Source organism: Chrysemys picta, chromosome 1, assembly GCF_011386835.1.
Source record: "Chrysemys picta bellii isolate R12L10 chromosome 1, ASM1138683v2, whole genome shotgun sequence".
In the NCBI taxonomy this organism is placed as follows: Eukaryota; Metazoa; Chordata; order Testudines; family Emydidae; genus Chrysemys; species Chrysemys picta.
Window position 1 is genome coordinate 14,108,802 of NC_088791.1, and position 144,179 is coordinate 14,252,980.

Sequence of the window (144,179 nt, forward strand, 5' to 3'; positions counted from 1 at the left end):
CTCTATGAGTCACAATCTGGTCCCTGGTCTGCCTCTGGGGCAGTGCAGTTATTACACATTGCCCTTGCTTGGGGCTGTGGCAAAAGCCACAACTGAACTCTACATTAATGCTAAGAGCAATTAAAATTTATTTGGCTCTGTCAGTTTTAAATCTTGCATTTGTGATTTTGGAACTTGCTGTGAAAATGTGAAATGTGTAGGGTATCTGAATACTTGTCCTGGAAAGATAAACTCTCTTTTTCTCCTTTCTTACCACCCCCTCTTTTTAAAATTTTTTGCCTAAGAGGTGGTGTTTTGTGAATTGATTTTTCTACTGTTATGCAACACCTATTCCTAACCTCCCTAAATCTAAGGAAATAGTTGTGTATTCTCAAACTATTTACATCTCTGAACACATCATTTTTCTTATCAAGTTGTCTTTGCACAGACTGAGTTGCTTGACTGGCTATTGCAAATAGAGTAAAAATACTCAGCTGCCAGCTATGACGGGGGCGGGGGCGAGGGAATGAATGTACAAAACAACAATAGCAAGGTGTTCTAACATTCCACAACTCCCCCCCTCCACCCCCCATGATCAGTGTCAGAGCTGTTTTTGGAAGTGTGTTGTTTTTAATTGTATTTTCATTCCAGCAGCTATAGTATATTCCTTAAGAATATTTCTACCAAAAGCATATTTTTTATTATAAATATATGTAGCAATACGATCTAGTAGGGTGACTTATTCTTAATACGGGTACATCTATAAATTGCACTGATCAGTACAGATATTAACAACCTCTGTCACAGTACTAGCCTGTGGCTATTGAAAGGAGAAGAAGAAATCATTCCCTAATGCATTTGTAAGTACCAGCAGAGCTGTTCCATGGACATTCTTCACTGACAATCACTTTCATTAAGCTAATCATATTAGATAACACAATGAAAATCCACTTCGACAACCATATTCGCACTTGCTATCACCATATGTTAAGGAACTTGTGCAAATGCTACTCCTACGCGGAATAATTTGCCTAGCTAATTGCTGGATTTAACCCCTTGTTGTCTGAACGTGCTTTGTCATTGCATTAATTAACAGTACACAGTTTTAAATTTTGATAAACACATTCAGTGATATGGACTGACATAGGGGATCCCTGTTTTGATTATTCTATTGAAATGATCACTAAATCTCAGGTATATAAACAATAAATTTCTGAACTCAGATGAGCACAAAAACAAAGAGGTGCTCTCTTGCTCTTTCTTTCTCTTTCCACTAACCATTGTGTCTCAGTGTGGTCAAATTCTCTATCTTGCAAAGAGAAAACACAAGTTTTCTTAGGCATTTTAGGTCCAAGGCAAATTAGTCAAATTATAATTGTCAATTGTAAAATGTAGCATCTTTTACCTTCAGCTCAGTTACACCCTACAGGAGCCAGAAATTCTTTCCTTCTCTAAATTCAATGACAATTTAAAGAAATGGCTGCAGATCTGTTCCCACTGATCAGCACTGTTTCACCAGATTTGGCTAACTCCTGGTCCCATTAAAAGCAATGGGAGTTTTGCCCTGGCCATCACTGGGATCACCTATCCATTGCCTCTGTACTGTCAGATGTCACCTATCCCTCGCCTCTGTACTGTATTGCACTACTGGGACTACAAACCTTATTCACATAACTTAGGTCGACTTACCCCGGTAGTGAAGACAAGCCCCTAGTATGTGCTTTTCTAGTTTTGATTACTTTAATGGCCTTATCCAAAGCCTACTGGAAGTCAAACAGACTCTTTGATTTGACTACTGAGAGGTTTTGGTGAAAGGCCGAGAAGATCATTCATTCATTCTCCATGCCCCATGGGCTCTTGACCTCTGTCTGCTACTGTTTCCAACAAAGATCCCAGTTGATGTGATGGTTCTGTGATATGGACACTTTATCACAGGAGCTGGGGCCAGACTGACAAAGGTATTTAGGCACTTAAAGATACACATCAGTGCCTAGTGGGACTTATAAAAGTGCCAAAGAGAGTTAGGTGCCTAACTCACTTGACTTAAGCACTTCTGCAAGTCCTACTACACGCCAATCTGCATCTTCAGATGCCTAAATACCTTTGTAATTCTAGCCACTGGCCTATGATAACAAATTCATGTCAGGGGCCATTACATTACTCCCAGCTTGGTCCTATTTGAATCAGTAACTGTAAGAAATGAAAGGCTTTTAGATACCGTCATCGGACCCTGTACATAGCTATGACCATAGGTGCCGACTACGTGGGTGCTCCAGGGCTGGAGCACCCACGGGGAAAAATGGTGGGTGCTGAGCAGGCTCTGTGAAGGTACAGGATCCAGGGAGTTAAAACAAAGCATCAGGTAAGGTCCAGTTTTTGTCCCTTTTCTCCTTTTGATTAACTTTGATCCACAACAGGATCAAAGTAACAACAACCACTCTTTACAACCAGCAGAGGCCTTTCCAGCTTCCCCCAAGCAGAGTGGGAGAGGACACTTCCTTTAATTTCCCTTTTCCAGATACCACAGGAGCCAACTTTCAGCTTTCCTGGGGTTGCTTCACCCCAGCGCCGCCCCGAGGCCCTCGCACCTCACCCCCACTCCATCCCTTCCTCCAAGGCTCCACCCTTGCCCTGCCTCTTCCTGCTTCCGCTCCGCTCCCTCCCCAAGGCTCTGCCTCACCCCACCGTCACTCCGCCCCCTGCCCCAGCACCTACCACCAAACAACTGATCGGTGGCGGGCGGGAGGCGCTGAGGGGTAGAGGGCCCACCAAACAGCTGATCAGCAGGTGGCTGGTGGGTGCTGAGCACTATTTTTTTTCTGTGGATGCTCCAGCCCTGAAGCACCCATGGAGTCGGTGCCTATGCCAGATACTGCCCCTCTCCTGACAGAGCCCCATGGAAGGCCTTTCCTCAGGATTTTACCTCAACCTTCAGCTTCCTACAAGTGAGCCTGGAGCATTTGTCTATATAGTCTCCAGCAGGCAGTCACATGATGATTAGCGAGTTGACCCTTCTCCATCATGTACCCTGCCTGGACAAGACTACAACTCCCTGTAACCCCTGGTCTTAAAGGGGCTGTGTCCCTGTAATAGATGTGCTGGGCTGTGTGTACGCATGCGTCTGACGAAGTGGGTATTCACCCACAAAAGCTTATGCTCCAATACAGGTTAGTCTTAAACGTGCCACAGGACTCTCTGTTGCTTTTTACAGCTCCAGACTAACACGGCTACCTCTCTGATACATAAAAATTTAGGCTGACTTGGTTTAAAAATATTAGCATCCAATTGAGGTCTCAGTTTGTGAGGCTTACGCATCTTACACGTCTGGCAAAAGAGTTTTCAGTTCTGCAACATGTTTACAAATCCAAAAACAGTTTTATGAACTATGTCAATAAATCCTGAATAATCCTCCTCTCACCCGCCCTCACCCCCCAAAAAAAGTCTGACTTACAAACCCTGACTCTGCTCTTACGATACAGGGACAAGGGAGGATTTCTAAAGCCAGCCTTTGAAGCACGAGCAGTATGATTCTCAATCTGCCTTTAGCAATATCTTTATGTGTGAGCACGCGAGAAGTTAATATGAGATCAGAACAGAAATCTGGGAGGAACTTTGCCAGTATCTGTAGGAAGGGCTATCCGTTTGCCCATACTCTTTTATTTTAATATCAGATATGTCATGAAAACACACTTTACCAGTGTGAAAGGATTTGATCAAAAGACAGTTGAAGTCAATTGGAGTTTTTCCATTGACTTAAATCATCTATGGGTTAAGTTCTAAATGACTACACAAAGGGGCATAGTGTCCAAGCTGAGGATGAGCCCAAGGAATAAGGCTTGGGACTGTCGTTAAAATAGACCAATGAGCACCTTTGCCAGTGCTCACTGCCACCAGGAAGCCCAGGGGCCTGGCCAAGGTGCAAAAGCTTGCCAACGACACGTCTCTGGAGCTATGAAACTATACTATAAAGCATTAGTCAAGCTTCCATCAGGAACACCCAGAGAAGTACTGAATCAGAGTCCCAGGTCTGAACAGTGGTTTTCTAACCCTTTCTGTTTAGCCCATTGCGGGAAACCAGGTATATTTAGATTTTAAGTGCTTCAGAGTGGAGGCTATCTTTTTTCTGTGTGTTTGTCCAATGCCTAGAATAGTGGAACCCTGATTGGGGTCCCTAGCTGATATTATAATCCACTGGGGAGTATGTGTTACAGATCCCCATCTGTACCAATCCACAGAAGATAATTTACTGCTGGGAAAATATTGCACAAATATTTCTGTGAGTATATGTTCACATTTTCATACAATTTCACTTTGGTTTAGTTAATGTCCCTTTTGTTTTCATTCTTCATGTATTTTTTTTTTTTTATGAAGACACTTCAAGTTCATGGAAAGTGAATTTTAAACTGACACACTGGAATCTTTGTTGAAAGCAAATTTGAATTTCCCTTTCCAGGAGTATTTGTACAATAAACCTAGTTATAGGTTTTACCGTCAGCCCATGGAACAGAGAAATTACCCAATGAATTATCTTGATCACTTACAATTTAAGCAATGCAGCTTGAATTTTGGATTTCCTTATGCTAATGAGTAGATGAAATATATGAAAAATGTTGCAAATGATGAGTAAAAAAAGAAGATTGTGATATAGTAAAAAGAACGAGGAGTATTTGTGTCATCTTAGAGACTAACAAGTTTATTTGAACATAAGCTTTCGTAGGCTAAAACCCACTTCATCGGATGCATGCAGTGGAAAATACATACAAAATATAGTAGTACATACCAAACAGGGAGAGATGCAGCCTATTATTTGTTATGAAAGTTTTTCTCAAGTCTACATAATATGTTCCCTTGTACCAGGGCTTAGAAACCATCATTACACTCCTCTGTGCCTCTGTAACTTCAGGGAGGTGTCAGGACCTTGCTCTCCTGAATCTCAGCTTTCATGTAAGTCTCTAGCTGTTAGGATTGTAAAGGGAAAAAACCCTAAAAAATGTGAACCAAGTCTGCACAGAGCCTGGAACGATATAGCACTAGGTGGAGTGAACCTTTCATCTCAGTGATATGTATGCCCAGTGATGATCTAAATGTCAACACCATTAGCTATGTCAGTCCTCATGCAAGAAAGGGAGAATTTACTGATCTGCACAGTTTCCTGTGAATGGCTCTCATTTTGGTGATGGAAGTGGATGTAATTTGGGAGATACCATCATCAAGAGCTCATGGGTATATTCAACCACACTCAGGGTGAGCTGAAACTCAGCACCCCGTGGAGCTCAAAAAACACCCATCGTCATCCTTGGAACATAAGTATAGTCTACAGAGAACTGTGTGTCATTTTGGTGACCCCACACGCCCTTTTGTTTTCTTCCCAATCTGACCCTTGCCTTGCACTTCTTTGTTGTGAAGTTTTATCTGCCATCATGTAGCCTTTGGCAAACTAGTTCAGGTAGGCCCATCTGGAATTCCTCACAAGATGTCCTGTATTCACAAAAAGTTATTAGCAAATGTCACCATTATTCAGCCTCTTTCTCAGAAAACAGATAGAAATTGTCACTGATCACCATAAATCCTAGTAGTGATTCCCTAAACACCTCTTTTTTTTCTTAATCCTGCCTCAGAGGGGTGTCACTCTGCCCCAGTGGGTTACAGCTGAGGATACCAGATTCAGGACAAACTGCTGAGAAATAGGGTAGGCTCACCCCAAACTGGTGGTTATTCTATTATTAGATATACCAAGTGAGAAACAAAAGTAAACTTCTGTTGCACCACACTGGTTAACCAGAAATCCAGACTGCAGTCTCCTTAGGCATCCCAGCCCTTGTTTCACCACCCAGACACTAGACTTTATGATGAGTGGTTATTTAAAACCAGTTTCATCAAACAAAGGGGCCCTCTAATCCCAAGAGATCTGCCACATAGCCAGGTCAATATATCGCTCAGATGTTACCCACTAATCACGCTGTTGCCAGTCGTTTAGTAATGAATATATAAAGGTTTATTTATAAGAGAAAAGAAGGAGGAGAGAGTTACAAAGGTCAAAGAAAACATATACATATACATACAATCATTACAAAGTTCTTGGATCAGATTTGTGGCAGTGATGGAATAAACTGCTGGCTTGTAAAGTCTATAGTTACTTCTGGAAAACTACAGGGTCCTCAGTCCATCGGTTGGAATGTTCCTTTTAGTGTAAGACCATAGTCCAGAGATCAGAGCAGGAAAGAGGCAAAATGGAGATGCTTCCAGGGTCTTTTATATCTTCAGCCATGTGGAGGGGATGCTCTCAGTCTTAGGCCTGGTCTATACGTGAAAAACGTAGCTGAAGTCAACGTACTTAGATCTATTTACTGCGGTGTCTTCAGTGTGATAGGTCGACTGCTGACGCACCCCCGTTGACTCCGCCTATGCTTCTTGCTCCAGTGGAGTACTGGAGTCGACGGGAGAGCGTTCGGCGGTCGATTTATCACGTCTTAACTAGGCACGATACATTGACCCCTGCTGGATCGATCGCTCCGGAGGTAAGTGTAGACATGCCCATAGTTTGTGGAAAATTACAGGCAGAAGATGGAGTCCAGGGTCACATGAACTAACCACATGCCCTTGCATGATTTGATGACTCATAGGAGCAGCCCTTACCCATACTTTGGCTAAGGCATCCACAAGAAGGCTAACTGGGTGGGGACAAGCTTCTTCTAAGACCTATTGTGAGAGCTAAGTGTTCTTTGATGGGCCATTAACTTGAGTGGTCCAATCCCAATGTGCTGGCCAGACTGGATGTAAATGACCATGTGGGTGTTACCCAGGGGCAAACACATTTGAAATACAGGTATATAGTCAATATTCATAACTACAGATACAAAAATGATACTTGCATATAAATAGGATAATCATATTTGATCAATTGTAACTTTTCCATTGGTACCTTACATGACATACTTTGAACAAGATTTGTTGTAATTGTATAACAGTGGCCATATTAAAGATACAAATGGTCGTGTTTCAATCATACAGTGTCACAGGTGAGCAAGAGAGGGAAGGAGTAGAGTAGATGACATCTTGAGGTCCCTTTCACCCCTGCATTTCTATAATTCTTTCCACACTGAAAACTGGCAGCCTAGGGTGAAATCCTGCTCCCATTAAGGTCAATAGCATTTACCCCTGCTCTTTATTCCCTATCTTTTTACCCAGTCTTTAATCCATGATAGGGTTTGCGTCTCTTCTCCCACCCACTCATATATGCTCCAACCAATAGGACTATTCAAGGAGCGAGGTACTACTCAGCATGCTCAAGGGTATTAGAATACGACCCTCTGTGGCTACTCTTTTTTCTTATTGTGAAGGAATTTATCAAAATCCTTTTAAGGGTCTAAATAAATTATATTTCACAGTTCTGTTATTCACCATTTTATGAACTCTTAAATAATTCCTTCCGGGGAAAGAGGCATGATTTTACCCTTTCAAAAGGTTAGATTTTTTTTCCAATCGTCTTATACAGTAATTTTTGTAAGATTAAATAAATCATGTTTTTATTAATAAATGAATACATGGCAGCATGGCAAAACATCAGGGTAACTGATCTAATGTGCAACTGTATGGTCTCAATCTTTGCAAACTACTGGACCCTTTTCAGGAGTCTAATTTGCCTTGCATACCCTCAAGTTGTACACCTCACTTAAAAACTACTTGCTTACAATATCAGACATAAAATACAAAAGGGTCAGTGCACTATTACTGAAAAATTGCTGACTTTTTCATTTTTACCATATCATTATAATATAAATAAATTGAAATATAAATACTGTACTTACATTTCAGTGTATAGTGTACAGGGGTCGGCAACCTTTCAGAAGTGGTGTGCCGAGTCTTTATTTATTAACTCTAATTTAAGGTTTCGCGTGCCAGTCATACATTTTAATGATTTTAGAAGGTCTCTTTCTATAAGTTTATAATATATAACTAACCTATTGTATGTAACGTAAATAAGGTTTTTAAAATGTTTAAAAAGCTTCATTTAAAATTAAATTAAAATGCAGAGCCCCCCTGGACCTGTGGCCAAGACCTGGGCAGCGTGAGTGCCACTGAAAATCAGCTCGCGTGCCGCCTTCCGCACGTGTGCCATAGGTTGCCTACCCCTGGTATAGTATATAGAGCAGTATAAACAAATCATTGTCTGTATGACATTTTAATTTGTACTGACTTGGCTAGTGCTTTTTATGTAGCCATTGTAAGACTAGGCAAATATCTAGATGAATTGATGTACCCCTGGAAGAACTCCGTGTGCCCCCACGGGTACATGTACCCCAGGTTTAGAACCACTGAAGTCAATGAGAAGATTCCTATTGATGTAAATGGGCTTTGGGTTTGACATTGTCATGGCATGCACTGCCATCTGTATTGGTCGTCGTGTTTAGAAACTAGGTCAGATAAGAATTTGAAATTGGTATGAATGGTCAGTTATCTGATAAGTGTAAGCATACATTCGTAATACAAAAATACATGTTTAAAGGTTGATGTTTATCATATTATATAATGCAACTTTGCAGAATGCTTTGTTAAGAGACTTCTAGTCAGAGTTATCATTAAAAAAAACACTTTTGCTTACTTCCTAATACACAAACCAGCAGGGGATTAAACAGCACTAGCATAATGAAATTAAAGAGAATTCCTTTCAGGGCATTGTCTTAAAAACGAATTCTGCTTTTGTCTCATTGGCATTATACTCTAGCAAATCCAAGACCAATAGTTTTTCCAAACAGCATTAGATGGCACTCTTGTACGTGTTGTACAAGTCGCACGGAACGTATCAACATTTGGAAAACGGCATGTAGGAGTAAAAGCTGTTTCTGTGGCTGTTCTTGGCATCTTCATTTAAATAGGTTTAGATCCTATAAGTTCTGTCATCTGTCACAATAAGAAAGCTCCGATCTGCATAGCACAAAAGGAAATATTAGAAAAGAATAAGAAATGATCCACTGAAAAAAAATATAATTTAGAATAATAAGGGGACTGTATGGTGCGTTAATTCAACCAGGTGACAGCAGCTACCTCACACAACCTCGGCATAAAGTTTTCTTTGAGTTTGACAGTATCATTCCATGTAGTTGAGACCCGGTGGGCTGAATCCGGCCCTGCATTACACCTATGAAGCCCCCTGTTGACCTGGGTGGGATCACATGGGTGTGACAGAAATTGGCCTATGATCCTCGTGACATCACTCATTTCCTCACCAACGTTTTGTTCTGTCGAAATAGAAGACTGTGGCCCAGATACTGTTGCTGAGGAGCACTTGGCGTGCAAATGAAGAACCAGGATGCAAAGGTGATTTTTAGTCCCCTAATCCCCCAGCTGTCTCACCAATGGGCTGCTCTAACTTGTGCCAGCTGCTTTTGGTCCCCAAGTGGCGGTTCCAGTGTCTGGGCATCACATAAGGTTTTCCAGGCCACAGCCCCTTTCCCGTGACCACACCCTCTGCAATAGTGCTCATGAAAGGTGATGGATTGACAGCCCTGGATGCTGGAGTCCCATGTATCCATCCAATAAATACAGACCTGGAAGCGGCTGTGCTTCTCCACCCTGTTTCTTCATCAGTGTGCCTCAACCCTGAGGTGAAAGGCTGAGAAGATCATTCATTCATTCTCCATGCCCCATGGGCTCTTGACCTCTGTCTGCTACTGTTTCCAACAAAGATCCCAGTTGATGTGATGGTTCTGTGATATGGACACTTTATCACAGGAGCTGGGGCCAGACTGACAAAGGTATTTAGGCACTTAAAGATACACATCAGTGCCTAGTGGGACTTATAAAAGTGCCAAAGAGAGTTAGGTGCCTAACTCACTTGACTTAAGCACTTCTGCAAGTCCTACTACATGCCAATCTGCATTTTCAGATGCCTAAATACCTTTGTAATTCTAGCCCCTGGCCTAGGATAACAAATTCATGTCAGGGGCCATTACATTACTCCCAGCTTGGTCCTATTTGAATCAGTAACTGTCAGAAATGAAAGGCTTTTAGATACCGTCATCGGCCCCTGTACATAGCTATGACCATAGGTGCCGACTATGGTGCTATGAGGGCTGGAGCACCCATGGGGAAAAATGGTGCGTGCTGAGCACCCGCCGGCAGCCCCCCTGTCAGCTCCCCCCTGCCTGACCCCCAATGTTTGCCACCCACCGGCATGCCTCCATGATCAGCGCCTCCCCATCCCTCCCCGCATGTCTCGCCTGCCACAATCAGCTGTTTTGCGGTGTGCAGGAGGCTTTGGGACAGAGGGGGAGGAGCAAGGGGGCAGCGTGCTGGGGGGAGGGGCGAAACAGTGTGGGAAGAGGCGAGGTGGGGGTGGAGTAGGGGAAGGAAGAGGCGGACTGGGGCGGGGCCTTGGAGGAAGGGGTGGAGTGGGGGATGGGCCTGGGACAGAGCCAGGGATTGAGCACCCCCCAGCACAGTGGAATGTCAGTGCCTGTGGCTATGATTTCAGCGGTAGCATCTTAAAGGTAGACTGGAACTTTGTTTTACCTCCCAGTAGTTTTGCACTCTGCTTGCAGCAGAGTGTGCAGCACCTCTCTGAGCTTTGATGTTTCATCAGATTCCACTCGAGTGAAGAAAGCGACTAGCTTTCAGGGTAAAGTGCCAATAGATACTGCATTTAAAACATACTGGTCCAAATTCGTCCATGGTGTAACTCCATGCACCACACTGTCACTACTGTCACACTGTAGACAAAGGATCAAATTCAGGTTCGGTGTAAATGAATGGACCACTTCCACTTCAGAGAACCCCTCGTGGAGAAACAACTCTCATAAGGAAAATAAGCAGGATTTGATGCCAGGTCTGAATTATGCTACTATGGATCCAAGCTTCTGAGGCTTGTGATGCTTTCTTGGCAGAATGCAGAGTTCAGATTCTCACAAGACCTGATTTGATATAAGATTTCGATTGTTTCTTGGACTCAGTGGAGACAGAAATATTATATTGCCTTTATTACAGTAATTTAAGGTCTCTTAGCACTTAACTTGATCTCCAACTTTTACAGACTTCCCAAATAGTTTGGATTCAGGCTTGAACAGAGCTGAGCTGAGTTCTGCCGTTATTACACAAACAATTTGCCTAGCTGTAGAGAATCTGCAGTATGTTGCTGTATTAGGATTTGTTATTAATGGAGATTATTTTCCCCTAATGCACAGAGTATTCAAATTCTGTGGGACAAAACAGGCTTGTAGGTTCGGTCATGGAACCCTACTGACTTCAAAGGGTAACAGAAGTTGGCCCATATATCCACAAATGGTCATAGAACCTGATTCACCATTACCTAGAACCTTGCATAATACTCATGAGGCTGTTGGTGGCTGGGATCAAACCTGGAACTTCTGGAGCTTAATGCATGAACCTCATGAGCTAAAAGATGCATTTCCCTTACCCAAGACTGTAGCAAGATCATCAATCTCTTGCTGGCCTAGCTGCCAGTAGAGGGGGACAGAGTGCCACACCGAGCAGGCGTGAGTTACCCTTGTATAGTCAAAGTGTGTGTAAAATGATATCATTCCTCTTTGGTAGTGCTCCTGGCCCGCTTTACCATGGTGAAAATGATTCCATAAGGTGCAAAGCAATAGTGATTTGGGCTGAGAAAGGGAAAGATTGAAGAAGACATCTTTTCTCTATATACCTCAGTTTTCCCTGCTGTAAAATGGGGATAATTGTACTGATCTTTATAAACCACTGTAAGATCTATGGATGAAATGCACTATGTAAGAGTTTAGTATTAGTGGTTTTTATGTGAAAAAAGTTATTTCGGCCTAAATTTTCAAACCTCACTGTGATTTTGGATGCCGTAATATTTTGGGTCTCCAACTTCAGACACCATTACGGAGCTTGCTTTCAGACAGTGCTGAGCACCCGTCCTCTGAAAATCCATCTCCTCTAAGTGAGAGGTGCTGGAACTAGGAGTGCTGCCGCCCCCCCGGCTTGAAGCCGTTTCCATCATATACAGGGGGGTTACCGTTTCGTTCAATGGCTCTAAGCCCCACACTCCACTATACAAATTGTTCCAGCACCCCTGTCTAATGTGCCGTAGATTTAATATCCAAAATGGCTAGTCGCTTTTAAAAATGTAGACTCTCTTGTTCACAAGCACTTCTGTCATTTCCCCTCTAGAAATGTATAATATACTTTAAGATGGGCGAGGTAATATCTTTTATTGCACCAACGTCTGATGGTGAGAGAGACAAGCTTTTGAGCTTACACAGAGCGCTTCTCTCCCTCACAGAAGTTTGTCCAATAAAAGATATTACCTCACCCACCTTGTCTCTTCAATATCCTGGGACCGACAACCACGCTGGATATAATATATTTTAAGTCAGCTTGGCTCCAGAGCTGTCGTGTGCTCTGGGCTGTAGTACTGCAGATCTGAAAGCACTGAATCCATTTTCACTAAGCAGCCTTTTATTGGCAAGTTGCTATGACCTTTCCAAAACAAAAATCTTAACTTAATCCCTTCTCAGCAGTTAGAGGGGGAAACTAATGGTGTCCCAGAATCCCCAAGGCTCCCCATATCTAGTTATGGTAGGTATTTTTTCCCTTACTGGGCAATAACGTACATGTTTTTGCCAAGTTTCCGTGATCTGTGATGCTTGATTCAAATTGCAGCTTAGCAAATTTTTGTGACAGAATACAGCAACTTTCACATGATGCATTCATGTGCTACATACCCATAGTGAAAATATACATAAGCCTCTTTCAAGGAAAGTCAACTTTTAAAAGGACTGAACCGCCTGGCTTACACTAAAAATGGCATCTCATTTTAGCTGAGCAATTCCTACCGTGAAATTTAAAAAATGAGAGAAGCCAAGCAGGGAAAATCTTGGGCAGTGATACAGCAATTAGGTCAACATAAGCAGAGAGGCAGTAGAAAAGCTGATCCACAAATGCAAAAGCCTATGAAGGCCACAATGTACTTTGCAGTGATATTTGTGTTTTATCTGCTCATATGATATTTAACTCCAGAGAACGTTTCCTTCCTGTTGAAGAAATAATGAAGAGGAGCAAGTTAAAATAAATAAGGATATGTCTGATTCTCCCATCACTTACATGGTTTTTCAGTAGAGCAGTTCTAACGAACCCATGGAATTACCATAATACCATCTAGCTTTTCATGTATACATCTCAGCATGCTTTACTGAGGGAGGTCAGTAATCAGTATGCTCAGTTTACACACAGTATTCAGTGTGAAAGTGACACACAGGTGGGGGAAGGAATTTACCGAACAAATCACTGTCAGCCAGGAATTGAATCCCGGTTTCCTACATGCCAGTGCTATTCCTATGCACTAGCCCACACTTTTGATTTACACTGGTGTGAAAGAGAAGAATCAGGCCTGCTAAGCTATAAATCAGTTTCACACATACAGAATGGGAAGAGACTGTCTAGGAAGGAGTATGGCAGAAAGGGATCTAGGGGTTATAGTGGACCACAAGCTAAATATGAGTCAACAGTGTGATGCTGTTGCAAAAAAAGCAAACGTGATTCTGGGATGTATTAACAGGTGTGTTGTGAGCAAGACAGGAGAAGTCATTCTTCCGCTCTACTCTGCTCTGGTTAGGCCTCAGCTGGAGTATTGTGTCCAGTTCTGGGCACTGCATTTCAAGAAAGATGTGGAGAAATTGGAAAGGGTCCAGAGAAGAGCAACAAGAATGATTAAAGGTCTTGAGAACATGACTTATGAAGGAAGGCTGAAAGAACTGGGTTTGTTTAGTTTGAAAAAGAGAAGACTGAGAGGGGACATGATAGCAGTTTTCAGGTATCTAAAAGGGTGGCATAAGGAGGAGGGAGAAAATTTGTTCACCTTAGCCTCTAAGGATAGAACAAGAAGCAATGGGCTTACACTGCAGCAAGGGAGGTTTAGGTTGGACATTAGGAAAAAGTTCCTAACTGTCAGGGTAGTTAAACACTGGAATAAATTGCCTAGGGAGGTTGTGGAATCTCCGTCTCTGGAGATATTTAAGAGTAGGTTAGATAAATGTCTATCAGGGATGGTCTAGACAGTATTTGGTCCTGCCATGCAGGCAGGGGACTGGACTCAATGACCTCTCGAGGTCCCTTCCAGTCCTAGAATCTATGAATCTATAATCCACGAAAGTTAATGTCAATTTACACCATGTGAGGATCTGGTCCATCTTACAGAGAGAAGGTAACGCCCCAGAGTTAAGTGTGAAGCTAGCTTCCTCTTTTAAGGCTCAATTTTTGATAGTAGCAGTGTTAGGGATGGATGAACCTTACCTGGAATCTGACAAGCTGGAGGTTGCCTCGGGCTTCAAGAAGCTCTAGAGTTGTTGCCAGCAAATATGCTTGCAAACAGTCTCCTAAGAATCTCCTGAGGCCATACTGATTGCTAGTGTATTACTGCCAAAGTCACTGGAGTTACTCCAGGGATTAAGTTGGCAGTTTTCTTATCAAGCCTATTTGGCAGCTGGTGGCTGATTCCCTGAAAGAGTAAGAGCCTAAAACAGCACACCTCCCAGTTTTGAATTGTCAAGGAGGTAGGAGAAGATAATCTCGGCCAGATACTCAGCTGGTGTCGTTCAGCATCATTCTAGTCCTCGCTTGGACACTTCTCCCCAATGTTCCCAGGAAATGTTTCATTTTGCACTGGCTAGGGATTCCCAAATGCAAAGTCATTCTTCAGAAATATGTATATTTCACAATGGTGAGAAATTCCATGTGGCCTATTTCTTCAGGCATCACTAAAGCTGGTGAAACTCAGGGCATGTCTACACTACAAACTTTAATCTACTCATGTTAGCTTGACTTACAGCCACCGCGGTAATTACTGTGGTGGTTCATGTCCAGACTGCTCTCCTTTTGTCGGTGGTGCATGTCTTCACCAGGAGTGCTTCAACCAACTTCAAAGGGGCAGTGTGGGGGGCTGAGAGCCCAGGCTCTCAGCTCCATTAAGCTCCCCACCAGGAGCATGGCTGTCCCCTCCCAGGCTCTCGGCTACCTGCTCCCCACACGGAGCATGGCTGCCCGCCCAGATGCTTGGTTCCCTGTGTCCCGCCAGGAGCCCAGCTGCCCGCCCCATGCTCTTGGCTCCTCACCCCCCACCGGGAGCACAGCAGCCGCCTGGGCTCCTGGTGGGGAGCTCCACATTCGGAGCCTGGGTGGCTGCCGGGTTCCCAGTGGGGAGCGGGGAGGCTCCGTGCAGCCAGGCTCTCAGCAGGGATTGGGGGAGCCGAGAGCTTGGGCAGTAGCCCAGCTGGGAGCAGGGAGCTGGCACCCCAGGGACATCTTGGTTCCAAGTGGGGAGCCAGGCTGCTGCCTGGGGTCCTGGCTCCCTGCTCCCAGCTGGGCTGCTGCCCAGGGCTCCCTGCTCCAAGCTGGGCTGTGCCTGCCCAGCTCCCCACTCCCTGCCAGGAACCCAGCTGCTCTGAGGCTCCCTCAGCAGCTGCCCAGGCTCCAGGCATGAGAGTCCGGGAGACTGCCGTCCTCCTTGTTTTGATTACTCATATATCTGCTAATCCTTATGCTGGCCCATGCTACCACTTTCTGCCCATTGCACTCTATCTAGTCTTATGGAACGGCCAATATAGTCACTGGCATTTAAAAACTGCTCATATTGGGAAAGAGAAGCTCCATGTATAAAACTATATTGGCATATTTGGGGGGGGGGGGGGGAGGGAGAAAAAATACACAGGATATAGTTTCAATTTTTTATTCCTAATGACCTCTATGAGATAAAATAAAATAGTGTGTGCTTAAAAGACGCTGTTATTACAGTCACGTTACCTGATTACTTCAAGACTTCTGACCAGATTTTCAAGAGAGCTCAGGACCCCACTGCTCCAATTTATGCAACAGAATGTTCAATGTGAGCTGCTATCATCTGAGCACTCCTGAGAATCTGACTACTTTGGTTAGGTCCCCACACGGGTTCTGATCTTATCTGAAACTTGCCCTTAATCTCCAATTTTAAACCAGGATATAAATCAGGTTTACATGATTATAAGATTGTCTTTTTTAAATCAGGAAACTTGTCTTTACTATTTAGGTCATGGAAACTTTAACGCAGTTACCACAATACTATAAACAAAAGACATATATTTAGTAAGATAAGGAGAGATTAATATCGTGTTTCATTAAGGTAGCCCTTACTAGTGGTGGTGAGTGAATGCCAAAAGAATTGGAGCTCTCGGTTTCAGTTCAGACAGATATCCAAAAGTTGTTATGGTCATCTCAAGCACGTAGAATCATATCCACACCTCTCCAGTGTGAAAATCAGCTGAGAAATCAAAAATTCTCACCAGAGGTCAATGCCTAGATATATTCCAAGACCAGCTGCTTTCTGCTTTAATGTTGATTTTCAGTAAGTCTTGGAACACTGGGGAAGTTGCAGAAGACTGGTAGAAAGCTAATGCTGTGCCAATATATAAAAAAGTTAAAAGGGTAATTATAGGCCTATCAGTCTGATATCAATCCCAGGCAAGATAATGGAGAGGCGGATATGGGACTCCATTAATAAAGAAGTAAAGGAGGATAGTATAATTAATGCCAATAAACACAAGTATATGGAAAACAGATCCTGTCGAACTTACTTGGATATCCTTTTTGGATGAGATTACACATTTGATTGATAAAGGTAATAGTTTTGATGTAACATACTTAGACGTGTGTAAGGTGTTTGACTTTGTACCACAAGTTGCTTTGATTAAAAAACTAGAATACAAAATTAACACAGCACACATTAAATGGATTAAAAGGTGGCTGGCTGATAGGTCTCAAAATGTAACTGTACATGGGGAATCAACATCAAATGGGTGTATTTCTAGTGGTCTTCCACAGAGATCAGTTCTTGGCCATATGCTCATTAACATTTTTATCAATTATGTGGAAGAGAAAATAAAATAATTACTACTAAAGTCGGAAGATGACACAAACATTGGTAAATAATGAAGAGGACAGGTTACTGATACAGAGTAATCTGGATCGGTTGGTAAACTGGGCACAAGCAAACAATCTGTGTTTCAACGTGGCTAACTGTAAATGTTTACATCTGAGAACAAAGACTGTAGGCCATACTTACAAGATGAGGGAATCTACCCTGGGAAGCAATAGCTCTGAAAAAGCTTTGGGGGTACTGGATAAATTTATGGAGGTTGGATAAATTCATGGAGGTTAAGTCCATTAATGGCTATTAGCCAGTATGGGTAAGGAATGGTGTCCCTAGCCTCTGTTTGTAAGAGGGTGGAGATGGATGGTAGGGGAGAGATCACTTGATCATTACCTGTTAGGTTCACTCCCTCTGGGGCACCTGGCATTGGCCACTGTCGGTAGACAGGATACTGGGCTAGATAGACCTTTGGTCTGACCCAGTACGGCTGTTCTTATGGAGTCATGGTGAATAATCGGCTGCACATGAACTCCCAATGCCGCACTGTGCCCAAAACGTCCAATGCAATCCTTGGATACATAAACAGGGGAATCTCAAATAGGAGTAGAGAAGTTATTTTACCTCTGTATTTGGCACTGATGTGACCTCTTCTGCAATATTGTTTCCAGTTGTGGTGTGCACAATTCAAGAAGTATGTTGATGAACTGAGGAGGATACAAAGAAGAGCCACAAGAATGATTAAAGGATTAGAAAACATGCCTTATGCTGACAGGATCTAGGTGGTCAATGTAATTATCTTAACAAAGAACATTAAGGGATGACTCGATTACAGTACTTAAGTACCTACATGGGTATTTGATATTGGGCTCTAACAAATATTTGATATTGGGCTCTTCATTCTACCAGACAATGACTGCAAATTGACGTTAGACAAATTCAAACTGGAGATAAGGTGTACATTTTTAACTGTGAAGGTATAGTAGTTAAACAATGGAACAATTTACCAAGGATTGTAGCAGGTTCTCCATCACTGGACATTTTAAAATCCAGACTGGATTTTTTTTAAAATATATGCTTTAGTTCAGGGGTTCTTAAAGTTCATTGCACCAGGACGCCCTTCTGACAACAAAAATTACTATACGACCCCAGGAGGGTGGACTGAAACCTGAGCCCGTGTGAGCTTCACCACCTTTGGCAGAGGGGCCAAAGCCCAAGCAGGGAGGCCAAAATCAAAAGCCTGAACCCCATCATCCAGGGCTTCAGGTTTGGCCCCGGACAGTGGGGCTCAGGCTTTCGTTTCCACCTGGGGCGTGGGGCTCAAGCTTCAGCCCTGGGCCCCAGCAAGTCTAACGCCAGCTCTGGTGACCCTCTTACAATGGGGTCGCGACCCAGAGTTTGAGAACTGCTGCTTTAGTTCAAAAGGAATTATTTTGGGGAAGTTCTCTGGCTTGTGTTATACAGGAGGTCAGACGGGATGGTCACAATGGTCCGTTCAGGCCTTGGCATCTGTGAATGGGGTATTTCAACACCTCTTCTTCCAGGGGAAACAGGGAGTTATACAAGTTATTCACATTGTCTTAAAAAAAATAGAACTTCTAGAACGTTTTCGGTTTGGTTCATTTAGAAATATGGATCTTTGTTATTGTATCCCAAGTGTAACAGGAGAGAATTGTGGTCTATGTCTCCCAGGGTAGTGGTCAGACACAACCTTCACACAGGGTCTCCTGTGATCTTTGATAAGTTACTAAAGATCACAGGAGACCCTGTGTGAAGGTTGTCTCTGACCACTACCCTGGGCACTTATCTTTGATAAGTTACTAAAGCCTTGGTCTCACTCAAATCAATGGTAAACTTTCATTGACTTCAGTGGAGTCAGGGTTTCATTTTCTAACTTGAATGCCCCAAATTAGGCAGCAAAAATTTATAATTGGGTGCCTAATGATGTGGCCTGATTTGCAGAAATGCTGAAAACCTGCAGCTCCCATTGACTTCCCGTTGTGCAAAGATATTCCCAGGACCCTCTCACAAAAATAAGGGTGCAGCTGTTTCCAAGCAGCTGCACCTCCCTTTGCCTAGGGACCATGGATGCACCAAGAAAAGCCGAAAATCAGCAAAACCTGATGACTGATCTACAAGAATGAGCACTTTGAATAGAACCCTTGCTTTACGAGTAGTCTCACTGGTGTCAACCGGCCCACTCACAGAGCTAGCAGAATCCGGCCCTTCATCCATAGCTAGAAGGACCCAAACAACACTGGGCACTCAGATACCACAGTGATAAGTGCAGCATGAATGTCTCGAGGGACTAAATTAGGTAGAAACAATGGAACCACTTCAGTTTCAGTTCCACGCTCTGAATTTGACAGAGGAACCTATTTACTCTTCATTGATTATTACTTCTGATCAATTACAGCACTACTTGGCAACCAAATTTATACCAACTGTATTTGCTCAGAATGTTTATCCTGCGCTTCTGAAAAATATCCTGAGAGTTCTTCACAGCCCCAAAGAGATGTCATTTTTATGTCAGGGATCAGAGCCTGCAGCAGAGTCAGTCTCCTGTCAACCCAACAAGCACAGCGAGCTGGCCTGCAGCAGGCTTCATTCACTGGACCACCTGATTGGTCAGGGAGGGCAGCTGGCTGGCTTTTAAGTCCAGCAGCAGCAGCACCTTTCTGACTACTCAGTGTGTACCAAGCCTGCAGCTCTACTTGCCCTTATTCCAGTCCCTGCTCCAGCCCCAGTTCCCTATCAGCTCCTGTCTCTCCAGTACTGATCCTCAGCTCCAACTCTGGTTGACCCTCCAACACTGACCCACCGCGGCTCATTCCTGGACTCTGCTCTAACCAGTAGGCTGAACTCTTGCTTTAACCACTAGGCAAGATGGCCGATTGCCCCGTTTCTAACACGTTAGCAGGGAAATAAACACACACACCCCTTGCACCAAAGCAAGGGGTGTCTGGAAATGGACAGTCAGAGGCTTAAGGTAAATTACTGAGATTCATTTGAAAATCCTGGAAAAATCTCAAATACCTTGACACAGGAGAAAAATGTGAAAACTCAATTCCTTAAGGAACAGAGAGAGTCTGTATCAGCAGAGTCATTGCAGATACTAGCCTCACCAGAATTGTCAGGCTCAAGAGGACTTGGAAACTGCAACATCATCAAGCTGTAATGAGTCATGTTAGAACCCTGTGTTTTGAGAAAACCTGCCCCATGCATACAAGGCTATAATAGACTATAATTAACTAATGTAGTGACTTAGGAAAGTCATTTAACCTTATTATAGGTTATATTATTTCAAAGTTAAATTTTGAAAAGCTAAAGGGAGAAGTAAAAATAACATAAAAAGGATAAGACTTTAGAGAACATTTTTCATTCCATTCATCTCAAAATTCTCTACAAAGGAAGGCAAGTATAATTAACTGGATTTTACAGATAGAGAAACAGTTCACAGAGCGGTGACTTACCTAAGATCACACAGCAAGTCAGGGGCAGAGCTGGGGATAGAACTGAGGCTGTAGTGCCAACCCCAGGGATCAAAAATAATGAGTTAAGCCTCCCCTCCCCCCCCCAAGCACTACATGGACTTAAATCATGAGAATTTTTTTTAAATGTGTTTTTTATTTGTCTTCTGATTTCTGAACCTTTAGGGTTCACGTTTCTAAAATTTTCTCCACAATCATGAGGGCTAGAAACTTGTTATAGAAATGAAAACTGAGATTCTCATGTAATCACAGGACTCCAGGAACAGGGGCTTCTAAGAAAGCACCAGGGGTCAAGATAAAATAGTGAACATTGGCAACACTTCTGAAGACACCTGTGTCCTGGTACAGTGTCCTGTTATCATGAGCAGCTATGCTAATGTGCTTATGAAAGCAACAGAAGCTGAGGACTTTTGAAACTCTGAACCCCCTTTTTTAGGTGTCTAAATGGAAGCCAAATTCTTTTGGGAATCTGGACCCAGATGTTCTTCTGAATCCTGAGCAGTCTTGGTTGGAGCTGGTTGCTCATGCAGTTAATAAGAGTTGCACCTCCTTTCCAACTCGCCTGCCTGCTCATTGCTCACTTAACATTACATCCAGCCCCAATAAAACATTTTTCCCTCTACAAAAAGAAGTTCCTGTTGGAGAAATACTGGCACCGAGACTGATTGACACGCAGAATCTTTTGGTATTTTATAGATGCATGACCCCCCTGGCATTCAGTAATGAAACCAGTCATCTGTGTTTGTATAAGGGGAACATTCAATTTTCATGGAAATGTCAAAGTAAGATTTTTGTTTTCTTCGATTTTTATTTTTTAATTATTGTTTTGATGCAGGATGCGTTCGATGCTGATGTTTTCAGGTAGCAATAAGGCTCACGGAAAGCGCTGACGTTTTTGAAATGTTAGTTCTTGTCTATTTAGCAATTTTGTTTTTGGTAAAGAACAAAATAAAGCAGTAAGTAAAATACAGCTGAACATTAAAAGCATCTAGGAGCCTTAGTCATAAACCAGTTCTTGCAAATACAAATGTTAGCCTGCGTCTGCTTTAATGCTATGAAAGAGCATTGTATCCCCCCAAGTCACACAGGAAATTCACTGCACATGTGGGATTTTCACCAAGGTTACATTCTCACAGAAACACACGCATGAAGCTGAAGTAAACAGGGTTCATGCAGATTTGAGGGAAAGAAATCCAACTCCTGGCTTACAGGCAGGGTGTTGGATTGCCCCTTCCACAGCCATTTCTCCAGCCTCTCTGATGAATTATGGATCACAATGAGGACTAAAGCTGGGCAAATTTTGTTTGACGAACAGTAAATTAATTGGCAAATGCATTTTTCAGGGCGCTGAAACTATTTGTGTATTCAGCAAAGAATTTAGCTGGAAATGTAATGGATTGCTTTTATTTTATCTATTTATTTATTTATTGGGGGAAAAAGTCAAATGGATCATTGTCACCATTTCAAAACATCATTTGGTTTTGAAATTTAGTTGTATTTATTAAAGCCCCCCAAAGGGTGGAAAACGTTCACAGAGAAAACAACCCCCCTGAAAAAAAATCATTTTTTCCTCTTTGTTTCAAATGTTCCTTTTTGTTTCAAACCCCTCCCCCGGGTTTTGGTTTTGGCTGCTGAACTGAAAAATCAATTATTTGCTCAGCTCTCATGATGATCCCTAGTTAGGGTGACCAGATATCCCAATTTTATAGGGGCAGTCCCGATATTTGGGGCCTTTTTTATATAGGTGCCAATTATGCCCCATTCTGATTTTTCACACTTGCTATCTGGTCACCCTACCCCTAGTGTAATGTCTAAACAGTCAGCTTTGGCCACTGGGAATGCCTAATTCTGAACACAGCGGTCACTTTCCTATCCACTGAGTCCCCTCTATGCTGGCCTATTTGAAACTGACATGAAGCCCAATTCTACAATGCACAGTGGGTACATCATGAAGAAAACTCTGCAGAGCCACCCACCCTCTGTGCTTTTCTTCTTTAGGGCCTTTCTTAGCCTCATTATTCTGCCGGCTGAATTTGATCCTGAGTAACATTTACCTAACAACCCTTCATAACAGGGTTTTAGTGTAACAAAGGCTGGCATTGCATAAAAGCTTAATCTGAAGCAGATGAAAACATGCATTGTCTTGTAATGAATCTTGTGGGTATAGGGAAGATTATGCACGGTGGACAGAGTAGCCGAAACAGTGCAACAAGAACATAACAGAAGACAGCTGTAATTGTCAAATAAACAACCATGCTGCTTAAAGAGTTGAGTAAGGAGATAAATATGCAGCCAGATGGGGAAAATAACCTTCCCGGGTCAATATCTGAATGACACCCAATTGCAAAGAGATAAATATGTATGGCGGGGGGGGGGAGTGTTCTATTTCATTAAAAAAATTGGCCACTGCTAGGCCTGGATTGAGCAAAACACTGATACGTATGCTTAAATCATGTGCATAAAGAGCTTTGCTGAATCAGTGCCCTTGTGGATGGTAAGTAGGCACTTGGGACCCAGTCCTGCATGTTACAGCAGAATACCTGTGCACAGAGGCCATGGATCTTCACTGCTGAAGGGAACTTTACCACTGACTGCAGGAGATGCAGGATCAAGCCATTAGGGACTGACTCAACGCCCATTGATGTCAATGAATAGACTCCCATTGATGTCAGAGGGTTTTTCATCAGGACCCTAATGTCCTGAAAGATGATTAAAGGGCTATATTTTAAATCAGCATTTATTCAGATGGTGGGTTTTTTTTTTTAAAAGAACCTTTTTTTATTGTACTGTACAGCAGAATAATTACACAAAAACCCATCCAGATTCTCAGCTTCGCAGGGTTTCTTTACGTAAGTGTGACCAAGTCACTGAATATAATGGAAACAAGGTTTCAGTGCGTTATGTATTAGCACGCCACTCACCTCACATCGTGTTAATACAGCTTCTCCATCAGGATCAAATGCACATAACCTTCAAAGGGAAAGGTAATACAGCACAGATATTTTCTTTTGCATAGAAACAAGTAGATTCCAGGCAGGAAAACTACTTTTTGACTAGTTGTTTCTTCAGCGTGGGAATATCTCATACCTGGATTGTGAGGAATTATGTCCCAATTAATATGAAAAAGAACTTGCGGTGCATTACAGATGCAGAATTATCTATGGCAATTTTGAAAGACTTACTGATTTTTTTTTTTTTTACTATTTCTTCCTATTTATCTCAATACAAGACTTTGATTGGCTCTATTAGAGAAGTCACATTTTGAATTTAACTTGATCCTGCCCTCGAGCATGGCTAGAAACTCTCCATTGACGTCAAAGGTTTTTCTATATGAATGTCAATGTGAGAGAAAGTTCCTGCCAGTTGTTTTAAAAGGAAACACACTATGGTGAAATCAGTTCCAGATGTGCTGTAAAAGTGAGTTATATTCTGGCAAAAGGTACTAGTTTGACAGCCCTGGAAATCAGAATCAAATTTAGGTACCTGTACATGGCAGGCAGAAGGAGTTCAAGCTTGCGGATATGCTCCTAACCAATATAATTGACTGGGAGGGATCACTTTTAGCAGGCCCTGATTCAGTTACCCATCTGTATTTGAGAAAGTAGTTAAGCACACGCTTCAGTCCCATTGTCATTTAAGCACATGCTTAAAGTTAAGCATCTGGTAAGTGCTTTTCTGAAGGATATCATCTCTTCCCTGTCCATTCAGCCCTAAGGCTTCCTATGGAGGTTGTTTATCAGACTGCCTGTCAGTCCCAATTGTGATGCTGTTAGTTTGCTTATATGAGTGTGTCAGTATGACCTAGTGCAAGCCCCCCTGTTTATTTCAGTTTTAAAGGCCTCACTTCTTCCTGGTATTTTTGTGGTTTCCTCTGAAATCAATCAATGTTGTGCGAGATTATAAGGATCCCACAGCAGTTACAGAATAACCGGAAGATACTTCTCTTGACTCTGGGTTGCTTGATTAAATTCTAAGGTGCAATAAACCCTGAATTTGGACCAAAGTCCTCCAAGAGATCAAAATGAGTTTTTACTTGAAAGCTACTGTCACAATACAAAGTATAGCATTCTCCTCTTGATTCAACTGTTCTGGTGTATAATTATAAATTAAATTTGATGGTCCTTATTGTTTAACCATTGTCAAACTAGTCAAAGCCATTTAGAGTTCTACAAGGCAACAGCACACTATGAATTTAATATTCCTCTGATTTTATGTTGGTTGTCTCCTGGCTCAACTGTTAATGAGGAAACAGTGCTGCAGAATAACATGCAGTTAAAAAAAAATCCCTCAATGCTGCAGTGATGTTATTTTGGGCACTGAAGCTTGTTTTTCAGTGTGGGTGTGGGTATGTGCAGGGGAGGGGAAATGGGGGAGGAATTTTGGCAGTGGGAGGGAAGTGCATTGCTGTTCTTTGTTTTCCTTTGCTCCAAGAATGATTCAACTCGTTGGCCGTCCCTGTGCTAATAAGCACAGATGAGTTCACAAGCCGGTGTTCTCAACATAGAAATCAACAGCTTTTAAAACAAGCTCCGGTTCCCAGTGTGCATATCATTCCCGTTTACCTTCTGTTGCAAGTGTGGAGACGGGAGCTAGCTCCAGTCATAGCTATTATACAAACAGCGCTGAAGAATTTCTCATAGAGAGTTCTTACCATAGTGCCCCAGTGACCGAATACACTCCTTAGTAAGACCCAAGTCCCGTCTGCCTGGGATCTATATCCCTGTGTGCCTTTTAACATGAAACACTGACTTGGATGAATTTATATCTCACAATCAGCTGCTGAAATGTACAGCACATGAAGTTGCACTAGATATGGAAATGCAAGGGTAAATGAGATACATTCGGGGCAAGATCTAGTCCTTATTCAATATTTTACTCAGCCCTCTCTCACACATACCTCACACTCATAGAAACTTTAGAATTTGGCCCAGTACTTATAATATATTATGTCACAATATTTCCTATCCTCCCAAAGGAGAGTAAAGTGCTTTAGATCATTTACGTTACAGAATTACTCTACTCAAAATTGAAAGGCAGCCATTTTTGAATCAGGGTGGAATCCTCATGCTTATCCCCTGCCCGAACTCACAAGCTGCTTTTTTGTCTTCGTGGCCCCTGGAGACATTTTGAATGGCAAAGTCTTTTCCATTTCAACCTTTTGATGCTGAGTGACTATTGTAGTGAAAAATGAGAGCACCAGCATTTGCAAACTGCACATAGCCCGTGGTGATGTAGAGCAGCAAAGACGTAAGGAACACCAGTGTGCATTGTGGAAATGCCCAGAGCTCTCTGGAGCGCAGGGTTGGGTGTGCACTGGTACATCTCTTCATGAAGTATATTAGGAGTGCTAGTGACAATGTAGGATTCAGGCCTGTATTTTCGCCTGAGATAGAATTTTGTGTCTTGCTTGACGGTTTGATTTTTGATATACTTACATTCTTACTAATATGTGTGAACAAAGGACAAAGACTCTGTGTGTGTTGCTTCTGACTAGCCAGATGGGTTTGTTAGTATAATGGGAACAGATAAGAGAAGTTAAAGTGTTACTGGGCATGGTGGGAGTATAATATATGAGACACACTTGAAGACTGCCTCAACTCCTATCTCAGGACAAGATCAAGCAACCAGTCAGGAGGGGCAAGGGGGATTGTGGGGAAGGTATAAAACACTAAAAGGCCAAAGAAATGCCTGTCCCTGACCCTTGCACAACCTCATTGCTCACCCCATAGGATACAAAAGACCCCAGACTAACGACCCCCACAAAATGGAACATAAATTGTAAGGTGTGGGACAGAGGTCGTGCATTTCGGGTATAATATGCCTGCTAAGGAGCAGGGGATGGGACACTGGGAAACAAGGCTCTGCAGCATCAGAGTTATGGTATACATGCTTGCTGGAAACTAACCCCAATAAATATCGCATTGCCTGCACCTCGGATTTCTGGTCTTCTGCTTTGCGTCTGTGTGACTAGAACCAGGTGAAGGGAATGCCTGCTAACAAGGTACACCATACGCCTCTCCCAGCAAGAGGTGGGGAAGTGGGAACCTGGCTCCATCCCTTCCCTCGGCCCTTTCATAGAATATCAGGGTTGGAAGGGCCCTCAGGAAGTCATCTAGTCCAACCCCCTGCTCAAAGCAGGACCAATTCCCAACTAAATCATCCCAGCCAGGGCTTTTCAAGCCTGACCTTAAAAACCTCTAAGGAAGGTGATTCCACCACCTCCCTAGGTAACCCATTCCAGTGCTTCACCACCCTCCTAGTGAAAAAGTTTTTCCTAATATCCAACCTAAACCTCCCAACTGCAACTTGAGACCATTACTCCTTGTTCTGTCATCTGCTACCACTGAGAACAGTCTAGCTCCGTCCTCTTTGGAACCTCCCTTTCAGGAAGTTGAAAGCAGATATCAATTCCCCCTTCATTCTTCTCTTCTGCAGACTAAACAATCCCAATTCCTTCAGCCTCTCCTCATAAGTCATGTGCTCCGCCCCCCTAATCATTTTTGTTGCCCTCTGTTGGACTCTTTCCAATTTTTCCACATCCTTTGGGGCCCAAAACTGGATACAGTTCTCCAGATAAGGCCTCACCAATGTTGAATAGAGGGGAATAATCACGTCCCTCGATCTGCTGGCAATGCCCCTACTTATACAGCCCCAAATGCCATTAGCCATCTTGGCAACAAGGACACACTGTCGACTCATATCCAGCTTCTCGTCCACTGTAACCCCTAGGTCCTTTTCTGCAGCACTGCTGCCTAGACATTCGGTCCCCAACCTGTAGTGGTGCATGGGATTCTTCCATCCTAAGTGCAGGACTCTGCACTTGTCCTTGTTGAACCTCATCAGATTTCTTTTGGACCAATCTTCTAATTTGTCTAGGTCCCTCTGTATCCTATCGCTACCCTCCAGCGTATCTACCACTCCTCCTAGTTTAGCGTCATCTGCAAACTTGCTGAGAGTGCAGTCCACACCATCCTCCAGATCATTAATGAAGATATTGAACAAAACCGGCCCAGGACCGACTCTTGGGGCACTCCGCTTGAAACCGGCTGCCAACTAGACATGGAGCCATTGATCACTACCCGTTGAGCCTGACGATCTGGCCAGCTTTCTATCCACCTTATAGTCCATTCATCCAGCCCATACTTCTTTAACTTGCTGGCAAGAATACTGTGGGAATACCTTTGGGAGTTGGGACACTGAACCAGGGATTGGAATTCTGCAAGCCCATAGACAGGCTACACAATGGTACACCGCTACCTCGATATAACGCGATCCGATATAACACGAATTTGGATATAACGCGGTAAAGCAGTGCTGGGGGGAGGGGAGGCTGCGCACTCCGGTGGATCAAAGCAAGTTCAATATAACGTGGTTTCACCTATACCGCGGTAAGATTTTTTGGCTCCCGAGGACAGCAGTATATCGAGGTAGAGGTAGGTGTATAGGGAAGTTCCTTCTTCTGCCTGTAGAATGTGAAGCAGAAAAATCTCAAATTAATGTTAGTGCCTTACATTGTGCAAATTGAAGCAATGCTCGAAGGACTGAATCCTGCCACCTTTTCTCAGTCCTTACCAAGGCAACGCTGGGAGATGTGCCAGAGGAAGGAAGGTAGTGTTTAACCCACGGTGAGCATCCATTGACTCTGTAGGGGGCTTGCTGTACACATGATTTCAGCATGAGGGGCCCATTGTCTGTAGACATGAGGTGGATATTTATGAGAGCACCTCTCTAGGACATTATCGCTGCGCATGAAGCAGTGATGGCCTCTAATGCAGATGTGAAGTGAATGCAAACCTACGCTATCTAATGAAAAAAGGGATTGAATTTTGCTAAGCCTCCATCAGTGTCAAGCTTGAAAATATTAAGAGAAATAATGAAATATAATTAAAAAATAATTATCTTCTAATGAAACAAAATTAAACACTAAGCTGGTGCTTCTGTGTGGGAGACTCAAGCGTGAAAGCATCAAAGCGATGATGGTCTAACTCTCTGGGGAGGAATGAAGTTGTTCACTAAACTCAGTAGTAGAGGCTTGTCTCCTGGAGCTGCCAGAGAGAGGTGGAGGTGAGCGGTTGAAGAGAGGCTGTTGCTAGAACACACTGTGGTGTAGAGGGTAGGGCACTACCCTGGAAATCAAAGGACGTGAGTGCTAGTCTCACCTGTATTAGGGGAGTGATGTTGGGCTATGCCTCTTTCTCTTCCCATGCTGTTTAGACTGTAAACTTTATCCAGCGGCGGCTCCAGGCACCAGTGCTCCAAGCACGTGCCTGGGGCGGCAAGCCGCGGGGGGTGCCCTGCCAGTCCCTGCGAGGGCAGCAGTCAGGCAGCCTTCGGTGACTTGCCTGCGGGAAGTCCGCCGGTCCCGCAGATTCGGCGGCGGGTATGCCAAAGCCGCAGAGCCAGCGGACCTCCCGCGGCATGCCACCAAATCCGCGAGACCGGGGACCTCCCGCAGGCACGCCGCCGAAGGCAGCCTGCCAGCCGTGCTTGGGGCAGCAAAAAAGCTAGAGCCGCCCCTGACTTTATCCTCCACTATGTGTTTGTACAATGTTTGGCTCAGTGGGTCTCTAATCTCATTTGAGGCATATAGATGCCTCTGTAATTCAGAGAATAGTAAGTGGGAATTCCAAAGTGAAATAGAGCATGTGGCGTTATCTCAGGCTTAGTGGCCCTGAGCTGAAGGATCCGGTAGATGTGTGTGTCCTCATTCTCTGCACTGCTGGTTTATCTTGTTTGTCCCATTATTTCATAGGAAACACCTATTTCTTAATAGCAAGGACTTCAGGGCAAGAACTGTCTCTTCTCACGTGTTTGTACAGTGCACAGCACAATGGGGCCCTGATCCTGATCAGGACTCCTGGCTATTACTGCAATACAAATAATAAATAATAGTAATACTAATACTTAAGTCATCCAGTCCATTTCCCTTCCAGTCCAGTGCAGGAGTGCTCCCTGCTGCACTTGTTTTAAAAGTTCCAAATAAACTATCTCCCATTAGAACAAAACAAACTTTCATCTGACAGATGGTGAACTCAGCAGAGTTGAGGTACAAGCTCAGCCAAACCAAACACAAACTCTTTTCAGCATCCTCCTACTTCATGTGTTAAAAAAAAAAATCTGCATGACTTGGATGGAAGCATTTCTCTTCCCACACTCCCTTAGATCCTCAACTGCAGGGCCTATGGGACTACTCCAGACTTCATAAGGATTTAAGTTCCAAAATGCATCACTAAATCACCATTATTTCTACAAACTATACTAATAACACAATCAATTATACCAGTAATGAAAAGGTCAGGCTGTCCAGGGTAAAGCTGTTCAGTGTTGCTTTGTAAGCCATAGCTTGGAGCCATAACTCCTCATGAGACAGCATGTAATACAAACAGAGTTACCCTCAAGGCACCATAATACATTTCCATGAAATGTTCTCCAGTTCCTAAGTGCTGTACAATTATGTGAGTTAAGGCTAGCGTTTCATCCTTAACTGGGAATCTAGTTCCATCTTAGTCAAATGTTACATGGTTGTTGGCTTGTTTTTTTAAATAATGAAATTATTGTGAGTTTCAGCTTTCTGTAGTTTTCTCTCTCTTTTTTTTTATGATGCTTGTTAGCAGAACTCCATTATGTCTGGCTGACTCCCTGATGTCCAAGCAAATCACACTTGTTAAAATATTTAACATAAAAATGAGCCAGCGAATCATTTAAACTGTTTTTGTATGACACAGAAACATCAAAGTAAAATATGGTTCAGAAAGTTATTAAAAATATTATGGAAAATGAGTACCAGCCATTCAGACACTGTACAAAGAAACTGCACAGGTGGCATTAATCAAACGAAAGACTCTATTATAATATGCGGTACTTTGTATTTCCTTCTAATTTTTGTCCAACAGGCCATCTAGCTGCATGGTTTTCAGCACAAATCAGCTTTGAATGCATGTAATAATTCTAACTTGGGGTATGATCCAAAGACTATTGAAGTTAATTGGAAGGCTCTCTGGCTTCAGTGGGTTTTGGATTATGGTCCAGATGCATGTAATAGAGGGCATTCTCCTGCTTTATGCTCACTGAAGCCAATCGGAGTTATGCACTAAACCTTGATCCTGCATCCATTGAAGTTAATGACAAAGCGTCCATGGAATTCAATGCTGCAGGATGAGGTCAAAAGGAACCTTTCCAAACCATGAGCATGCACTCCTGTGCAGGTATGGATTTGTCCAACATGAGTAAGGAATGAACTGTTGTTTCCTTTATTCTATTATTCATAGTGATAACAGTGATACTTTTCCATGTACATAGAAGAATCTCCCACAGGTTTTACAAACAGTGGGCCAAGTTGACAGAAGCCCTATACTGTCATCTGTCTTGGAACTTCCATCAGGGTTCAAAGTTGCAGCAGTGGAAAGCAGACACAAAACTCAGTTTCAGGTCGGGGTTCTATACTGGCAAAAGTCCAATGATTAGACACGGACAATGCAAGACTTGCAAGGATCAGTTATTCCAACTTTAATACAAAGAGAACAGAAGGATAGTGCTGTGCAATCATAAAAATAGGTACACTCCTGCTCCAGAGAGCTTACAATTTGCATTCTCACCAAGAGTTCACTAGCCTGGTGATTGAGATATACCTATCTCATAGATAGAAGGGACCCTGAAAGGTCATTGAGTCCAGCCCCCTGCCTTCACTAGCAGGACCAAGTACTGATTTTACCCCAGATCCCTAAGTGGCCTCCTCAATGATTGAACTCATAACCCTGGGTTTAGTAGGCTAATGCTCAAACCACTGAGCTCTCCCTCCCCCCTGATTGTTTCTAACCTATTGACTTCAGTGTGCTTTGGGATCAGGCCTTAGTCTTAGGATTCATTCATTAGACTTTTTATTTGGAAGCTCTCAAGGTTTTCACTGACAATTATTCAACCGTTTATCATCACATCTACCCCGTCACAGAAACTTGTGACTTTTTGGAATTTTTAGGCATGAAGATATATAATATGAAAATTATCTAATTTATGGTTCCCATGACAGCTGTGACAAAAGGGCAGCTTTACTGATGATATACAGCAATATTTCAAATTTGGAGGCAGTTTCTAGCAGGGGGTCACTAGGGATGTGTGACAGAACTGGTCTTATTTTACCATAATTCATGATCAGGAGAAGGGTGAAACAATGCAAAAAGCCCTAGGGAATTTAGACATATTGCTGGGGAAAGTATGACAATCAGATTACAGAAACAGAAGCTAATATATGGGGGAAAATAATAAAAAAATGTAATTATAAAATAGAGGATAGCGTCCATTAAGTTTCAGAAGAACTTGCATAGTAGCAAAAATTTAGATGTGATTTTTGGCCAGCATAGGCAAAGAAGATGTATCACATTTAGAGATGGGTGACATTTTGCAAACAACTTTTTTTTTTTAAGTGCCAAATGCAGAACCAGCAACACAAAATGTAAAGGACATTTGTGTCAATTTTGCCAAATTGTTTCAGTTGGGGAAAAAAAAATGTCAAAATATTTTGTGTTGACCTTTTTGAAACAGCCCTTTTCAGTTTTTGTTTTGAAATGGCTTTTTGTTTCCAAACTTTTTTTTTAATTAAAAACAATCCATAGCATTTATAAATGGCAAAAATCAAAATGAAATGTTTCAGGTTTGTCAAAACGAAACATTTAATTCAGCCCCAAACTATATTTTTTACTTTTTGACTTGCCACAAAAATTTAAAAATGTAGTTTGTGTACCCTAAGCAATTTTTTTTCTTTGGATTTTTCCAGTTGCCAGTAAACTGAAAAAAATCTATTATTCAGCCAACTGTAATCACAACAGAAGGAGGTGAGAAGTCCTCTTTATATAGTCCAGCCCTTCGAGGCCTGATGTTTTCAAATTCTGATAAATAGTTTGGGGCATATTGATCCTAGAAATATATAAATTGGAGGAAAGTTCAGGGGAGAGCAGAGATCTGACATAGGTGAGAAAATATAAAACAGCTAATCACAGCTTAGCTAAATGATGTTCATCCATCGTTATCGATGAAGACCTCAACAACTCATTCTATCGCTGACCGGGCTCTGTGCGTCCGAAGATGACTGATCAGTCCGATTCGGGCGTGGACCGTCCTGTCACACATCGGGCAGACATGTAATGGCACTGTCGATGATGTACGAGCAGCTCTGGACTTGCGCAGCTCATGCTTTTTTTCGCCTCAGAGGTATTACTGCCTGTGTGAATGAAGCTGCGCCATGCTGAACAGTTCAGTGCGAAGGTTTCCCATGTGGCGGTGTTGATCTCGAAGGACTTCAAAGAGGTCTTCAGCGTGTCCTTGAACCGCTTCTTTTGTCCTCCATGGGAACGCTTTCCCTGAGTGAGTTCTCCGTAGAAGAGCTGTTTAGGAATGCGTTCATCTGACATTCTCACAACATGTCCGGCCCACCTGGTCTGGGCTCTCATCAGCAATGTGTAAACTGACGGCAGACTGGCTCTAGTAAGGACATCAGTATCGGGCACTTTGTCCTGCCATCTGATTTTTAGAAGCTTTCGCAGACAGGAAATGTGGAAGTGATTGAGCCTTCGTGCATGACTCCGATAGACAGTCCACGTCTCACAGGCGTACAGCAGAGTTGGAAGCATCACTGCTTGGTAGAGCTTCAGCTTCGTTGGTAGGCTGAATCCTCGACGTTCCCAAACATTGGAGCGCGATCGGCCAAATGCAGAGCTGGCTTTAGCAATTCTTCAGTTTACTTCATCATCGATTGACACTGCTCGGGAAAGGGTACTGCCCAGGTACGTGAAGTGGTCCACTGTCTGAAGTCTCTGTCCATTTACAGTGATGGACGGTTCTGAGTACGAAGCGTGGGGAGCTGGCTGGTGCATGACCTCAGTCTTCTTGATGTTAATGGTGAGACCGAAGTTGTTGCATGCAGTTGAAAACTTGTCCATACTGGCTTGCATTTCTGGCTCTGTACTAGCATTCAGAGCACAATCATCGACAAAGAGAAAGTCTCGAAGTACAGTTTCCTTCACCTTGGTGATGGCACACAGTCGCCTCAGATTAAATAGTTTCCCATCAGTTCTATACTTCAGGCCTACTCCTTCAGTGCAGTGTTGAAAGGCATCAGTCAAAGTGGCAGAGAATATCATGCTGAACAAAGTGGGTGCTAAAACACACCCTTGCTTGATGCCGTTAGTGACTGGGAAGGCCTCAGATGTTTCATTGTCATCCAGGACACAAGCCATCATACCGTGATGAAGTTGACGTACCATTCGTATAAATCTGTCTGGACAGCCAAATTTCGACATGATCCTCCACAGGCCCTGGCGACTGACAGAGTCAAATGCTTTCGTGAGGTCCTCAAAAGTTGTGTAGAGTTCACAATTCTGCTCTTGACATTTCTCCTGTAGCTGACGCACAGCGAAGATCATGTCAATAGTCCCACGTCCCTTGCAGAAGCCACACTGTGATTCTGGCAGTAAGCCCTTCTCCAGGTGAGTGATCAATCGGTTCAACAGAACCCGTGCAAGAACTTTCCCTGCTGTAGAAAGCAGCGAGATTCCACGGTGATTGTCGCATACCTGGCGATTGCCCTTCCTCTTATAGAGGTGCAAGATGGACGCGTCTCTAAATTCTTGTGGAATGGTTCCCTGCTTCCAGAAGGACTGAAACAGCTCAGTGAGTTTCCGTAGCAGCATGGGTCCACCGACTTTGTACACCTCTGCTGGTATGGCATCTGACCCTGGGGCTTTGCCACTTGACAGCTGATTGATAGCTTTCTTCACTTCGTCCTCTTCTGGTGAAGCATCCATGGAGTCAGTGACTGCAACCTGGGGCATCTTGTCAATGGCCTCATCATTGATGACTGAGGGGCGATTGAGAATTGCTTCAAAGTGTTCAGCCCATCTCTGGAGAATCTGCGTCTTCTCTGTAAGGAGCACAGTACCATCAGAGTTCAGGAGGGGAAAGCTCCCAGAAGACTGTGGAGCATAGTGTGTGTTAAGGGCTTCATAAAACTGCTTATAGTCGTTCCTGTCCGCATATGCCCGTATTTCATCTGCTTTGGCGCTCAGCCACAATTCCTGCATTTTGCGCAGTCGGTTCTGTACTGTTCTGCGAGCGTTGATAAAGGCGGTCTTCTTTGCCGCTGAGGATGGATCGTTTTGATATGCACGATGCAGGCGGTGCTTCTCAGCAAGTAAGGGCTGGATTTCTGCATCATTTTAATCAAACCAGTCTTGCCGCCTGCATATGGAGGGCCCCAATACCTTCGATGCAACTGTATGGACAGTGTTGCGGAATCGCTCCCAGTCTTTCTCAGCATCATCCTCAATACAAAGATCAGCAAGTTCATTCTCTAGGTCTTCCGCTAGATTTTCAGTGATGCGGCTGTTCTTCAGCTTTGACACGTTGATCCTTTTGGAAGCCTTACAGCCTTGTGGTCGTCTCTTCTGCATGATACGGAGCTTCATTTTGGATACTATGAGCCTATGATTCATCCAACAGTCAGCGCCACACATAGCTTTTGTAACCCTGACATCTTGTCTGTCCCTTCTCCTGATGATGACATAATCGATCAAATGCCAGTGCTTGGAACGGGGATGCATCCACGAAGTCCTGTTACGGGTAGGAAGGCGGAAGACCGTATTGCTAATCAGAAGGTCATGTGCTGCACAAGTTTTCAGCAGTAACAGACCATTGCCGTTACACTTTCCCACTTCATTTTTCCCGATGACTCCTTCCCAGGCTGCGGCATTGCATCTGACTCTTGCGTTAAAATCACCAGGCAGAATCAGCTTGTCTGTGCGGTGCACTGACGATACCAGAGTATCTAGTTCTTCGTAGAATTTATCCTTCACATCCTCTGGGTTGGTCATTGTAGGAGCATATGCACTGATCAAAGTAGCTTGTTTTCCTTTTTGAAGTGGAAGCTGCATTGTCATGAGCCGGTCATTCATACCCTTGGGGGAACTGGCAAGTTTCCGAACAAGATGATTCTTGATGGTGACGCCAACTCCAGATTCGCGACGCTCATCACTGCTGCGGCCACTCCAGAAGAATGTATAGCCACCACCTGACTCGGACAGCTGTCCTTCATTAGCAAGGCGAGTTTCGCTAAGGGCTGCAATGTCACTGTTGTAGCGCGCGAGCTCTCTAGCGACAAGTGCTGTTCTTCTCTCCAGTCTGTCTGCCGTGATGTTGTCCAGTAACGTGCGTACATTCCATGTGCCAATAGTGATCGGTGTCACTCTAAGTTTTGTTTTTGTTCGATCGCTTTTATGGGATCCTCGCCAACCGCGGTATGCTGGCCAGGGTAAGTTGAAGCAGGCAATATTTAGGGCACCTTTTCTAGCCCCCTCCTTGTTCTACGGAGGTGAGCAGTGCAATCCTGAATAGGGCTGCTCAGTCGCTCAAGAAGATGCCGAGCTCCACCGCTGCTTCGGTCAGTGAGGAACGACCATTATGCCTGAGCCGCCTATGTGCAGGTCCGCGGCTACAACTCCCAGTGTATCCACACCTGCTGCTTCATCGCTCGCCCATCGCCACAGGACTTGATATGATGTAATATGATATGATATGATGTCGAGACTTGCGCGTGAATTGGATTAAAGTGAGGGAGAGTTGCGCAACGTTAGCCTCACTCTCTCTTCCCAGTTCCTATCTGTATCCAGTGGCAGGACAGAAGTCGAGACGGCTGGAGACAGGGCAGGGCGCAGTGGATGACCAGGACGCCTACGTGTCTTGTCGTGCTCTTAAGCGTTCCACAACGCTTGCTGTCACCACCTTCCTGACCATTAAACCAGGTTGAACCAGGTTGCCTCAGTCAGCCGGATCCAGTCTTCGCATGCAATGGGTAGACAGGCCCTAACTCACCGAGAGTTTCATACTCATCGGCTACCCTCACCTGGTTTAGCCCCCCAGTCGAGACAGTCTCCGGGGTGTGGCCGCTGTCGCATGCTGACAGCTTCTTGGAGCCACAGGTGAGAGCTGGGTGTCAAGTGGGGACCAAAGTGGATGAGCTACTCCTAGGAGTACGACTGCTCCCCCGTCAGAGGTACTACCCCTCCCTGACAACCCCATACACCCCTTCAGCTTAGCTAAATACTGTCTATAAGAAGGCCTGGTAACTATTTCAAAGGAATAAGCTATTCAGGCAGGAGAGGGGTTGGTTAATGTAGTACAAAGTGTATAACGATGGGGAACAGAGTGATACTGCGTAATGGGGTCAGGACTCACCACTGCTGGGGCCTCCTGCTGGTTGCACCGATAATTAGCTCAGTCCATCTCCGGAGCGCCCTCTGCAGGTGGTGTCTTGCCCATTGTCTGCTCTACTCCGCTGTTTCGGACCCATATTGCTCCCCCATTCGGCGGTGTCCTCTTCAGGACACTGACCTCCGGCAGTGCCCACTACTTCTTCCTCACTCCCCTTCTGGGGGTCATGGCAGTCCTTTGGCTTGCACCCATTGTAGGGGCCAACCACAACCCAAAGTCTAGCCCCTAACTTAAGGGGCAAGTTGCAGTCTGTATTGACCATGCTCCTCCACAGCCAGGTGCAGTGCAAGGGGGGACCCAGGTCCACCCACTACTCTGGGTCCCGACCCAGGGACCCTCTAGCGGCAGCCTCTCTGCCCCCCTTCTCTCCCCTTGTCTGCCTATTGTCCCTGGGCCACTTCCCCTTGGCCCTTGCACCTTCTTGGCCCTTTCTGGCAGGGGCCTGCAGCCTAGCAGGTAACAGGCCAGAGCTCACCCTCCACTCCCCTGAGCCTGCCCAGCACTGCTCTATCTCAGGTGCTATCCCTGGGGGCCAGTCCTCCTCCCTTGCTTGTCAGGGAGAGACTCTCCTCTGCTCTGCTGGGCAGCTCCTTATATCTGGGCTGCCCCAGCAGCTGCCTCCTGTCTGGCTCCAAACAAGCCTCGCCCTAATTAGCTCCAGGTTTCCATAGCCTCCTTGGCTGCCTCTTCCCCACCCCCTGCTGGAGTGAGCCACCTGCACCACTACACACTGATAGAGGGAAAATTTAGGACAAATATCAGAAAACCCTTCCTTTCAGCAAGATCCAGCAGACTGTAGAACAGGGGTCGGCAACCTTTCAGAAGTGGTGTGCCGAGTCTTCATTTATTCACTCTAATTGAAGGTTTTGCGTGCCAGTCAGACATTTTAACGTTTTTAGAGGGTCTCTTTCTATAAGTCTATAATATAGAACTAAACTATTGTTGTATGTAAAGTAAATAAGGTTTTTTAAATATTTAAGAAGCTTCATTTAAAATTAAATTAAAATGCAGAGCCCCCCGGACTAGTGGCCAGGACCCGGGCAGTGTGAGTGCCACTGAAAATCAGCTTGTGTGCTGCCTTCGGCATGCGTGCCATAGGTTGCCTACCCCTGCTGTAGAATAATTTCCCAGGGCTAGAAGCTACATTATTTGAGATATTCTACTTGTTAGCGCCGCTATACTTAACAGTCTGTCAGCGTCCGTTACGACTCCCATTTTTAAACTGTATTTGGTATTGTGAATGGTGCTGGATTGATAGCCCTGGAGACCCAGGTCCTTTCACAGAATGCAGCGGCAGCATTACCTTTCCATGCTCAGTGGGACTTTTGCCAGGTTAAGGGTGGAGTAAGGATGGCAGGATATGGCCCTGTATCAATAGCCAGGATGCTGAGAGACAGACTCAGCTGTAAAATGCAGCTCTACTCTACGTAGGGAATCTTTGGGAAGAGGAATTGGATCCCTGGTCTCCCACCTCATGGGTGAGTGCTCCACCCACCAGGTTACAAAGTCATTCTCATATTTCAGAGTGGCAGCCGTGTTAGTCTGTATCCGCAAAAACAACAAGGAGTCCTTGTGGCACCTTAGAGACGAACACATTTATTTGGGCATAAGCTTTCATGGGCTAAAACCCCCTGCTGATACTCACACCTTCTTGTCAACTGTTTGAAATGGGCCACCTTGCTTACATTAGCCTCATTAGCACTACCAAAGTGATTTCCACTCCTTCTTGTCATCTCCTTAGGCAGCTCCCCCACCAATGTGCCAGCTTTTGTGAATCCCATTTTGAGGCACCTGAGTCTCTCTATTCATTGTACAGGGAGTCTAAGCACCTAACACAAGCTTTGTGAATCCCAGTGATTGTCTAGGTGCCTAAAAGTTAGTTTCTTTGTGAATGTAGCCTGTGCTGGGTCCACCATCACTTGAATTCTTTAAATCAGATCATTTCTAAAAGACATGATAGAGCTTAAACAGGTTCTTTACTTCCTGAGCATCACTGTACAGTAGTGAAGATTCTCCAGGCCAAATTAGGTTTTCAGTAAGCCCTGTCCTGCTGTTAATCATAGAATATCAGGGTTGGAAGGGACCTCAGGAGGTCATCTAGTCCAACCCCCTGCTCAAAGCAGGACCAATCCCCAGACAGATTTTTATCCCACTTCCCTAAATGGCCCCTGCAAGGCTTGAACTACGTAGCAGGCCAATGCTCAAACCACTGAGCTATCCCTCCCCCCATCTCTGCCATGCTCAGTCCTCCACTAGGATTGATATGTTCAAATTTGGCAGCCAAAAACTAGGGATACGGACCAAACTGAGTTGCACTAATAATTTCTTTCAAACTGAAATTTTACAAAGCTAACGAACAGCCCTGCTTAAATATTTTAAGTCACTTTACTACATAAATGAAAGGGACCAAAATCCATATGAAATGGAAACGATACTATCTATCTTATCTGACCAATGATGACTAAGCACCCCCAATCTAATTTTTAATATTCTCAGTCAGTTCACAGAGTAATAAATTTGACAAGATAGTCATTAAAGAAATTTAAATAAATGATAAATTCAAGGAAATTGTGATCCCCTTGTGGATATTCTGGGAGCAGGAAAACAGGCTACATTTGTCAAATAAATTAGTTATCGCAAATTATTTGCTCAGCTCTAGCTCATAATCTGAAACAGAGAATAATTTTGTTGTTGTTGGAGAATCTTAAACAACCAAAGAACAGTATAAGGATATTTGTGTGCCCATAATACCAGTCACATAAAACAGCTGATTCTCTAGAGGTGACTCAGAACACTTGACACAATATACTTAATAATGAATTTGCCTGTTTAAGGATGGAGAGGGGCTGCTGGACAACAGGTGGAAACAGTCCATTTAGGAAAATTACTTATTTCTGAACCAGAAAGTAAGGAAGGAGACATGGAGGTAATTTACCTGAAGTAGGGTTTCTTAGTCACTGCTCTAGTACATAAAACTAGAATTCCATAGAGCAAAATAAAAGCTAACTCATTTACGTAGAATATACACTCGATTCTGTATATTCCATGAATGAGCCACCAGACCAAGGCTATCACCCTCAAATTAAGCAAGAAGTGATAGATGTGAGCAAAACTCCCACTTTTGGATTCATGAATATTTGCTTTTAAAAACAGACATTTTCATTAATTATTTTAAATCAGACTCGGGGGGAAACACCATTTTATCAGAAATTTTGCTATTTTAGAAGCTAAGTTGGCTTCTGCAGGGAAAAAATAGCTGTGTGAATTTTGTATTTGGAAAAAAGCTTAAAGTGAAAATGGAAAATTATTCACAATTCTGTAAATCCCGGGAAAAGTGATTGCTAATTTTAGCTGGGTAAGAATTATTTTGAATTGCATTGCCACCGTTAATGCCAGTGACAGCTCTTACACCTTGTCACAATTCAGGAATATCCGTCCGATATCAAGTTTCTGAGGTCCTTTCTTATTATTTTTTTCTGGGCCTTTTAGTAAACTAAATAACTTTTTTAAACATTCATTGCCACTTGGTTAAACAGATTAGTGAAACTGACTAGAAGAAAGCCATTATATGAGGCCTTGCAAGAGGAGGAGTATATACTGTATACAGTTTTAAAATATCGTTGGGACAGAACCTTTTCAATTACATAAAGGGGCAAGGGAATGGGTAACTTATGGCTTAAACTGAACACTGGATCATACAATGGCCTTTAAAAAAGGTGAATCAGCTATAATATTTGTGCATTCTTCAATCCCAAGATTGATTTTATATAGAAAGAATTTGACAATAGTAGCACAATGTTTAGTTATTAGGAACTAATTTCAATTATCCACAATTGATCTTGTATCTTGAGAAGAAATAGACGCCTGACCCAAAGTCTAACTGAGAGTCTTTCCGTTGTCTTAAATTGACTTTGGAATAGGTCCAATATGTTTTGATTAGCTCTAGGATAACTTGTATGGGACTTTCAGTATTGATTGGTAGGACATTGTAGCAAATACTAGACACTGAATCCTTCCTGGAAGTACCCCACTAATTGCAACATTTTGAAGGATATGCTTGGCCAGAAATTCAGCTATTAAAATGAAATCCAGGGTTCAAAGGAAAAGGAAATCCTTTCCTAATGCTCTGTGCGGTTTAAACAGTGCAGAATGGGTCATCAGTGGATACAGCCGCAGAGCAGTCAATATGTAAAGAATTGCCCCAACGTGTAAAAGCTATTTTCCAAACCCTAACCATCTGTAATACTGTTTCAAACAATGTTTTCATCTTGTTCAGTCACTGCAGGACACCCATTAAACCCTAGAGGAAAACAGACCAGATGTAATACCTTCCCTATCTAGCTAAATCCAAACTAATGTAGCTGATCTTTATGCAATAAAGAGTCTTTAATTTTTCAGGACTGTTGCCTAAGATTTTACAACCCACATCTGACAGCTAACCACTCATAAGGTATTTACAATACAATTACCAGAGTGTATGGAGCCATTACTACAGATTAATGTAGTATATCTGCATGAGTGACTAACTGAAATATTTCATTGGGATTAGGGCAAGAAGAGTATTGGAGAATAAGTGTGTGTGATTACATGCCATTTTTTTCTTTCAGATTATTTATTTATTTCCTGAAATGACACCATAAATAGAAAAGCAAGGTGTAACATCAGTTCAAAATGACAAAGTGGCCTGTGTAGGGCTTTACTGCCTGTGATAGGGTGCTCAGAAGACCAGGTGGACTACGGGTTAGCACACCTGACCTCTACCATCTGTCTCTCTCTCAGGGAGCAATATCCGTGCTTGGCAGCTGCCTGGTCTACTTCCTGCCTCTGTGCTCCTTCAGTTTGGGGTACAGTCCCTGTAGTCCAAAGAGTCAATAGTTTCACAAAATGAGCAGGACCTTGCCGCATTTGTTGGTTGTCAAAAGGGGTGGTGGTTGGAGAAGGAACTGTCTGGGGGCCTCACCCACTCTGTGATCCCCTCTAAGGGGCCACCTTCTGTTCAGCTTCCCAGAGAAGGGTTCTTCTCTCTTGCAGCCTGTTCACCAGCACTTGCCTGGGCTTCTGAGCTCCTTTTAACCCATTCCTCCAGCTGGCGCACGCTCAGCAGGCCCAGAGGCGTGGGCTACCTGGGCCCAGTATAGTCTTTTAACCCCTTCAGGCCCAGTGTGGCGTTTATATACCCCATCACAAACCCTCCTGTTGGCAAGAGATGTGACCATCGAATTTGCAGTCAGGCAGTCTTCCAAATTATTTACCCAAAAATTCATCCCTGCAATGGTAGCAGGCATTATCTTACCAAACCCACTTAAATAAAGGCTCTATTTGTGCAGAAATGGTACAGCAGAAGCCACAACCAATGGGAGAGGTTGGATCCTGGAACATGTATGCTGGGTGGCCAATGAAGTTACTGTTACCAGTAACCTCACTCTACTGGGGATTCCATTTTGCCTCAACAAAATTAAGATGTAAGAATGAATTTTGGTGGAAGTTATGGACCTGCACAGGATGACGAGATTTCAAAGAGTCCACAAGAGGACTGAAAATATCCTTATGTGTCCTGTTGCCACACATTCATGATGGATTTGATGTGGAGCACTCCAGTAAGGAACTGGGACATACTTAATATATTGTGTATTGAAGTGCATTGACATATCAATTGACTATCCCAAATATTGCAGTAGATTCATTACCTCCAGACAGGAGCATGATCCATGACATCAGAAACAATTCTTAACATTGCCATTAAGCTAATAATTCATCAGGTAGTTGTACTGAATGAATTTCACCTCTTTTTCTGTTTGTGGGAAGTCTGGGAACAGATCAGTTCTTAAATGTCTTCATTCTTTGACAATATTTTTGTCAATGTTGTTCATTCTCTGGTTAGTTATTCAAATATTAAATCTTCCAACATTTGAGTCATGTGGCTCAGTTATGATTACATTGTGTTCATCACCATCATCCTTCCTGCACCATCAGATGCATAAGGCAGAAGTCAAACAGTGCTAATTCTCCCTATCTTGGAATTGTTTTGCCAGGCGTTTTATATTCGGATATAATGATGCTGCTTCAGCCATTATTGTGGCTAAACTGTCTCTAGGTTGGCCTCTCTGTCCCCTGCCCTGAGGTTGCCCAAAAATGCTTGTTTAGGTAGCCTATTATTAGGCATTCTTAAAAGAGGTCCCAGATATGTCCATTTCTTCTTCCATACTATTTGTATTTTTATAGATAACTGCGCCTATTTTTGACCTTTTCATTGCTTATTCTATCTTCCATTTGACTTTGAATATTTTATGCAGATAGATGATTGGATCGGTGTGGCTTTTAAATATAATCAGGTTTCTGAATTAATGCTCATGGAAAGCTAGATTCAAATGAACTTCTCATAAGTATTCAGAGACGTGGGCTGAAATTTACTTCTCGTGTATGAGTGTTCAACATTTTTGCCAACAAAACTCAATCACACACATGTTCACATAAAGTGAACACACAAGGCTAGCAAATTCAATTGAAACTTAGAATGAATATTTGCAGGAAAATTTGCTGTATTCACCACCTTCTGTATAACATCAGCTCCCTTTATGTACTGTATTTGCAGGGGTAGAAAAATACATTGTTTCATATTCTCAGTTTCTTGCCTGTTTTTCTATATGCTGGTGAAGATAACGAGGTGCTTGGTGCAGAGAGGATCTCTCACTCTGAAGATGACATCCTGCTTCACATGGTACAGGTCAAAGCAACTGCTTCTGTTTTATATTGACTACTTGTCTTCACTTTCAGGGCCCTTCACAGTCTATCCCCATGCTACCTATCATTTCTCATATGCTATTGAGATGTCAGCTCCTGCATCTGATCTGCCAGTGATGTTTGCCTTCACTGTCCACATTTTAAATTTTGAAACACGTACTTTCATGTTTTCTCATTCTGCTCCTTGCACATGGGAGGAGCACCCCATAAACATCAACAAAGCCACCCCACTGTTTTAATTCAAATCCCTCCTCAATATTCCCCTTTGCTGTGATGCCTACAAAATGTTTGCCAATGGATAAGCAGCTGATGTACTGAGACCACTGCCTATCATGATGACCAATATTGGTTTTTTGCTTCCTAGTGCTCAGACTGTCTGTATCCACCTGTCTCTCATGTTATACTTAGATTGTAAGCTCCTTGAGATAGGGACCATTATTTTGTTCTGTGTTTGTATAGTGCCTAGCACATACAGGTCCTAGTCCTTGGCTGGGGTTCCTAGCTGCTACTGCAATGAAAATAATGAATATTAATAATTTTATCAGACTAGATTTGAGACTCCACTTTTTTCATGATCTGAACTTAATTGTTTAATCATTTGAATTCAAGGTGGATTTAAAAAAAAAACCCACCTCAAAATCCAATTAAAATTAAATCACTATTTTGTAAAAATTTAAATCCGATTATTGATTTACATTTGATACTTCTTTACTTTCTTCCCACTTTATAGTCTTAAATTTCTAAAGTGGAAGTTTTGTACTTGGTTCTTTAATTAGTTTCCCAATTGTCAACAGAATTTCAGACTTTACATAGAAATTTTTTCTACTAAGAGTTTTCACACTTAACAAGCTCATCTGTGCTGAATAAGACAAGTGCAGGGCTTCATTAACATCCTTACTCTGAGAACAACATGAACTCAAACACAGAACTAATAAGCAAACAGCTTAGTCTATATTTGTAACCAACATGAACTTCTAATATGTTGAACTTACATAAGTCAAGAAAAATAAATGCTTCTACCAAACTGTTCTCCTCCATCAGTATTCCCAGTATGAAATCCACAATGCTTGTACTCCTCTGGGCCGGCCCCAGGCACCAGCTTGGCAAGCTGGTGTTTGGGGTGGCCACTCCGGACAGGGGCGGCAGGTCCAGCTATTCAGCGGCAATTCGGCGGACGGTCCCTCACTCCCGCTAGGAGCGAAGGACCTTCCGCCGAATTGCCGCTACAGATCGCGATTGTGATCGCGGATTTTTTTTTTTTTTGTGACTGCTTGGGGCGGCCAAAACCCTGGAGCCGGCCCTGGTACTCCTAAGTCACTTTGGAGCATTGGCTTTTGAAGCTTTGTGCCTACATATGGGCTTAGGAGCCTATCTTTATGGTCCCTATTTTTGAAACTTTTGGCCTGTGTACATGAAAAAGTTCACAATAACTTTGTTAATATATGGAAAGTCTAAATAACTTTCTCTTCTTAACCCTGAAGCAACTTTTTAAGTGATACAGATTTTATGCCACTAAGAAATTTTTTGAACAAAAGTACTATTTTAGCCCCTTATGCTGCAAACACGTAGGTATTTTAAGCACAGGAGTAGTGCCATTGAAGTCAATTCAATTATTCATGCAGTAAAGTTTACACACTGGCTTGTGTGTTGCACGTTCGAGGCCCCAAGTTTTTTGCCTTTAGCAGTTTTATACATTTCAAATAAGAGACCTCACCAATAGTGGCATTAAAAAGACAGCATTGATAATTTAGTTAATCGTACATTTTAATCTAAATAATAACTCGATTTTGAAAATTAGCTTTAGAAATCTGATTTACATCAATGATTTTTTTAAAGTGATTGACATCATTGAATTATTGATTGAATTATTTTACAGGCTCTCCACTGTGCTGCACATCAAACTTAAACTTCCCGTCCTTACTTTCCAGGGTCCTTCAAGCGTCAACAATATGCAGCGCATACCTATAGCTCACCGTGCTCTCCACTGTGCCAGTGATGCCAACTTTAATAGTCACTTCTCTTGCTAACATCTCTGTGCTTTCTTCCATGCTAATCCTTATATCTGGGAGGCAAATCCCAACCCTTTTTGCCAAGTCACCTCATACAAATCTCTCCTAAAACCTGGCTTTTAATGTAAAGCCCATGAGCATTGAGGAGAAGGAAAGGCCATGCACATACATACACGAAAAAAGAATTGAGCCATCTTAATATGAACGTGCCAGCCTAAGTAATCTTGGGAGCTTTATTTTTTCCCAATGTTCAAAAAAGTGCTGGGTGCCTCATAGAATATGTAAAAAACCCTTCACATTTTCATAGTCCAAGGCCAGAAGGGACCATTGTGATCATCTAGTCTGCCCTCCTGTATAACACAGTCATAGAACGTGCCCCAAGCAATTCCTATTTGAACTAGAGCACATCCTTTAGAAAAACATGCATCCTGATTTAAAGATGGCCAGTGATGGAGAATTCACCATGCCTCTTCATAAATTATTCCAGTGATTAATTACCCTGACTGTTAAGAATATGTACCTTATTTCCAGTTTAAATTTGTCAAGCTTCAACTTCCAGCCTTTGGATCTTGTTTTATCTTTGTTTGCCAGACTGAAAAGCCCACTATCAAATCTGTGTTCCTCATTTCAGTACTTATAGCCTGTGTTCAAGTCACCCCTTAACCTTCTCTTTGTTAAGCTTTATACATTGAGCTCCTTGAGTCGATCACTCTAAGGCAATCACTGTTTTCTTCCCCAAAGCACTTGTAAACTAAATTCAATATGACAAAGTATGTGAGAGCTATAAACACACAAGAGATGGGTCAGAAAAGAAAAGTAGATGAAGATGACAATAATTCTGGGACACGATCAAGGAGACAAAAGTGTCTAGGCTGAAGGATGTATATAGTCTGTATAGATGAAGTTGTGCTTATTATAGGTAGATGTGACTGATGTGACAGTGGACCCCAGGGAAAACTGTCCTTATGAGTGCCTGGATTTCTCACTGAAACATACCTGAAACTTTTGATTAGAGATCAGCAAGCTAACCTTTGGTGCTATCCAGAATGACAGCAGTTCTGATATTTTCATCAAAATTCTTGTCTGACATAAAGTCTCATATGCAGCTCCTGGATCAATAAAAACCTGCACCAATCTTCAAGTTTGATTGAAAGCCATTCTCTATGTGAATTGTTAGTGGGAAAACCTGTTCAGTGGTACTGTGCGGTGGGCAGAAACAAGCTTGTTGTAAGAGAAATTGACTATTCATTAAGAGCAGGATTTGACTAATTAATCATCATTCAAAGTGTTGGCGGCTTGAGGACAAAGTGATACAGGTGAATCGCTGACATGATAGATTGGCTTTCATCTCCTGTTTGGATAGAGCAATTATTCAAGCACCCCACCATGACTTTGGAATGGACACTTTTCACAGGAAAAGTTCCCCATAGCAAATGCCCCCATCACATTACAAAGAACCCTAAAGCTTCCCTCACAGGAATATTTGCACTTTATTCCATGTCTCTTCTCATGAATGGAATGTCCTTTCCAAACTAGCCCATAAAGTCATTACCATCTCCTCCTTCACATTCCTGCCCAAGACCCATTTCTTCAACCATGAAGCTTACAGGAATTGCCAACTCCAACAGCGAGGTAACGGGATCCCTGACATTTTTTGTTTACTAACTTTAAAAACAACAACTTCTGATTGATTTAAAATATCTGATTCAAATCCAATTAAGTCAGCAGAAAGATGTCACTGACGTCAGTCAATGGAAGGATTTCAATGACTGAAATGTCTTTTGTATCAGGCCCATGCAAATATGTTTTTTATTTTTGTTATCTTGTCATGGGTTCTAGACACCTCATGCTGGTTTGGCAGGCAAAGGCTTAATGAAGCAACTGCCTGCCTGCCTGCTCAGCCAGAGCTGATGGGCAGCTCCACCGCAGCTGTGAAGATAAAAGAGCTTCAAGACAGGAGGGCAGGGTAGCTACCAGTGAGGCAGAGGGATTACAGAGAGAAGATCCTTCCAGCAGACTGGTGAGAAGTAGGGTTGCCAACCCTCCAGGATCGTCCTCGAGTCTCCAAGAATTAAAGATTAATTTTTAGTGAAAGATTATGTCATGTGATGAAACTTCCAGGAATATGTCCAACCAATACTGCTAACCCTAGTGAGAAGCTATCAGACAAACTAACACTCCAATGAGGAAATAGCAGGACAAGAAGCTGGGGAAGCCAATAGTGGAGGGGAGGTAGGAAGCCATTCAGGGAACAGCAAGGGACTGACAAGGACTGGCTCTGACTCTTCCAAACAAGGGCACTGAGCTGGAACCCAGTGAAATGGGCAGGCCTGGGTTCTCCTACCTACTCCAGACAGGGGCTTTTGAAGAAGAAGGTTTTAAACCCAGGAGACCTAGGGCTGATTAGCCCTTGCTAGAGCCATAGAACTTCTGACTTCCCTCTATCCTGAAGGGGACAGAGACTGTTGAGGACCTGGCCACTATGGGCTCAGGTCCTAACAGGGACTTGACAACCATAGACTTGGGCATGGGAGATGGACCCAGGTTGGTGTAGCTCCCCATCTTGCCACCAAGGGCTGTAAATAGACAAAGGCCTCCCATATTACCTATCCCATCCTTCCTTCCTGACTCCCTCCTGCTCTGTCTCACTGTGATTCAAATTTGATTGTAAGCTTTTTGAGGCCAGGGGCCACATCCTCCTATGTTTTTGCACTGCGCCTAAAGCAATGGGGCTCTGATGCTGCTGGGGCCCTTTGGGGTTTATCACAATATGAATAATAGTTTGATGATTCTCATTATAGTTAATGAAAGGACTGGTTAAAATCGTTCACATTTTTGACTCTGCCTCCCAAAAAACACATTTCACAGGGTTTTTCCCCCCGGAAAATTGTCTCCATTCTTCCATTGGCTCTAATTAAGAATCTCCATCCTTACCTGTTTTCTAAGCAGGCACTGTGGATACTGTAAAAAACAGATTAAAATATAGCAAAAACAAAAACAAAAATCAACCTGGCGAATTTGAAAGTGAAGAAAAACAAAGGGGGAAGTTCAAAACAAAGAGAAGGGAGGAAAAAGATTGAAGGAAGATAATAAATATAGGACCAACAATGGTCATAATACAAAACAAAACAAAAAAACCAACACCTTTGACATGAAAAGTCTTAAAGGATGTTCTGAAAATTGCGAGAGATGGATGTCAAAAATAAGAAACTTCTACACCCTAAGATCCACCACTGTGGAACTATGAGCATCCCGCAGCCTTCCATCAGATGCAAAGATAGGATGACTAAGGGTATGTCTACACTGCAACTAAACACCTGCGGCTGGCCCATATCAGCTGACTTGAGCTTGTGGCGCTCAGGCTCTGGGGCTGTTTAATTGTGGTATAGACATTTGGGCTTGTGCTGGAGCTCCCAGGGCGAGGGCGCCAGTCTGAACCCAAATGTCTACACTGCAATTAAGCAGCCCCAGAGCCGGAGCCCCACAAGCCCGAGTCAGCTGACACAGGCCAGCTTTGGGTGTTTAGCTGCAGTGTAGACATACCCTAAAAGACCCATGGCATTGGTACAGATTCAGAACAGGCACATGAGAAGTATATCTCCCATGAAGTCATGGCTACACAACAGCTCAAGTAGATCCCTTGCATTACATCTTTCCAAGGAGGAAGGATGGTTCAGTGGTTAGGCTGCTAGCCTGGGTCTTGTAAGACGGATTAAATTCCTGGCTCTGCTACAGTTTTCCTATGTGACCTTGGGCAAGTCATTTAACTTAAAATTTTCAAAAACACTTATTTGATTTATGAGCCTGAGACCCATTTTTAAAAGTGACTTAGGCTAAATGTCTAAGTCCCATTGAATTTTCAATTAGACTTAGGCTCCTAAGTTACTCTTGAAAATGATACTTAGGCTCCTAAGACATTTAGGGACAGATTTTAAAGGTATTCAGTGTTTATAAATGCATATAGGCACCTAGTATTTCAATGGGAGTTAGATGCCTAAGCACTTTTGAAAAATCCCACTACGTGCTTAGCTACATATTTAGGCTCCTAAATACCTTTAAAAATCTGGCCCTAAGGAACACTTGAAAATTTCCCCTTAATCTCTCTGTACCTGAGTTCCCCATCTATAAAATGGGGATAATTGCACTGACTACCTCACAGGGTGTTGTGAGGAAAAATACATTAAAAGCAGTGAGGTGCTGAAATACTACATTAATGGAGGTCATACCTTAGGTAGATCAGTTTTTTTGAATCATAGAATATCAGGGTTGGAAGGGACCTCAGGAGATTACCTAGTCTAACCCCCTGCTCAAAGCAGGACCAATCCCCAATTAAATCATCCAACAGCTTTTTGCCCCATATCCCTAAATGGCCCCCTCAAGCATTGAACTCCCAATCCTGGGTTTAACAGGCCATTGCTCAAAGCACTGAGCTATCCCTCTCCAACTAAACACTTCATCAAACCTTCTCGACCAGTTGTTTTATAACTAGAACATGCTCAAACAAACAAGCATAAGAAGAATTTTCAAATTAGGATTGTCATTATGTTATCATTTATTTTCTACCTTCCAGTTTGTTCAAATGACCAGTCTGAGAACTCAGGTTTGGTCACAAGATTGTTCATTGGTCACACATGGCCAATTTAAAGCTGTAAACACTTTCATATTGTGGCAGCACCCGGAGTTCCCAACAGAGATCAAGGTCCCATACTACACATACACATGGCACGACAGACTCTGCCACAAAGATTTTACAATCTAAATAGAGATTGAGAAATGGTAGGAGGAGAAACAGAGCCCAGAGAGGTGACTTGACTTGTCTAAGACATCGCAGCAGGGATTTTAGAAGGGGAGAGGTGACTAAAATCAAGTTTATGATGGAAAGTAGGGCTTACCCTTAACTCTGCAGCAGTTGCTGCTACTCCATAATGTTTTGAATCACTGCTGTGCTGTTGCTGCGAGGAGTTTACCCGGAATGAGATTTAAGCAAAGGCTAAAGATGTACTTCAAAGAACATACTGTGCAATTGGGCATCTTTTCAATCAATCTATCAAACTGCTCCCTTTTTCCAACGAAAAGCAGATAAGCAAAAATAAATATTAGCAAAGATCATTTCATGTGTATCCAGATTGTTTTTATTACATCACTTAACAAGCAAATGGACCCAGGCCCATTGGATGCTCTTTTTTGGTATTTTTCCTTTTTCATTTTTTTTCCTGTGCTGAACCACAAATGCTCTTCTTAGTTGCGTTATATTGCGGGCAATAAGTGTTCCTAGTGTTATCACAGGATCATAGTAGTTAGATCATCAAAGCTATTCCCACTCCAAGGAAAGGATATAGTCTCCCAAGGAGAATATATCCAATATTAAACTGAGACTACATAATGATCTTAGCAAAAACTGCCCCCTGATGATATTGTTGGAGTTCGTCTATGTACTTCACAACCTGCTTTATCACAGTGAAAGACTTGCTGTATCATCTCCTTGGAAATATTTTGTTCTACACAATAAGGCAAACAGCAAGAACTTTTTTTTTTCTTACTTTAGAACGCAGAAGACAAAAAGGTGACCTTTTACTTACACCTCAACAGATTGGCCTTCTAGAAGTAATTTTCCAATATTAACGCTTTACTTTGTTAGCAGGTAAGACAGATAAAATGCATCTCCCTTGAAGTATTAGCACTTCAGAGAAGGCCACTTCATTTTACTGATGCATGGCAGCCACAGGGTGATATTTCCCATTGTCCAAGAGAATCAGGCTCCTAATTCTCCTAGGCCCTTGGAAGCATTCACCTGTAAAGACAAAAGGCCATGTCGTCCATGGGGCTACTTAAGAAATGAGCTACATACAGCATCATTAAGCATGATAGGAGCTGGCTTCAAGATAGACTGTTCCATTATCTCTTTAACAAGACCAAATTATAGATAGATCACTAAAAACATATTCACAATGCCAGCAAAGCAAGTGGGAGAAATGATACTTTTGAAAATTCATGAAAAGTAACATTGCACAGCTTTTATTTTAGAAAGTAAATCGTTATGTTAGACTGGACTTGAGAGGGTTCTTGCATTTTGATCATATTCCACAGTCTGGAACTGACATGACATAGCATTACACCAGTTCTGTTCTGAAAGTGCACACAACCTTTAACAGCATATATTCTGCAAACCATATTCCTGTTGCGAATCAGTCCGGTTTGCAGCATACATTCACTGCAGCTGTGAAATGGGCTCTGAGGGCCTAATTCTTGGTAACACTAGGGCCAATTTATACCACTCTGGCATCATAAAGGTGCCTTAAAGTAAATTACAAGCTACATTTACTTTAAGGCCCCTTTACACCGCCAGCACCTTAGTGTGAATGTGAATCAGGTCTTGAATAAGGAGACATGATCTGTGTTTTGATGTCACATATTGAACTGGGTGAAAATTTTTAACTGAACCTTTTTTCGATGAAAAATGCAGATTTGGTAACAACAAAAATGTTTGACAAATTCATGTCGGTTTCACCAAATTGTTCATGTTGAAAAAACAAACAAACAAAAACTTTGTAAAAATTCAAAATGTTCCATTTCAGCCTTTTTAGAATGAAACTTTTTTTTTGCGGGGTGTTGTTTGGTTGTTGTTTGGTTGATTGGTTTTGGTTTGGAATGAGAGAAATTTCCTTCAAATTATTGAAGAAAAAACAAAAAGTGCTCAAAATCAAAATCAAATGTTTCAGGTTTGGTCAAACAAAATGTTTTGTTTAACCGCAAACAATTGTTTTCAACATTTCAATTCACTAAAACTTTGGAAGAATTTCATTTTCAGTTCAACCTGAAATGATTTGCATTATTATTATTATTTTGAATTGCCAGTGAAACAAAAAATCCATTATTTCCACAGCTCTAGTCATGTATGCTGCGAAGCAGAGTCTCAAGTCTGCTTTTACTGAAGCCAACGATTAAATTCCCATTGAACTCAATGGGAGTAGGACTGATCCTCAGAAAGAAATGATGAAATCTATGTCAGAAATAGAAATGAAGATTAAAGATGACATACTCCATCAGCTGGGAAGATCTTCTCTGATCTGTGAATACCAGGGCAAGGCTAGTAACACTGCTCTACAGCCAAAATGCTTCTGAAATAAATGTAGTCAAACTTTACGAATTCTGGGTCACTGAGAATGAAAATGATGCTTAAAATTCTTGATTGGCTCTAGTTTTCAAGATATACTATTGGGTCAGTATATACGACCCTTGACTTGGGAATGGCGGAGGATAAGTGAGTTATAAAGGGAAGGGATCTCAATTTAAACCAGAAATGACTAAAATACATCTTTGACTGGATTTATGAATAAATCTATGACTGGGTTTGGACAGTACTTGCTTTTTAGGGAAAACAATGAATGATGCAATCTGAAGCTGGTATTGCGTCATACATGATATGAATTGCATCATGTTATTCCTAGAAGTCATGGATGATGCAATCATAACGAAGCTTACGTCACTCTGCTGAACAAATTGCCCTATATCAGCTCTAGAAATCAGAGTGTCGTGCTCCCTTATTTGTCAGTGTTTGATTTTGCAAAGGGACACATTTTTGTTTAGCCAAAGTGAGCAGAGATGCCTCGTACTTGTGTGAACAGTGCAGATAACTTCTGCTATGTTTGTGGTGAAGTGACTTTTGCATCACAAAAGCGCAGTATAACCACTATGGTTAAGAAAGCCTATCACCTTTATTTTGGCTGCAAAATTGGAGATCAGGACAAAAGGTGGGCCCCACACATATGCTGCAACACTTGTGCAACAAATCTTCGCCAGTGGTTGAACAGGAAAAGGAAATCTATGCCTTTTGCAGTGCCAATGATTTGGAGAGAGCCAACAGATCATACCAGCAATTGTTACTTCTGCATGGTGCCTTCAGTTGGGAAAGGTGTGTCAAAGAAGAAAAAGTGGACTGTGCATTATCCAAACATTCCATCAGCTATACGCCCAGTACTCCACGGAGCAGGACTGCCGGTTCCTGATGCACCAGAATCATTCTCACTTGAGTCAGACGAGGAAGAGGATGAAACTTCTGGTCCTGAACCATCAATGTCACAGGACCCACATTTTCTCCCATCCTCCTCCTCTGAACCACACCTCATAACACAAGGTGAACTGAATGACCTTGTCAGGGATTTGGAACTACCCAAGAGTAAGGCAGAGCTGTTGGGCTCCAGACTACAACAGTGGAATCTCCTGGCAGGTAATGTTAGGGTTTCCATGTTCCGTGACCGTCAAAAGGATCTTGTCCCATTCTTCTTCATGGAAGGTGATCTTATAGCCTGCAACAACATCGATGGTGTGATGGCAGCCCTCAACATCGTTCACGATCTAGATGAGTGGAGACTGTTCATTGATTCATCAAAGACGAGTCTCAAAGCTGTTTTACTGCATAATGGCAATGTTTTGCCATCAATTCCAGTTGGTCATGCAGTCCATATGAAGGAAACCTATGACAACATGAAACAACTTTTGAAGTGCATAAACTATGACCAACATCAGTGGCAGCTTTGTGGCGATTTGAAGGTTGTTGCTCTCTTGCTTGGTCTGCAGACTGGATACACAAAGTACTGCTGTTTTCTCTGTGAATGGGATAATTGTGCAAGAGATTCCCACTACATCAAGAAAGATTGGTCACTCCGACAGTCATTGGAGCCTGGGAGGAAAAGTGTTCAGCATCCACCACTTGTTGAATCAAGGAAGATTTTGTTACCACCCTTCCACATTAAGCTGGGTCTGATGAAGAACTTTGTCAAGGCCATTGACAAAACACAAGCAGCTTTCAAGTACCTCCATGGAAAATTTCCAAGGTTAAGTGAAGCTAAGATAAAGGAAGGGGTCTTTGTTGGTCCTCAGATTTGTGAACTTCTTCGAGATGATGCATTTGACCATGCACTGCATGGCAAGGAAAAGACGGCATGGAAAGCCTTCCAGTTAGTGGCAATACATTTTCTCGGAAACAACAAGGCAGACAACTACAGCTTGTTGGTGGAAAACCTCCTCAAGGCATACAAAAGCCTTGGTTGCAACATGTCACTAAAAATACATTTTTTGCACTCTCATCTAGATTTTTTTCCACCGAACTGCGGAGCAGTGAGCGACGAGCACGGTGAGCGATTTCACCAGGACATTGCAACAATGGAGAAACGCTATCAGGGCAAATGGAGCCCATCAATGCTTGCAGACTATTGCTGGACAGTGACAAGAGATGCTCCATTTAATGAAGACAAGAGACAAGCCAAGAAGCGCCGAGTACACACTTAATAGGACTAAAATATGTACATAATAGTTTTTTGCCTTTTGTTTCATAATAAATTTTATTTATATAACCCTTTTGCTGATTTTTAAAGTCTTACATAAACAGGACAGGTGAAATATTATCATGTAAAGCATCCATAAACACATGAAAAGACCTAGGTTTACAATTTATGATTAAAACTCTACTATCTACACAATATACATAGACATAAAATGTAAAAACTTAAATATTTTAGAAACAGTAGCCAATCAGTTGTTTTAATTGTCATATTTGAATTCAGCACATCAAAATACATAATAAATAGCACATTTTATCTCTGAAGCAGACAACTTCTCAAAAATTGTAGACCAGTGTAATCAGTCTAGTAGCTGTGCTCAACAATTGTAAATTATCAGTCAGTAAAGGGTAACAGAGATGTTATTAGTTTGCAGCATGCTTGCTGGATAAGATGGCTACAATAGATTCTAGAACTTGTGTTCATTAGCTACTGTCCCCACATTTATTCTTTCAGGGGGGTTAGGGCGACAGACTTTATCTGTGAACTCTCAAAAGATAATCTGTCATTCTGCTGTGTTCTCTGCTTAAATTATCACAAAGCATAGAGACATCCTTAAAGTCTCATGCTTTTTGTCGATATCAATAGTATGGTCTTATCACTCTAGGACCAGTAAATGTTGGGAAACACGGTCAGTCATGTCTGCAAGGAAGGGATATGATAATTGTCACCGTACCCTACAGCCTGGAGAGCTTTCTGACACACTGGAAACAATGGCTCTCACTGGCAGTTTGACAAGCCTCGTCCTTTAAGTTAGGAGAAAAATAATGAAAAGATCAATTGGGATTGTAAGCAGCATGAGTTTTACAGAAATGGAAGGACTTTTTGTGTCAATCAACCTACTGCTGAAGGTGGAGCTTTGGCCAGGGATTATATGGCCATACAGTAAGGTATGGGCTTATGAGTTAGAGGCAGATGCACAAGTGCCCAGAGGCATTCTGCCTATTGGGGGAACAAGTTGACTGGATGCTTCCATTGGCACAAGGGTAGTAAGCTCATAGGCAGCTCCTACACCTCTTTTTGGCTTTACTGGTTTCAGCCTGTCACTCGGTGAGAAAAGCCATGAAAAGCCGTGGTCACAGCCACGACCCTTTCCATGAGTCCTGCAAGGATGGCAGTGTTAAACTCCCCCATCCCTCAGGTTCAAGGAGTGCAATGCGGTGACTGTGACCACCGGACAAGGCGAGGAGGGAAGCTGCTTATTATCAGTCACCGGTATTATAGCAGTGATGAGACTTGAGGTGGCTGTCAATTGAGGTACCAAAGCCGAAGAAACCAACAGAAGTCGGATCTATCTAACCTTGGGTTTGAAAAAGGTAGACAATGCAGTAGAAATCAAAGGGCTAGATTCACAGAGGAACTTAGGGGTGGTGACACTGAGCATTGCTACGTATCGCTGGTATTCACAAAGCCTGTGTTAGATGCCTCAGCTCCCTGTGCAATACATGGGGAGAGATAGGTGCCTCAGAATAGGCCATTCTTATATTCTTATAACTTTATCTCAGTATTTGCAGTAAGTACCAGATGGTCTCTTAACTTCCTTGGGTATTACCTCAGAAATGGGGAATACCAGAGAATATGAATATCTATGGCACACCGCATCTATGACTAGGGTGACCAGATGTCCCGATTTCATAGGGACAGTCCCGATATTTGGGGCTTTTTCTTATATAGGCTCCTATTACCCCCCACCTCCTGTCCCAATTTTTCACACTTGCTGTCTGGTCACCCTATCTATGACAAAATTCACAGGGACAGTGCACTGCATAAATTCCACTTAAGACCTGTTTTGAGGACTGACAGAGTGTGTAGGCTGGCCCTCTGCACATGGGCTGAATTTCACCTCTACTCAGGGAAAGTGATCTAGTTATCAAAGGCAAAACTGCAACTTTTTAAGCATGACCAGTGTATGTAAAATGTGCATCTTCAAAGCACTAGTACCAATATTAATTAATTAATCCTCACAGCACTCCTGTAAATATTATCATTGGTTAAAAATTAACAAAAATAGGCAACTGAATCTTTTGTGGTTTTACTTTGCATATTTGTTTTTTCCTGAGAAACACTCGAAAGTTATTCTGTTTCTTCAATATTTGGCACAAATTTAATTTCATTTTTTTTCATTCCTAAATGCTGGTTGTATAAGAAATTGCATTGAAAGATGTTTTGTTTTGTTTCTGATTTGAAATAATAATAAAGTAGTCACAATAGTAAAAATGGGGAGGAGGGGGAGTATTAGCGACGTTTTACAGGTGGGAAACAGAGCAGTGAACAGATGCTGGGCAACTTGCAGTGTTGCTAACTCTTGTACTTTTATCATCGATCTCCCATTATTTGGTGTTTTTCTTAAAGCCCTAGACCCTGAAGTCATGTGGTTGCATCAGAATTTCAGCTTTAATTAGAGAAAAAAAGATTAAGTTTCTAGCCCTCACAGTTGCAGAGGTAAGTTTGAAAATATGAGTCCTAAAGGTTCAAACGTCAAAAGGCAAATAAAAAAAACCTTCAGATGCATTATTTTTAAAAACTCATGAGTTTAAATCCAATCATATGATTTTTGGGGTCTGACTCAAGTTTTTGAATACTTGGAGTTTCAAATACTGGACTAGTCTCAGGGAGTCAGTTTCAGAGCCAGAACGAGAGTTTAGTGCTAGTTGCTGTGTTACTGTTATGCCTTTCTTTGCTTTCTACTGAAACTTCAGATCTCTAATGGCTATTATCAGTAGCCCCAAGCAGCCATTTTGTGTGTATTTCAGTGCAGAGTACCACAAAGGAGACACACACACTTCCTTGACACTTTGCTTTTCTTTTGTCATGTTTTGTGACTTTAATCTAATCTTACTAAAAGTATTTGTTCGCTCTTTGTGCATGGACAAACATAAGACTCAGTAATTCATAGCTCCTATTTGCAGAATGTTGGGGGTTATTTCTAGAGTGTGGCACGTCTCAGTTATTCTCAATTGCAAGTGTGTGTCTTTTGTTTAGATGATCTAAACGGTTTTAGGATTTTTAGATTTCAACGGAGACAACTAGGACAGGAGTCACCAAGCAGCTGTCCTCCCTAAAGCTGCGAACAGACATTTAGACTGTCTGTTGCTGAATTTTAACAGTCACGCTTTTCAACAGCCATGAACTCTTGGAATTTCTAAATTAGCATTTCCATCTTTCCACCACCTGAGGATGCCATCTGCTGTTTTTCTCTCAGACACCCAACTTTCCAGGGTGTTTCTTTGGCTGCTCACAAATTCCATTTAGGTTGGGCTTTGATTTTCTGTTGTTTTATTTTGGGCATTTTATTTATTTATTTATTTGGCAATATAGCTCCTTAAAATGCAAGGCAGATGTGGCATTTTTTTCCCCCTTTCTTCTTTCCCCAGTGCATTCTATCACCTAATATATCATCTTTTCATTTGAGATGTATGTTGAAGTGCACCGGTCAGGTATTAGAACCTGTAGAGTCAAGATCCATCTGTGTTTGCCCCTAAGTCATGGTGCACATGCGGGCTGCTACCAATTACTGTGTCACAAAAAAGTTTGGTAAATGCAATCTTCCAAAGAGCCAGAGGGAGTAAGGATTACTCCAGCTCAACTTGCCAATCAGACAGAGTTCTTGGTTGCTTTCCATCACCACAGAAGCACAAAGGACATATTGGTGAATCTGGCCCAGCACAGTTTTATAGCCAAAGTCCCCTCAATCTGGCCATTGTTAGTTTGTAGTGACCGCACATCATTGGTATCTGAAAATTATTTAGAAACTCATGTGTAGATGAGTTGGTGTTTTCCAACCATTTCCTCTTGAACAGCTTCTCGTATGACCAAAAACCTTATCACAGTTCTCACTAACTGGTATCGGTAACAAGGATACTGATTTAAATGTATATATGCCCTCTATAAAGTATAAGTACTAAACTAACTTCAGATATGCTTGTCCTAGTTCATCATTCTTTGTGCAGTGGAGGTTTGAGGAGCATAAGGAATGCAAGTTGGGGCCATTAATCACCTCAGGGTGGAATTTTCTAAAGCATTCCTCTTGGCCTAGGTCTGCTCCCATGGACTCAGTGAATAAAATTCCTGCTGATATCAATGGTTAGGTCAACACAAGCACTGAGTGCTTCTGAAAATCCCATCCTGAAAGCTTGCAATATCAACAGGTTCAGAAACAAAAATGATTGGAAAAGAGACGACTAAGGACAGAGGTCTATAAAATCATGCCTGGTATGGAGAAAGTAAATAAGGAAGCACCCCGCAGCAGATTAGAAGCTAGGTGCCTATGTCCGAGGCCCTGCACCTCCATAGGGATGGCCCTGTGGCAGCAACCAGGGTTGGGTTCAATATCTAGGGGTTCCTTTTCAACAATACAACACAGAACTGGCTCGAGTCCCCACCCAGTAACCTGGGAAAATTACACACCACGCCTGGGCACCTCTAAGAGGCAATACTTCCCCACTTGCAAGCACAAAGTCTGAGCATAGAAAATAAACTTTTAATGAAAGGAGAGAAGTCACCCGACATTAATTAGGGAAAATACCGAAACCTAAAACTGTGAGCCTGACAGCCATCCCAGAGTGTGTGAGGCAGTGCCTTCCGCCTCATGTTCTTGAGTTCTACAACCAAAAATTCCTTTACTGTGCTCCCCTCTGCTCCCTCACCATACCCCACTCACAGTGGTTGTCCTTGGTCAGTGGGGACCCAGGGTTCAGAAGTATATCTGTGTAAGTTCACCTCCGGCCCGGGGAAGAAGGTTCCTGGCTTGCTCTGCCATCTGAGCACTTACTCTGGCTGGCCGCCCCACCAGCCGCTGTTCCTTGCCACCTGGCCACCCCACCAGCTGTTGTTCTTTGCCACCTGCTGGCCCTGCCAGCTGCTGTTCCTTGCTGCCTCCTGCTGGCCACTCCTGACTGACTGCTTGAGGCCTCCCACCGACTGACTGCTGGCCGCTCCCAACAGTTGACTGCTCGCCACTTTTGCCGGCTTCTCCCACCAATCACCTTCTGCTGCCACCTGCCTGTCTGCTGTGAACTCCATAGTGATTTTTGGCTCTCAGCAGGCTGAGCAGAACACTGTTCCATAACAAATTATTTCAGCACTTAAAATAACAAAATGCTACTAATGGAGCCTATTTAGCTCTATCTTTGAACAGTGGGGGAGGAACAGGTTAAACCAGACCGGGGACCCTGAGGGAGAGTCCACAACTCCTGGCTGGGACACCTGTCCCCACCCCTCTCTGATTTCACAGGAGTCTGGCATTCGAGCCCCTGGCTTAATGGGGTCTTTTCAGCTGAGAGTGTCCCCCTCATTTGGGATAGTTCTGCTCCCCCTTACTCAGATAATAAAGACAACAACATTGATAACAACATTTCACTACCCTTGCTTTCAAATTAAATTTTTTTTAAGATGATGTTTAAAAAAAAAGGGAACAGTACAGCGTTTAAGCATAGAAGTTTCTAGTTATCAGGTAATAACGTACAGATTATCGAGGGGTGCGAAGTTCAGTTTAAGATCGGGTGGCATAAGGAATACATAATCTGCAATATCTCCGATTGGGGGTAAAAGGTTGATGGGTCAAAGTACAGATATTGAGATATGAGGGTCTGAGGTTCATAAAGTGGCTATCTTCAGGTGTGGAATATAATGAGTGGATATGATGATGAGTGATTTGTAACCCAACACCAGCCAAAGTAGATCATTTGGCGCTACACAGCTCCTGTCTGCTAGATACATATACAGAGCAGGTGTGTTCATGTAAATACAGTTTGCCCCTCAAGTCTCTCTCTGTCCCCAACTAGCTCTCAGGGGAAAGTTCATTCAGACCCTGCTTACAGGGTTTGGTGGGCATAAATACATTAAAGATTGTGAGGTCTTCAGATACTATGGAAGTGGTGGTCATATAAATACCTTAGACAAGGCAGATTCTGATCTCTGTTATACCAGCATAACTCCTTTTCAGCCAGTGTAGCTGCTCTGTCTTTACACTAGCATAACAGATGGGAATTGTGGTTCCCCCAAAACAAAGGTGATGTACATTGGTAAGACAGAGTAATGAAAGTTTGCACTGTTAGCATCTGCTTTTGGGGTGAAATATCGCCCTTTTCAGAGCACCAAGCACAATATCTATGCACTGATTAAGTCCCACTTAAGTATTAATTTGAGTGCTTAAGAGGTGCATAGGCTACATGCTGGCTCTCAGCAGAGGAGGTGAATGTTAGCCAGAATTAATAGAAGACTTCAGTTTCTAGTCCCATCAATCTAGTAACTTTCACCAGCCCTGAAAAAAACCCCAAGAGCTCAAATCAAGATTTCTGGCCTAATTTGTTCATGTTAATGAACGAGTGTTTTTTCCCTAATTGATAGTTTGGAGTAGAAATGTGGACTTTTTTGTTCGTTGATTGCCTTGGCCATTGTTAGAGCTGTATTTAAATTGGTAGGCTGGCACTTCATTGCCACATTTTTTTCACACTGCAATTTTCAGAGTCAGTTAAGTCATCTGATGATGTTGTTTAATTCACTTATAAATAACAGGTTTGTTGAACAAGGGAACCGCCACTAAGAAATTATAGCCAGAACACTTATACGGGTGACACATGCACATTTTTTATTTCAAAATTATTATTGTGGTGCTTTTATTTATTTATATATTTATTTATTTAACCATATGTTAAAGAGAAAAGTTAGTTTTAACCAAAAAAAAAAAAAGATATAAATGGCAAAACTCCCACTGATTTTCAACAGCAGCAAGAGCTAGTCCTATATATTTCTGCTTCAGCAAAACTGATTTTTCTTCAGGTTTTAGGAAAAAAAGAGAAGAAATTAAGTGAGTGTTCAGATGGGAAAACATTTTTGTGGCAACATCAAACTCTTTCTGGAAAGCCTATAGCCAAGTCCTCTTAGGATATCAGGGTTGGAAGGGACCTCAGGAGGTCATCTAGTCCAACCCCCTGCTCAAAGGAGGACACTTCCCCAGATAGATTTTTGCCCTAGATCCCTAAATGGCCCCCTCAAGGATTGAACTCACAACCCTGGGTTTAGCAGGCCAATGTGCAAACCACTGAGCTATCCCTCCCCTCACAAAAACCTGGCAGTGCCCACATACCATGATATCACTGTGAAAGCAATGCTGTGACAGATTCGAGCTGAGGTTGCTGCGGCCACAACGGCCACAACGCAGAGTACTAACCACTATATGATCACGGCGAGCTACTGGGGCTCTGAAGTGCTAAACTTTGTATTAAGAGATTAGCACATGCATTTTGGAAGGGCTATAAACTCACTTGTTTCATGGCACAAGACAATCTCGAACTATTGGGGGTTATCCCTTAATGTACTGCTGGGTTTATTGGACCTCCTTGGAAGCATCTAGTATTGGCTAGGTGCTGTTGGTGACAGATTGCTGTGTTAGTTGGACTACTGATCTGATCAACTCCGATAGTTGCTATGTTCCTATTATGCAGTCCTGTAAATAGCCTCCTAGTTCTCCCAGTGGTAAAGCCACTCCACCATTTTATATTTGTAATGCATAAATTAAAGGGGCTTGTGGGTTGATGGAAGAAGCCGAAGAAAACACAGGCAGCAAGGACAAGCTATTGGAAAGGGCACTTACAAATGCTGGGATTCTCTTCCCAGCTCAAACCACCTAAAATTCATGGCTCCACTGTGAGTTTCTTTACAATGTCCGGCAGCTGGTTGCCTTGGTTTGGTCTCTGAGGCTGAGATCCTGAAAGAGATTTAAGCACCTAACTCATTGATTTCAATGGGACCCACATGCCTGTATCCATCTGAGGATCTGGGCCTGGACCACTCTAGGGGAGACTACAGTACTTTCCATATTGGGAATTGGCACCGGTCCTTGTGCCCAGTGCAAGGGCCAGTCACAATTTCAGTCCCTGTGTTCAGAGGAGTGGCTCCCTCCACATCACTCCAAAAGGGGTGGAGAAGAATGGGAAGAGATTTCCTCTATAGCAACTGAAGAGGAGACTAGACACATCAGGCAGAATGCATCATTATCCTAAAGGATGGTTCAGCCTGTGACCCCTGTATGTACTAGGAACATCTGGGAAGGGTGGTACCATTTTGATGAACATTCACCTCCCAAAATGCCCCTGGAGTGTGGAGATTGTGGACAGCCCCTAATCTGCTCCCGGGGGTAGAAATATAGATTTTTTTGTTCGTTTTCCCACCATACAAATCATGAGAATTCACTGAAGTAGAGCTGAGAGTATTAGGGATACTATCTGTTACGGTTTAGTATTTTTAAATTTCTGTACCCTTTTGGTACAAAGACCTTTCTTTCATTCGGGGAAAGTGGTGCAAAAATAGCCATCAGGATGTTGGGGACAGGGACATTAAGGTCCAGGACCAGATTCTCAGGTTGTGTAACCTGGTATAGCTCCTGGTCTCTTTTAGTCCTTGGTGGTCCCAGCTGGGACTGGAAATCAGGACTTCTGACATTTGCTCCCAGCTCCAACACTGACTGCTATATGTGAACTTTTGCATGTCACCTATACTTCCAGTACCTCCATTTATCCAGCTTCTAAAGAGAGCACAATTATTAGCGGAACACTTTCCCTCAAAACTGTTTCTTATGGAAAACTGGGTTTTCAGGTAAACATTTTCTTTTCTTTTCTTTTCTTTTCTTTTTTGACAAAAGTTGTCTGCTTTCAATGGAAAATTTTGAGTTTTCATTGGAAACCCACATTTTTTGGCTGAAAACCAAAAGTTTTCAGGTTTCAATCAAAATTTTTCAGATTTGGGGTTGTTTGATGAAAGATCAAAATGTTCAATGAGAGGAAAGGGAAAAACACATTTTTCTAACAACTCTATTAATAGTATTTATAATATCTCCCATTCTCATTTGAAAAATACTTTGAGATCCTCAGACAAAAAGTGCAAGGAATTGTAATTCATAATCCATTTGTCCCCTGAATTTCTTCTACACAAAGGAGACCAAAACCTACTTCCTGAAAATGTCAGCAATAACTAGATGCACACAATACAAAACTGTTTGAAACTGTTCATTTTCTTTGCTGGCAAAAGACTCTGAACTTCCTGTAACTATAGCAACATAACCACAAGCTGCTCAATTTTAGACACTTTTCATACATTGTCTATTTTTTTTCCAGAGTATAAAAAGCTATCAGGACACACTTTGTAGTTTGCTTGTCTTGTTAAGCTAAGTTGAATAATAGGTGATTAATGGAATGAATAAAATATAAGTCCTTTACCTGGGTACTGGTATATTTAATTTTAAGATTTAGGATTCGTTATAATTTGTGAAAATGGTCCTGATCCCTGATAAGTATGAGCAAGTTAAGTAATCACCTCTTTAACTTGAAGCATGTGAGTAGTCCCAGGGAGAAGACACGATCATCCCTGCAGTGTCACCAGCTCTCAAGATTTTTTTGTGGTCTTGCCATATTAAGTGTTTTTCCTAAAAGCCACAGCTCCAGGAGTCATTTAATTATGGGAGAAGCGCAGATTTTTTTTTAAATAAAAGTAAGTTCCTAGCCCTCAGAGTTGTGGCACAAAGCTGGATAACAAGAACCTCAAAGGCTCAGAAGGCAAAGGGAAAGACCCCCACCATGAAATTATTATTTTTTAAAAAAAAGAAGAACAGGAGTACTTGTGGCACCTTAGAGACTAACAAATTTATTAGAGCATAAGCTTTCGTGGACTACAGCCCACTTCTTCGGATGCATAGTGGGCTGTAGTCCACGAAAGCTTATGCTCTAATAAATTTGTTAGTCTCTAAGGTGCCACAAGTACTCCTGTTCTTCTTTTTGCGGATACAGACTAACACGGCTGCTACTCTGAAACCTGTCATTATTTTTTTAAAATCTCAAGGATTTTGAACTAATTTTATAGTTTCTTGGAGACCTGGCTCCAGACTTTTTAATGCTTGGGGTTGGCAATACTACTTCTGTCAATATGATGTCAGTATCACCATTTAATTTAGGCCTCATTTCATAAGTCTTCATGGTGGGGGTATTGATGGGCTGAACTCAATGGGAAAATATGGGTAATAAGGATTAGGGCAGGGACTGTCTTTTGCTTCTGTTTATACTGCACCTAGCAAAATGGGGCCCTCATCTATGATTGTAAAACATGGATAGATAATATGGGGAAAAGGAGGAGCTGGGGAACTATAGACCAGTCAGCCTGACCTCAGTACCTGGGAAGCTACTGGGGCAATGTATAAAACATTCACTCTGCAAATACCTGGAGGACAAAAGGGTGATCACTAGCAGCCAGAATGGATTTACTAAGAACAAATCATGCCCAAACCATCTTCATTTCTTTCTTTGAAAAGGTAAGTGGCTTGGTGAATAGGGGGAATACAGTGGACATATACCTATCTCATAGAACTGGAAGGTCATTAAGTCCAGCCCCCTGCCCTCACTAAGAGGACCAAGTATGGAGTTTGCCCTAGATGACCCCTTCAAGGATTGAACTCACAACCCTGGGTTTAGCAGGCCAATGCACAAACCAATGAGCTACCCCTCTCCCCACATAATATATCTATGACATGCTCATAAGTAAGCTGGAGAAATGCAGGCTCAGTAGAACTACCATTCAGTGGATATATAATTTGTTAAACAACTGAAAACAAAGAGTAACTATTAATGAAATGATGTCACATTGGAAGGAAGTCTCAAGTGGGGTTCCACAGGGATGTGTTCTGAGTCCAGTGTTATTTAACATCTTTATTAATGACCTGGATGTTGGAATAGAGAGCATACTCATCAAATTTGCATATGACACAAAGCTAGGGCAGATTGCAAACATTTTGGAGGGCAGAGATAAAATTCAGAGGAATCTTGAAAAATTGGAGAACTGGGCTGTAGACAACAAAATGAAATTCAACAAAGACAAATGTAAGGTGCTACATTCAGGGAAGAAAAAACAAATACAGAATGGGGGATAACTGGCTTGGCAGCAGCACTGCTGAGAAGGAGCTTGTGGTGGAGCAAACCTCAACATGAGTCAACAATGCGATGCTGTTGCAAAAAAAAGCAAATACAATTCTGGGTTACATTAAGAGAGGAGGTGTTAGTACCGCTCTACTTGGTACTGGTTAGGTCTCAGCTGCGGTACTATGTCCAATTTTGGACACTGCTCTATAGAAAGGATGTAGAGAACCTGGAAAGGATCCAGAGGCAAGTGACAAAGATGAGCAAAAGGATGGAATGCAAGCCATATGGGCAAAGGTGAAGGAGCTGGGTATGTTTAGTGTCGAAAAGAGGAGCTCAAGGGGGAATATGGTTGCGGTTTTCAAATATTGGAAAGGCTGCCATAAAGAAAGGGAGAAAAATGTTCTCTCTTACCACAGAGAACAGGACAAGAGGCAATGGGCTCAAACTACAGTGTAGCAGATTTAGATTAAATCTCAGGAAAAACTTCCTAACTGTAAGAACAGTAGGACAATGAAACAAATGCCTAGGGAAGTCATAGAATCGCCTTCACTGGAGGTTTTCAAAAAGAGACTGGATAGCCATCTCTTTTGGATGGTTTAGTCACAACAAATCCTGCATCTTGGCAGGGGTTAGACTAGATAACCCTTGAGGTCCCTTTTAATACCATGGTTCTATGATTCTAAAAACATTTCACCCTTTGGCACAAATATCCCAAACGGTGAAAAACTGTTAGCACCAGTGTTAGCACTGGCTCGTATCAAATACACAAATTCATTAAAATAAAATCTGTTCACAGGTAATTCACATAAAGAATAAAGACTAAATTCCCCTCACTTCTAATGGGGAATACACACAATAAGATCAATAGCCATGACCAGCTTCAGGTAAGCAGTTTAAGTCTCTTTGCTATTATTATTTGTATTACAGTAGCACCGCAACCATGACCCTGTTGTGCGAGCAAGTACACATAGTAAGAAACAATATCTGCTTCCTACAGGCGTGCAATCTAAATAGATGAAAGAAGTGTTATTATGCCCATCTTTGTAGATGGGGAACTGATCATAGCAGATTAAGTAATATGCCTAAAGTCACATAGGAATCCTGTAGCAATGCCAGCACTTAAACCCAGATGTTTTGAGTTCTAGTCTAGTACCTTAGCCACAAAAGCTACCCTTCTTCCTCCCCCATTTCAACAAAGCTTCCAGTTAAATGTGTGCATTCCTAAATCAAGGCCTAGCTGCCCGTGGTGTTTGGACCTAGAGCTGTGTGTCAAGAACCCTTACCCTAATTAGCATAATTCCTCTGAGGGGATTAGAGCTACTTTGCCCTCCATTTTGAATTCCTTCTCCAAACAGATGGCTCCAGGTGCAGAGAGCAGCCAGAGGCAGGTCCGTTTTAAAAACAAACGAAAGAGAATAGGAATAGGGAAAAGAAGAGAGAGAGGAAATACTGGGAAACAGCACATATCCCTCTGTCCTGCCTGCCCCATTTTTAGATTTGAACGAATATAGGGGGAAAAGGAAAGAAATAACCGTTGGTCACAATTGTGGGACCATTTAGATTCAACAATATCAGCAGCCAGAGCTAATGAAAGCAGATTAAAATTGTGAGAGCTGAATTGGGGAGATGGTAACAGATTTTGGCGGGGAGGGATTGGGAAGGTGGATAACTGACTGGGTGATTAGCAATAGGCTGAGGACTAGGTACTGAACAATTGGGTGAGAGCATGGAATGTAGTTAACAGGCTAAAGACAAAAAGTAGGAGGACACATAATGTTAAGCTGCTTAGAATAGGTATCGAGTACAAACAAAATGTGTGGATAACAAACCTGAATTAATGTGTAACTTCATTATAGTAACCTATTTCCTCCTTCTCCCAGTCATATATTCCATGCAATAAATTATGATTTATGTAGCATGCTCAATGGAACTGTAAAACATGAGACTCAAGTGACTGGGAAGGCATGTATGTTAGTAGAACCAGGTGTCCCAGACTTCAGTCTGGGGACAAGAAAGGAAGCAATTTGCATACAGAAAGGGAATTCAGAGCTGTACTAGCAGAGTCAGGCTGGGTGACCAAGTTTTAAAATCAGAAAGTTAGGACAATATTGTTAATATCACCAGGAACAGAGTAGTGTGAAAGTTTTGGTATCTGGAGGAGTGTCATATGAAACAGCATTGGCATGGGGCGGCAGGAGGAGGTTAGGAGGATTTTGGTAACTAGGTTGGGGTGCTGGATATGTATCAAAATTGGGACAAAACCCCAGTTTCATTGTAATTGACTGGGACAGTCCAGGAAGGGATACTCCTGGGAAAACCAGGATGTTTGGTCAAGTCAGGTCCCTTAAAAAAGATCTTATTCTACAACCCAATCCTACAAGGGACTCCACAGAGGGAAGAGCCCTTTTGATTTCCATAGGATTCAAACCCTTGTTGATATTGATTTAGATTATCATGGCTAACTCTACAAGGAAAACGGTTAGAAAAATATTTACCTTTTAGAACGATATATAATTGTTGCCTTTGATTTTTTGGCGTAAAGACTCAATGCAATTAGAGTACAGAGCAGTGCATTAAGCTTATATTATTCTGGCCTTCCTAAAGTAATTACCAATAACTGGTAGTAGAAAACATAATTGCTCATTCAGTGGCATTAAGTTTTGCAAGGAATCCCTTTTAAGCATGTTAGTCTTTTACTTATAAACTATTCGGAATATGTTTGAAAATTCTGGCTAATGCAATGTGAAATCGTATTTACTGTAAAAACTATTGCACATGAAGAAATGTATCCTGGCAGTGTTATTAACCGGCCTTTCCACATTGCAGACATAGAATAATCACCTTGGCTGATTTAGTTCAAACAAGAATTCACTGCAGTTCCTTTTAGCTCCATGAAAATGGCTTTGACAAAGTTTTTGTATCTAGTCACAATGTTTAGTAGATCCAGGGAAAGAGTATGAGAAATTCTTATCCTTAATATCCAATTTTTGTTTATGTAATGCTATATTTTCTTTAAGCTTTAGCAGATTCACTAATGTTTTTTTAAAAAATGCAGTATAAAAAACCTGAATATAAAATAAATGATACTTTCACATTCAGTACAAAGCAAAAAGGTTACCTTTCTAGTTCAAATAGCCTTTGAAACAAATGCTGTACATGGCCTATACGGTCCTGTACTAACAACTATAAAAATTCAGTTTAGGTCAATCCATACTGGTCTTCCTCACATAGCGCAAGATAGTAAGGATGTGGTAATACCCGATTATAGGTGTCCCATTGGGTTCAACCAATATCTGTGTTGTGGGCATCAGGTTTGGAACTAGCTATTCCTTTTACCTGTCTAGAAAAAAAAGGACCATTATTAATGGATAAGTAAGTATCTGTGTCATAGGAAGATGGGCAGCAACTAAGCCGAGATACAAAGGCAGTTGGAGGGACCAAACTGTATGTGTTTTGATCTCTGGTGTTTGATTTAGTGTTAATAGCCATGGGAGGAAAAAGCAATTACGTGGGTGGTTAGATGAACTTCTGCATTATTCCATCAATTTTTCAGGTTTATATTTAGCTGGATATATAGCTTTGTTACTATTTAAAGTTCTATTAATATATAATGGGATAAGAGTTTCTCCTTGGTGTGCCAAGTATTTTGTTTCTTAGGAAACTGAACCCAGAAGCAGGTAGGAAACCAGTGATGTAGATGGAGGATTAGTGTAATGTGCTGCCTCTGGCCAATTGTGTTTATCTGAAAGGGCATTTGGCAGCTTCTAAGCAGTCTTCAAGGGTAACCACAGGTTTTGTGCATGAGGATTATCTGTTCTTAAGGCCACAAAATCGTGGGTGACAGTTCCTCATCAATTGAAAATCAGATGAGTTCACAGGAGTTCAAAGGCACTTTTGGATCTCAAAGCCACCTAAGACTCCAAGATCAAATGGAGACCTAAAAGTACCCCAAAAGTGACCATGTGTAAAGTTCTCAGTTATGGGAGCAAACACCATCCCTGCCATACTCCACCCTGCTTTCCCCAACCAATCATCTTACAAAAAATAATCTTCAGCCGGCTGGCTCCTGTTTGGGTCACAGCCCCGCATTGGGAAAGCTGAGATACCACACTGTCTGTGTCAATGAAAATGCAATTTAGGATTGTGTGTCACTAGCTCATTGATACAATTCAGCCCAAACTGCCTTATTATCTGACCTGGACAGATAATAGAAAGGAACCCTACAGGACCATGCCAGAGAGAGCTTTTAAGCAGGGAGCCACTTAAGAGCCATCCTGCCTACTCCTGCCAGTCTGTGCAGTCAAGTAATCAATCCTACACAGTCATCCATAACAAAGGGTGCTGACCGTATGATTTACAAAACAAAACAAACAAACGAAAAGATCAGTCCACCTGACTGTTATCCATTGCTAGGAGATCAATTTTCACTAAGACTTGTGTCGTCTCTAAGCCATACGTGAACCCCAAACTAGACTGAGATGGATGGAGGACCATATACTCTGTTTTTTGCCAAAGTGACTTTTCCACCATCTTCTCAATAACCTCTCTCAGAAAGGGAAAGTTAGACAAAGGGCAACGATGAAATTGCTAGGGCTGGTCAAAATTTTTCCATAATTTTTTTGTCTGAATATTGGATTTTCGACTAAACATTTTTTTTTTACAGAAAGTTTCTGCTTTCCTCCAATTTTGGGGGGATTTTTGTCAGGGATCTGAAAAAATTCGTGTTAATCAAAAAGGCAATTTCCCCCCCTAGAATTCAATTTTCTGGCCAGCTCTAGAAACTACTAATCTTAAGAGATAATATATTGAGCTACGGTCTAACAAACACCCATCTGAGCGAAACCAATACCCTGTCCCCACTTAAGAATTAACAGCCTTCACCAACAAGAAACCCAATATTTCATCATTAATATTTGCCATCCAAGGGATGAATGGGCTCAACTAACATGCGCCAACCCAAAGCTGTCTCTAGCTCTTTCTAAAATGCCTGATCCTCCTAATCTACACTGATGTGTAAGAACTGAAACTCAAAAAACACCCCATCCCACACTCTTCAGCATTGCACAATTGGCTAGGTGCATTATAAAGGAAATTCAAATTTTATTAAAGCATCAGTTAGCACAGACACTGCAGGGACAATAAATCAGACAATAACTCAAGGGGAGACATGATAGTGGTTTTCAAATACTGGAAAGGCTGCCATAAAAAAAAGGGGAGAAAAATGTTCTCTCTTAACACAGAGAACAGGACAAGAGGCAGCTAAATCAGAGAGCTACTAGATTGTGAAACCACATCATATACCGGAAACGTTTCTGTTGCCCCCAAGAATATAACAGTTTCAATTTATCCTGCTAAGGTGCCTGTTTGTTTGAGGGTTTTCTGTGAATATCTTCTCATATTCAACAATGCACTGTCTTTCTCCATTCTCTTCTCAGATGTCAGCATTCAACCACAAGTGGTTTGAAAATGAAAGAAGAAGCTGAAACAGTGTGGAAAGTTAACTTGAATAATCAAACCCTTACGGGGGAGGGATAGCTCAGTGGTTTGAGCATTAGCCTCCTAAACCCAGGGTTGTGAGTTCAATCCTTAAGAGGGCCACTGAGGGATGTGGGGCAAAATCAGTACTTGGTCCTGCCTAGTGAAGGCAGGAGGCTGGACTTGATGCCCTTTCAAGGTCCCTTCCAGTTCTAGGAGATGGGATATCTCCATTCATTTCAAGTTAATTGTAACAAAAAAGCTGTTTAGTTTCTGCTTTAATTCTAAAATCTTAATGCACGTTAACCTTTTAATTGATCATCTTGCAGGGAAATAATCCATCCTATAAAGCTTTGTACATTTGCATTGTTATAAGATGAACACAGAAAAAGAGATGGTGGAATGGACCGTCTCTGTTTGCCTTTGAGTTTCATTTTAATCTTTATTGGTTTGATATCACTAGCTTTTCTGCATGGCTGAAGGCAGAGCTGGAATCTTGTAAAGCAGGTACTTTTTTCATTTCTTCTCTGTTTTAAACTGTAATAAAAGAACCTTCCCAATTTTCTTATAATCTGCTTCATGTCAATTCGCTCAGGTTGCTAGCTTCAATCTAATTCTATTTTTAAACAAGGGTATTTGTTTCTTGTTCTTCTTAGCTACCCTTTGTTTAACCCCTAATTTGAATCTGCCAGTCTTTCCTGTTTGTCACTTAGAAGAAATGCACTAGCAAGTAAGAAACTAGTTCACTGTACAGAGTAACATGTAATTCTATATATCGCTGTACATTTTCACTTTGTCGCTGTATCTTTCCATGTAATAATTCCATCAAAAAGCAGTATATGCCAAAATTAAGGCTGCATGTGTAAGAATACCTCAACCCAAAGGTATACAGTAAATCATACTAAAGGTGAAATCCTGATCTTGTTTAAATCCAGTGGCAAAATGCCCACTGTCTACAATGAAGCCTTGATTTCATCTCAGCCTTTACAGGATCATATACTGTTTCTCAGATAATAATGCATTACTGGTATTGCCAACTCAAAACATTCTAAAATCATGAATCATTCCCCCCCCAAATGAGTGGCTTAAATCACTATTTAAATAAATCGTGCATTCCTTTTATTTTTCTTCCAATTTCTGAGACTTTAGAGTGCACTTGGGTCAAAGATTCAAGCTTTTCTCTGCAACCATGAGTGCTAGAAACCTCTAGCTATGCACCACTTAAGCCCTATTTTTGAAGGCTTAAGCATTGTGTGGGCTCTCTGCACGGGGGTGGATTTCTGACCACTTGCTTATTTCACACAGATCCGTGAACTGCCATTTGCTAGAAGAAAGTAATGTCTGTTCAGTTTTGACATTGTCTCAATTACCTAACATTAACAATGACCTAAAGGTGAAATGTTCCCTGTCTAATTCCTAAATCCTTCAGCCATCCATTCCTCTTTCCACCCCTTTGTCTAATGGCTTGTACTGAAACCCATTGAAGTCAATGGGAGTCATTGACTTGAATGGACTTTGGATGAGCCCTCAGTTGCATTCTAAGGACCTATTCCTGCTCCCATTAAAGTAAACGGCAAAACTTTAATTGACTTGAATAGGTGCAAGCCTTGGCCCTACGTTTATAGTCCTGGTTTCAAAGAACAATGCATGTTTCGTATATTTGATGACAAATATATTCCTTTTGACATATTCTGCAGTGGGAGAAATTAAATCCCTCTTGATTTAAATACATATGTTTTAAAATACAAATATAATTGTATGCATGTATTGGGAGCAGATACAGAAATCAGTAACATATTGCATGTTAACAGGTAGATGGTAAATCATTGAAGAGTAAGTTTTACACTAACTACTCCTTAGAAACATACTGTTCCAGATTATAAAAGTGTCGGTGGTACTACTTAGTACAGTTGGTCAAACAATTCCTACAGAAGAGTTTTCCATTGAAATTGAAACTTTCTGTGGGAATGTGTCAGTTTGGATGAAATTTCATTTGGGAAACAAATCAAAATGAAGTGCGTTGATAAGCTTGGTATCATTTTGACCTTACTGGAATAGAACATTTCAAATTTTTTTTTAAAGGATTTTTCACTGCCAAATTTATTTTATATTCTGAATTATAATGTACAATGTTTAAAAGTTGAAAATGAAATGAAACCCTTTGGCCAACCTGAAACAATAATTACAAAGGCCTCTTTAGTATAATGTAGAACTTAAGATACATTATATGTAGATCAAATATACTTTAATGTGTGCTTTTTTATATATAAATATGTAAGTTATTTATATGAATAGGCTCAGGGACTTTCATCAGTGGGAGAATCCTCTGGCAGACAATTTTCAGTTTTCTATTTAATCATAGATAAAATATGCTCTAATAATTCCAGTGATAAGTGGCAGTTAAGACTGTATGGTGGAGTCTACAAGAAAGAAAGTGATGTGGCTCAGTACAGTGAATTTTAATGGCAATTTGATATCAAGTGCTTTGAATGAACTATATGCCAAATATTGTCATCTTTAGTCAAGAAAAACCCATGCTGAAGTCAATGGGGGAAGGATTTGATCCAATGAAGTTAAGAGAAAGAGTTCAATTAGTCACTGATATGGATAGCACAGGGGTTCTCAAACTGGGGGTTGGGACCCCTCAAGGGGTCATGAGGTTATTACATGGGGAGTCATGAGCTGTCAGCCTCCACCCCAAACCCCGCTTCACCTCCAGCATTTATAATAGTGTTAAATATATAAAAAAGATATTTTAATTTATAAGGGGGGGTCGAACGCAGAGGCTTGCTATGTGAAAGGGGTCACCAGTACAAAAGTTTGAGAACCACTGGTATAGAGTGATTATGTAACTGCGTCTTAGGGCTTGTCTTCAGTACCAGGGAGATCGATGCTGCTGCAATCGATGCAGCAAGTGTCGATTTAGCGGGTCTAGTGAAGACCCGCTAAATTGATGGCAGAGCGCTCTCCGGTCAACCCCGGTACTCCATCTCCCCCAGAAGAGTAAGGTAAGTCAACGGGAGAGCATCTCCCGTCATCGCAGCGCTGTGAAGACACGTAGCTGGAGTAGCGTAACTAAGGTCAATTTACCCCGATAGTGAAGACAAGTACATTATCTTACCAAACCCTCACCATGTACTATTGTTCCCCCAGCTAGATTCCCTCACTTTCATGTTCCCACTCTCTGTTTCACCTACTTGCATTTCTAGGCTCTCTCTTACCCTTGAGCAGCTTCCCTTTTCTAGTTGGCTTAGTGACCTTACTCTTATCCTTCAAGTCCCTTCTCAAAACTTCCATGTACTATTCTACCACCAGGCTCCTTTCAGACACACTCGCCACTGCCGCTTCTGCTCAGCCAGTCTGAATCATGCTAGGATTACTACACAAAATATGGCTCAATACAGGATGAAAGTGAACAAAGCATGACAATTCAACTGACTGGTGTGTATATAACCCATTACTCAGTGTCCATCACGTCCATCTCGCTGCCTGGTTCACACAGAATGTGAGTCTGTTAAAGCTTTTTTATTAGTGAGCTTGGCTCTTCAGCTCAAGAGATTGATACATGCTTTTTAGCTCTGGAGGTCCCTGGATCAATCCCAGGTGTGGGCCAAGATAGTGGTCCACGTCCAAATCAAAACACAAAAGTGGACACGCAGATCAAAACAAAAGATATCATAAGGTTGCCTTTCTGCCCCCTTGTTTCATCTACTTACTCATTTCCCCTGCCTTGGTAATAACTTTACTCATTGTGTTGTCTGCATAGATTAAATTGTGCCAAGTATCAGAAGGGTAGCCTTGTTAGTCTGTATCCACAAAAACAACGAGGAGTCCGGTAGCACCTTAAAGACTAACAGATTTATTTGGGCATAAGCTTTTGTGGGTAAAAAACCGTTGCTGAATTTTTGAAGAAGTGGGTTTTTTACCCATGAAAGCTTATGCCCAAATAAATCTGTTAGTCTTTAAGGTGCCACCAGACTCCTTGTTGTTTTTGTAGATTAAATTGTGTTCCTACTACAAAAAGGTGAGATTCTCCCTGGTACAGAGGACCACCAAAAGGCCTACCCATCATTTATGTCCAACTTAAACCCACAGCAAGTGCTGAAATACTACAGTGCTAGGTCTTCATAAATATAGCTGGTAGACAGAATCCAGGGACCTTGCCTATTCTTTACCAGTGAAGTGCCATGTGAATATGCAGTGTCCTTTTATTAATATTCAGCTATAATATCAGGTCAGCTCCTATTATCTGCCTTAAAGGTAAAAAAAAAAAATAGGAATGAAAAAAACATTTCCTAACTTTTCTCCATTAGCTATGTCAGATTTTTTACTTAAATAATTTAAATATATTTACAATATATGAGTATGAGACTAGGATGAATTATTCACAGCAAAAAACATGTATCCAGTAACTTTAGCTTCCTTTCTGGCATGAAAGTTATCCCTTATGAGATTTCATTTTTTTTAACAAGTTTATTATTCAAAATTAGTGTAGATCAAAAAATGGCTGGTGGGGGGAATCATAAAAAAGTCATGAGATTTTTTTCTGTTTTGTGTAAAAATTTAAAAATGAGAGAATTCTTGCCCAGCTGCACTGACAGTGATTTATGCAAATGTATTTAGCTGGTCAGTTGCCCATGAGTTGTTTGATATGATTATTGTTCTGAATGTTGAGCATTCGTAATTCAATATTTATGCTGTGTAATTAGCCACCTAAATCTCATAGGATTGCGTCTGCTGTTCTATTTGCCAAACACTTCTGACGTGAATGCTCATGTTATTACATAGCTGTGTGATTATTCATAATGTTCTTTCTCATGCAAAATTTTGTGGGATTATATGTACTATACAAGCAAATGTATGGTTTTCACTGGAATGAATGCAATCCTGGCAAATATTACTGATGTCATAATCATCTACATCTACTGATTGTTCCAAGTGTTGCCAGATCTCAAGATATGTGGTGTTTTTCTTAAAGGCCCCACTCTTGGAGTCAGGTGATGACATGAGAATCTCTGTTTTCAATTTTTTTAAAATAATTTTCTGGCCTCTGTGGTTAAGAAGAAAATCTTGAAAATATGAAACTTAAAACCAGAACACACACAAAAATAACTCAAATTCACAATTTTTAAAAAATCTCATGATTTTTAAGACAGTCTCCTGGTTTTGCGGGAGCTGATTCATGATTTTTGAATGTTTGAAGTTGGCAATACTGTGTCTCTCTCCCTTAAAAACTGAATGCCTGTTCACTAAATGTTTGTACACACACTTATATATGCTGGAAAAATGTTGTGATATGATGTGATAAAATAATTAAATATCTTAAAGCTATATAATTACCTATTCATAAGAACATAAGAACGGCCGTACCGGGTCAACCAAAGGTCCATCTAGCCCAGTATCCTGTCTACCGACAGTGGCCAATGCCAGGTGCCCCAGAGGGAGTGGACCAACAGGCAATGATCTAGTGATCTCTCTCCTGCCATCCATCTCCATCATCTGACAAACAGAGGCTAGGGACACCATTCCTTACTCATCCTGGCTAATAGCCATTAATGGACTTAACCACCAGGAATTTATCCAGTTCTCTTTTAAACGCTGTTATAGTCCTAGCCTTCACAACCTCCTCAGGTAAGGAGTTCCACAAGTTGACTGTGCACCGCGTGAAGAAGAACTTCCTTGTATTTGTTTTAAACCTGCTGCCTATTAATTTTATTTGGTGACCCCTAGTTCTTGTATTACGGGAATAAGTAAATAACTTTTCCTTATCCACTTTCTCCCCATCACTCATGATTTTATATACCTCTATCATATCCCCCCTTAGTCTCCTCTTTTCCAAGCTGAAGAGTCCTAGCCTCTTTAATCTCTCCTCATATGGACCCGTTCCAAACCCCTAATCATTTTAGTTGCCCTTTTCTGAACCTTTTCTAGTGCCAGTATATCATTTTTTAGATGAGGAGACCACATCTGTACTCAGTATTTGAGATGTGGGTGTACCATCAATTTATATAAGGGCAATAATATATTCTCAGTCTTATTCTCTATCCCTTTTGAATGATCCCTAACATCCTGTTTGCTTTTTTGACCGCCTCTGCACACTGTGCGGACATCTTCAGAGAACTATCCACAATGACTCCAAGATCTTTTTCCTGACTTGTTGTAGCTAATTAGCCCCCATCATATTGTATGTATAGTTGGGGTTATTTTTTCCAATGTGCATTACTTTACATTTATCCACATTAAATTTCATTTGCCATTTTGTTGCCCAATCACTTAGTTTTGTGAGATCTTTTTGAAGTTCATCACAGTCTGCTTTGGTCTTAACTATCTTGAGCAGTTTAGTATCATCTGCAAACTTTGCCACCTCACTGTTTACCCCTTTCTCCAGATCATTTATAAATAAGTTGAATAGGATTGGTCCAAGGACTGACCTGTGGGGAACACCACTAGTTACCCCTCTCCATTCTGAGAATTTACCATTAATTCCTACCCTTTGTTCCCAGTTTTTTAACCAGTTCTCAATCCATGAAAGGACCTTCCCTTTTATCCCATGGCAGCTTAATTTATAAGAGCCTTTGGTGAGGGACCTTGTCAAAGGCTTTCTGGAAATCTAAGTACACTATGTCCACTGGATCCCCCTTGTCCACATGTTTGTTGACCCCTTCAAAGATTAGATTAGTAAGACACAATTTCCCTTTACAGAAACCATGTTGACTATTGCTCAACGGTTTATGTTTTTCTATGTGTCTGTCAATTTTATTCTTAACTATTGTTTTGACTAATTTGCCCGGTACCGACGTTAGACTTACCGGTCTGTAATTGCCGGGATCACCTCTAGAGCCCTTTTTAAATATTAACGTTACATTAGCTAACTTCCAGTCATTGGGTACAGAAGCCAATTTAAAGGACTGGTTACAAACCTTAGTTAATAGTTCCGCAACTTCACATTTGAGTTCTTTCAGAACTCTTGGGTGAATGCCATCTGGTCCCGGTGACTTGTTAATGTTAAGTTTATCAATTAATTCCAAAACCTCCTCTAGTGACACTTCAATCCGTGACAGTTCCTCAGATTTGTCACCTACAAAAGCTGGCTCAGGTTTGGGAATCTCCCTAACATCCTCAGCCGTGAAGACTGAAGCAAAGAATCCATTTAGTTTCTCCGCAATGACTTTATCGTCTTTAAGCGCTCCTTTTGTATCTCGATCAACAAGGGTCCCCACTGGTTGTTTAGCAGGCTTCCTGCTTCTGATATACTTAAAAAACATTTTGTTATTACCTTTGGAGTTTTTGGCTAGCCATTCTTCAAACTCCTCTTTGGCTTTTCTTATTACTTTCTTGCACTTAATCTGGCAGTGTTTATGCTCCTTTCTATTTGCCTCACTAGGATTTGACTTCCACTTTTTAAAGGAAGTCTTTTTATCTCTCACTGCTTCTTTTACATGATTGTTAAGCCACGGTGGCTCTTTTTTAGTTCTTTTACTGTGTTTCTTAATTTGGGGTATACATTGAAGTTGGGTCTCTATTATGGTGTCTTTAAAAAGCGCCCATGCAGCTTGCAGGGATTTCACTTTAGTCACTGTACATTTTAACTTCTGTTTAACTAACCCCTCATTTTTGCATAGTTCTCCCTTTTGAAATTAAATGCCACAGTGTTGGGCTGTTGAGATGTTCTTTCCACGACAGGGATGTTGAATGCTATTGTATTATGGTCACTATTTTCAAGCGGTCCTGTTATAGTTACCTCTTGGACCAGCTCCTGCGCTCCACTCAGGACTAAATCTAGAGTTGCCTCTCCCCTTGTGGGTTCCCGTACCAGCTGCTCCATGAAGCAGTCATTTAAAGTATCGAGAAATTTTATCTCTGCATTTCATCCTGAAGTGAAATGTTCCCAGTCAATATGGGGATAATTGAAATCCCCCACTATTATTGGGTTCTTAATTTTGATAGCCTCTCTAATTTCCCTTAGCATTTCATCATCACTATCACTGTCCTGGTCAGGTGGTCTATAATAGATCCCTAATGTTATATTCTTATTAGAGCATGACATTTCTATCCATAGAGATTCTATGGAACATGTGGATTCACTTAAGATTTTTACTTCATTTGATTCTACATTTTCTTTCACATATAGTGCCACTCCCCCCCCCCCCCACATGACCTGTTCTGTCCTTCCGATATATTTTGTACCCCGGAATGATTGTGTCCCATTGATTGCTCTCAGTCCACCAGGTTTCTATGATGCCTATTATATCAATATCCTCCTTTATCACGAGGCACTCTAGTTCACCCATCTTATTATTTAGACTTCTAGCATTTGTGTACAAGCACTTTAAAAACTTGTCACTGTTTATTTGTCTGCCCTTTTCTGATGTGTCCGATTCTTTATGTGAATGTTTATCATCTGATCTGGCCCTTACATTATCCTCCTCCATCCTCTGCTCCTGACTATAACCTGGAGATTCTCTATCATTAGACTCTCCCCTAAGAGAAGTCTCTGTCCCATCCACATGCTCCTCTGCAGCAGTCGGCTTTCCCCCATCAGATTCTCCCCAAACTCTGGGTGTTTTATTATTAGTGAAAAGCAACAGAGGGTCCTGTGGCACCTTTGAGACTAACAGAAGTACTGGGAGCATAAGCTTTCGTGGGTAAGAACCTCACTTCTTCAGATGCAAGTAATGGAAATCTCCAGAGGCACTTATTATTAGTGGTGCGCTACTTTCCAATGATACCCTGATTTTTTTCCTGATAATGTGTGAGCAGAAGCTTTCACTCTATATGTAAGCAAATATTTCATAATCAGCAACTGAGGACAGAAAAAGAGATGTGTACTGATTAGAAGGAATGATGGTTCTTTGGTTAAGTTACTGCATGGGGACTCAGAAAGACCCAGGGTTCACTGCCTGCTCTGTGACAGGCTTCTGTAGGCAAGTCATTTAGCTCCTCTGTGGCTCAATTCCCAATCTTCTTGTCCTTTAGCTCTCCTCCTACCCTTTGTCGGCTTTGCCTATTTAGAATGTAAGTTGTTCAGGGTAGGGACTGTATCTTACTATGTACAGCACTAATACACTGGGGACATAATTTTAGTTGAGTCCTCTTGGCAATTTTGGAAGATTAATAATAATTTATCAAAAAATGTAATATTTAGAAGTCTGCACATTTCTGTGCAGCAGCAACAAAGCCAATTTTTATTGAAATTAATGTGTACATAGACGGTACAAGGGCCTGATTCTGATCTCATTTACATTAGTGTAGAGGGGAAGTCAATGTAGTTAAACTGGTGCAAGTGACCTCAGCGTCAGTATCTACATCAGGGGTGGGCAAACTTTTTGGCCCGAGGGCCACATTGGGGTTGCAAAACTCTATGGAGGGCCAGGTAGGGAAGCTGTGCCCCCGCCCCCTATCCAACCCCTCCCACTTCCCGCCCCCTGACTGCCCCCCTCAGAACACCTGACCCATCCAACACCCCCTGCTCCTTGTCCCCTAACCACCCCCTCCCGGGACCCCCACCCCTAACTGCCCCCGGGACCCCACCCCATATCCAACACCCCTGCTCCCAGTCCCCTGACTGCTCTGACCCCTATCCACACCCCCGCCCCTTGACAGGCCCCCCAGGACCCCATGCCTATCCAACCCCCTCCACCCCCGTTCCCTGTCCCCTGACCCCTATCCACACCCCCGCCCCCTGACAGGCCTCCCCAGGACTCCCACGCTTATTCAACCTCCCCCCCTGCCCCCATCCCCTGACCACCCCCCAGAACCTCCACCCCATCCAACTACCCCTCTGGGACCTCCCACCCCTTATCCAACCCCCCGGCCACAGCCCTCTTACCATGTCGCTCAGAGAAGCATGTCTGGCAGCCGCGCCACCCGGCCAGAGCTAAACACGCTGTCGCGCTGCTCGGCAGGAGCACACAACCCCACCGCCCAGAGCTCTGCCCGCGCGACGGCATACCTGTGGGGGAGGTGGGACAGTGAGGGAGGGGCTGGGGGCTAGCTTCCCTGGCCGGGAGCTCAAGGGCCAAGCAGGACGGTCCTGCGGGCTGTAGTTTGCCCACCTCTGATCTACATCATGCACAGGTGGTAGGAACAACCAGCTGTGAGACAAATTTGCATATCATAGCTGGAAACAAGACCAGCCCAGTTATGTGAGATAAAACATCTGAAGAAAAAAGAGCTATCTTGGTTGATATGCATGTGGTGTTTTGAAGATGACACGAAATGAGATTTCATGGATGTATAACTCAACTTTTCATCTCAGAATTACATTACACAATGACCTACATGGTTCCCTTCCATCCACAATCTGGAGGCAAGCCCAGAAGGAAGAAAGCCCAGATAGGCTCTGAATATGCAGGAGGAGGAAAGAGAGTCAATATAACATGTTAACACCTTCCTTCTTTTCAGAGAATCCATTGACTCTCAAGGAGTTGAGCCTCCATGAGTCTACAGTGGTGTATATCAAGGTAGGAAAGAAGTGACGCTAGCTGCTGTCTAAGGCATCTGCTCCTTTAAACTGAAGGAGTAATGTTGCAAGATCAAGTCCAAAGGCAACTTGTCATGTGAACTTTGGTTTCCATGGGGACCAACAATAACCTCATCTGTGTTGTCCATCTGTTTCAGCATGCGGGGCTGATGACTGAACAGTACAATGAGTGCTATCTAAATTAAGTATCTGATGTAAGGGAATGCCTTAGTAGAACTGTATTGGTTATATGCATAATGTTTTCCATCTTATCGTTTGTTTGGACTGAGTAGGTATGCAGCAGGAATCAGGGAACCCTGTGAAAGCGAACGTTAATGCAACCACATATCAGAACAATGTACAAGAGACCTAAACTTACGCACTACTATAAACCAAGAGAAAGAGAGTACCACCATTCCACGTGGATAATATGTGCAATTTGTATTTCTGTAGTATCTGTGGAACTTGATGCAATTTGAAAACCTTAAATGAACCTCACAACAGGGCTGCGAGGCAAGTGTTATTAAAACCCTTTTACAAAGGAGTAAAGTGAAGCACAGAGGTATTCACATTCTTATACCTTGCCCATGATCGTGGTATGTGAGCATTTTCTGCTTGTGCATTATGTGATGTGTCTGGCATCTGTCATGGGTTAGGTAGCAAGTCAGTAGCAGACACAGATTAATTATAATGTGTCAAAAATGTAATATTTAGAAAATCAACTAAAAATCAGTAGGGCATCCTGAGTAGTACAGCTCAAGGGGTACACCCTAAGGTAGTGGCTTGTCACCTTTCTGACCTCCAAATTCTGGGCCCATTCCTAGCACAATTTCTAAGGGCCTAAAGGGCTTCTCTAAGTTTTGGACCCTACTCCAGCACAGAATGAAACTCTGGCTGCATATTGTCCTGCCTCTGATGACTCCTATGGCACATTTTTGTCAGAGTCTGAGGTGAGCTGATTTACCAGTGTTAACATGCACTGAGGAACTCTTTATATGGGGACTCTTCAGTACAGAAAGACTTCAGAGTTCTAGCTCCTTTATGTTACCAGTGAGGCATTAAAGGGCTAGAATGCTTCCCACAACTTGGGCTTAGGAGTCATCCTGACTTCCAGCTTCTAACGATTTCTCCACATTATAGACAGGGCACACCATTAACATAGAATTGGACAATCTGAATGCAAGGGATCAGAAAATGTAAAAATCAAGTCACTACAGCTTCCCACAATAGAAAAGCCCATTAAAAATAAACTGGGAATGGCTAACATCAGGGGGAAAATTGAGAAACAGCCAACAAGGAAAATCATGGAGAACCTATACATCTAAGTACACGAGAAGTCATTCTTCCGCTCTACTCTGCGCTGGTTAGGCCTCAACTGGAGTATTGTATCCAGTTCTGGGCACCGCAGTTCAAGAAAGATGTGGAGAAATTGGAGAGGGTCCAGAGAAGAGCAACAAGAATGATTAAAGGTCTTGAGAACATGACCTATGAAGGAAGGCTGAAAGAATTGGGTTTGTTTAGTTTGGAAAAGAGAAGACTGAGAGGGGACATGATAGCAGTTTTCAGGTATCTAAAAGGGTGGAGGAGGGAGAAAACTTGTTCACCTTAGCCTCTAAGGATAGAACAAGAAGCAATGGGCTTAAACTGCAGCAAGGGAGGTTTAGGTTGGACATTAGGAAAAAGTTCCTAGCTATCAGGGTGGTTAAACACTGGAATAAACTGCCTAGGGAGGTTGTGGAAACTCCATCTCTGGAGATATTTAAGAATAGGTTAGATAAATGTCTATCAGGGATGGTCTAGACAGTATTTGGTCCTGCCATGCGGGCAGGGGACTGGACTCCATGACCTCTCGAGGTCCCTTCCAGTCCTAGAATCTATGAACCTATAAGTTAATGGGCAAAATGAGGCAACCAAAAAAAAAAAAGTGTAGCTGTGTTTAGAACTGAGGCCTGTGTTGTTTCTTCAGAATCCTGCCTCCTTCTATAAACACCCTCCAAGATCATATTCCACACCCACCTGCATGTTGAGAGCTAGAGCATGGGTGTGATGACATTCCACTCCATAGGATCTGTGCAGAACTGCATCACCCTGAGAGAAATGCTGGAGAGATTGTTCCTGCCTGAGAGACCATCTCTCCAAGGGTGTCTCCATATACATGCCATGCTAGACGACTCTCCTAATGCATCAGCTGCATTCTGCAGCCTGGCGTGGGCAGATTAAAGGGGGTGGGTCAATTAAGGCACGTTCTTCCAGCCCACCTCTCACCTCCAATCTGTTATAGTCACATTGGGCCATATCATGTCACTGGCTTCAAAGCAGAACTTCCCGAGTGGACCCGATCTAATTGCAAACAAAAGCTGTCTTTGGAAACCTCTTTCCACCAGAAACTTGGTGGAAATATTAACTGGCATTGGTGATGCCTGTACTACGGAGTCAGAACAGCATCCAAATTACCCTGAGTCCCACTGAACTAGCACGCTTGGAAATGTGCTACTTGTGCTGTTTATAGATGGGCACCATGGCAGTATGGTTTCATTACCTTTCTGGGTGTGCATGATGACAAAGGTACAGGTTTATAACCAAGGTGAGCAGTAATAGCAGTGGGTGAACTCTCAAAAGGCAAAGTTATTGGGCCAGATGCCGAGCTTAGCATGGGCTTAAGTAAAATGTGCACCTAGTCTCTTGTTTTCTTCTGAAGGTGTGAACAATAGATCACCTGATAAGGAGCCTAAATCTGATTTGGTTACATGGCCTAAATCCAGAGAAAAACAATTGATTTAAGCTGCACACTCTGGATACACACAACAGTGAAGGAGAGCAGATTTGCCCCACTAGATATAGGATGCAGTCAGAAAAACAGTGCTATCACCTATTGTTTACAGCATGGAACTGGGAATTGAGATTCCTGGAGACTAGCACTGCTAAAATCTAGATCAACTCCACTGAATCAATGTTATTCTGGATTTACACTAGAATAAAGGTGATCAGAATTTGGTCCCAGGTCTTTACACCTGCCCAAAATCAATTTACCTTTCTGTGCCTCATCATGCCCATTTGTACAATACCTGCTTTACCGGGCTGTCTTGAGGCTCTAATTAATAGCCCTTTGTCAAATGTTTGCATGAAAGGGATTATGCAAACGCAGTTACTATTATTATAAGCAGACTGGTTTCTAAATGGAATGTTTTCCAAAGTTTTCTTTAAGCTCAGCATACTTCAGTTCTCCACGCTGCATGCTTCATGGCAAGGTGCCCTTCCAGTTTTTTTTTTTTTAAATGATTACCTTGGCCAGAAATGAGAGTGCTTTTTGATTACAATGGTTTAACATCTCCACTGTCTGTGCAAAATGGAACACACAGCTGGAAGAGAGGAATACGTGGCAGCGCTTTTGAAAGATATATGTATTTTGTTAGGGCTCCACTCCAAGATGCATGAACCGCTAAAAGTGATGTGCCTGTTTCTTTAAAAGTGCGCACGAACTAATTAGATTACAGATCTTTTCTTGTAGCATGAGATGAGATACAGCCGTATTGTGATCCTTACTCAAAAAAAAGGAAGATAGACACACATGGGTAGAGCACCCTGCTGCAAAGTTAAGCAAATGTGTAGATGAATGTAGCAATCAAATATTGGCAAAGGGAAAACATCCCTTACCCATAGAAAGAGTTACACAGTCGTAGCTAAATCAGTGCAGGGCCTTATTTAATAAACCAGAAGCAATTGCTCTGCTGCACTGACATGTCAGCAGCAAAAGGGTAATAGTACACAAGTGAAAGGCAGTGTGCCTTGCTTGCTCAAATGCTCTCTTACTCCTCCCTTAAAATCATAAATTATGCAGAGGGGGGAAATATCTATTATAGCCTCCCCCACAGGATATCTGATGTTTCTCAGGTGCTGGATTCACATGACATGCCCGTGAATTTGTGTAGTAGAAAATTTGCTTTGTATCCCAGAGTGTTATATTTAAAAGGCATCAAATGTGAGACTTGTTAAGTAGCCACTCTCCTTTCATCAGACATCACAGTTAATAGTAAAATCTGGCTAGCATTTAGTTCCACATGGTGAAGTGTACTCCTGGGCTAGCTGATCCAGTGAAATTATCATCACAAGGGATAATGTTGGTATTTGTTTGTTCTTAGGATTAAAGCGAGAGGGGGAAAAAAGTCATCTGGCTTCTATTCTCAGCTGTGCCACAGACTTCTTGTCTGATATTGTACAGCTCACCTAACTGCTCTGTACCTTTGTTTCCCCTCCTGCAAAATACAGATAATACCTACCTCACAGGCTTAATTCGCTAATGTTTGACTTCACATAAAAATTAATCAGGACAGGGACTATCCAGTCAGTATCATACAGCATTCATTCTCAATTCTGATTAATATCATATAAAATTATTGTAGTAATGATAAAAATAACCATTGTTAATTTTAAAGTACCTTGAGATCTGGTGTCAGAAGTGCTAGACTAAGGTATAGATACTACAGGAGTTGATATAGTTGTTATACGCTTGGTTGGGCAGAGAAGTACAAAGTATTTGTTATTACTGTGTGGTTTGCATATTTGTGAGATCTGCTGGTTGCTCTCATGGTTCAGGACCAACTTTGTGTTCTGTTTGGTTAGAGGTCATTTTTCAGTTGTGAGCTTGATCAGTAGTCAGGCAAAACCCCTGTAACTTAAGTGGGAGTATTGCCACAGGAAGGACTACAAGCTAGAACTTAATGTGAAGATTAGACATGGGCAAAAATTAAACAGTTAATAGTTTATTCGCCAAAAAAGGCAATTTCACTTGACCCAGAATTGTTCACGAATTTGTGTTGTTTGCCAAATAGTTTTGACCAACCCCCCCCCCCCCCCCAAAAAAAAATCAAAATATTTTGGAAATGTCAAAATGATTCAGAATTTTGCATTTTAATTAAAAAGCAAAGGGAGGACTAGAGTCACAAAATGGCTGGAGCAAGTCAATAATGAATAGCAAGTGGGCTAGGGAACATACAGGAGTATGACGTTATAGCCTGGTGGGTAAGGTACTTACCTGGAAGACACAGATTCAAGGACATCCTCCCCTGAGTACTTATTAAAAATGGAACACTCTTAGCTGGAGAGAGCCTGCACCAGACTATCCCAGATTCTCAGTACTGCCCTTCTGCCTATATGCCTGTAGTAAGTGGGTGTGAACTGGAAACATTCTTATTTGGCAATTTTACCCCCACTTTGCACTCCTTTTGCAGAGGTGTAATTGACTACACGAGGTGCAAGGCGGTGGAGAATCGGGCCCATCATATTGTGCAGTCCAGGTCCATCATGCACACTGCTGGAAGCATTGAGATACACCCAGCTGACACTCAATATTTGTGAGAAGAGCGGAATGCTTTTAGAAAAGCACTAGAACAGATTTGTGGATAGTTTGTATCCAGGTACTGGGCTCTCACTTGGTTCTTTGTGTAACACCAACAGACCCCCAGTTGTCGGCAGGTGAGATTGAACCTGGGATCTTGGGAACTAAATGCACGAGCCTCTACTACATGAGCTAAAAGCCACATGGAACATAGCAAAGACTGTAGCAGACTCATTAATCTCTAAGTGGCCTCGGTGCCACTAGAGGGGACAGAACACCACACCCAGGTCTGTGGGTTACATACTTCCCCTAGCTGAGGAAGCATGTCCTGAGCTTCAGAGACTTCCCAATTGATATCCCAGACAAGCCCCCAACTTGCAACACCGATAGACCTCAGTTGTCAGCAGACGGGATCGAACCTGGGAACCTCTAGAGCTAAATGCATGAGCCTCTATTGCATGAACTAAAAGCCAAATGACCCTTAGCTAAGGCAGTAGTAGACTCATTAATCTCTAAGTGGTCTCACTGCCACTAGCGGGGACATAGCACCACACCCAAGAGGTGTGTAGGTTTCACTTGGTAATTTCACCAATGAAAGCATATTATAGATTGTTCAGTGTCTGTCCAAATGGGCAAGATAACTGAGGTTTTTGATTATGGTCAAATTATTTTTGCTTCTGAAGCTAATTAAAAATATAAATCTGAAAAGCCTTAGGTCATCAGAGATGATCAATAATCGTAGTCAACCTCCTAGACAAAGACACTGATAGCTGAGACGTTAAGAGAAGGATTTTTTATTTGATAACGGCACCCTACACAGAAGTCCTTGGCATTACATTCAGTACGATAGCATGGGAAAATCTCTTCCTGACACCAGATGGGGTGTTCAGTTTATGCTCTGAAGCAAGTGTATTGAATGATAGCCTTTAAAATCTTCAGCCTAACTAATGTACAGTGACTATTCAGATGCTATTTCTTATTCATACGTGTCTAATCCTTTTAAAAAAAATCTTACTAAGCTCTTCCTTAATAATATCCTGCAGCAGCAGGCTTCTCACTGGTAGGTTAATTATACGTTGTACATAAATGTATATCTTAGTATCCATTCTTAATTTCATCTCTGGGGTAGACAGAGGAAGAGCGGATTGAGCATCCTCTCAAGCCATCCCATCAGTTTCAACCAAACTTCAGCTTTATTTTTTAAAACCAAGTTTCTGACTTGATGTGATCACAGAGAAAATCTTCTGCATGAGACCAGGTGTCTAACCCAAGTTTGAAGACAGACAGCCCCCATCTCCAATTTACTCCCCTGTTTGGCATTGGCTGTTAAACACATCAGTCCACTGACTGTCATATGGTTCTAGAGCTGGCACTGATATGACCAACTGAGACCAGAATATAGACGTGAGCCTGCAAAAATATGGGGAGAGTCTTTCAGAAAAATGTTTTCAGGTCACTTAAATTAGAAGAATATTTTAATGTTTCTGAATTAAAAGGGGAAAGTTTTCAGCACATTAGTTCCCTTCAAGCGACCAAATTGCATACCACCAAACAACCCTAGTCTCTTGATCTGCACCTGCTTCCAATTTAAACTCCTAGATCTTCAACGGAACAAGGGGCAGGGTATATATAAGATCCAGCCTGATGATCTCTCCGCTACTATTTTATATATCTATCATGTCTCCCATTACTCTTCTTTCCAAATGAAATAATCAATCTAGTCTATTTAATCTCTTATTGATGGAAGCCTCCCCCTCCCTCTAATTATTTTGGTTGCCCTTCTCCAAACTGATTTTATTTCTGTTACTGTACTTTCTTTTTTAAGATGAAATGATCAAACCTGAATGCCATATTCAGAGTGACTGAATGCAATTGATTGCTATAATAGCCTAATAATATTTTGCAAATTATTCTCCATCCGCTTCTTAATTCAGCCTTCAATTTCAGTGCTAAACACTGAGGAGATGTCTTCACTGATTTCCTCACTAAGTCTCCTAAGATCTGATTCTTCACTCTAAGGCTACGTAGTCACTACTGGGCGGGGGGGGGGGGGGTCGATTTAAGATACGCAAATTCAGCTACGCGAATAGCGTAGCTGAATTCGATGTATCGGAGCCGACTTCCCCCGCTGTGAGGACGGCGGCAAATCGACTTCCGCGGCTCCCCCGTCGACGGCGTTTACTACTACCTCCGCTGGTGGAGTAGAAGCGTCGATTCGGGGATCGATTGTCGCGTCCCGACGAGACGCCATAATTCGATCCCCGAGAGATCGATTTCTACCCGCCGATTCAGGCGGGTAGTGTAGACCTGCCCTAAGACACTAGTTTCACACATCCCCATATGCCTCTTAGCTAAGGCAGTAGAGCAGACTCATTAATCTCTCTCTCTAAGTGGTCTCGGTGCCACTAGATGGGACAGAATGCAATGTGTGGGTTACATACTTCCCCTAGCTGAGGAAGCACGTCTCGAACTTCAGAGACTTCCCAGTTGAAATCCTGGCTGAGCCCCCACTTGTAACACCGACAGACCCCGGTCATCGGTGGGCATGATCCAACCTGGGATCTCTGGAGCTTAGTGCATGAGCCTCTACAGCATGAACTAAAAGCCACATGATTTTTAGCTAAGGCTGTAGAACAGACTCATTAATCTCTCTCTCTCTAAGTAGTCTCAGTGCCACTAGATAGGACAGAACACCACACTCAGGAGGTGTGTGGATTATATATGCAAGCAGGACAAATTGTTACCACCATCTGCTTGACCTTGTTCTTACTTAAAAAAAAAGATTTTATTTCCATAGTTCTTAGAGAGGGTGAATCTTGACGGGGGAAAGAAAGCAGAAACAAACTTTGCAATTTTTGAGATTCCTCCTCCCCATCCTATTTTCCCCCGTAACTTCTTCTGGAGCTCCTCATAAGCTTCCCTTAAATACCCAGAGTAATTGATTCTCATCAGAAAAGTGTTGCCCCTGACTTTAGCGACGAGTAAAACAAACCACAGAACCTTTGTAAATCTCTCTGGAGTTAGAGAAGCATCCAACATTCTGTACACTTTTCCAGGCCAGCCAGTCCCACCTGGGAGAGGGGTGGCCAGGACACATGCTCTTCCCTTCAGGTCCGTTCAGAAGGTGGCTTTCTTCGTATTCCAGGAAAAGATCCAATTCAGGACTCTGCTGTGTGGTCCACAGCCCATTCTGAAGCAGCATGTAGCAAGTGCCTTCCACTCCCTTTGCCTTCAACTACCTTGGGTGTAACTGAGATTGAATTTAATTGATACATCTGAGTGGAAGATGCTCAGCACCATGCAGGATTGGGCTCTAAATTAGACTAAGGAAGTGATAGCAGACAAAAGGGCTGTAGATTGTACTATTTAGGCATAGCCCTTCATTGGAGATGGCATGGATTTGTAGCACCTAAGAGTGTAATTCATCCTGTTCATTCCACTTCCTGGAATTCCCCAGTAGACAGGGGAAAAGTACATGCTGCTTCTGCCCTTTAAGGAATGCCCCTTGCGTAGATAGCTAGATCTGAGTGGGGGTGGGCAGGCAGACCTGTGGTCCCACCTATTCTCTCCCTCTCCATAAAGGTAGCCAGGGAGCAGACCCTGAGTGCACAAACTGTACGTCCTGCCCAGCCCTTATATGAACCATTCAAGACGGGAGTCTCCTTACACTCTCCTCTATTACTGAACACCTGGACAAGGGCTAACAACGTTTAGTTGGTGTTGGTCCTACTTTGAGCAGGGGATTGGACTAGATGACCTCCTGAGGTCTCTTTCAACCCTAATATTATATGATTCTATGAACATCATAGCACCAAATGAGGAAGATTAGAAGGACGGGCTCAAAGTCTATAATAAAGAAAACATTGTAGGCCAGAGCCTGAGCTAGTATAAATCGGTGTAGCTCCATTTACTTCAGTGGAGCTGCATCCACTTTCACTGGCCAAGGATCTGGCCCACAGATTCACATTGGAGTGATCTGTGTGCAGCTTGCAAATTCAGATTTTTGTTTCCTGAACATAATCAGGGAAAGGGGAGCAGCAGACGACAACTGAGTACAAAGCACTGCGTGGCAACAAGCAGTGAAATTCCTCAACATCACCGTTCACCTGTCCGGGCAGTGGGGAGCATGCATTGGACTTTGCACCCTTTTTGGGCGAGGTCTGCAGCTGGTGTAAATCTGCATGGTTCCATTTAGCTCCACTGATTTACCCCAGCCGAGGATCTGGTCCATTGCCTTTTGCTTATAAAATAAACTGCTCTGCAGATTAATTCTAACCTTGAGTATGTTAATGATTGAGCAGAATTGTCTGCATGTTATTAATATTTTTCTAACATTAATATTCAGGGAGGATGCCTGGACCTTTTAGAATTTTGGAATATTTAAGAATTTTACTTGTATGCCTCCTGATTCCTTCACCAGTTCTTCCCCATTCCCTTTAGAGGGATAACTCACTGTGCTTTATGTATACATAAACGTCCTTTAGGGTTTTGTTTATTTCTTTTTGAAGCCACATAGAAAATAATGAGGTCCCCAAAGAAAGCCTTAAGGGCCCCCTAAATAACCAGAGAGGAACAACTAACTGTCTTAGGAGCCCTTGTGAAAATAGCAATTTGTTCATTAATCATGGAAGTAAAGCTTCATTGTTGGAGAATTAAACCAGCCGCAGCCGGTAGATCACAGCAGAAGCACCCCGAGTATAAGAAAGGATCATGCCAAGTCTGTAAATGCCATAGAACAGCAGAGCATTAACCCTTTATCTTTCAATTTCATTCATACCTTGCTTGATGCAGTAGTTACCACCAATCTACCACCAAAAAAAAAAAAAAAAAAAATAAGGGAAGGTGGCACTTGATAAAATTGACTAGTAAATGTCAAATGAATCAATTTGATATAACCGGCACCATGCTTGATTTCCCCCTCTTTCCCCCAAGAGATTCTGAGCTCCACAGTTTACCCTTATTTTCAGCAGGAACTGCAGTGGCTCAATGATTCTGGAAATTATGCCCACCCTAAATTGTTGACCTGTGGAATTTAGCACCATAGGTGATTGAGTCAAATGCTGTATGATGTTGATTTATGAGGTAGCATTTCTCAGACTTTTGAAAGCTGAGCCCACACTTCAGGACAACTCCCGCAGCTGCACCCGCTTTCATCCTTGCCCTCGGTTGTTTAAGGGCATCCAACATGATCCGTCACTTTGAGTAGATTGTGCAGCTCTTAATAATAGCTTATTTCCGTTCCTGTCTCACAAGTTAAATTGTTAGCTGCTGCCATTTAGGCATCTGTGTAAGCACCTACTGAAATGAATGGGGCAATTCACACCTCTCACAGCTATTGTTTCAGGCTGTCTGCAAACTCAGGAGGTCATAGCTGCAAATTACACCCGAGTCACATTTTCAAGGTTTTCTTCACAGCCTTAACATCTAGAGACTTTTTTTTTTTTTTTTTTTTAATTTACAATCAAAGCTGAGACTTTGGAAAACAATTGAAGACTGTCCTTTGCACCTTTCAGGGGGGCATGTCCCATGCTTTTTACTATCTGTTCTGTTCTATATAAATTCTTATATCATGCTCATCACTATGGTATCTAACCTCTTCCAGTAGAGCATTAAGTGTCATGTGGTTTGTCATGTGGTTTGTTCTCTCATCCTCTCCCCAGTGTCATGTCTTGTTTGTAGGGTTTTTTTTAAATATATAATATATACAGAGGTTGTTCTGTGTTTATATTAAAGAAGGCAGGTCAAAGAAATGTGAATAGCCCATGTTACTGAGGAGCTGTTCTGTATTTGTTGGAGTTTCCCAAGTGCTGAAAGCTTCACCCACAGCTTTATTGCATTGAGGTAGTCCAGCTGAGACGTGATGAAAGCATGAATAACTGATGCCAGATCATCGTTCAGCAGCTTGAGAGGGGTCTCCTAGCCAACAGGAAACAATCCAACATATTTCTTATCAATGCTGCTGTGTCAGATCTTTAGTATCGGTGAGGAATCCAAGTGCACTACAAAATACAGACTGAATTGACCAATTGTGGGTGCATGCCTTCAACTCAGGAACACTGCACCATGGCTACAAGGTCTTCAAAATGTTTTCCTCTGACAACAAGCATAACCTCCATCTTGATCAGGTTTAGCTTCATCCAGTTGTTCTTCATCCATCAGCCAATTTTGTCCAAGCAGTGGCCATCTTGGTGGTTTTGCACCCACCTTCTAGTAGCTCCATCTAGGTTATATTTCCCTAGTTTATGAGAAGTTCATGCGAGAAAGTATCAAAAGCCTTACTAAAGTCAAGATATACCACATCTACCGCTTCCCCTCTATCCACAAGGCTTGTTACCCTGTCAAAGAAAGCTATCAGGCTGCTTTGACGTGATTTATTCTTGACAAAGCCATGCTGATTGTTATTTATCACCTTATTATCTTCTAGGTGTTCGCAAATTGATTGCTTAATTATTTACTCCATTATTTTTCCAGGTATAGAAGTTAAGCTGACTGATCTGTAATTCCCCGGGTTGTCCTTATTTCCCTTTTTATAGATGGGTACTATATTTGCCCTTTTCCAGTCTTCTGGAATGTCTCCCATCTTCCATGACTTTTCAAAGATAATCACTAATGATTCACATATCTCCTCAGTTAGCTCCTTGGGTATTCTAGGATGCATTTCATCAGGCCCTGGTGATTTGAAGACATCTAACTTGTCTAAGTAACTTTTTACTTGTTCTTTCCCTATTTTAGTCTCTGATCCTACCTCATTTTCACTGGCATTCCCTAAGTTAGACGTCCATTCGCCACCAACCTTCTTGGTGAAAACTGAAACAAAGAAGTCATTAAGCACCTCTGCCATTTTCACATTTTCTGTTATTGTCTTTCCCCCCTCATTGAGTAATGGGCCTACTCTGTCCTTGGTTTTCCTCTTGCTTCTAATGTATTTGTAGAATGTTTTCTTGTTTCCTTTTATGTCCCTAGCTAGTTTGATCTCATTTTGTGCCTTGGCTTTTCTAATTTTGTCCATACATACTTGTGTTATTTGTTTATATTCATCCTTTATAATTTGACCAAGTTTCCACTTTTTGCAGGACTCTTTTTTGAGTTTTAGATCATTGAAGATCTCCTTTTGCCTAGCTTTCCTACAGAGTGGGATAGTTTGCTGTTGTGCCCTTAATAACATCTCTTTGAAAAACTGCCAACTGTCTTCAATTTTTTTCCCCTTAGACTTGCTTCCCATGGGATTTTACCTACCAACTCCCCCAGTTCGCTAAAGTCTGCCTTCTTGAAATCCATTGTCTTTATTGTGCTGTTCTCCCTCCTACCATTCCTTAGAATCATGAACTCTACCATTTCATGATCACTTTCACCCAAGTTGCCTTCCACTTTCAAATTCTCAACCAATTCCTTCCTATTTGTCAAAATCAAATCTAGAACAGCCTCTTCCCAGCAGCTTTCTCCACCTTCTGAAATAAAAAATGGTCTCCAATACATTCCAAGAAATTGTTGGATAATCTGTGCCCTGCTGTGTTATTTTCCCAACAGATGTTTGGGTAGTTGAAGTCCCCCGTCACCATCAAGTGCTGTGCTTTGGATGATGTTAGTTGTTTAAAAAAAAAGCCTCATCCACCTCTTCTTCCTGGTTGGGTGGTCTATAGTAGACCCCTACCATGACATCACCCTGGTTCTTTACCCCTTTTAGCCTTACACCGAGACTTTCAACAAGTCTGTCTCTTATTTCTATCTCAACCTCAGTCCAAGTGTATATATTTTTAATATATAAGGCAACACTTCCTCCCTTTTTTCCCTCCCTGTCTTCCTGAGCAAGCTGTATCCTTCTATACCAACATTCCAGTCATGTGTATTATCTTACCAAGTCTCCGTGATGCCAACCAAGGGAGGGTTTGGGTACAAGCAAAGCAAACACGTGCTTGGAGCAGCCCATTTGCAGAGGCGGCAGTGATCCAGCATGGGAGCTGAGAACCAACAGGGGGCCCTGGGAGCTGTAGTTCCTTGGTTAGCCCAGGAGCAGGGAAAGAACTACATTTCCCAGCATTCCCTTGTTCACTACCAACAGGAAAGAGGGGGAGGGAGTGAGGAAACTGAGACCTCATGCTGCAGCCTGCTATGAATGGAGAGCTGCACTGTGAGTAGGGATACCATATGTTAACATTCAAAAAAATAGGACACTCCATGGGGAGGGAGGGTAGCCCCACCCTGCCACCATTCACTCCCTCCGACTGCCCCCCACAGAAACCTCAACCCATCCGACCCTTGCCCCAACTGCCCCCCAGGACCCCACCCTCTATCTAAGCCCCACTGGTCCTTGTCCCCTGATTGCCCCCTCCAGGGACCCTACCCCCTAGCTAAGCCTCCCTTCTCCTTGTCCCCAACTGCCCCCCCCCAACTTTCCCTCTAGGACCCCACCCCCTACCTGTCCCCTGACAAACCCCTGGGACTCCCAGGCCTATCCAACTGCTGCCTGTCCCCCTGACTGCCCCCCCAAAACCCCTGACCCATCTAACACCCCTTCTCCTTGTCCCTTGACTGCCCCCCCGGAATCCCCTACCCCTTCTCCAACCCCCCAGCCCCCTTACTGTGCCACTCAGACCAGCGTGTCTGGCTTCGCGCAGCGCCAGACACGCTGCTGCATACATGCTGCCGTGCTCCCTTGCAGAGCTACAGCCTCCCCCCCCCCCCCAGCACCTGCCTTCCAGATTTGAACACCTCAAAATTCAGGAGTGCTCAAGCTCAGTTTGGACAGCTGTTACTTCATTTCTCCCAAATCAAATATACTAATCCACTGTAACTTGCTGTAGAAAAAGTAGGATAAAATTGAGCAAGAAATGCTTCTCAGTGGTTATTAGGACTGGAATTGCTATTTTCAACAGCCATTGCCTTTTGTTTGTTTTGTTTAAAAGGAAGACAGTGATATTGCATTGGCAAATTCCCCATAGAAAGAAAGAGTGGAACAAAAGAATAATAAAGGCACCTCAACTTTTCCTCATTTATGTAGGACAGTCTTATAATATGCATCCAGACATCCTCCAATCACACAAGCTGAAAATTGTTCCACTTTACTGCAGTTCTGTAACAATATGGGAACCAATCCTGTCTGTGTTCTGTGCACATCTAAAATTCCTGCTGAATGACCTGCCCTGGGAGCGAGTTACCAGTGACCCAGGGCTGCGGCAGAAGGAGGATGCAGGTGGGGGGGGGGGGAGGGGGGAGAGCCCAGTGCTGGGGCGGCGGGGGGGGTGCAGGTGGGGGGGGGGGGGAGAGCCCAGGGCTGGGACGGCAGGGGGGGTGCAGCGAGGAGCCCAGGGCTGGGACAGGGGGCAGACAATTTTTTTTGCTTGGGGCGGAAAAAGCCTAGAGCCGGCCCTGATGCCAACTATGTCATAGCTGTGTTTATTTACTAGCATTTTGAGTTCTTCCTGCTTATTCCCCATACTTCTCGCATTAGTATACAGACATCTAAGATACTGATTTGATTCCCCCGCCCCACTTCTGTCTTGTCTCTCCCTTATTTCTGCTATAACGGGCCATGCTTCCCCCCCCCCCCCCCCCAGATTCTGACCCTTCTCCCAGGTCTCCATGTTTTTGACTTACCTGTGGGCTTTGGTCACCTGCCCTGTTGAACCTAGTTTAAAGCCCTCCTCACTAGGTTAGCCAGTCTGTAGCCAAATATGCTGTTCATCATAAAACCCAGACCAGTAATACATATACTGGGTACTTTAAAAGGGCCAATTTTATAAAGTTGAAACCAGTTATGAGCAAAATCATCTGGGAGGAAGAATTTAATCAGAAAAATGGAATGATAATTGGAAATTGCTTAAGAATACTTTACTAGATACACAAAGTTGCAATCCCACAACTGAGGAAGAATGCCTTATTGGTTAAAAAATGAACCTGGTTTACAGAGGAAGTGAAGGAAGCTATAAAAATAATAATAATCATATATAAGAAATGGAAGAATGGGGAAGTTGATAGTAATGAATATATATCAGAAGCTAGGAATTTAAAAAAATTATAAGGGAAGCAAAGGAACACCAGGAGAAATCTATGGCCAGCAGAGTTAAGAACAATAGTTTTTAAAAGTATATTGGAACAAATCATCCTAACATGGAATTGGTTCATTACTGAATGGAAATGATAGAATGCCAATAATGCAGAAAAGGCAGAAGTGTTCACCATATTTCTGTTCTGTATTTGGGAAAGAAACTGATGAAGTAATTGTATCGTATGATAACACTCTTTCCATTTCACTAGTATTTCAGGAGGATGTTAAACAGCTGCCACTGATCTTAGACAGTTTTAGATCAACAGGTCCAGATAACTTGTATCCAAGAGTTTTAAAAGAGCTGGCAGAGGAACTTGCTGGACCCTTAATGCTGATTTTCAATACACCTTGGAACACTAGGGAAGTTCCAGAAGACTGGAAGAAATCTAATGTTGTGCCAATATTTAAAAAGAGTAGATGGGACAACCCTGGTAATTATAAACCTGTCATTCTGACACCAGTCTCAATTTAAGTAAAATAGAGCAGCTGAAAAGGGAATCCACTAAATAGAGGTAAAGGAGGTTAATGTGATTAATACAAATCAACATCAATAATTTGATTTTTTTAATATTACAAGTTTGGTTGATAAAGGTAATAGCGTTGGTGTAATATACTTTCACATGACATTTTGACCTAAATAAAGTAGGATGAAATAAAACTAACATGACACACATTCAATGGATAGGTCACAATGTAGTTAAAGACAGGGAAACATCGTTGATGAGGTGTTTCTATTGGAGTTCCACAGGGATCGGTCCTTGACCCTAAGCTATTTAACATTTTAATTAATGGCCTGGAAGAAAACAAAGCCATCACTGATAAAGTTTGCAGACAGCATTAAGATTGGTGGACTGGTAAATAATGAAGAGGACGGGTCACTGATACAGAGCGATCTGGATCACTTGGTAAGCTGGGCACAAGCAAACAATATGTGTTTTAATATGGCTAAATGTAAATATATACCTCTAGGAACAAAGCCTGTAGTCCATACTTGCAAGACAGGGGACTCTATGCTGGGAATCAGTGACTCTGAAAAAGACTTGAGTGTCCTGGTGGATAATCAGATAAATATAATCTTCTAGTGTGACACTTGGCCAAAAGGGCTAATGCAATCCTTAGATACATAAGCAGGGAATCTCAAGTAGTAGTAGAGAGGTTATTTTACATGGTATATTTGACTGGTGGGACCGCTTCTGCCATACTGTGTCCAGTTCTGGTATCCACAATTCAAGAAAAATGTTGTTGGAGAGGATTCAGGGAAGAGAATGATTAAAGGATTAGGAAACATTCCTTATAGTGATTGAGCTCCTTGAGTCAATCTATTTTGCATAACAATTAGAATGTTATGGGGTGACTTGATTACAGTCTACAAATACCTACATAGGGAACAAATCTATGCAGGGCCGGCTCCAGGCACCAGCCCAGCAAGCGGGTGGTTGGGGCGGGCAAGAGGAAGGGGCAGCACGTCGTGCTGTTCGGTGGCAATTCGGCTGCGGGTCCCTCTAGGAGGGAAGCACCTGCCACCGAATTCCCGAAGAAGAAAGTGGCGTGATGGAGCTGCCGCCGGCGTGCCACCAATCACAATTGCGATCGCAGCTTTTTTTTTTTTTTTCCGCCGCTTGGGGCGGCAAAAACCCTGGAGCCAGTCCTGAATATATGATAATGGGCTCTTCAGTCTAGCAGACAAAGATATCCTGATCCAATTGCTGGAAACTGAAGTTAGACAAATTCAGACTGAAAATAAGGTGTACATTTTTAACAGTGAGGTAATTAATGATTGGAACAATTTACCAAGAATCGTGGTGGATTCTGTCACTGGACATTTTAAAATCAAGATTAGATTTTTTAAAAAAAATATGCTTTAATTCAAAGGAAATTATTTGGGGGAAGTTCTGTGGCCTGTGTTGTAGGATAGATTAGATTAAATGATCACAATGGCTCCTTCTGGCCTTTGAATCTAGGAGACCATATAATTTGCTAGGTACTCCTATACAAAGGCATCTTATTGATTTAATGAATGTATTTCTTTACTTAGATACTATTCATAAAACTGATCAATTTTTCCACCAGCATGATTATGTGTATTGCCCTTTACAAGGTGACATAGGTTCTGCTTGAATGTGGATGATTGTTGCCCAGTAGTGATTAGGTTGTTAAAGACCATGCTTCATTTGATGGTTTGAGTTTTATTCCTGTTGTCCACAGAGAGCAGTGGAGCTGCTTGTCCAGGAAGCCTATTTTACAAAGGCAATAAGCCACAATAAATAACCTTTCTGCACAGATTTGGAAAGCAGAAGATTATTTTAAATCAGGTTCATAGATGGTAGATTTGAAAGCACCTCCCTCATAGGAAAGGCCAGCTCCCTGCATCAAGTAGAAACTGTCTATAGACCATCTAGGCATTAAATGGGAAGGGCCATGTCTAAAGAAACCTGTCTGTAAATCAATCAATATCATCAGTAGACAGTTGTAGTTTGTACCAATCTAATTTTTCATGCAAATTTTGACCAAAAAGCAGAGGGTGGAATGCGGGGGAATAAAATGTTTTGTTTCCCCCCCCCCTTCTTTTATCAAACAGCTCTACTGCTAACTCTCCAACACACAGAAGCAGAAACTAACTGCAGAGGTTGAGATAGAGCATAAAGCCAGACTAGAATACAGCAGCGTCGGGATCCTCTTTTGTTTTATAAGTTTATTTGTTCTTGTGAGGTAGGTAAAGAACTTAACCCTAAAACCCTGTCTCCGTCACCAATGAATATCACACATTTAAGTTAGATTTGTACACACACTAAAAATGGGCACCCCTATCGCTATCTTCAGGGTACCCTTGACATAATTTAGACACAACAAAATGAATGCTCAGACATAACTAAGAGTGCAGCAGTATAATTCAACAGAATTTGCTACTAGCAAACCAGGCAACTCAAAGTCTCAGATCACCCTCTCTCACCCACAGTTCCCCATGTGAACACAAACTAAACCTCCTTCAGTGTCTCTGACTTAGCTACTTCTATGTCCCCCATTACCATCATGAGAACACCCCTATAAGGGAAGGAAAGACTATTATCCCCATGTTACATATAGGCAAGAGAGACACATGGAGGTTAAGTGGCATTTCAAGAAGTCTGTCGTAGGAATAAGGAATTGATCCTGCATCTTTACAGTCTCAGGCCAGCACCCAACCACGGGACCAGATTTCCTCTCATCAATAGTAAGGTGATATTTGAGGACTAAAGGAGCAATTCCCATCCCCCCATACAGCCCATTCTAAGGAGAGCAGAGTGAGCACAGGTAGGATTCAAACCCAAGCCCGTCAGACAACATCCCCAATACCCCAATACATAAACACAGACTTTAAAACTAGAAACACAAACAAAACTTCTATTACAGAAACTGGTCTGCTAATGCCTGCATAATGAGTATATGGTTTGTTCTACCCCTTCAACAGTAATCTGTCTGCATATTGGTGTATTAGGGAGGAATGAATTTATTCCAGTCAGGGTATCCCCTGGCACAAAAATGAAATAGATAAAGTTGATACAAGACCATAAAGGTCTTCTCTTATCCAAAATCAGCACTCATGTTAGGTGAATAGGTCAGTGAAACTATTTAGCCAATACCACTTAGGCTAGGTCTACACTACCCGCCTGAATCGGCGGGTAGAAATCGACCTCTCGGGGATCGATTTATCGTGTCCCATCGGGACGCGACAATCAAGCCCCGAATCGACGCGCTTACTCCACCAGCGGAGGTGGGAGTAAGCGCCGTCAACAGAAAGCCGCAGAAGTCAATTTTGCCGCCGTCCTCACAGCGGGGTAAGTCGGCTGCGATACGTCGAATTCAGCTACGCTATTCACGTAGCTGAATTTGCGTATCTTAAATCGACTCCCCCCTGTAGTGTAGATGTACCCTTAGAGTGGATTTAATGAAAAACTACATCTAGGCTTAATATGTTCAACACTGATATTTTTAGTGTAGGAATAATTCCATATTACACTTCTGTCTCTTAATCCTCTGATTTATGGGAATGTGCAGCTAAAGCCCTCCATTCTTAAAAACAAGAGACACCAGTGGCAAGGTTAAATCAATATATTCAAAATAAAAATGTCATGTTGAAAAACAATATCAGCTCGGCTGAATTCCATTTTTCCCCTTGCAATGGCTTTATATTATTTTGCTAACCTGTCTCCTGGTTAGTTATGGAAGCATCAAAATGGTGACCTTTTTGTTCACAATATGAAGTGCTCCAACAAAATGAGTGAATGTTTCTTTAAAGCTTGTTTTAAAGGAAGTGTGAAGATTCTGCAGCTGCATTGCCTTGTTGGAATAATTTCTGTTGAAGATGGCGACAAGGGAAACCTGGTTAACCAGAAGCCTGAAAGTAAACATAAAGCTTGGCTTGCCATGCACAGCCTTCTACTGGAGTGCTCACAGCTGCAGAGTTCCCAGCAGTATGGAAGTTGTTCTGAGGCAAGACGAAGGAAAGATAATATAAGACCTGAGGGAGTTGTTGTTTGGCACTTCAACATAGAAGTACTTGTACTTCCATCTGGGTTGTATGCAAAATTATAGACACAAGAGCTATATCCTTCTCCTTGGGTTGTTGACAGGAGCTTGGCTGCTGATTCAATGTAGTGTTTGCCAGGAGGTTAGAACCACAGACCTGTGCTGAACTGGTAACCTATACAGTACATATGGGCACTTCATGGCAGATGGAGGATAGAAAGTCCAACCACCTCTTTCATGTCCCTTGAGTCTTGCATTTATACCCTGTGGTATCTTTTCCAAACACTTGCCATCCTTCAATGCGGTTTATATTAGCTCCTTCTGCTGTTGCCCTTGTTAGTTTATTATCTGTAACTGGTCTCTGGCTAAAATTCTGCCCACGCTCTTTGCGTGTCCAGCCCTTTCCTTTGCTTCAGTCTTTCCACCTGGCAATGTTTTAAAAATCCATGGAAAATCAATCCTTGTTTCCCTCTTCAGAATTTCATATACATCAATAAGGGCTGCTTCTTATGTTAAAATCATGTTCTGTGCTGCTGAGTGCCTAGTGGTAGAAGTAAAACCTCTTTACTGGAGCCCCAGTATGATGGGGAGAGGGTATAAATTAATGAAGCTCCACTGACTTCTACAGAGTTTTGCTGATTTCTATCAGTTGAGGATCTGGCCCCTAATTCTTCGTAATGAAGGAGCACTGGTTAAGCAGTTCAAGGAGGAAGATGCCACTTTATGAAAAGAGGTGCCCCTGCCTCTGGCAGAGGAATTGTAAAATCTAGATCTGGATATCTTGGCATTTTTAACTTACCCATCACCAAGTGCTATCCGTGTAACAGTAACTTCTAGTGTTTCAGTGTTCCCAAATGACTTGATAAATGCTGTTATGGGGGAGGGGAGGAGGAAAGAAGGGTTGGGACTTGCTGCAGTAAGTCCTGAAGCATCCTTAATTAGAATATTGTGATATACATCACCTGAGTTTTAATCAGTGTCTTTATCTGCATGTTGTTAATCTCCACATCCTTTGCATTGCACTTTGCATGGTACTATGTGGGCCACATGTGACTTTGAAAATTAAAAAGGTAAAAATCTGCCTAGCTGGCACAAAGACTCCAAAGCACAATGTTGCATCAGGTCTTAGATGTTAAGGCCTGAAGAGACCAGTGTCATCATCTGTGTTATGCAGGAGGTCAGATAAGGCCCAGTAGTTCCCATACCAAACCATTGTGGGTGTGTTTTTTCACTATTAGCTGTGAATTTCACTTCAGAGGTGGCAGCATGTCAGTGGTGGGAGAGGTGATAGCTGTGTATGTCTAGCTTCTAAAACAATCTGTGGTAATCCTTAATTAAAGATCCCTGGTAAAGACAGTGGCGCTACAGTGACGTAAGCCAACTGAGGATCTAGCCCAATATAATTACTCATATATCATTAAAATATTATCCTTTAACTCATCCATTACCTCTACTTGGAAATTGGATTGCTTTTCTTATTGCTGCTCCTTACTGAGTCAGATGTTTCAGAATTTTATCCAAATTGTAAATGTAGATATTATGAAACTATGTTAAACTCATGGGCAATCTATTTTTTTCTTTCCCATAATTCTCTAAGTTGTTATGTCTGCCAAAAAAGCACTGTTTCCTATGAGATCATTCAAAATGTATTTCAGAAAACAGTTTTTAAGGCATAGATGATTTTTTTTTAAGGGCTGATTTTTTATTTATAAGTTAGCAAGCAACATTATTTTGGTGGTTTCAAGATTTGCCTGTCTCCATGGGAAGAAAAATGCATGATTTAAAAATGTAATTTAAACTAATGTAGTGCTTATAAAATTAAACTGCCTGACTTTAATGTAACAGATGAGTTGGGAACACCAAAAAGAAAGTCCCTGCATTAATCAGTACCATGTTTGGTAATAAAAGATCTGATTCTCTTTCATGTGTAGTTGTGACAGCTGCCATCTTAGCCCACACCAAGGGTTGAACTGTGGACATCCTGAACTAAAAGTGGGAGCTGCCATAGCTTGATCTCAAGAGTCAAGGCCTGCAAGGGATGGCTGAGACATATGCTTATCTTCAGGGAATTGGGCATAGTGCAGGCCCTGTCTCTCTCTCTCTCTCTCTCTCTCACACACACACACACACACACACACGTATTTTCCACTACATGCATCCGATGAAGTGCGCTTATGAAATCTTATGCTCAAATAAATGTGTTAGTCTCTAAGGTGCCACAAGTACTCCTGTTCTTTTTACAGCCTAATGTGTTACACCCGTGCAACAGTTCAGGAGAAAAGCTTGAAAACATGACCCAGGTGCATCTTAGATTCTGTTTGTCTTCTGGTTTTTGAGCCTCTGACACTTATTGTCTTGTTTAAAGCTTCATGATATCTCGAAGCCTAGCGCATAGTTTTTTTTTTTTTAATGTTTGCTGTTATGCTTTCCAGGGTACCCTGGGTTGTGAGGCAACTCACTGCCACCTGTTCTTAGTGGAATACAGCCTCCTCTGTGCCCGCTGGCGGTCAGTTCCCCAACACCACCTGCCTCTGCCAACACAAGCACCGTCCTCCAGGCCTACACAGGGTCTGCTCTCTCTTTACAGATGTAACCCCTCTGCCAGGTAATGTCGGCAGCAACAAGGGCCACGTTCAATATCTAGGGGTTCCTTTGGACAATACAACACAGAACCCCCACCCAGTAATCTGGAAAAATTACACACTGCCCCGAGCACCTCTAAGAGACCATACTTCCCCTCTCACAGGCATTGAGTCTGTGTAGGGAAAAGAAAACTTTTAGTAAAAGGGGAAAGGAAGCCGGCATTTAATTGGGAAACCACCACACGCATCATTCGAAAACATATGACCATGAACAAAACACCCACCTCAGAGTACACTGGGCAGCGGCCTTTTCCTCAGTTTCTCACCTTGCAGGGTGAAAGTTTGATAAACAAATGTCCCTTTAACACGCCACTCCCCTCATCCTCCGCCACACCCCACTCACAGTGGTTATCTTTGATCAGCGAAGACCAGAGGTTGTATTCATATGAGTTCACCTCCCCCCCACCCCCCCGAGTGTGTGGGGGGGGAGATACTGAGCAATGCCTCAGCTGCCACTCTACCACCGGCTGCTCGCTCTGCCACTGGCCACTCACTTCACCATCAGCTGCTCCATCAGCACTCGCTCCACCATTGCCCTCTCTACTGCAACCTCTGCAATGTCTTGAGGTTCCGCCGCTTACCACAGCTCTGTCATTTCAGCAGTTAGTGGAGGAGCCTCACTGCAGTGCAGCCTTTTCATCGGCAACGCTGTCCCATAGCGGGTCTAATGCTTAGACCCACCTATCAGTGATTTCAGCTCTACTGATCCACAACAAAAAGACTCTCACTTGAGCCTTAATCAGCTCTGTCATTAAACAGTGCAGAGGGGGAGGGTCAAATGGTATCTAGGACTCTTAAGCAGGGACCATCCCACCAGCTAGAAACACCTGTCGCCACCTTCTGTGTCTCTCCACCGGGCTTTGACGCCCCTACACCCTGCTTAGTGAGTGCAGTTCAGCTGAGGGTAAACCAAGCACAGTTCCGCTGCCCTAGAGACTTTGCAATCCCTTGATTAACATTTTGCTCCGATCATAAACAGGTGTTCATTGTGAAGTACACAATACTCAGTTTACAGCTAGACAGACTTGATGAACATTCCTGGCCTGAAAGAAATCTGTTTCTCACCTTTTGGTGACCAGCCCCAAGAACATAATTTTCAGTATATATATAGACCTCCTTACATATTAACCAGACATACACTGCACAATGATTGAGGGCCAGCTTTCAGTAAAGACTTTAGGAGACACTCTTTCAAACTAATATGTAGATAGCAGACCTAGGAGAGCCCTATAACCCTTACACACCCCTATGCCCTCTGCCAGTTGGCAATACTTAGAACTGAACCAAGCAACCTCTAGCTACAGTGCACTACAGATTGTGCTAAAGAGCCATGTTTTTTAGCTGTCACCTGAAATAGATTCACATCCTCTATGGATCAAACAGTGTGAGATACATACACCCATCTCTATAGCTGATCCACTGAGAATTGAGAACTGCTGCTATCATTTGGCCTGTCTTAAAAACGGAATCTGTGCTCTCTCTGCTAACTGGCTCGGTTCTTTAGCTTATGTTTTAGACGGTGATGCAGTATAAAAGGGTCTCAATTCCTAGCTGTCAACCAGTGGTATGGGTCACTACACACCTCTGGAGGCTGAATTGCACACTACATTTTAGAAACACTAGATAAATATAGGTTACTCACTGCAGCAATGCACATTAATCTGATCCCTCCACTGACCACTGTCATGGCCTGCAATATTTCTTTATTTGTTCATTTGGTATTACATTTCCAGTTATATTATAACGGTTAATAAAACTTAATGCCTAGGAATCATTCTTGCTAAAGGAATGGTGGCATGATTCCATGTCTATCCTCTAATGGTCTTTTTATTTCCCCCCCCCCCCTTCCTGTTCAAAGGTCTGTTTTGTATAAAGAAGCTGAAAGAAAGGTTAGATGGCTATGCACAGAAAGCCAGGAAAATGTGCTTGGTAGCAAGTCTTTTACGTGGTTACTTGGAAACCATTAAAATATTAAAATGTCTACAAAAGCAATAAAATGATCACAGGAGTATGTGGTGATATTTAATTTTCCCACAAGTTAAATATCACTGATAATTAACTGTTAGAAGTTTATTTTGAAATGACATTTCACTGGAATACCAGACCTTTACAACATAATTAAAGGGTTTCTCATTGTAATGGTGCCCTATTCCTGGAATGAAAGCTTTTAAAAAATCATTTGTGAAACAGACAGATAATTTTTAAAACTCCTCCCCCCTCCATTTAATTTTGGCCATTTCTTGTTTTGGCTGCTTCTCTTTTAAACAACGAGCACAACAGCAGTGTCAGATAATTTGGTTCCCTGTGTAAGATGGTAAAACGATTGGCTTATGTTAAAAAAAAAAAAGTGTTTTGGTATTTTATTTGGACTCGGTGGATCTGTGTTTGGTTCCAAGTTCACGAAAGCATTCCTGATCAGGAAGGACACATAAGCAAATTTTTAACTTCCATTAAAGCCAGTAGGACTTACCTTGTGCCTCAGTTTCCCTATCTGTAAAATGGAGATCAGAATACTTAGTTGCTTAGTTAAGTACTTTGAGATCTACTGATAAAAATCTCTATCTAAGAGCTAAGAATTATTAATTTACTATGTACATGCTTAAACTTAAGCACTGTACATCACTATATGACATAGGCACTGCAATACTAGATCAGACGAGTATTTTATTTAAGTTACCTGTCTCTGACAATGGATCGTACTAGCCAGTTCAGAGGAAGGCGCAAGAAAACCTACAGTAGGTATTTATGGAATAACCTGCCCAAGAAAAATTTTCTTCCCGACCCCGCCAGTTAGAAGTCTGCTTATGCCCTGATGCATGAGGGTCTCTATCCATATCAATACAGCTTTTTAAAGAAATCATTGTCACTGAAACTCTGTCTTCATCTTCTTCAGAGATAGCACTTGATAACAGAAGTGAGATGTTTTATTTGGTAACTTGAGCACTGGCTCTGAGTTTTAAAAACTCCTGAGTTCTAATCCCAGTATTGACATACCTTCCTCTATGACCTTGGGCAAATTGCTGAGCTCCAAAAATTCCAGGCCACCCTTTAAATTTGGGTGCCCCACCCTTAGACTTGGAGGATAACCCTTTCAATCTTGCATATTTCTAATTGGGCATCTAAATCCGTCTTTAGGCACCTAAGCACCTAGCTTTTCCAGAAGCTGCAAGTGCTTAACACACCTGAAAATTAGGCCATTTGTTTAGGTAACTAAATATAGATAAAAGTGCCTCAATTTTGGGCACCCAAACTTGAAAATTTTAGCCTAGGCATTCAGAGTTGGAGACTCAAAAAATGGAGGCACTGACAATTAAGAGGACACTTTAGAGAGGTTCATCATCATCATGGCAAACCCCCAGCTAGGTCCTTAAAATAGTCTTTGACGTTATCAGTTGGATGTTCGGTCTGTGTTTGTCAATGGTAGGGTTACCATATTTCAACAATCAAAAAAGAGGACGGGAGGAGCCCCGCCCTAGCCCTGCCCCTGTCCTAGCCCCGCCCCCGTCCTGTCCTAGCCCCGCCCCTTCCACTCCCTCCCACATTCTGCCCACTCAGAACCCCCAACCCTCCCCCCCACTCCTTGTCCCCTGACTGCCCCCCAGGACTCCACCCCCTCCCTAAGCCTCCCTGCCTCTTGTCCCCTGACTGCCTCCTCCTGAGACCTTCCCCACATCCTAACTGGCCCCCTAGGACCCTACCCCCTACCTGTCCCCTGACTGCCCCAACCCTTGTCCACACCCCCACCCCCTGACAGCCCCCCCCCCCGAACTCCTGACCCATCTAAACCCCTCTGCTCCCTGTCCCCTGACTGCCCCCTCCTGGGACCCCTGCTCCTAACTGCCCTCCAGAACCCCACCCCCTACCTAAGCCTCCCTGTTTCTTGTCACCCTCCTGAGACCCTCCCCACCTGTACCCTGACTGCCCAAAACCTTACACCCCCCAACCCCCAGACAGCCCCCCCCCAAACTCCCTGACCCATCCAACCCTCCCCCCTGTTCCCTGTTTTTTGACTACCCCCCCCACCCCAGAACCTCCCTGCCGCTTCTCTGGCCCCCGGCCCCCTTACTGTGCTGCAGAGCAGCGCGCTCGGCAGCGGGGTAGGGCAGCAGGGTCGGAGCTCCAGACGAGCGATCTGTGAATGCAGGGAGTGAGGGGGAGGAGGGGAGTGGTGTCAAGTTTCAGGAAAGAAGTGCAGGAAGGGCTCTGGCTCTGGGAGCCCCGGCTGCTCTGTAAGCCGCGCGCACGCTCTGCATGGGGGGGGGGGGGGGGGGAGGGGAAGTCGGACATTGACAAATTCCCCCCGGACGCTATTTTTAACCCGAAAAAGCCGGACATGTCCGGGGGAATCCGGACGAATGGTAACCCTAGTCAATGGTGATCTTATCATGCAGCAAAGCTTTTGGCAACCACCGGATTGCTGATGGTGGAGTGGCATTTTTGGTAATCATGTTTCTTAATTCATTGGTCTTTCAGCCTAATAATATTTGGCCTATAACATTTCTGACTTGTTTTCCCTGATGTGTAAAATGGCAGTAGTAATAATATAGTAGTAATATCTCAAGGAGCTGTTGTTAGGATTAAGGAGATGTTGTGTAGCACTTAGAACATTAAATATGCTATGCTAGTGCAAGTATACTCTTTTACAAACTATCTGATGTCCTGGTTAATTAAGTTTTTTGGAACAATTTCCTTCCTTCCGGATACATGAGATTAGCTCATTCTTCCAGGCAATTGTCTGAGCCAGACCATGACCCAGAGTACACTGAAGTTCTTTTGGCTTTCTCAAGGATGTTGAACTTCCTTTGATGTGCTGTGAAACAAGTTTATTATTTTTTAAAGGGAACTTATTGCTACTGATCTGCGCCACAATGACACACCTGGAAACCAAAGTCTTTGTCCCAAGAGCAGATAGAAGGCAGGGAGCAGCAGTGCAAACTTGCCTCGGATACCCCACCAAATATTCTTCAATACTGACCTGAAAGAAACACATCATGGGAGCAGAAAAGAATTCAGTCTCTGCATGTGTCCTCCATGGTGTCAAAGGTGACCCCACAGGCATATGATGTGGGGATTTTTATTATATAATGCAGAGATCAAGTAGCATGGTACATACTGGATGGATACCGACTTCATTTCACGAAGGTCATTGAGCAGCCATTAATGAGAACAGATTTCAGGCTCCACCAACTATAATAGTGGAGACTGATTCCAGTGGCTACTAATTCCTTCTGACATGGCAGAGGCATACCTCTAAGATGTCATCATTTCGACAAACATCACTCATGTTAGTCCCAAAGCTATGTGTGTTCCACTCAACTTTGCTGTCCCTCACTTCAATTGCTGAACATTATTTACATCAGAGAAAGATGAATGAAACGCAGGTTATAGAAGCATCTGACGAAGTGGGTATTCACCCACTAAAGCTTATGCTCCGATAGTCTGTTAGTCTATAAGGTGCCACAAGACTCTTTGTCGCTTTTTACAGATCCAGACTAACATGGCTACCCCTCTGACACTAGGTTATAGAAGGTTATTTAAACAAGGAAGCTCACTGAATTTCAAGTTTCCTGCCTGACTCTTTTTAAATTTGGGTCTTTGTCAAGCATTTGGGCATAGGCAGGTTGTGAGGTATGGGGAGAGGTGTTATCCTTCCATACTCGTGTCCCCTATCAGGTAACTAGGACCACAAAATTAAAAAAAAAAAATTCTCCACTGAGTGCTCCTGTGTGTTGCACCTTTGTTATGTGGCATCAGAAACAAATTCAATCTGCTGGCAAAAAATGGAGCAAATGAAGCCACCCGAATCACTGATTTTGGAAGGGGACTGGTAGAGGTAACTACAGCACTTCCCAATTTTACTGGAAAAAAGTGGGATTAGCAGAAGAACAAAAACCCTTTATGTCAGCATCCAACATGCTTCTTGAACCAAAGAAAATTACCCTTCGCCCTTACAAAAAAAGCGGTCTTCCAAGAAACCAGAACATGGCATTCTTGTCATAGTCAATCACCCCCATTGTACAGGGAAGGGACTGTTGTATTCCAAACAGAAAGCAGCTGGAAAGCTGCCAGGATCTGCACCAAGGTCCTATGTCAGAATCAACCACAAGACTCAGTCCCACAGGAGGAACAGCAGCCATCTGTACAAAACCAAAGGAGGACACTGGGGCTCTGTTGCCTAAGCACACCCAGAAAGCACACACTTCTGCTGATAGAAGTAACTCACATACACTAGCAGCAACAGACTCCAAGTGGGTCTGTCGACTTCAACCAGCCACTGCAAAAGGAGGCATGTCCTCACCTGTAGGGCGCTCTCTCATACCTGGATGCGGTGCTGCAGGGGAATTTGCCTCTCATGCCCCCCTCCCTGGTGGCCAAATCCTTGGCCAAAATGGCCAGTCCCAGCCAGAGTCTTCTTCTGACTCCCTCTTTGGGTTTTATGTGGCTCAGCCCTCTGGTCAAGTCACGCAACAGTTCACTCCCACTCCTGGGGTTACAAAAGTCCACCTTAAAGTCCAAATCAAATGTGTAAACTAGTTCTTCTGCCTCTCACAGACCCCACTGCTGTATTCTGCATTCTTGGCCTACTTCCCCTGGCTCCTACAGAGTGTCTCTGATCTTGCTTCTTCCCCAGCAGAATTCCCCTACTGCCTCCCTTCACCAGGGACTCCAGCAGTTCACCTTTGAGGACCACGCTGCTCCTTTTAGGCCAATGAGGGCCTCCCCACTGACAAAAGCATACTCTTCTCCCTGTAGATCTGTTTCTCCTGTTGCAGGCCTAACTCAGGGCTCTCCCATATAAGAAGCCTATGCTGCTCCCTGTAGGTTACTCAGCCTACCTCAGGGTCTTCCCAGAGGCAAAATCCCCACCTTCCTCCCTTTATTGAGTTCCCAGCTCTATTAAGTAGTGCTCTCCCTGATCCATCACCACAGCTGAGGTAAGTCTTTCTCATTAAGCCCCATTACACCCAGCTGGGATCACTAATTGGCCCTTATGTTACCAGTTCATAAGTGAGGCAGAGGGATAGCTGCTAAGTCCTGGGCAAGTTCTAAGCCCAGCTTGTCTCAAAAGGCCTGCCAGCCTGTGACGAGGTATTTTAATATCAAGAAGAAGTTTTGTAATTGGAAAGTCATAGAAGTTTAGGGATGGTAATTATCTCTAATATTTAGAATATCTGATGCACTTTTTCATCAGTAGATCTCAATACAATTTACAAAGGAGGTCAGTTTTCTTTATCACCATTTTATAGGTGGGGAAACTGAGGCAGAATAAGATCTAGGGCTAGATGTGGAGGTCTGACTAGAAAGCAGGTGTGTATTTTTAATAGTGAGGGTAACTAACCACTGGGACAACTTATGTAGTGAGGTCATGGATTCACCATCATTTGAAGTCTTTAAATGAAGGCTGGCTATCTTTATAAACAATACACTGTAGCTCAAACAGAAGTAATGGGCTTGATGTAGAAGTTACTGGGTGAGGTTCTGTGGCCTATGCTATCCCTCAGGTCAGACTAGATGATCCTAGTGGGCCCCGCTGGTTATAAAAGCCTATGAGCAAAAGGCAGAATAATCCTCTCCTATGTTAGGGAGTTCAGGATGTCTTCCCACAGCTCCACCCTAGACATCTCGGTGTGTGTATTGTAATTGTGTTAGTTTGTGGTTGTTTCATATGGCTTTATTTTATTTGCATTTGATTTTGCTCTCCCCCACAAGTGAAAGGGGAAGGAAGGTGAAAGGAAGACGTCACAGTTACCACAGAGTGGAAGATACTCTCTTGAGCACGTTTGTACAGATCCTAGCACCATAACAATGAGCTCTTCTGCGGGCGGCAGGCTGGCAGAGTTCCTGTTGAGTGATTATTTTAATGCTGCTGCAGTTTTGTCGTAGTCCAGTAGAAACTCGGCGTTAAGAACACTTTGGAATGGAGGTTGTTCATAACTCTGAAATGTTCGTAACTCTGAACAAAACGTTCTGGTTCTTCTTTCAAAAGTTTACAACTGAAGATTGACTTGATACAGCTTTGAAACTTTACTCTGCAGAAAGAAAATGCTGCTTTTAACCATCTTAATTTAAATGAAACAAGCACAGAAACAGTTTCCTTACCTTGTCAAAAAAAAATTGAAACTTTCCCTTTATTTTTTTAGTCGTTAACACAGCATTATACTGTATTTTTTTTTTTTTTTTTTTTTTGTCTCTGCTGCTGCCTGATTGCGCACTTCTGGTTCCAAATGAGGTTTGTGGTGGACCGGTCAGTTCCTAACTCTGGTGTTCATAACTGAGTTTCTCCTGAATTGATTGCGATAGGGCAGCTAGAGCCTTGTACAGGCATCTTCTTCTTACTGAATCAGAATAAATAATTTGAGTCCCAATACCTAACTGCAACCCATAGGCAGCTGTAGAATTTAAATAATAAATGAACACTTCCATATGATAATGCTCATGCCCCTTGCTACCTTCTTACATTACTCAGCGGTTTGTATGTCAATTAGACCTATTGGGACAACTTTTTGAAACTGCCTACAAGTAGCCCCTCCGCCTCCAACCTGTGCACAGCCAGTTCTGCATACAGGGTCATTTGTGTACACAACCTTCCATTCCACCAGTAGATGAGTCTTCACAACTCAAAGCAAGATTCAAAACAAAATTAATTCTTCTTTTAAAAAAAAAAAATCTTATTTGTTAAATGAAATAGTGGTTGTATTAAAAAAAATCACTTCTTTACATTTCAGCATTTCACCACCAGTATCAAAATCTAGTCAATTAAATCACAACAGTCATTTAAATAGTATTAAAGCCCCAATTCAGCAAAGGTACTTAAACATATGCCTAACTTCAAGCACATGAGTAGTTTATCTGCTTAAGTACCTTTGCTGAATTGGGGCTTAAAAGCTGAGAGACTTGCTAATATTTTTTTTAGATGAGTGCCCCAGAACCTTGGTATATAACTGTGATTCCTCTGTATCCCCTTGAGATGCTAGACAAATGGACACAATAGACAGCAGTAGTTTGTTCACTGACCTAAGGGCATGCTGGGAAACAGGGCCCCTGAAAAGGTCATACAGATATCAAGGTGCCAGACAGTTAAGCTTTGTATGTGAATAACAATCCCTGAAAATCAATATGATAGTTGTCTAGTGACAAGGATAGCCAACCCTGCACAGAGGCAATACGGCGACTTGCTTTCAAGCAACTCAACCACCATGCATGAGAATTTACCACAAAATAAAGCCTTTGATTAAACAAACCAGCGAAGGAGTTTGTAGTAACTAGGACACAATCGGCAGTAGATAGACACTAGCACAAATTGTCTGTGTTTCAAGAGAGAACCCATCTAGGGGAATTGGTAAAACGTATGTTGGAAACACTGGAGGATACAAAGAGGCAGTTTGGATTTTAAATCATTATGATAACCATGCAACAGCTCTACTTGGAACTTGCCAATATCTAATTACCATGATGTCAGTCATTTAAGTGCTGAGTTGCTAGCTGTAAACCTTCATCTTTTCCTTCTTTTCAACGATTTAACCCCCACCCACACAAACAGAAATGGAACAAAAGATATGGCCAGTCAATCAGCAGCAAAACCACCCCCAGATAATCAAGAAGCAGAGTCCAGGAGAGCATTATGCATGGGGGAATAAGAGGGTTATCAAAGCGAGGAACAGCAAAACAGCTGAATGGTTAGGGGCATAATACAAAATTATATTTAGGAACCAATTCTAGGTAATATATTGAATGGGGAAAATGGAAAGGATATCAAAACACCATTTAAAGAGAAGCAGTGCAGCCCAGTGGTTAGGGTACTAGAGTGGAAGTCAGGTTCTTAGCTTTGCTGCTTCTCTGCTAAATATCTGTTTCTCTCTTTCTCCTCCCACCCTAGGCTGGGGCCTCTAGATGCTACTGTGATAGCTCTGATGTATTTATGTTCTATCTTTCTATATAGACGTATATTTCTGATTAGGAAACCTCCCTAGAGAAGCTAGAGAAAAGGTTATGAGGTCTGAAAATAAAATGCCTGTTTTGGTTTCAGTGATGGTATATAGCTATCTGTACATACCTTGCTAGATATGGCTAGCATAAATATAATGGGAGCACTGAAAAAAAAGGTCATTCCAGTTTTAGGAACAGTCATAGTTTCAGCAATATTTCCTGTACTTAAAGTGGGGAATACTTTTAGAATTGTAATGCCTTTAGAACTGCAAAGACTTGGCCACTGTATCTGTCTTAAATCTTATATGGCCCACGCCACCACAGTATCTGAGAGCTTCACAGTGTGTAATGTATTTAATCTTAAAGCACCCCTCTGAGGCAAGGCAATGCTACTATCCCCATTTTACAGATGGGGAACTGAGGCACAGAGAGGCTAAATGACTTGCCCAAGGTCACACAGGAAGTCCTGGGAGAGCAGGGAACTGAAGTTATTTCCAAACTAGTACCCTACCCAATGAACCATCCTGCCTCTCCCAGAGAAGATTTATTTTTATTATAAATTAATAACCATCATTTCTATAGTCCTAGGGCTGCTTTGACCTGTACAGACCCCTTAAGGGCTGTTAAACCAATTAGGGATCACTGGAGGGCTAGGGAGCTCTGACCACACTCTCAACATGACCCTGAAAGCGGGTGGCAGAGGGCCAGCTATGCTGATTGGGAGAAACTGCCCCAGGATTGCTCCTTATAGTAAGGGAATCTTCAGCTGGCCTCTCAGGCTAGCTTTAAATCTGCACTGTGCCACCATAGGGGAGCAAAGCTGTCTTGGTGGGGTCCAGGACCTGACCCAATTTCTATTGTGAAAAGTATAATGGCTACGCTGTTTGACTATGAAGATACTGGTGTTACACCTAAGCCCCTGTGTCTGTGAGGCTAGTTTCCCAAACCTGAAGAAGAGCTCTGTGTAAGCTGGAAAGCTTGTCTCTCTCCCAAGCAGAAGTTGGTCCAATAAAAGATATTACCTCACCCACCTGGTCTCTCTAGGCTACAGCTGCACACATTTTTCTGTACTTCGCCTGGTAAGGATTCTGAACACCCAGTCGATGTTGCTCTGGCAGATGAGATCATTTGCTGGGTGCTGTATTTAAAATAAGTTGATTAAACTGAACAAACTCTGCAGGGCTCATCCTCATACAGAAGCACATGTTTCAGGCATGTAACTGAGTGAAGAGTCTGTCTCTGCTGGAATTTGGAGGTTTCTCTCGACCAAAAGCAGTAGCTTGTGCCACTTGATCTGACGGAGCATCAGCACCTAGTGCCACTAGACTCTCTTGAGTGTAGTTTAACCACCTATTACCCCTGTAGCCACTAGAGGGTGCAAACACATTAACTACAGCTCTGACTTTTAACAAGGTGCTTGACTCCAAAAATACAGACACAAAGAGATTTTTTCCAGGGCATTTCATATTTGACATAAGTACCATTTACCAGGAGAGTAATGGGCTGCTGTAGCCTGAGATTTTTGCATCACGGAGTCTCCAGTTGAAGTTGGAGCTGCGTACAGTGAGGACAGCTGGTAATTTTAGGGAATCAAGGAGAATAGAAGCTGGCAACGGTGCTGCTGCATCCCTTTTAAAAAGGTAGCAAGGGGAAGAAGCAGTGGGAGCAGGTTTCAGATAAGAGTAGAAAGAGTGTGTCTGTGCAGAAGGGGGCAGGCTGGGGGACTCAGGGCATGAGAGAGGGCATGGAAAGGATGTAACATTGGGAGGGGGGACAGAAATAGATAGTAGGAGGAGGGGTGGGGGACATCCCAAAAGATATGAGTTGGAAGAAGAATTCAGTTTACAGGATGGACAAAAGTTCCAGACTATTCTTATCTTGCCAGATCCATTTCACCCATCCTTAGGGCCACACTGGGGCATTAGCAGCTATTGCCACAACAGTGAGGACAAGCACCCTGCCACAGGCTAGGCAGAATGGGTTTGGGAAGGGAGTGCACGCACCAGCAACAACCGCCAATCCTGTGACAAGAGAAAGTGCACACTTCCCCAGAGGGTAGCGTGAGACGAGGTTGGGACCTTTTCCCATCCCTTTGGGTTGTCTAGCCATGGCAGCTAGCTAAGTGTACCTGGACATTGCTCTCAGGAAATGCAGGTACCAACATGGCAAGTGCAGCTCCAACATTTCAGTGATAACTGAGGCATGTTTGAGGTTAACCTGTTGACTGAACAAACAGCCGGGAATAACCTGTAAAGACAGTTTTGCTGCTGCTGCTACAATCTAGCCTGGCTCTCTTCTCAGTCTTTGCTGCTGGTTATTGGCCCTGCTGTGAGTGTTGGCATGAGATGACAGAAAAGGTGCCACTGCAATAGTGTGTCCCGGGCCATGTGACTATGTTAAGTTTTTTTGGTTAAGTTTAACCAATTATAGCCCACCTCTCTCACAAAGGTGAGGGAAAATGTTCCGTGTCCCCTTCCCCACATATGCACCTGAGGCTAGAGCAGCCTAAATTTGGCTCGTAGTTAATATGTCTACAGATGTACACCAATTAATAAAGAGCGGCACTAAGATACTAGAGAAGGGCAGAAAGAACAGGAGTACTTGTGGCACCTTAGAGACTAACAAATTTATTAGAGCATAAGCTTTCGTGGGCTACTGCCCACTTCTTTGGACGCATATAGAGTGGAACATATATTGAGGAGAGATATATATATACACACATACAGAGAGCATGAACAGGTGGGCGTTATCTTACCAACTCTGAGAGGGCAGGCTTCATAATACTTCTATAGCATTTCACATTTTCCAAAGCACTAAATAGATAACATTAACTAGGTAAGTCTCACAACTATGTGAGATGTCCCCCCCCCCCCCAAAGCCCCCGTTTTGGATAGATGGGGAAATTGATAGAGGTGCAGGGCCACATTTTCAAAAGTGGCCCCTGATTTATTTTCAAACCCTCAATTTGAGACAATTTGGGCCTAATTTCCAGGGGTCCTTGGCCCCACTGGATCCTCAATTCATATTGACTTGAAAATCTTGCTGGAAGGGGGAAAAGTCCATAAAGTGGATTGACGGTAGAGTGGGGAATGGAACTGAAGGAGTCCTGTTGCTCTTATAAGCTCTGTCTAGCTTTAAGTACTTACTTATATGACCATCAGCACTGGAGTGGTCCAGTACCAAGCTCAATCTTTCTTAACAAGAGTATTTGTCATTACTGCTACTTTTGAAGTGGTTTTTTAACAACTCAGAAGTACTGAAAAATCTAAAATGCTGCAATTTTTTAAAATACATGTTTCCTTCCACTGTCTACAGTCTGTTTCGGTGGCTGTGGCTCGGGTTACCTAGGAAACTGCTGCAGGTCAGGCCTTGATTGGTTGTGTTGACGGCTTGATTGCAGTGTTTCAGGTGGTGGGCCTGTGAGTGCAGCACACAGCCAAGTAAATACACAGTTGTGGGCGCAAAGAAACGGCATGGAAGATGGATTGGGGAAGGTATGACAGAAAGCAGGCATCCAGGGCTGGGGTGGAGCGAAGGGGGAAGGATTGCTGAATAGGAGACCAAGTCAGAGATGTAGGTCCTCTACTGTAGGACCTTGAAATCCAGACCAAGAAGTTTGAATTCGATGACCAGGGTGATGGTGTTCTAGTGAAGTTACTCAAAGGCAGATCTAAGGCACTGTTATCTGGTGGACCGTACTGAGGTTCTGCAGAAGATGTGAGTTCTATTCTTGCCTCTGCCACTGTGTGACCTTGAGCAAGTCACTTCACCTCAGTGTCTGCTCCTGCCCTTGGTCTTGTCTATTAGATTGTAAGCTATTCGGGGCAGGGACTGTGTATCATGTGTTTGTACAGCCTAGCACAATGGAGCCCTGGTTTCTGTTGGAGCCTCTAGCTGCTGCTGTAATACAAATAAATAATATTCATCAGAGGGTGACATCTTTGCTTCCTGCAACAGCTTATATGTTTGTTCTTAGAAGCCTGTATATGTGGATCAATCCTGACACTACTTTGCTTCTGAAATCAAAGCAAACGGTGGCCCAAGTTGGTGTATATCTCAGGGGGAGAATGTACCCTTTAGAGAGTAAATAACTGAAAGGGAAAATGGCAGCTTAGAATGTCTGTCTTAACTCTTCCCACTTCATTTTTTTTCCAGCCTAGCCCATGCATACTGAAAAGCTGTTCTGCACTGGCATCAGAGCATAATCACGTAACAATTCTCCTGGCTAAATCCCATGTTAATGTTCTGAAACATAAAGCTAGAAGTACACTGTGTCCGGACTCAATCTGAGAGGGGATTTTTTTTATTATGCTCCAGGAGCTCTGGATGGGGTTTAATTTTGAACTTTAGTGGAATAACAACAATGTGCACTTCTGAGTCGTTCTGCCAAAAAAACTTGCACATGGTGGTTATGTCATGTTCAGGTTCCTTATGGGATTCATAGATGCTATTGCAACCAGACATAAACAGTACCCAATAAGTGACTGTGAATCTCTGGATGAGAAACCATTGCTTGTTTTTGGTGTGTGCCATTCCATTTATTTTCTTAACAATTTGTAAGCAGGTCAGATTTTTTAGTTAAGTGTAAAGTACCAATTGGGAATGATCTGAATTCAAATCTCAGGAGATAACTAACTTTTGTTATCTATACTGTAGGAGTGCCAAAAAGCTTCAGCCAAGATCTTTTGTGATGGTACTGGCCATATCCATATTGAAAGTCGGTCCCTGCCCTGAAGACCTTATTGTCTAAACAGAGAAGACACAAAAGGTAGTGAAGGCACAGAAAGGTTAAGTGACTTACCCAAGGTCACATAGTAGTTAAGTAGCAACATCAAATATAGAACCCAGGTCTCCTAACGCCCAGACCTTGCACTATTCACACTGTCTCTCTTCTTTTAACAGCATATCTTTCCTTCTCATGCAAACATATAACCACCATTTGATAAATCCTTGATTCCTCCTCCTCTTACATTTTCCTAGGTTTGCACAGTTGATTTTTAGTAACTGTCCCTTTATTCCATTGTTCCCTTATTTGTATACTCAGAGAACTACCTGTATTTCAATAATCTATGTGTATGAAATGAGATTAAGGCAGAAATTGAATGGATCAACCAGTGAAAATAAATAATCAAGTAATTTTTAAACATGAAAATGAATCTATATTATTATGCAGGTACCACCAACTGAACCTTTTTCTTCAGACTTTCCTAAGCCACAGTGCAGACAGATTAAATGACATACACATGATTATATTTTATGTATTTATTTATTTTTCTTTTAGTGCTGTCTTTCTCTGGCATATTTCTTTCAGGGGATGAATTAACTAGCATCTATGTTATGGTACATAGAGGGAGCTGTTGGCATAGGTTTACTAGCTCAATCACAGTGAAAATTTTCCATTGTTACAGAGTACTTTATAAGATTCAGTTATTACTTTAAATGGGAAAAATCACATCCCCATCACTATATGATGGAGTCACATCTCAAAATCTGATCAGCTTTAAAGTACATAATTCATAGCACAAACAGTATTTTCTCCTACAGAAGTTCTTCTTTTGCCAAAGATTGTATTCCTTAGTTTATATAAAATATTTCAAATAAACACGGTTTTGTAGGGAATGCCAATAGCGACTTAATTAAATAAGGGAAAACTTGCTTCTCCATATATAATATTCATCATATATATTGAAGTTTCTCTTCTGAACAGTGCATTATTATAATGTCTAGAGGCATTGATTAGGAGTTCTTCCTATTGTGCTAAGCGCTGTACAAACATAAAACGAAAAGCCAGCCCTGCCCCTTAAAGACAAGTCTAAGACAAGACGAGAGATAAGTTGTGGATACAACAAAGGCATGGGAGGGGGAGGGGGAGAGGGGAAGAAAAGGTAACAATGAGACTGTTTTGACTGGTGTTTTATTATTCCCTGTTTGTCTTGTACTTATATTGGACCTTGCCCTGAAAAGTGATGAGAAATACCTTTAGCTTCTGTTACGTTTGGACAAAATTCTGCACCCACAATTGCAAAAACCCCCATTTTTTTCAATGGGAAGAGAATCTAGCCCACTGGGAACTAAAGGTCTTTAAGGGTATCAGTAGTAAGGGTGGCAGTATAAGGATGGCCCAGTGGTCTTAGGCACCAGTCTCAAGCCTCTATCTTCCCCTCAGCTGGGGTTTCTGGTCTCCATATGGAGGCATGGGTTCAAATCCTACTACTACTATGTTCTCTTGAGGCTATGGGTGCTTAAAAACAACAAGAAGTCCTGTGACACTGTAAAGACTAACAGATTTATTTGGGCATAAGCTTTCATGGGGAAAAACCTCACTTCTTCAGATGCCTGGAGTGAAAATTACAGATGCAGGCATTATATAATGACTCCTGAAGAGAAGGGAGTTACCTCACAAGTATCTCTAGAGAGGATCAAGTCTATAGGTGGTGGACCTGTTTCTCATTTGCACTACAGTCCCATTAGACCACTCTGGCAGTGCAGAGGGGCTATAAATCACATTTATACCTATTATATGGCCCCTTTGCACTGCTAGGGTGGTGTAAAGGGGCCATCATGCAAATCAGTTCCCATTAGCTTTTGAAAGTAAGGAACATGGCTATGTTGTCTGAAATATGTCAGTCCATAATAATCCAGGTCTGCTGGCATTCAGGGCAGCTATTTCTGCAAATTGTTGGAGGGTGGGGTAAGAACTGTGCTGGGGAGGGGAGTTTTGCCTATGATGTTTTGTTAGCGGTTCCATTCCATTAGCTGTCAATGTGTACGATGCTGTTAATTTTATTTCTTTGTTTCCTAACTTGTGTCAGGGCAGCTAGGGGTCTGAGTAGGCTCCAACTTTATATTACTGCAGATACCAAATAGATAAAAACTGCATGCAGTGCTATATAAATGATTTTGTAATAATAATCATGGTTGCCTTGAAATGTAGAGATGAAAGTACCAGTTAGGTAAAGAATAACTTATCCTGCCAAGAAAACTTAATTCATGTCTAGAACCAAACCTTTTTCTCAAGGCTCAGAGGTAGAATAAGCAGGTGAACTTTGGGGTTTTTAACGAAACCCGGATATTGACCCATACACCATGTTCATTTTTTGCTCTTGGACACCACAAAGAAATTGGATCAACTTTTGTTTTAGGCAGTTGTACTTTGATTTTAGATCAGAACAATTTATAGAGTTGAATATGTACATTGCACAGTTGGTATTAAATAAATAGTTGGTTTATAACACTTTATTCTAGTAATTATGGGGTTAATTATTTTACAGTGTATACACCTAAGTGAAACTGTAGGCACATGGGAATGTCTGCGTTCCTCCTGTTTAGCAAATGTCTGCAACTTGAGATCAAACAAAAGAGAAAATTGTTTACAACGCTGGAGTCCTGTGTCTGCCTCAGAGAGGCTTAATCATGTTCCCATTTGAGTCAATGAGAGATTTGTCACTGACTACAGTGAAAGCAGGAACAAGCCCTTAGTTAAAAACAGCTTCAGATGGAAGACCATTTGTAAATAAAACAGTGTGGCTTAGTCTACTGCTCAGGGCTCTGCTGAGAAAGTAAAATAGAGGTCTATCTAGATACTAGGAGTAACGAGGACAACTAGATGACTTCTCTCCCTTTGAAGATTGGTTGTTTGGGCTGTTTATGAGAAGGGCCCTATCAAATTCACTGTCCATTTTGGTCAATTTCACGGTCATAAGCTTTAAAAAATTATTAAAATCTGAAATGTCGTGGTGTTATAATTGTAGAGGTCTGGACCCAAAAACGAGTTGGGGGGGGGGAAGTTACAAGGTTATTGTAGGAGGGGGTTGCGGTACTGCTACCCTTACCTCTGTGCTACTGCTGGCGGCGGTGCTGCTGTCAGAGCTGGGTGGCTGGAGAGCGGCAGCTGCTGGCTGGGATCCCAGCTCTGAAGGCAGAGTCTCTGCCAGCAGCAGCACAGAAGGAAGGATGGCAGGGTATGGTATTGCCACCCTTACTTCTGCACTGCTGCTGGCGGGGTGTTGCCTTCAGAGCTTGACACTTGGCCATCAGCCGCTGCTCTCCAGCTGCCCAGCTCTGAAGGCAGTGCAGAAGTAAGGGCGGCAATACCGTAACCCCCTAAAATAAGCTTGCGACGCCACTGCACCTGCCTTTTGGGTCAGGACCCCCAGTTTGAGAAACACTGGTCTCCCCCATGAAATCTGTATAGTGTAGGGTAAAAGTACACAAAAGACCAGATCTCCCAGGGGGAGATGAGATTTCATGGTCCATAACACATTTTTCAAGGCCATGAATTTGGTAGGGCCCTATTTATGAGTCTGGGGCAGGAAATGGTTTTCCTAGTCCATGAGAGTTTAAGATTTTGAATTTTTTTCCTTCTGAAAAATCAATCTCAATTTTTTTCGCAAAGGTTCATGTCAATCAAAATGCTTTGTGTCAATAATGATTTTTGATCTTTTAAATATTTGAACCTTTTTTCCATAAATGAATTTAAATTTTGAAACAAAAAGTCATTTCAAAGGAGATAACAAACCTTGTCATTTTGGAAATGTTGAAGCAACTTGAAAACTTTTCAACAACTTCGAAACTTCTTTCAAACATTTTTCATATTGGGAGATTAATCTAAACCGACCCTTTTCCCTGAACAGTTTCTGTTTGAACATATCAACATTTTCCAATGAAAAAAACATAATGTTGGAAAATTTCCAGCCAGCTCTAATGTTTAATTTAAATTTAGGATAAACTTTTCCAAGCTGAGGCCCCAATTCAGCAAGGAACTTAAGCACAAGCTTAATTTTAAATGTGAGCAGCCCCATTGGCTTTAATGAAGCGATCTGCATGTTTCAAGTTCCACATGTGCTTAAGTACCCTGTTGAACTAGGATCTAGATAGCTACATAAGTTACTTCATAGGTGCAGAACACCTGCAGCTCCCACTGATTATTTATGTGGCCTTTTATTTAACTGTTTAACTTTGTGCACCCAAATTTTAGCCCAAGGTGTTTTATGAAACTCTAAATGGGTAATTTTAAATTCTTCCATACATGGCATGGAGGCAGTGTAGGCCACGGTACTTCGAGATTTGTTATTGTTTTTTAAGGGGTGCAGGAGGCATACTTTTTGGTATAAAGTAAATGCACTGAGAAATACTGAATGGAAAATTTTGTAATCCAGTCATTTCATTTGGAAGAAAACTAAAAGCTAATCGTAACTACTTTCAGTTCATGACAGTAACAGCTGCTGTAATTCTAGTGTTGAAGCAAAGAAGTTTTGTATTGTGGAAAATATATACTAAATTGTTCCTAACTATCTCTGAAGATCTTATTGTTGGATTTCTTTACCTCACTTATGCCACAAAACTTGTGTCTCACTGTGCTTTGCCTTTTCATAGAACAATCCTCTCCATGGCAACACATCCCTCAAAATCATAAACACTTGGTATTAAAAAAGTTTGGATACACAGACAGTCCACACAGACCCTAACAGCCCATAGCAAGACTTGGGCTTCAGCCTGAGAGGAAAGCACTGTTTATGTTCAGCACTGAAGTCTCTTTGAGGAAGGACAGGAACAATTGGTGATTAGTGGTATGAAATGCCAGAAAGATGTCTAGAATGATGCACATGGATGGGCTTCCCTTGTCTGAAGACAGGAGCCATCACTGTACTAGGTCCTGACCTGAAGCCTAGCTGGGAAAGATTTAGGACATTGGCGGCAGGCAGGGGGTGTTGGAGACTGTTTTATGCTAGTGTAAATATGGTGAAGGGATTCAACCCTGTATGGGATATATGATTTAGGTTGTGTTCTGAGTGAATGCATTGTCATTTTTCTATGGAGAGTAGGTAGCCCTTCCCTCCGAGAGGGAAGTGACAGTTGGAGGAGAAGGGGAAGAGAGGAGGCAGCAGTGGAGAGTCTGATAGAGAGAAACAGAGAGTCTGAGGAAACAGAGAGACTGAGAGAAAGAGGGGGAGGGGAGAGGGCAGACAGAGGGATGGAGGGAAACTGGGACTCAGAGACACCAAGAGTAAGTAGGGAAACTGAGAATGAGCAGGACAGAAAGATGTACGCAAGAGGGTCCCTTTGGTTTAAAGCTGGCTATGAAAGTCAGTCCCTGTTTGAGGGCCTGTTCCTGAGCATCCATTCCTGTTTGTTCCTGATCATCAGTTCTGGTCATTTCCTATCATCTGTTTGTTTGGTCCTGGAGATCAGGAAGAGGAAAACCAAAGGTCCTACAGATCCAGTAGGTCTGGTCTAATGTGTCCCCTCACAAGCAAGCACCACTCGAGTCGAATCCATCTCTTCAGGAAGTCAGGAAAGATGCTTCAGGCTCAAAGACTGACTTGGGCATTAGACAGTGCCCAGTGAGATATTTGGGGAAAGAGGAACCTTGAACTAGGAAAAAAAAAAAGTAACTTATAAGATGATAGCCTGTGCATACAGAGATAGATATAGATATATTTCTTTATTTATAGGGTTATGTTTAGTTAAGTACACTTAGTAGTAAGTGTGTATATGTGTATATTTTAACCATTTTTTTAAATTAAATCTTCTTCATCTAGTTAATATTATTGTAAGTGGTGGGATCCAGTTCCTTTTGTTCCGGTTTAAATAAAATCCCTGTTAGGTTTTTTTTAAAAAACAGTTGTTTTATCTTGGCTACAGTTAAATAACTTTTATCGTGGTGTAGCACCCCCGAGCTCTCACCTGCCAGGTAAATCATGCCACAACTATAAGGGGCCATTAATAAATCGTGATCGGTGGAATTGGGATAAGATGACCCTTAAATGTATTTCAAATTGTAACACAATAATCCTACTCTGAGAAGTCTGTTTATAGTAGTCTTTTTATAAACTTGCTTAGGAAAGGGAGATGGTAGTTTGTGAGTTCTCTAGAGCCAAGCAGTCATTTCTTTGGACATGAGCAGGCAGATGCTGAGGTACAACTATTGCTTCCCATGCAGATCTTCTTTGCCTCTCCCTCCTCCTTTCCATCAGTTTGTTTTTGTCCATATGTTATGTCTTATGATAAATGTAGTTTGTGAACTCCTGGGGGCAGGGACTGTCTCTTGACTTCACGTCTGTGCAGCACCTAGCACATAAGAGCCCAGTCCCTCTAAAACCCACTGTAAATAACAAACAATAGTGGTTGGATTATGGATAATTGCATGTTTTGGCGGATAAGGTGAAGTTGCCCCTTCAAAGAAGGCTGTTGACAGCCTGTTAGTAGATTCATAGATTTCAAGCCAGAAGGGATCACTGTGATCATCTAGTCTAATCTGCTACACAAAACAGGCCATAGAACTTCCCCGAAATAATCCCTGTTTAACCTAGAGTACATCATAGGTGTTCTCTACTTTTTGCCCATCCAGGAAAGGCCGGGGTCAGAGTCACAGACGGTGCCCATGATTGCCATCAATGCTTCCAATGGTGCATGAACCAAATTAATGGAAGAAGACCATGGTGTGTCTGGCACTGCCCCTTGCATGTTATCTTCATGGATCACTAAGAATATCACTGGTGCAGATGGTTTTCAATGAGAAATAAGATAATTCCATATTCTGAGGTGAATGGAGACACATGTGGCTTATGGAGTAAACTGCAGAAAAAGTTCTAGGTACAATGACTTTGCAAGCTGGCAGGGGTGGCACAGGTGACAGCTGAAGGTAGCTGCCGGAGTACAATCCTGCCTGACCTCTTGGTTTCATATTCAGGTGAATACCCATCACTCACGCCCTGTAGCCAGGCTGCCTCCTTTAGTGCACCAGCTTGAGCAGAGCCAGCACAAATCTATCTGCCCTCATTAGGAAGGACCCTCCCCAGTAGCTGTGGAGACGTATCCTAGAGGGCCAGTTCTAAACCACCACAAATAGCTAATGCCTGAACGTTATTTCTAGTATTCAGCAATAGCAGGGGGAAATTATTCAGAAGTGGAGAGTGGAATTTTGTCTATTGACTCTATATATGCCACTTAGTAAGTATGTTATGTATAATTATTTACACTAAAAGAAAAATGTGGCTATCTAAGGAGACTCAAACAAGTAATGGAGTTAAAGTAATCAATGGAAAATCTAAAATCACAGGGAAGAAGGTTAATAGGAAGTTCTAAAAACAAATTAAAGAAGCATAACAGTTGAGGGAAGTAAAAGTATTAAATACGATATACCACTGGACAGAAGGGAAAATAACAAGAAGGTCTTGAAGTTAGAACTAGTTGAAATTTGTTCATCAAATCTTTTTGGAAGAAAAATGAATTTTGTATCAATATGAAAAGTTTCCTGTCCTGTTTTGGCAAAAAATATGTTTTTAAATACCGCAGTTACTTCCTGAATGAGGGGCAGAGGAAGCCAGATGTATTGAAGACTTCACATTAAAGGCCCAATCCAATCCTCACTGAAGTCAGTGGGAGTCTATTAATTTCATGGGCATCGCATGAATCTGCTGTTTACAAACAACACATCACTCATTTGAATATTCTCACAAAATGAACATCAGGAGCTGTGAATAACAGGCAAGGAGCTTGTTTTGCTGGTTTTATGTTGAATCCATTTCTGTTGTAACTTGGTTGGTTAAAACAAAGGATGGAACAACCACAAAATAGATGATTTAGTCTGCGTATAAAAATGTTTGCCCTTGTATGAACATCCTTCTTCGAGATGTGTGATTGGAAAATTAGCAAGAATGGAAATGGAGGTTGCTAGGAGCTTGAATGAATTCTTTGACGTGCATTCAGAAGAGGAAGTTCAAGGAGATGGGAGATGCAGTTATGCAGAATGGAAAATGAAAAGGGTTTTCAAGGACACATTGTTCCTTCTTACAACTTATTCACATAGAAATTTCAGTGAGGATTCTATCAAAAGTGTATGTCCTATGACCAAAGCAATATAACATGGAGGGCCACATTTTCAGCTGGTGTTAATTGCTGGAGCTCCATTAAAAACAATGGTGTTCTATCAATTTGTACCAGATTATGATCTGGCTCAAATTTTGTTTATCTAAAAGAATACGCAGGTCTGAAAGGAGATTTCAGCATGTTGGCTGTTTTATTTTGGGGGGAGGGGTGCTTCTGTCTTTTATCCCTTTTTAATTTATGTTGGGTGAGATTTGCAAATCAGAGAACTCAGTGTTGGCCTATACCCAATGGCATTGACTTCAATAGAAGCAGAGTTAGGCCAATGCTGTGGGCTTTTAAAAAAACAAACTTAATTTAAAGGGTAGGGTTTTTTTAAAATTTTGCCCACAAGGTAAGCAAACTAATTAAATTAAAATTTAAGGGAGATTCTGAACAACTACCTATTGTGCAATAATACAACTAATAAATCTGAATTTGCCAAACCACCTAGTTGGGAATAGAGATGGAGACAAATGGGAGCACTGAATCCCAACATTTATGGGAGTTTGGCTCCAGATTCAAATCCAAACATTAAGACTTACCCCTCTACTGCAGTGAAATGGAACATCCAATCCTGACCCAGCTGAACTCAGATTCAGGTCCCAGTGCAAAGACTGGGCCTTGGAACCATCTATATACTTAGTAACTTTGGCTGCAAAACACCTTTCAGGCAATTTGTTTGTCACTTTCTCCCTCTGTTCCATCAACGGTTTATTTATTTATTTATTTTTCACAGTTTCTAATCTGCTATCTATTCTCTATGGCTCCCAGCACCACACTATCTGAGTGCCACATAGTCATTAATGTATTTTCCCTCACACCGGCCCTGTGATGTAGGGAAGCTTTGACATCTTCATTTTTACAGATGGAAAACTAAGGCACATAGGGACTAAGTGATTTGCCCAAGATGGCACAGGAAGCTTGTGGTGAAGCTAGAACTCAAACCCACCTTTCCTGATTTGTAGCCTTGTGCCCTAACCCATAGGGCAGCCTACTATCCCAAATATAAATGTATGGAGATATCCTATCTCCTAGAACTGGAAGGGACCTTGAAAGGTCATGGAGTTGAGTCCAGCCCCCTGCCTTCACTAGCAGGACCAAGTACTGATTTTTCCCTAGATCTCTAAGTGGCCCCCTCAGGGATTGAACTTACAACCCTGGGTTTAGCAGGCCAATGCTTAAACCACTGAGCTATCCTTCCCCCTGTATTTTTTTTTACAAATATTATTTGTTAAGACCACAGAACAGCTAATTGGCAAGCCAGTTTTATAACTTCCTCAAGGATCATTTGGAATGGCTAGTCAGTTGAAGGCTGGAGGTGGTTAGCAAGAGAGACAGTAAGCAAGCAAGTCTTTGAGTAACACAAATAAAGGGGTCTCATAGAGCCTCACCTGCTGCATCAAGAGCAAAATGGCAGCCTCTAATAAATTCAGTATATGCAATAGGAAAACCTTTTGAGGGTGCTGATATTTTTGAAAGCTTGCAAAAAGCCCCGGGAAGAAATACTAGTTTCTCTCCACATTTACGAAAGTACCAACAGAAAAATCCATCAAATCAGATAGCTGTATGAATGGATTTCATTTGTAAGGAGGCTGTTGGAAATGGTGATAAAGGGTACCATTGTGTGTCACTTAAAATTTATTGTAATATAAAGGGCAATGTGTCAATAAGAGAGCACACATTTGAAGATTCATGAAGAGCAGAGTTCAGCATGCTGCTAAATCAGTAATATCACCATAAAGCAGCTGATACCATCTGTAGAATTCAAGCGAACAACCTCTCATTTTAGTAGAGCTCTTGGTAGGAAACTCTTACTACGGGGTCAGCAACTCTAGTACTTATTTCTCCCACCATTCCTCACCCTCCAGTGTAATAAGGCTCAGATATGGTATTCATCAGGATACACTGCAAGGCTGATCTGCCTTCCTGGGCTTTTCAGGGAGTTAGAAGATGTAGGAGGAAAACGTTCATTTTGATGAATTTGGAGTTTTTCTTCTGGCCATTTTCATAGAATCATAGAAGATTAGAGTTGGCGTTGGAATCTCTAAAAATGGAGATTCCACCACCTCCCTAGGTAATGCATTCTAGAGCTTCACCACCCTCCTAGTGAAATAGCTTTTCCTAATATCCTCCAATTTGTCTAGGTCACTCTGGACCCTATCCCTACCCTCCAGGTTAGTGTCATCCATGAACTTGCTGAAGGTGCAATCCATCCCATCATCCAGATGATTAATGAAGATATTGAACAAAACCAGCCCCAGGACCAACCCCTGGGGAACTCCGCTTGATACCGGCTGCCAACTAGACATCAAGCCATTGATCACTACCCATTGAGCCTGATGATCTAACCAGCTTTCTATCCACCTTATAGTCCATTCATCCAATCCATACTTCTTTCACTTGCTCGCAAGAATACTGTGGGAGACTGTATCAAAACCTTTTCTAAAGTCAAGGTATATCATGTCCACTTGCTTTCCCCACACCCACAGAGCCAGTTATCTCATCATAGAAGGCAATCAGGTTGGTCAGGCATTGCCTGTTACTTTCTGATGGTACATATCATAACTACTTAGGGCCTGGAGTGCTGGATAAGCACTTCTTATAAATCTGAATAAACAATTATAGCTAAAAATTATTCCAATTGGTAGCACTTGCAAAATGATTTACAAAGTCAAGTGACACAATGTGTGTGTGTGTAGCTATTGAAATGACTTGACAATTGGATTAACAAGGACAGATTATGTTAGTGTAAGGCTACCGCTCTGAGTAAAAGGAAGTATTGAGAGCCATGATTCAGCATGGTATTTCAACAGATCTACTCATATTCTTGAAGCTATACATGTGCTGAAGTTAATTTGATTACTCACCTACTTAAAGTTATGCATGTGCTGAAGTACCTTGCTGAACTGGGGCCCAATGGAGTATTCCAAGTGATCACTGTATATATATGTCATGTTATAAGGTGTAGCTGTTCCAAAGCAAGACACAGAAGAGCTCGTTTATGCCTTCTAAGTTTGGCAGTCAACTTGTGCAGAAGAAACTACAAAACTGAAGGTCTGGAGTTCCTTATATGAATATTGTCCCTCTGCCAAATGGTAATAGATGTTCTGGGCTTTACAAATTGGTTCCCCAACTGAGGAGAAATCAGTGATGCAGAACCCAGGTATATTAGAAGTGTAACTTGTTTTACCTACCAATTCTGGAACAGAGGTGGTCAAACAACATGCAACCAATTCTTTCTTTCAGGAATCTCAGCCTAAACCCAATACCCAGTTCCCAAGGAGCTACTTAGTGTGCCTAAAGAATTGACTCTAACCAGAGACCAAGGCAGAGAGTAAACCCTCCTGCTGCTTGCACAGCAATACTGTCTCCAGAACCTGGCATAATAAAATTAGTAAGACATAAAATGTCTTTCCAAAACTGAATATTTGCTTACGCATTAAGGGGAAAACTTGGAAGTCTATGTGTAACAGCTCCAGCTGGTGACAACGACCTTAACAGTATTTTCTCCCCTGCCCTCCTATTTTGTCTATGTGAAATTTACATATGTAGAAAGATAGAGATATCATAGAATCATAGAATATTAGGGTTGGAAGGGACCTCAGGAGGTCATCTAGTCCAATCCCCTGCTCAAAGCAAGACCAACACCAACTAAATCATCCCAGCCAGGGCTTTGTCAAGCTAGGCCTTAAAAACCTCTAAGGATGGAGATTCCACCACCTCCCTAGGTAACCCAGTCCAGTGCTTCACCACCCTCCTAATGAAATAGTGTTTTCTAATATCCAACCTAGACCTCCCCCACTGCAACTTGAGACCATTGCTCCTTGTTCTGTCATCTGCCACCACTGAGAACAGCCGAGCTCCATCCTCTTTGGAACCCCCCTTCAGATAGTTGAAAGCAGCTATCAAATCCCCCCTCACTCTTCTCTTCCGGAGACTAAACAATCCCAGTTCCCTCAGCCTCTCCTCGTAAGTCATGTGCCCCAGCCCCCTAAACATTTTCATTGCCCTCCGTCCGCTGGACTCCCTTCAATTTGTCACCACTTTCCCCATATCCACAGAGCCAGTTATCTCATCAAGGAAGGCAACCAGGTTGGTCAGGCATACTATTGTGTAAATCATTATTTATCGGTTATGACTTTGTTTATATATTCAAACCTTTAAAATTGAACATAGGAACCCTACTGTCTTAGGGGAGCCGCTGCCATTTTATGGGGCAACATTGGCTCAGCTTGTTTTAAAGGAGAGTGTTGCTCTGCTTTATCATTAAACGTTACCGAAATCCCAAAGCTTCCACCCACCAATCAATTACCAGAGCTCAAGAGCCACCAGTTAGGACATTCCAAATGACATCATTAACCCAGAGCCTTTGTTAAGGGTTAAGGATTTTGTTTACTTTCAAAAAGCTTAATGGTAGCCTATCATCGCTTTCTGATGAGACCTCTCATAATCCAGTCGCTTCCTTAATTCCCAGAAGCCTGTTTTTAGTGGTTCCACAAAATGCTTGCAACTCTTTTTTCATGATAGTTAATGATAATCATGAGAATGTTACAGTGTATGAAGTATCAGAGGGGTAGCCGTGTTAGTCTGAATCTGTAAAAAGCAACAGAGGGTCCTGTGGCACCTTTGAGACTAACAGAAGTACTGGGAGCATAAGCTTTTGTATATTGCCATTCCTGATATCTCAGATAACCTGTAGGAGAACACTTCAACCTCCCTGGCCACACAATAGCAGATGTAAAGGTAGCCATCGTACAGCAAAAAAACTTCAGGACCAGACTCCAAAGAGAAACTGCTGAGCTCCAGTTCATTTGCAAATTTGACACCATCAGATCAGGATTAAACAAAGACTGTGAATGGCTATCCAACTACAGAAGCAGTTTCTCCTCCCTTGGTGTTCACACCTCAACTGCTAGCAGAGCACCTCACCCTCCCTGATTGAACTAACCTCGTTATCTCCATACTGATTTATACCTGCCTCTGGACATTTCCATTACTTGCATCTGAAGAAGTGAGGTTCTTACCCACGAAAGCTTATGCTCCCAATACTTCTGTTAGTCTCAAAGGTGCCACAGGACCCTCTGTTGCTTTTTACAGTGTATGAAGTCACCGATAACATGAAATCTGCTTACTTGGCTCCATATCTACAGTAGGTGCTGAGAGCTACAGCAAGCAGCCATTTGACTCTTTAAAAGGTGAGAGATTCTTAACAAAAACAACGAGGAGTCTGGTAGCACCTTAAAGACTAACAGATTTATTTGGGCATAAGCTTTCGTGGGTAAAAAACCCACGCAGGCATCTGAAGAAGTGGGGTTTTTACCCACAAAAGCTTATGCCCAAATAAATCTATTAGTCTTTAAGGAGCCACCAGACTCCTTGTTGTTTTTGTGGATACAGACTAACACGGCTACCCCTCTGATACTAGGTTTTTAACAATAGCTCACCAAAGGGTGCATTTCTAGGCAAAACAATTAGCATTTCAATTAATTATTCTGGTATTCAATTATTCTAAATTTGGGGGGTGGGAGGGATGAATGGAATCCTTAGCCTTCCTGTCTTTCGCTCCTTAGATTAATTCCCTATTCTATAAACAGAGGAGGACTCACAAATCCCCTCTTGAATTTTTTTCTTAAAACAAAGTCCCAGGTGTTTCATTTTTAAAAGATGTTACAGCAATAAAAATGTTATTAAAGTGGCTTTGTTCATGCTGCTATAGCTGAGGTTGTGTCAGCATTTCCATTATAAGCTCATCTTTTCCAGAGGAGATGCTCTGGTCCATTGGGTAAATAACATATGTTTTACCAAGAAAGCCAGAAATATTCAAAGATGAGACTGACTTAGAATACACTCAGTCCTTAATACCATCTTATATATGTTGTGTTTTGTTTCTTTAAATGCATAAACCAAGGACTTGCCATCAAGATTACTGAATTTCTTTAAAAAATAATGTAAATAGTTTGTTTTTATTTTTTCTTAATGAATATCTTAGAAAAATATCTTTCTGATGACCAGGGCCGGCCCCAGGCACCAGCATTCCAAGCAGGTGCTTGGGGCGGCAATCTGCAAGGGGCGGCAGTCTGTGTGTTTTTGCTGCCCCAAGCAGCGTGCCGAATTGCCACCGCGGATGGCGGGGGCAGTCCGTGTGCCGTTAGGGCGGCACACACGTTTCTGCGTCGGCGGCAATTCGTCGGCAGCTTCTATGTTCAGCTGCCCACGGCGGCAATTCGGCGGCTTCTGTCTTCCTACTGAAGACAGAAGCTGCCGCCGAATTGCCACCGCCACAGAAATGCGCGTGTCGCCCTAACGGCACACGGACTGCCCCCGCCGTCCGCGGCGGCAATTCGGCGCTCTGCTTGGGGTGGCAAAAACAGTAGAGCCGGCCCTGCTGATGACTAATAAAACTTAGCACTTGCATAGCACTTTAGAAACTCTTAGTTAATGCTCAGCATGCTCTTGGGAGGTGAAGAATAGTTAAATTACTTAATTTAAAATGGTAAAAACAGAACTAGAAAAGATGAAGCCAAAGCTTTCAGAAGGGGCCTCTGGGATCTAAAAAAGAAGGGACCCAAATCCATTTGAAACACCTTTCTGGTCTTCTTTTTTCAGAAAAGATGAATTCCCATAACTCCTGCTGACCTTGGAAAACAAGGCCCATTGTGTCTCAAGTTGAGCATCTAGTAGTGGAAGCATCCAAAATAGGAGGTCACTTCTGAAAATGGTTCCTTAGGGACTTGCCCAAGGACACAGAGAATCAATATCTGAGCAAGGATCAGACCTCAGGAGATCTTGGCTCCCAGTCCTATACTAGAACTAGAACACAACTCTGTCTATTAAATTATTTAGTAAATTTTTCTTCAGTGGTAGCTCAGAGACTGTCAGATTCAATCTCCTAATTTCCAATGCACTCATCATTGTGCTGAGGCATCAGCCATGCTATTAACAACATAGTTCAGAAAACTCCTTTCAGAGCTCTTCTGAATGCTCTAAAGATGTAATCCTGGACTTGAATGAGTTTTTGGTGTCCATCAGCATGACTACAGCATATTACAACACTTTTCCCACCTAAACTGAACTTGCGACAGTTCAGGTTCAGTTTTGGCAGCTGGGGAAGCAAATGGTTTGAATTCCACACCTAAAATATTCACTTAGCATATGTTTGTAGTAACCACTGGCGTCATTTATCCAAGTGTTGGATGCTGAGTTGGTTATGCTTAGACATGGCAACTGGGTGAGTCCATACCCATAAGGATCACTAAATCTTCATTGATAGCCTCTGAATGCTCAAGATTGGATATTTTTTATTACAATAGTGCTTAGTGATCAAAACTGGAATTGGGGTCCTATAAAGGAAGAGACAGTCCCTGCCTTGTACAGCTTACAATTTAAGTACACAAGACACAGGGTGCGAGAAAGAGAGTATTATAACCCTATTTTACAGATAGGGAATTGAATTGCAGAAATGTTAAGTGACTTGTCCAAGGTCAAACAGGAAGCCAGAAATAACACCCATCTCCTGAGTTCCAGCCCAGTGCATTAACCACAGAGCCATACTTTTCAGGTTTAGCGTTTGACTAAGAATTCACAACCAGTTATTTATATGGCACATTTAGGCCCTTTTCAGTATGTTGAGTTGTCTGACAACAAACTGTGATTTCTTAATCCCCACCCGCCATTTGCAATTGTTCAACATGTTTTGTGAGTACATAATTCAACCAAGGTGTAGATTTAAAAGGTCTCACATTTACTGCTCAATGAAGTATTCAGTGACCCCATTCTGTAATTTGACATGGCTACTAATGTTCCTGACTGGATGGACTAATTTTTTAAAAAGGATTAGTCCTTTTTTGCCAAGAATGAATTCACCTTTTTCTGTCTCTCTGTTGAGTGCCAGAGCTCTGGCCAGGGGATGGGTGTTTGGGAGAACTTCTATGTGTATTTACCATCCCAGGTATACCAGTATTGCTTACATTTGCCAAATACATTCACTGAATTCAATAGTTCCTATTTTAAGTCATGTTTTCATCTACCCTTCCAAAGTGATCTGGAATATAAATAATTTGAGACATTTTACTAAGTCTTGGCAATTTCTTTCCATTTTCCTTCTCTTTATTATAATTCAATTTATTTGTGCTTCAAATATGCCTAGAGGCCCCAACTGAGATCAAGGCCCCATTTTCCTGGGAACGATACATTTGCCTAGCAAATGACTTCTTTCCCATGCCCGGCCTCTCTCATATATCTAATGAATGACCAATAGTTGTGGCTAGACCACCCCTTTTCCCCAGGTTTAGTTGTCTAGCTGGATAGTTTCTTGAGGGCTCTGTGTGTGTATATAGAAATCTAGGGGAAACTGTGTTCATGAAGAAAGTATGAATTAGTTTATAAAAAAAAAAAAAAATCTTTAAAACCTGTTTTCTGGAACTGAGTATTTTTGGCATTGACAGTTCCCATAAAGAGAAAGCTAATGATTTTCTTCTGAGCATAATATGCGGATAATTAAGATAATGTTTTTTTTAGCAATCTGAAGTGTTTAACAGCCTTCAGACAATATAAATCTTTTTTGCACCATTCATATATTTAATTTAACTATGCCACAAAACTGCAGAAAGAAATATAATCGCTTGCATAATTGCACAGACACATTGAAGATGATATTTTCCCCATCCTCTGCTTGGTAACGTCTTACATAACTAGGCAATTGAAGTTATTTTTTTAAACTATGAATAATTTAAGATTGAAGTATGAATCATTTGATCTCAGTTTATCATTTGATCTCTTGCTGTTTAGAAGTGTGTATGCATAATATGGTATATACACACATGTATGTGAATATACATGTGGGTATGAATGTGCTCATGACATGTAGTCAACAATCACACTTTTAGAACAATCAGCAGGGTACTGTGAGGTTACTTAAGAGAAGAGTTGTTGGGAAACTCTCTTTGATTATATGGAGCAAAGTTTTGCTGGTAATATTGCTGAGAGAAGTTTGGTTGGATTTTTTGTTTTATGGGATAATTCGGCCAATGTGACATTCCCCAGACACTTTGTCACTGACAGCAACTAAAGCACTTGGTGGTCTTTGGTTTGAGCTAAGTTCTTGAGGACTGTTTATGAATAAAACATTTTGTGTGTGTGTATATATGACTGTTCTGATGCTGTTCAGAAAGATAAGACAAAAGTCTAGTGGACAAGTTTGAGTTTAAAATGCATCCTTTTGCCCAGAGAGAATGACATAGAATGTTCTAACGGAAACTGTTGCTACTATACATCAAATGTTCTCCTATAATTTGGGCCTTCATGTGTCATGATTGCCAACTGTTCTTGTGCTGATTCATCATGGAGCAAATCCAGTATGGTAGCTGTGGAGGGGCCTAAATGCATTGATACCATGCAGCTGCATGGATCCACTGTAGAGAGGAAGAAGTGGGCTGTAGTCCACAAAAGCTTATGCTCTAATAAATTTGTTAGTCTCTAAGGTGCCACAAGTACTCCTGTTCTTCTTTTTGTAGAGAGGAAGTGCGCTGTAGTTCTGAGGCTGCAGTTGCAGAAGCTAGTTTAAGAAGGAGAATTTTGCTTCTTGCGTCTGCCCAGTGCAGTCAGGCTGTGCTCTGGGGAGAGAATTTGGCCATAAACTATCATGCAAAGCCACTCCTGCATTTATATTGGACAATAAATTGTGTAAGGTATGTGAATGAAGTCAGTAAAATAGAGACATTAACATCTGTAAGGCTGATTGTAAATTTTCCTTCAAAACACTTCTTTGACAGAAAATAGAGTTTTTTCTGTAAATGAAATTTTCTCCAGAAAATTGTCCGATTTCTTCAACAACATTGAAATACTTTTTTCCATCAGTTTGTGGCTGAAATAGGGTTGCCAACTTTCTAATTGCACAAAACCAAACACCCTTGCCCCACCCCCTGCCCTTCCATGAAGCCCTATCCGTTCTTTGAGATGCTGCCCCCACTTGCTTCTGCCCTCCTGTCTACATCACTTGCTCTCCTACACCCTCACTCACATTAACTAGGCTGGGGCAGGGTGTGGGGATGTGAGAGGGGGTGAGGGCTCCAGCTGGGGGTGCAGGCTCCAGGATGGCACCAGAAATGAGGGGTTCACGGTGCAGGAGAGGGCTCTGGGATGGGTCGGGGGATGGGGGGGTGAGGGTACCAGCTCGGACTGTGGGCTCTGGGGTGGGGCTAGGGATGAGAGGTTCAGGGTGCAGGAAGGGGCTTCAGGCTTGGGCCAAGAGGTTTGGAGTGTGGGAGAGGGTTTAGGACTGGGACAGGGGGTTCAGGTGTGTGAGGGGGTGCAGGCTCTGCCTGGGGGTGTGGGCTCTCGGGTGGGGCCAGGGATGAGTGGTTTGGGGTGCAGCAGGGGGATCCAGGCTGGGGCAAAGGGGTTTGGAGTGCGGGAGGGGGCTCCAGGCTGGGGGCGAGGGGTTTGGAGTGCGGGCGGGGATGCGGGGTCTGGGAGGGAGTTTGGGTGCAGGAGGGGGCTTAGGGCTGGGGTTGGGTTGCCAGTGGGGGTGTGGGGTCTTGAAGGAAGTTAGAGTACGGGAGGGGGTTCTGACCTGGGGCAGGGGATTCGGGTGCGGGCTCCAGCTGAGTGGCACTTACCTCAGGAGGCTCTCCTGGCTAACCTAGTGAGGAGGGCTTTAAATTAGGTTCACCGGGGGAAGGAGACCAAAGCCCTGAGGTAAGTGGGGAAGTGGGATACCGGGAGGAAGCACGAGCAGGAGAGTGCAAGAGGGGAGGACTCATGTCTCAGACTGAGAAAGCAGGACAATCAGCGAGTTATCTTAAGTGCCTATACACAAATGTAAGAAGCCTGGGAAACAAGCAGGGAGAACTGGAGGACCTGGCACAGTCAAGGAACTATGATGATTGGAATAACAGAGACTTTGTGGGCTAACTCACATGACTGGAGTACTGTCATGGATGGATATAAACTGTTCAGGAAGGACAGGCAGGGCAGAAAAGGTGAGGGAGTTGCATTGTATGTAAGAGAGGAGTATGACTGCTCAGAGCTCCGGTATGAAACTGCAGAAAAACCTGAGAGTCTCTGGATTAAGTTTAGAAGTGTGAGCAACAAGGGTGATGTTGTGGTGGGAGTCTGCTATAGATCACCAGACCAGGGGGATGAGATGGACGAGGCTTTCTTCCGACAACTAGCAGAAGTTACTAGATCACAGGCCCTGGTTCTCATGGGAGACTTTAATCACCCTGATATCTGCTGGGAGAGCAATATAGCAGTGCACAGACAATCCAGGAAGTTTTTGGAAAGGGGACAATTTCCTGGTGCAAGTGCTGGAGGAACCAACTAGGGGCAGAGCTTTTCTAGACCTGCTGTTCACAAACCGGGAAGAATTAGTAGGGGAAGCAAAAGTGGATGGGAACCTGGGAGGCAGTGACCATGAGATGGTCGAGTTCAGGATCCTGACACAAGGAAGGAAGGAGAGCAGCAGAATATGGACCCTGGACTTCAGAAAAGCAGACTTTGACTCCCTTAGGGAACTGATGGGCAGGATCCCCTGGGAGAATAACAGGAGGGGGAAAGGAGTCCAGCAAAGCTAGCTGTATTTTAAAGAATCCTTATTGAGGTTGCAGGAAAAAAACATCCTGATATGTAGAAAGAATAGTAAATATGGCAGGTGACCAGCTTGGCTAAACAGTGAAATCCTTGCTAATCTTAAACACAAAAAAGAAGCTTACAAGAAGTGGAAAATTGGACAAATGACCAGGGAGGAGTATAAAAATATTGCTCAGGCATGCAGGAGTGAAATCAGGAAGGCCAAATCACACTTGGAGTTGCACCTAGCAAGAAATGTTAAGAGTAACAAGAAGGGTTTCTTCAGGTATGTTAGCAATAAGAAGAAAGTCAAGGAAAGTGTGGGCCCCTTACTGAATGAGGAAGGCAACCTAGCAGGATTGGTCCTGCTTTGAGCAGGGGGTTGGACTAGATGACCTCCTGAGGTCCCTTCCAACCTTGATATTCTATGATTCTAGTGACAGAGGATGTGGAAAAAGCTAATGTTTTCAATGCTTTTTTTGCCTCTGTCTTCACAAACAAGGTCAGCTCCCAGACTGCTGCATTCGGCAGCACAGTACGGGGAGAAGGTGACCAGCCCTCTGTGGAGAAAGAAGTGGTTTGGGACTATTTAGAAAAACTGGACAAGCACAAGTCCATGAGGCCGGATGCACTGCATCCGAGAGTGCTAAAGGAGTTAGCGGATGTGATTGCAGAGCCATTGGCCATTATCTTTGAAAATTCATGGCGATCAGGGGAGGTCCTGGATGACTGGAAAAAGGCTAATGTAGTGCCCACATTTAAAAAAGGGAAGAAGGAGGATCCGGGGAACTACAGGCCAGTCAGCCTCACCTCAGTCCCTGGAAAAATCATGGAGCAGGTCCTCAAGGAATCAATTCTGAAGCACTTAGAGGAGAGGAAAGTGATCAGGAACAGTCAGCATGGATTCACCAAGGGCAAATCATGCCTGACTAAACTAATTGCCTTCTATGAGGAGAAAGAAGTGGATGTATTATTCCTTAACTTTAGCAAAGTTTTTGATATGATCTCCCACAGTATTCTTGCTGGCAAGTTAAAGAAGTATGGGCTGGATGAATGGACTATAAGGTGGATAGAAAGCTGGCTAGATCGTCAGGCTCAATGGGTAGTGATCAATGGTTCCACGTCTAGTTGGCAGCCGGTTTCAAGCAGAGTGCCCCAAAGATTGGTCCTGGGGCCGGTATTGTTCAATATCTTCATTAATGATCTGGAGGATGGCGTGGACTGCACTCTCAGCAAGTTTGCAGATTACACTAAACTGGGAGGAGTGGTAGATACGCTGGAGGGTAGGGATAGGATACAGAGGAACCTAGACAAATTAGAGGATTGGGCCAAAAGAAACCTGATGAGGTTCTACAAGGACAAGTGCAGAGTCCTGCACTTAGGACAGAAGAATCCCATTCACTGTTACAGACTAGGGACCGAATGGCTAGGCAGCAGTTCTGCAGAAAAGGACCTAGGGGTTACAGTGGACGAGAAGCTGGATATGAGTCAACAGTGTGCCCTTGTTGCCAAGAAGGCTAACAACATTTTGGGCTGTATAAGTAGGGGCATTGCCAGCAGATTGAGGGACGTGATCATTCCCCTCCATTCGACATTGGTGAGGCCTCATCTGGAGTATTGTGTCCAGTTTTGGGCCCCACACTACAAGGAGGATGTGGAAAAATTGGAAAGAGTCCAGCGGAGGGCAACAAAAATGATTAGGGGGCTGGAGCACATGACTTACGAGGAGAGGCTGAGGGAACTGGGATTGTTTAGTCTGCAGAAGAGAAGAATGAGGGGGGATTTGATAGCTGCTTTCAACTACCTGAAAGGGGGTTCCAAAGAGGATGGAGCTAGGCTGTTCTCAGTGGTAGCAGATGACAGAACAAGGAGTAATGGTCTCAAGTTGCAGTGGGGGAGGTTTAGGTTGGATATTAGGAAAAACTATTTCACTAGGAGGATGGTGAAGCACTGGAATGGGTTACCTAGGGAGGTGGTGGAATCTCCTTCCTTAGAGGTTTTTAAGGTCAGGCTTGACAAAGCCCTGGCTGGGATGATTTAGTTGGGAATTGGTCCTGGTTTGAGCATGGGGTTGGACTAGATGACCTCCTGAGGTCCCTTCCAACCCTGTTATTCTATGATTCTATGACCTTTTCCATCCAGCTCTGGTCCATACAGATAAAATCAGAACTTTTGCTGTAAAATCCTTCTCACTGCCACCACAAGTCCGCTAACTGCCCTCACTTCATGGGCAGAACTACCTCCAATGTAATATCCATTGGAAGCATAGGTTGGGATTTGCAAACGCCCCCAGCAGTTACCAAACTCTGTTCCCATTAATGCCAAAAATAAAATGTACCATGCTTAAAATAAAGTTTTTACTTTTATTAGCCTTAGCCCTGTATACATAACTAGGGCTATTTGGTGACATTCACTATTGAAATGAGGCTGCTAGGAAGTCAGACCATTCCCTAGCTGCTTGATATCTGAATATATACCTTAGTGATGCTTCAGAGAATTTAACGGCTGAAGTTAGGGTTGCCAACCCTCCAGGATTGGCCTGGAGTCGCCAGGAATTAAAGATTAATCTTTAATAAAAGATTATGTCATGCAAAGAAACTTCCAGGAAAATGTCCATCCAAAATTGGAAACCCTCGCTGAAGCATGGTTTAGATCTAGCAACACTGAAGAAATTGCCAAATAATTTTGACCTGATTTAATATAGTTTTGTGAAAACTTGGCACAAGGAGCATTAAAAGGGGTATCAGCAAATCCATGCTGAGAGCTCATATAATATTCAATACTTACATTGTTCATTTTATCCATAACTCTGAATCAGCTTTAAAAAGGTGAGTAGGAGCCACTATCATTGTTTTACAGGTAGGTTAAATTCGATAGCATCCAAAGAAACAAGTGATTTTTTCCTAAAGTCACACAGCAAGTCAGCAGCAAGCACTGGGACTAGAACCTCTGGTCTCCTAACCAGTGCTGCGTCCTATCTAGCTGGACCATGCTAATTCCAGCCTATATGTGTAAGAACAACTTAGGATACTTACATTCAAAAGATATTCACCTCTTTCTACAACTCTTCCATCATCAAAGCCCCATACTCACTGGTCAAGTGGAAATAGTGGAGCATGACAGCATAATATGATGACTTAATTAGCTTATAAAGCATATTTCCTGCAGAAGCAATGCCCGGCATTATGCACGTAAACTACATTACCATTAAATTGAACTTCTACGGGAAGGCAAGACAAGCCTTCAAGAAAGCCTTAAGAGTAAAATCTTTCATTGCTCCAAAAGATTAAACCCATGCCAAAGGGCAGTGGAAGTTACAGGGAAGGGGATTGCTCAATAGTTCAGGGATTAATCACAAGATGTGTATAATATGCAGGCACTGTAAAAGTAATTATGCATTTAAGAATCCAGTGTAGAATCATAAATATCGGTGTGATAGGCTGGTATTTGTAAGTGACCATTCTAACTGCTTCTCCCCTTCACTTGCATGAATTGAGTCCTGGGTTCTTTTTTGTGATGCTTGATACTCCACCCAAGGTGACACTGCCTGTGTCCAAGCCACAAGGGGTGTTGTCACTTAGGACAATACATAATGCTACTACTGCTGGCAAAGAGCATGAAACCCAGTACACGAGAAATAAAGTACATCAACATAAAACCCAACAGAGAAACAACACAGCCCAAAATAAGGGGGGCACATTATAGGAAGTAGGAAAATAGGATCGGGGAAAGGAAAAGTTAGGGTGAACTAATAAGTATTAAATCATCAATAAATTTCCCACCTCCCAACACTCACAAGTTCTCCCAACCCCCAGCTCCTTCTCTGGCACCTTCCCAGGCAGGAGGTACACCAAGGAAGAATCCAGACACAAGCACTATGAACACTGGCTGACTTTAACAAAAAGGGTCCCCGTACAGTGTCCTCACCTCTGAGTGGGGAAAGGTCTTCTCCTGGCTCCCTGATCTGCAGTCCTGGGGAGGTCGCAACTGGCTCTCAGAAGCTGGTGCCAAGTCAGATCTCTGCCACTCTGAATGCTGATCAGTGCAGGGCTGGAACTGCCTGACCCACGTGCTAGGTCCCACCAGTAATTGAAGGACTCCCTTTGTGGGGAGGGGGAGTTAATCAGAGGCTCCCTGAGCTGTTCTGCTTCTATCTCTGCTATCCCACTACTGCAAACTTAGTGGCAACATTTGCTGAAGGCTCTGTCCCTGAAGAAGACCTCACACTGAAAGATGTTTGTGGATGTAAATCCAATTTCAAGATGAAAAAGGTCTGACATGGCTACAATAATTGATGGTGGGAGGCCATTATTTGTAAATTAAGACTGTAGCTAAAGGAGATCAAAGATTTTCGGCTGAAACTTTTGACAAACATGTTTCTTTTCCAAAGCGAGTACGTTCTACAAAAGCCTCTATTTTATTCAAAGTGTTCCAGTTTAATCCAAAACCTGTTTTTTTCCCTAAAACTGAAAATTTAATTAGAAAATATTCACCATTTCCAACAACTTTACTTGTCACATAGTGGGTCTTAAGAGACACTGGGCTCCTGCTGGATGCACAGGTAGCAGCCATGTCCAAGAACCTGACTGTTCTTTCCATCTGTACCTAATACGCTGAGTGTGCCTTTGCCACCTTGAGAATAGAAAGCCCAAGACCACACTTTGAATTCTGCTCAGAAGTCCATATGACTATATCTGGAGGCCATTCAGAAGCTGAAAATAACCCAGAGTGGGGTAGCTCACTTGTAAAGTGGAACCTTTCCTTTGGGATCACATATCACCCGTGTTCTTTAAGCTATGCTGGCTAGTCATAGGCTTTCAGGTAGAATTCAAAGTGTGGGCTTAGACTTTCTAGGGTATCTACACTGCTATCAGGAGGTGTGATTGGAGCACATATGCCTGAGCTAGCTTGCTAAAATAGCAGTATAGTCATGATAGCATGGGCTACCTGCCCAAATACCTACCCTACCCCAGGGGTTCTCAATTTTTTTTTCTTTCTGAGCCTCCCCCCCCCAAGCAACATGCTTTTAAAAACTTCACGGCCCAGCTGTGCCACAACAACTGTTTTTTTGCATATAAAAGCCAGAACTGGCTTTAGGGATAGCAAACAGGGCAATTGCCTGGGGCCCCACACCACAGGGGGGTCTCGCAAAGGTAAGTTGCTCAGGCTTCAGCCCCACATGGCAGGGCTCAGGGCCCTGGGTTGTAGTCCCGTGCAGCAAGGTTTTGACTTTCTGCCCTGGGTTTTAGAGAGTCTAATGCCGGTCATGCTTGGTGGACCCCCTGAAATCTGTTTGTGGCCCCCCCAGGGGGGCCCTAGACCCCTGGTTGTGAACCACTGCCACAGCCCATGCAGCCACCCATGCCACTGTGGCTAGACTGCTATTTTTTAGCAAGCTATCTCCATCAAAGCTAGCTTGGGTATTCCTACACATGCTGTAATCCTACTTCCTGACTATACTGTAGCCAGATGCCTGAAGTCCTAAATAACATGGGGTAGGGTTACCTGAGAGATCACACCTTTCTTCATGCCCTGCTACTGCAGTTGCAATCAGTGGAGGAACTCTTACTTGAGCTCCCTTGATATAGAATAGGGGGAAGGGCATTCCCTGGGAGCCTCCGTGGCTCAGTAACTCCATACCGCTGTCTGGATTTGTTAGCCTTCCAGACATGTGTAGTAGCACATCCTCACCTCATGGGTGTCTTGTCTCTGGTTACAGTGTTGACCAGGGTTCTTGTCTATAGCACTTCCCCAGGG

The 144,179-nt window shown here is 42.5% G+C and overlaps 1 long non-coding RNA gene across 1 annotated transcript; it reads right to left on the reverse strand.

Moving 5' to 3' along the window:
- Positions 1–6,066: 6,066 nt before the first annotated feature.
- LOC101942056 (uncharacterized) lies at positions 6,067–115,286 on the reverse strand. The gene is made up of 3 exons (XR_256639.4): positions 115,016–115,286; positions 17,477–17,559; positions 6,067–8,904 (listed from the first exon to the last, which is right to left on the reverse strand). It is a non-coding gene; the product is annotated as an uncharacterized LOC101942056 (long non-coding RNA).
- Between the last annotated feature and the right edge of the window lie 28,893 nt (positions 115,287–144,179).